Raw genomic sequence first — 144179 nt, forward strand, 5'->3', positions numbered from 1 at the left:
GTATCGACTACAAGTGGCCCACATGGACATGTGGCAGACACTTTTTTATTCTGCCATATCTCAGCACAACACAATATATAGTTCAGTATTGGCACAATTTTGGATCAGTCAACTATTATACCAACTTTTGCATATTAACATACCAAATAACACAGCAAATATGGTGAGTAGACGGCATGGGTAGTTTGGGGTAGTTGTGTTCTCTGTAATCAGAGATAATCAGAGAGAATATAGAACCTTATCAATGGTGGGATGTTGGTTAACCCTTACATCTACAATCAGAACATTGTTTGAGGTCAGTGGCAATAACACTACTATAAGGAACAGATGAGGAAATATTATGTCACAGATTGACTTTTGCTAGTGTACATGGTTAATAATGGTGGGAGAAATACCTATGTCAACAAAAGACGGGGGGGGACCAGGAGCTAGTTATGGTCCAATGTCCGCGCTCCAACATTAATTGTTACATCAATGAGGACATTGTTCCAAGTTGGAGGTGAAACAATAATAATGAACACCTACTCAACGGGGAAAAAAATTGAAGAATCAAAGAGAGGAGGGGGAGAGGGAGAGAGAGAGAGAGAGAGAGAGAAAGTGTGAAGGGGAAGAAGAGGTGGAGGAGAGGAAGAGGTGAAGGTAAAGAGAGGCATAGAGATCTATCCCAGTATCAAGGATCCAATCCCGAAGGGGAGGACTCAGTGTAGCCTCTTATTTGCCCTCACACACCCCGAAGGATATCTTGCTTCATCATCGGGCTTTTTGTTGCTCCTCGTCAGGCCGGCGCTGCAATGCCCGACGGTCCCCCAAAGGGTCTCTTTTACGGAGATCTTTTAAAGAGAAAAGCCAATAGGTGAGTGCGAGTGTGTGGGATAAAAAGGGGGATGGGAAGTGTTAGACTCGGGAGTCTCTGGTTGGCGCAAGGTTGCCCTTGTGTCAAGCAGGAACCCTCTCCTCTATGTCAGGGCGCAGGATAACCCCTCGTGAATGACCCTTGCTCACCCTCTAGGTGCGTGGCGTGAGCAGCCAAGGCGATTCCTCAGGCGTTGTTGGTTAAGCACTTACAATCGCACACACAGTAAATACATCAATCCCCCCAGAAACGGACACCAGACTTGGATATGTAGAAAAATACGCTTCTTTATGTAAAAATAGGTATATATATCTCAGCAGACTTATCACAAGACCAATAACGTTTTCGCTATGCCACCAGGTTGTAAAGCAGGCAAATGTTCTTTGTTTGTAGCTTCAAATGGATACTTTGTAGTCTCTTGCAAATGTTACTTGTGGTTCCAGTACTTACAGGGATCGACTCCTGCGAACGGGGAAATAAGGCGTTGCGGGCCCCGAGCCCGATACTGGAACTTCTTCAGTGATGTGGAGAGTCGGCACAGGTCGGTGCGACTCTCAGCTTGGGAAGTGGTCTTGGGCCCTTGATCAGCGGGTGTGGGCAGGTAGGCAGGCGCGGCCAGCGACCCTCAGCACGGCAGTGCAGGGGGGGTCTCCACAGCGGGGGCGGCGCGGCCTGAGGTGTCCGGGGATAGCGAAGCGGGGTCACAGGGCACGGTCAGTGCAGCTGGATGACCCGGCGTAGATCACAGTCGTCGGACGGTTTCCGGCGGGAGGGGTGATAGCGTGTTCAGCGCGCTCCAGTGGCAGGCGGTGACAGGGGCGCAGGCGGCCTAGCCCGGGGACTGAGAGCGGCTCCGGACGGAGCGGGGCTCTCACGGGGTTGCGGCAGGCGAGCTCCTGAGTGTCACGGCCCTAGGAGGGGCGTTGAGGGGAGCAGTCTCTTTCCAGCGGGATGCACACACGGCTCGAATCGGAGGACGAGCAAAAGCACAGAGAACCCACTGGTCCTGGGGTTCAGTTCAGGGGGCAAGCTCAGATCAAGCCCTTGGAGAATGTTTAAAGCACAACGCAGCAAAGTCTTTTCAGTAGTCTCTTCCTCTCCTTTCTCAGCAAGGCAAGCAGCAGGCCAGCTCCTCCAGCGTCTTCTTCTCCTTCTAGTCGGGCAGAGGTTCTTTGTGGTAAAACAGGATTCTGATTTCTTAGGAGCCAGGCTCCTACTTTTATACCATGATTCTTTTGTTCTTTAGCGCCAGGGGGCCTAGGCCTGGCTCAGTCCAGTTCTGGAGCACTTTGTTATGGTGACTCTGCTCTTTCCTTTCAGCAGCAGGGCAGAGACATCAGCCGCTCCACAGGGGGCGGCGCCGGCTTTGTGGTGGCAGAGCACAGGTCTATTCAAGAGTCAAGGTGTACTCCTCCCACCCATCCTGGTGTCATCTCTCTACCCACCACCTGGCAGCCAACCTGTCTCTGGGGATTCCCCAACCCTGCTCCTTACTGTTGCTAGGCAGAACACACACACACAGCAGAGGCGGACTGAGATGGTCAGGTCAGTAAATACTAACTTTCTAAAAGTAGTATTTACAAACCCAGGATATTAAAATAAACTTGGCTACAAGAAGTATTTTATTATTCTGAGTTCAGGCATACTAAACTTGACATTCTACCATGCTCTATGAGTCCACTGGGGTCACAGCGTGTAGCGACTCCAGCAGCCCATTCTGGCCTATGGAGAGCAGGTAGCCTTCAATAGTGAAAAACGAAAAGGGCTGTAATTCACTACTAAGACATGCCCCACACATCAGGGCATGTCCTACCTTATGCCTACAATGCACCCTGCCCGTGGGCCTACCAGAGGGGTGGCTAATATGTAGGTAAGGGAAGGTTTAGGGACTGGCAAGTGGGGGCACTTGCGCAGTCAGCGCGACAGTCCCAGACTGCACGCAGGGTCTGCGGTGGCAGACCCTAGACACATTTTACAAAGCCGCTTTCTGTGGGTGGCGCAACCAGCGCTGCAAGCCCACCAGCAGCATTGGCATTCACAAGCCCTGGCACCCCTGGTGCACTTTACTGGGGACTGACAGTGAATCCAATAAACCAATCAGGGACATCAATTACAGGTACACTTTACTTAGGGAGCACTTGCACTGCGGCACGGATTAGCTGTGGCGCAGTGCCCTGAGCGGACAACACCAGCAAAACAATCGAGGCACACCATCAAAAAAGTGGAAGGGAAACTCACGCCAAGGTGCCAGGTCTAACACGTGTCCCCTCCAGCTGAAATGTGGGGAGAACTACCCTTGCCCAGGGGGTTCCTCATCACTAAGGCGGAAATACCTGGACAGACCGTCAGCGTTGGCGTGATCTGTACCAGGACGGTGTTCCACCGTAAAGTCCATACCCTGTAGGGAGATGGACCACCTCAACAGCTTCGGGTTCTCACCCCTCATTTGCATCAACCATCTGAGGGGCCTGTGGTCCGTCTGAACCCGGAAGTGAGACCCAAACAAGTAGGGTCTTAGCTTCTTCAGCGCCCAGACCACAGCAAATGCTTCTCGCTCAATTGCACTCCACCTACTTTCCCGTGGAAGTAACCTCCTACTGATGAAGGCTACGGGTTGGTCCCAGCCCTCCTCAGTCATCTGTGAGAGAACAGCCCCTACACCATGCTCTGAAGCGTCTGTCTGCACTAGGAATTCCTTGGAGAAGTCAGGGGCCAAGAGCACGGGCGCCGTGCACATGGCAGTCTTCAGGGTGTCGAAAGCTTTCTGACAGGTGTCAGTCCAAATCACGTTCCTGGGCTGCTTCTTGGAAGTCAGCTCTGTCAAGGGGGCAACAATCGTTCCATAGCCCTTGACAAACCTCCTGTAGTACCCAGTGAGCCCCAGGAAGGCCCTCACTGCGGTCTGCGTCTTGGGGGGTTCCCAAGCCAGGATGGTCTCAATTTTGGGTTGCAAGGGTGCCACCTTGCCACTCCCCACTTGGTGTCCCAAGTACACCACGGAACCCTGCCCGATCTGGCACTTGCTTGCCTTGATCGTGAGGCCTGCTCGGCGCAGAGCCATCAACACTTCCCAGAGGTGGCGCAGGTGTTCGGGCCAGGTGGCACTGAACACTGCGATGTCATCCAGGTAGGCGGCACTGAACGCATCCAGCCCAACCAGTACCTGGTTGACCAACCTCTGAAAGGTGGCAGGGGCATTCTTCATTCCAAATGGCATGACTCGGAACTGGAAGTGCCCATCTGGAGTAGAGAATGCTGACCTCTCTTTGGCCCCATCGGTCAAGGCGATCTGCCAGTACCCAGACGTTAAATCAAACGTGCTGAGGAACCGGGCAGCCCCCAGCCGATCAATGAGCTCATCAGCTCTGGGGATGGGGTGCGCGTCAGTCTTCGTTACTGAATTGAGTCCTCTGTAGTCCACACAGAACCGGAGTTCAGGTGTGGCTCCCGGCGCAGCAGCTTTGGGGACCAAGACCACGGGGCTGGACCAAGGACTGCTGGAGGACTCAACCACCCCTAGCGCAAGCATTTTGGAGACCTCCTCCTTAATGCAAGCTCTGACCCTGTCAGTTACCCTGTAAGCCTTGTGCTTCACAGGTAAGCTGTCTCCTGTGTCCACATCATGGACGCACCAATCTGTGACACCAGGAACCAGGGAGAACCTATCGGGAAACTGCCCCAGCAAGTGGCGGCAATCTTCCTGTTGTTCGGGCGTCAGGGTGGGTGAGAGGTTAACTCCATCCACTGACCCATCTTTCTCAGAGGCCACTAAGAGGTCAGGAAGAGGCTCGGTCTCCTCTTCCATTCCATCATCAGTGGCCAGCAGCATGCCCACTTCGGTCCTCTCTAAGTGGGGCTTAAGGCGGTTAACATGTAGGACCCTCAAAGGGTTCCTGGGAGACCGCATGTCCACCAAGTAGGTGATAGGACTTTTGCGCTCCACAACCTCAAATGGACCTGTCCACTTATCCTGAAGTGCACAAGGCTCCACTGGGGCCAAGACCCACACCTTTTGTCCAGGTTGAAGCTCTACCAGAGTGGCATTCCGGTCGTACCACCGCTTCATCTCCTCCTGGCTGGCTTCCAGATTTGCCTCAGCAAGTTGCCTGAAACGCCTAGTCTGGTTTCGGAAGGCCAGCATGTAACTATATACATTCTGGGGAGGTTTCCTGGGAGATTGCTCCCAGCCTTCCTTTACCAAACTCAGAGGTCCTCTTACCGGGTGACCATACAGAAGCTCAAAGGGGCTGAACCCTAGAGACTTCTGTGGCACCTCTCGGTAAGCGAAGAGCAGGCATGGCAAGAGGATGTCCCACTTACGCCTCATTGGACCGTCCAGGCCCATGATCATGCCTTTGAGGGTTCGGTTGAATCTCTCAACCAACCCATTTCCTTGGGGGTGGTAAGGAGTGGTGAACTTGTAAGTTACCCCACACTCCTTCCACAGGGATTTCATATACGTGGATATGAAATTGGTCCCCCTGTCGCTCACCACCTCTAGAGGGAATCCCACTCGGGAGAAAATTCCCATCAGTGCCCGTCCCACCACGGGGGCCGTCACTGTCCTCAGAGGGATGGCTTCAGGGTACCGGGTGGCATGGTCCACCAAGACCAGGATGAACCTGTTGCCCAGGGCTGTCTTGGGGTCCAGAGGCCCCACAATATCAATACCCACTCGTTGGAATGGCGTACCGACCACAGGGAAAGGTTGCAGAGGAGCCTTGTGCTTCCCTCCGCTCTTACCACTTGCCTGGCAAGTCTGACAGGTTCGGCAGTAGGAATCCGAATTCTTGTGCATTTGGGGCCAGTAAAAGTGGGTGACAAGCCTGTCATAGGTCTTGTCCATCCCCAAATGTCCTGCTAACGGCACATCGTGAGCCAGCCCCAGTAGGAAGGTTCTGAACTTCTGGGGTACCACCAGCACACGGGCTGACCCAGGTTCAGCAGCCTTAGGCTCGGAATACAGGAGGTCACTCTCCCAGTACACATAGTGTGTTTTGGCCTGAACACCATTGGCCTGGTCTGCAGCCTGCTGCCGCATACCCACGAGAGAAGGGCATTCTTTCTGCTCCCTGCAGAATTCCTCCCTGGAGGGACCTCCTTCTTGCTGCCAATGGGTCAGCTCAGGCAGGTCTCCCAGTTCGGCAATCTGTTCCCCGGTAGGCTCCAGAGCATCCCCCTCAGGGTCTACTTCCTCCTGGGCCGTGGGAACTTCGGGGGCCTGTTTCCCGCGCCTCCTGCGCCTTCTCCCTAAGGCCGGTTCCTGGACCTCTCCCTCAGGCTCCAGGACCCTCTCAACACCCCTACTGGCTGCCATGGACCGGGTGGTCACGCACGCCCAGTCGGGTAGACCCACCATCCTCAGATGCGTGGTCTTCTCCACCTTTTCCCAAGGGGAGCTCTCCAGGTCGTTCCCTAGCAGACAGTCTACAGGCATGTCAGTTCTCACAGCGACTTGTAGAGTACCAGAGACCTCCCCCCACTCAAAGGGAACTTGAGCCATTGGACAACGACTCTCTATGTTGTCAGCATTGACAACCCTACAGTAGGCATTGGGTACAATCTGCTCTTGAGACACCAGGTGTTGCCTCACCGAGGTCACGCTGGCTCCTGTATCTCTAAGAGCCTCAACCTTCTTTCCATTGATGGTTACTACTTGCCCATATTTCTTAGTGTTAGAGGGCAAGTAAGTTTCGGGGACCATCTCACTGTCTCCTAGCGAGACTAGGGTCATCTGCCCGGGACCCCCACCCTCCTGGACTGCTACCTCCTCCCCAAAGTTAACACTAGCTACTTGCCGGGGTGGAGCACCAGTGGGTGCGGTCTTACCAAACAGGCGACACTTAGGATCAGAGGCAATGTGACCCGGGTCACCACACCTATAACAATTGAAGGGCCCCTTTGGAACAGGTCTACCTGTCGGGGCCCCGTTCTGCTGCGGGGGTGGGGGAGGCTGAGAACCCTTCTGCTGGTTCCCTTGGGGATTACTTTGGGGGCCTTTTTGGAACCCTTTCTGTTTACCCCTGTCCCCCCCACTCTTCTGCTGGGGACCCTGCCCACCTTTGGCGGAGTCTCCCACTTGACCCTTGTGGACCCTGGTGCTGAGCCAGCGGTCCGCCTCCTCAGCAAGCTTCCTCGGGTTGGACAGCTTGCTATCAATCAGGTGCTGGCGTAGCTCAGGAAAACATTGACTGGACAAGTGCTCCCATGCAATTAAATCAAGCAGCCCTTGATAATCATTCACTTTGCTACCCTTCACCCAACCATCCAGTGCTCTGCAGAAAAAGGTTACATACTCCACATACGTACTCTCAGGGATCTTCTTAGTCTCCCTGAACCTCTGTCTATATAGCTCAGGAGTTAACCCATACCTGGTCATTAAAGCTTCCTTCATATGGGGGTATGAGGTCTGGACTTCTAAGGGCAAATCTAACAGTGTGTCCCGCCCTTCAGCAAGGAACCTTCCCCACAACCCCGCTCCCCAGTCTTTCTCAGGGACCCGGTGTGAGGACATGGCCACCTTGTAGGCTCTAAACCACTGCCCTATGTCATCCTTTCTAAAATACTCCTTCACTACATCTTTGGGGATGTACACCTTGGACTCTACCTGCACCGGTGGAGTGCTGCCACCAGAAGGAGCGGTGTCCAAACTTTTCGCCTTCAGCTCCAACTCCTTCAATCTTATATCATGATCCATTTGGCGTTGTTGTGCCTCCTGGGCCAACTTCTGCTTTTCCATTTCCATTTGTCCTGCCAACTTTGCCATCTCCATTGCATGCGCCCTGTCTGCTGCCCTGTCTGCCAGCTCCTCTGGCGACCGGACTCTGCTGGGCTCCTCAAGGTTGTCGGGTGGAACGATGTCCCCCGCATTCCGTGGGTCTCGTGACTCCTTCCAGGCTCTCAACGCCTTGGCGTACTGGACCCTCCTCTTGAATCCAGCATGGGGAACTCGGAATTTTACACTGTAGCCTTTCAATTGCTCTACCGTGTAGCCTTCCATTCTCTCCCAATCCACCTCATCCATTCCAGAAATCACAGAGAGTGCTCTTCCAGCAGAGAGTGAGCCAGGCATGGTTGCAGTAATGGCAGATGTCTCAACAAAGTTCAAAAATGAAAACCTGTGGCTGCGTTACTTGGTCTGCTCTCACTATCTGGTGATTAATAATTCACTGTATGCAAATTACAAATGCAAATCCGAAATCCCAGCCGCTGCCAACAATGTTAGACTCGGGAGTCTCTGGTTGGCGCAAGGTTGCCCTTGTGTCAAGCAGGAACCCTCTCCTCTATGTCAGGGCGCAGGATAACCCCTCGTGAATGACCCTTGCTCACCCTCTAGGTGCGTGGCGTGAGCAGCCAAGGCGATTCCTCAGGCGTTGTTGGTTAAGCACTTACAATCGCACACACAGTAAATACATCAATCCCCCCAGAAACGGACACCAGACTTGGATATGTAGAAAAATACGCTTCTTTATGTAAAAATAGGTATATATATCTCAGCAGACTTATCACAAGACCAATAACGTTTTCGCTATGCCACCAGGTTGTAAAGCAGGCAAATGTTCTTTGTTCGTAGCTTCAAATGGATACTTTGTAGTCTCTTGAAAATGTTACTTGTGGTTCCAGTACTTACAGGGATCGACTCCTGCGAACGGGGAAATAAGGCGTTGCGGGCCCCGAGCCCGATACTGGAACTTCTTCAGTGATGTGGAGAGTCGGCACAGGTCGGTGCGACTCTCAGCTTGGGAAGTGGTCTTGGGCCCTCGATCAGCGGGTGTGGGCAGGTAGGCAGGCGCGGCCAGCGACCCTCAGCACGGCAGTGCAGGGGGGGTCTCCACAGCGGGGGCGGCGCGGCCTGAGGTGTCCGGGGATAGCGAAGCGGGGTCACAGGGCACGGTCAGTGCAGCTGGATGACCCGGCGTAGATCACAGTCGTCGGACGGTTTCCGGCGGGAGGGGTGATAGCGCGTTCAGCGCGCTCCAGTGGCAGGCGGTGACAGGGGCGCAGGCGGCCTAGCCCGGGGACAGAGAGCGGCTCCGGACGGAGCGGGGCTCTCACGGGGTTGCGGCAGGCGAGCTCCTGAGTGTCACGGCCCTAGGAGGGGCGTTGAGGGGCGCAGTCTCTTTCCAGCGGGATGCACACACGGCTCGAATCGGAGGACGAGCAAAAGCACAGAGAACCCACTGGTCCTGGGGTTCAGTTCAGGGGGCAAGCTCAGATCAAGCCCTTGGAGAATGTTTAAAGCACAAAGCAGCAAAGTCTTTTCAGTAGTCTCTTCCTCTCCTTTCTCAGCAAGGCAAGCAGCAGGCCAGCTCCTCCAGCGTCTTCTTCTCCTTCTAGTCGGGCAGAGGTTCTTTGTGGTAAAACAGGATTCTGATTTCTTAGGAGCCAGGCTCCTACTTTTATACCATGATTCTTTTGTTCTTTAGCGCCAGGGGGCCTAGGCCTGGCTCAGTCCAGTTCTGGAGCACTTTGTTATGGTGACTCTGCTCTTTCCTTTCAGCAGCAGGGCAGAGACATCAGCCGCTCCACAGGGGGCGGCGCCGGCTTTGTGGTGGCAGAGCACAGGTCTATTCAAGAGTCAAGGTGTACTCCTCCCACCCATCCTGGTGTCATCTCTCTACCCACCACCTGGCAGCCAACCTGTCTCTGGGGATTCCCCAACCCTGCTCCTTACTGTTGCTAGGCAGAACACACACACACAGCAGAGGCGGACTGAGATGGTCAGGTCAGTAAATACTAACTTTCTAAAAGTAGTATTTACAAACCCAGGATATTAAAATAAACTTGGCTACAAGAAGTATTTTATTATTCTGAGTTCAGGCATACTAAACTTGACATTCTACCATGCTCTATGAGTCCACTGGGGTCACAGCGTGTAGCGACTCCAGCAGCCCATTCTGGCCTATTGAGAGCAGGTAGCCTTCAATAGTGAAAAACGAAAAGGGCTGTAATTCACTACTAAGACATGCCCCACACATCAGGGCATGTCCTACCTTATGCCTACAATGCACCCTGCCCGTGGGCCTACCAGAGGGGTGGCTAATATGTAGGTAAGGGAAGGTTTAGGGACTGGCAAGTGGGGGCACTTGCGCAGTCAGCGCGACAGTCCCAGACTGCACGCAGGGTCTGCGGTGGCAGACCCTAGACACATTTTACAAAGCCGCTTTCTGTGGGTGGCGCAACCAGCGCTGCAAGCCCACCAGCAGCATTGGCATTCACAAGCCCTGGCACCCCTGGTGCACTTTACTGGGGACTGACAGTGAATCCAATAAACCAATCAGGGACATCAATTACAGGTACACTTTACTTAGGGAGCACTTGCACTGCGGCACGGATTAGCCGTGGCGCAGTGCCCTGAGCGGACAACACCAGCAAAACAATCGAGGCACACCATCAAAAAAGTGGAAGGGAAACTCACGCCAAGGTGCCAGGTCTAACAGGAAGGAAAGGATCCAAGAAATAAATGGTTGCGTGCATGCAAGGTATGTGGATAAAATTACCTAGGGGTGTCCAGATACGCTTCTTTAATGTTGTGGGGCCCCTGGTAAGATAAAAAGACCAGAAGGTCAGGGAGTCACTAGTGGGCACAATGTGCTTATGTGACTCAGAAAAAGGTCGACATGTTTCACGCCTGCTTTGCCTATAAAGGTCAGTGGCGTTTCTTCAGGACCTAGCTATGTGAAAGGATGTGCACGGTATATACGGGGGTTCCAGGAATTAGGTAGGGTAACCCGCGTAAGTGAGAGGGTGTGCTTGGTTCAAAACTGCGGGGTGCAATGACCTAATAAGCAGTATAAGTCTAAGAATAATTTCCTCAGAGCGTTCCAAGATTTTGTGTTACCCTCGTGTATATAGGTGAGGGCTTCCTAGGCTTGGCCGTTGGCTGCCCGCGCCCTATTTGGGTTACGTCAGGTGCCGGCTCGTTCCGCACCTACCCTCTGCCAGCGGCTGCTTGTAGGACAAATACCTAACCATGGAGCCATAACAAGTGGGCTTATAGGAGGTTGGTCTAAGAAGTAATCCCTAGAATCTTGTAAGGGTAGGCATCTAATTGGGGGAGTCAGAACAGTTACACCTGACCTCAGGAATGTTCTGATTATGTAAAAATTCAACTTGGTTGGTTGAATTTCTAACAGCATACAATTTATGGAATAATATAAGCATATGGCACTCATTGTGCCGTGTCGTAGAAGCATCTTTCGGAAAGTGCTCCAGATGGCATTGAAGACTGGTACATGATCATTCAGTCGATAGATCAGTTGTTCATGCGCTGCCATTTCCATCATGTCTTTGTGCAAATGAGTCAATGTGGCGACTGAGGTAAACATCCATCTTCTCAAAATACAGAGATTTGCGGTGAATAGGACAATGAAAAACCACCTACTAGGTGTGAGTTCATTCCTGAGTTATCCACAGTGTCATGGAGCAGTAATATTGATGCAGAGACAGCAATTCCACATAATATGTTTTTTTTTTTGTATTTTATGATGTAGTCCCATCATCTCAGATGTTCACTGCAGGACTACAGAATATGTACAATGCCACAGTTTGGACCGGCACATCTCTGACATGAAGAGTCCGGGATGAACCCATGCCTCCAAAGTCTAGATGGACAGCAGTGCCGTCCTTGTAGACCTTTAATATAACTGAACGTTAGTCCAGCTTCTCTCAGACCGATGTTAGGACACAGTAACAGCTCAGTCCATTTATTCTGAGTATTTTATCCCCAGATGTTCCTGCCATGTCTACAGTAGATCTGTTCAATGAGTTTGTTGAATAATTCATCTATAGCACAGCTGTATAGATCTAAAACAACATCTTTGTACCTCACCAAGGATTTGAGAAAGGAGAGAAAATGAGTTTTTTAAGGACCATGAGGATGTGACTTACACATACAGCCCCGTGGAATTATCTGTGGCTGATATTAATTCAAGCATTCAACTTATCACTTTTTAGGTCTTGTCTCCAGGTAGCTTTTAGCTGTATTTTTGCAAAAGACCTCTTGTGGGCCAGACCAAAAACATGGAGTAGACTTAGAGTTAGCTTATTGCTTATCATTGGTTGGCTTTCTTGTCAATCTCAGTTGCATTCTTCTTATTTGATGGCTTTCCTTCCTCGTGCACCCCACTTTTCTACCCTCTCATCTGTAAAAGTACATCAACAAGTATATCTGTGTTACAGTTTTGTTAATGATTGGCTATGAGTTGAGTCATGCCTGTAGGTCGTTGTTTTAGCCACATTTTTGTTTTAGAACATCTTCAATTGAATGTGAATGCTTGCCTTCGAATGGGGTAGCCACTTGGGGTGTGCAATACTGGTTGACAGATGTGCCTCTAGCAGCACAGTGTGGGTCCAATAATGTGCATCTTGTTTCACCACTTCTTGTGTATCCTGCACTCAATATTTCAGGTGCGACCTGAGATTGACTGGAGATTGATGCCTCATCCATTAGTATGCACAGTGTGGGCCCAGTAATGTGCATCCTGGTTCACCACTTCTTGTGTATCCTGAGCTTAATATTGATTTCAGGTGCAACCTGTGGTGGACCAAATTTGTTGACAGGAGTTTGATGACTCATTCATTGGTATGCAGTGATTGAGGAGGTCTCTCTAGCTGAGAGTGTGTGGCCATTTTGAAGGCATGCCAGTTTTTTTTTAATTTCAGCCTAGGCCAAATGTCATTAACACTCTGCTGGTGCCATGTGTAAGTCCTAAAGTAGAAGTTAGGCACACATGACTTTCTGCAGTCGTCATTGATGTTGAAGACTATCTCCCTCACAGAATCAGTGGTCATTGATTACATTTCAGTGATTGTCTTGGCCATGTCAGAGGCTCAACGGCCTCAAAGTGGCACCAATCAGCTGATACCGGTCAGTAACTGAACCTGTGATGTTACTAACTCACCACTGGTGTTATTAAATTGAAAATTATTTTTCTTTATTCTTAGACTACGTTACTTGGTGGAGTATCAAGACAACAGTGCCTGCAAAACTTCACACTTGTTGCTGTTTGCTGCATAGTTGCATGCCAATGAAGTGTTGCATCTTCAGCATTGGCTATAATTTCAATGACTGTAGAGGTGGTATACTGCTTGGATTATCTTTACTGTCCTCCCCCTCGTTTGAATACATTATTTTGTTTCTGAGTCTACAACTTCACCCTCAAGATCAACAATTTTCTTACTACCTGAGATGGTGTACAGCTGCCTGGAGAACTACCCATCAGGTGGCAAGACTGGTGCAGGTCATTCAGTGTTTTTTGGGAACCATTGGTAGTTTTAAACTGAAACCAGCAGAAACATAATAAGCTGAGTATAAGGATGCAGTAGCTTGTCCTGAATTAAGTCATTGACTAAACAACTCTTTAGAGACCAGTTACTGTCCAAGAAAAAAAAATCAATGGTGGATTTTTGCCTACCCGTTTGAGGTCTTTAGTCTAAAGATGCAGGGTTTAGAAGCATGTTTTAGGTCTTGTTTAATTATTTTATAAGCTGTAGGGAATCAGGAAATATCAAAATCATTTTTGATATTTTGGTTATGTTTGAATCTTTCACTGATAGGTAAAATGTCTGGTTTCATAAGAATCTTTCCCAATATGTACCATCTCATTTACCCACAGACAGAGAATCGGTGAAACCTTTTGATACATCAGCCACCTTTTCTAGCAAGTCAGTATCGATAGTAGGTGAACTACCAAACACCTTTACCTTCATCTTCTATGAACTTTTTCCTCTTTTGCAGCTCCACATATTCTATCCTTTTACCTATCACTCACCCCCCTCTCCACTACTCCCTCTTGAGACAGCTCATTGGGTATTGTCAACTCACCCTCAGGCCTGCTCTACTCAGCGCCTGGATAACCTCACAAGTAATTAGCAAATTCACATTACATAAGTACATAGCAGAGAAAATACAAAACAGAAAGAAATGGAGAATTGATATGGAACTATAGAGGAGGCTGGTATCCATGCAGTATTTCCCAGTAAATATAACTACCAACTTCAAAGGGTTAATAAGCCCTACTGGGAATGTGATCCCGTGAGCTGTGGGCAGGTGCTGACAGTGTGTTGAATTTGGGTTCACTAAGAGTACATCCTACTGTGCACCAGTTTACCCTTACAATGTCTGCCTCCAAACCCCTTGTGACAAATCAATCTTCCAGGAGTATTTCCTTTTGAATGTCATATTATTATTGTATTGTATCTAGAACCTACACTTGCATAATATGGCACTTAGAATAAAACTCTGCATAAAGTAATACATCAACCCAATAGTTATGCAACCTACTCTGTGCTCTGACTATTGTGCAAATATTATCAATTGCACAGAGTTGACCTCTCTGTTACCCTCACAATGCTTGAGTGGGCCACAAAATGGTAATGAAAGTGAAAACAATATATTATGGCTGATTAGGCACATTCATAAACTTTTAAACGTTTAGACGGGTGACACTTAAAATGAAAGTGATGTGGTGCTATGGATGAAGATTCCAATTTCTATGTACTCACATATTTCCTTTTCGATGAATTTCAATTGCATCTATATAGCGCTTCCTACCCCTGATGAGCTCCCCAAACGCTCCAATTAATTGAACAGATCCATTGCACTGAGTTTAGGAGTTTGAAGGATTCCAGCCCCTCCTGTGTGTTTTAATGTGCTGTTAATTTTATTTTAATGTGAAGATTTGCAAGGTGTAAAAAGCCCAGTGCTACCAGGAAGCTTTACATAGGGACATGAAAAAAGTGTTAAAGGCTGAACTGTACAAACAAAAAATGGGAACTAAGAGTGAGATCGTAGAAAAAGGATAAAATACTTTTTAACATCAAAATGCATGTGATACTATTATTCCAGCTACAACTACCACTATTGCGTCCAGGGCTTTGCAGGCGCTGCAGTATTTCATAGATGTTAGAATTAGGCAGACTGCCTGTTTAAAATATTAACTATAGCATTTCCTAAAAAAAGAACCAGTGTTACGTTATGAAAAGAAAACGTAGGTGTTCAAGTTGCCACAGGTGACTATTTCGGTTTTAGTTCAAAAGGGTCATATGTGAGCCTTATTAAGTCACAATACAATATGCATGTGACTTAACACAAAAAGTGGTTTACCTCATTTCAAAAGTGTAATTTAACACCATTTGTTGTCACTCAAAAATTATACATTAACGCAAAAGGCTACATTAGCCATCTATACATCAGAAAGAATTACACTCAAAAACTACTGATTGGACTTTACAATACTAACAATGGTTTTTAATTTGCATTTGCCATGAAGACTTGCAGCAAGAAGCGGGGTCTGATTACCTATATCAATACTACTTGCTTCCCCCAATATGGGACATTTTTCCCAGTGCACATCTGGTAATGCATGTCCCGGCAGCGAGGCATGTACCAGCTCCTGCTTGGGTCTGAGGTGCCTAAAAGCATGTCTGCCGGTCACCCTCTGTACAGACCATCCACTTCTGTTTTGAGCGCCTGCACAGACCAAGGTCCCACATGCCCCTTGCTAGGAGTGAAACGGGAGGAGGTCACTTCCAAATGGTCTCTACATGCTGTTATCAAGCTTAGAAAGAATTGTCGTCCTGCAGGTGCAATAAAATGCAAGAGCAGACAGGGGGAGTGCAGTCCTCAGCTTGAACAACAGACCTACACAAAGCTACCACTTCCACCCCTTGCGAGACCAGCCTACAAATAGGTAAATTCTAGAACACGCAGAGAAAAAGATGTTTCTGTGAGGGTGAGGAACTGATGACTGGGCAGGGGTGGCAGAAAACAGCTGGTCATGCCGGGGTTTCAAGGTCATACCTGCCTGTCTCTCTGGGAAGCCCCATATGCCAGATCCGTTGATCAGACACTCCATGTTATCATAATCATGTTCAGGAAGGGGACTGCAGGCCAGGGAAAGGGAACAGACACCGATCTACACACACATGTACCGATGCAAACACACTCTTAACAACTTATGCACACACTCACCCACAGCCACATGCTCAAAATTAAACATGTGCACTCACACGCAGACATGCGCACATACACACACATGCAGTCATGCTCAAACATACCCATATGGACATATGGCAATCTCAAACAGCCATACGCTCGAAAATACACACGTTCTCATTCGCAGACCCCTGACAATATGCACACTTACTCACATTTATCACAAAAGACAATCAGCACAATGTTTGTTCAAAGAAAACAATATTTAGTAAACTTGTGATTCAATTCAATTATATAACGATATCATACACAGACCCAATCGGGACAGCTGTAATCTTCACAGCTGCCCCACATGGCATACGAGGTTGCTGACTTTTCCCTGCTCATGGGCTACGGCCTGATAGGCATGGCAGTAATCTTCATGTTGGCCCCATCTGGTATATGTGGTCACTAACTTCACTCTGCACACGGGCTACGGCCTGATCGGCACTGCAATGATGCTGACGATGGCTAATTTCATGGTGTGTCCCTCTGGCATATGGGGTCGCTGAATTAACCTGTACCCGGGCAACAACCTGATTGGTGCAGCAGCCATCTCCTCACACCTCGCTATGGGGACCCATTCAACAGGATCCCCCACTGGACCTTGTCTGTCTCCAGTGCTCTCTTCTTCCTCAGAGGAAGCAGACAGGCAAGCAGGCAGGCTCTGGTGCTCCAGGCTCAAGAGGAAGGTGGTCTTTGATGTCCCTGGGTGATTTCCCCTCACACAGCTGGGAGACCTGCAGGCCTTGACCTCCCACCCTGGTCACAGGCAGAGTGCTGCAGAGCTTCTCTTCTTCATATAGACCAGCTGGGTGCTTGACAGTGGATCATTTTGGATGCCTCAAGCTCTCCTACTTATAGTCCATTTTCAGGCATCAAATGTGATTTAGGGTCTGAGACTTTGAAGTTTGTGTTTGGAGTCTGCTTCCTTTTGAAGTGCCCTTTCCTCTGCACTGCCCTTCCTCCAGAAAGCCTTCTGTCACAGCAGCAGCTATTCCAAATCTTGATAGCCCCACAAACCGGTCATGAGAGTGACTAGAGGCTCACATCTGGATTTTACCCACAGGGACGGAACATCAAAAGGTTATCCCGCCGCCCCTGCCCTACTCTTTATGTTTCTCTTACAAGCCCCATTTCAATCCTGAGATGTGCCCAGGCCCCTTTCCAGTGACCACACCCCGAATCAAAGAGCACCCTTTGAAGTTTACAGAAAAGCCTCTTCTTGCTCCAGTGTGTGCCCTACCCAGCTTACACGAATGCAGCAATCCATACATCTGTCATGGGGGTTTCCTAGACCTACTCATGCTCCAGCAGTCAGCCCTGGTTCTCCGTCAATGGAACCTAGAATCTTCCATGTATTGTACCATTTACAAGCACACATACACCCAGCACATGCATGTAACACATGCACTGCACAGCACTACATACTGACTTGATGTAGGTCTTGTGTGAGTTAAGCACACAGCAGCTGAGCTTTACGTGAGTGAGCCTGTAGGCCTCACTCCAGGGACACAGGTAAGAAGGCCTGTTTACTTCTATTGATCACTGCCAGCACCCTTGTTCTACTTAACTCCTAGCGAAGGTAGCAACCTTTCACCACTATGAGGGTAATGCTTTGGCCATCCCTCCCAGTCCAATCCAAGAGACAGGCCTGTCTCATGGCATACATGCACAATCCCTGTTCCCATGCCAGCAAAAATCAGCACCAGGGATCCAGATAACACAATGTCAGCCCTCAAAATATTTCCAGGTAGTTAAGCAGGAGAGTGTGAAATCTCACAGCTTTATGGAGAAAAGTGTTATAAAAGTTCATGCACTTACGTGACATTACACTTTTAGATCAAAAAGGAATTTGTCGGTATTTTATGAGACTTTTTGGATGCTGAGGCATTACTTGCAAAATTAAAAAAAATCACACGAGATCTTAGAGACTAGGTCCTGTGGTTGGAAATGTATATAAATTGTATAACACAAATTATTCTAAGTTTGCCAGCATAATTAAAATTTCAGCAAAGTCTACATTTAAATCATCTGAAAAGTCTGTTCTTTGCAAGGGAAATATGCTATTAGATTGCATCAGAGCTGGTCACTTAAGTATTGACTGTTTTGCAGCCTGACGTGTGCATAAAAGATTTCTATTCGTATGCTTACTCTCCTCACTTCTCTAACCGTACTGGGCCCTCTACGATTAGACAGTCGGAAGCATTTCTATTACCACAGAGGCAATAATCCTCTAGTGCATCTTTACCTGCTGATAGGGGGGTTGAAATTAGGGTGACCAAACTCCACGTTAGCCTTCGAATGAGGACCCTTCATTTACAGCCAACTCACAAGTTAGAAATCAAATTTAGATACATCAATCTTAAGACTATACTGTAGAAATAAAAAAGAGCAACTGGAAGACCCAACCACCTGAAGAAGTTAAGTCAAGTTAGGATTATGCAAACCAAAAGCTCTGCAATAGCAACACAGAATAAAAGAAGTAAAACCTGATGTTCTGATAGGGTTAGCTGATTCTCCCTACAACGCTCTTAAAACATCACTACAGTAGTACAGTTTAAATGGAAGAACCAGCAGGGCGCAATAATAGACTCAGGCAAGATTTAGATTAATTTGGTTATTGTACTAAAGAATCAAAATTCACAACCCCAACGCGCTGCTTTTTGGCACATATACCCTACCAGTAACACACCACACAATTAAATACCTAGGAATCCAGATATACAGGTCACTGGCGGACCAGTTTTATGGTAATTTGTCCAAGGCGATTACTGCAGTCCGCTCAAGTGTCTCCTTTTGGACATCCCTACCACTCTCGGTGATGGGGCGGGTTGCCATCTCTAAGATGGTGGTGCTCCCCCGACTCTTATATTTTTTCGTGAATTTACCTTTAGTGATTCCTCAGTCCACCTTTCGCACATTTGAGACGATCCTACTAGAGCTTATATGGGGGACGGGACGGCGTAGGGTGAGCCTCAAGAAATTACAGTTAGAACCCCACAAGGGCGGATTGGGGTACCTGACTTTAGGGCCTATTATTATGCTTGTCAGCTTCAATGGTTATTGTATTGGACAGCAGGCAGGAACCTGCAGGAAATAGGATATGAGACCCGAGACTTAGAGAGGGGAGACTTACATACACTATTATTGCCAAAAGTAAACCCCCCCTGCAGTGCATCCACTACTTAAAACGGCACTTCATTGCTGGAGGTGGGCTCTGCAGTACACCTCAGATGCGATCCCATACGCCAGTAACATTCCCTTATTGGGAATACCAACCGCTGGTGCAGCCGCGGCCCGTGGAGGGAGTTCCGTGGGGCAGAGAGGCGGGGCGGGGGAGGGGCAGAATGGGGGGTACTAAAAACTGGAATATGGATAATTGGAGGTAAGTAAACAATTAAATAAATAAAACGAATTTCGTAGCGCGCGCTGCATTGCATTTTGCTCACAAAGGCTTGGCTACGAGTCTGGGTGGACGCTGGTGTAGGGGAGGTGGGGTCGCTGTTTGGAGACGGAACCCTCCTTGACCATGACGCCTTTGTACAGGCCACTGGCGTACCGGATCACCTTTATTTAACCCATGCTGCAGTATCTCACTACGTTAGGAAGACATGGGCCTCTCAACGTACTGAACCTCCGCAACACAAACTGGTACGGTCACTCTACTACATGGGAGAGGGTAGCCATCTTATTAGATGGTTATATGTTGGTATTCGGTCACAAGTCTCCATCCCACTCACTGACCTTAGGACAAAATTGCCTGAGACAACTGAAGCTGCACTGACTGATAAAGTATGGGCAAGTATTCTGGAACACCCCAAGCGTGTATCCCACAATGCCAAATTTAAATTCATACAGTGCATGGTGCTACACAGATCCTCCTTAACCCCAAAACGGATTCATTGCATGTTCCCCGATGCACAACATCACTGCCCACATTGCAGGTCCGAAGAGGCGGGCTTCACCCACATGCTATGGGCTTGCTCTCACTTGCGTGACTATTGGGAGGGGGTCCGAACTGAACTTGGAGAGATCACACATTTAACACTCACAGACAATATACTGGAGTGTCTGTTGGATCTCCGCAGGTGCACAAGAGCCTTGAAAGTTCAATTGCGATTTCTCGACCTTGCCCTCATATTAGCCATACAAGCAATCACTATGAGATGGAAATCCCCTAGATGCCCTTTTCTAGTTGCGTGGCAGGAGGAGGTGGTACAGTGGTGCGGTGCCAAGAGTGCGGCACTTAGACACGAAGAGACTCGCTGGCTACGCAAGCACCCCATCTCAATGGAGTGGGACCTTATGCTGGCAGGTTTTAAAGCACTAGATCTTCACCCCATGCATATCACCCCTACCCCATGAGGTATCCAACTGAACGCGGCCCTCGATCCCAAGGGCTGATAAAGGTCACAATCCCCATTGTAACTGCTCACTAGGAGTGACTTGCAGCAAGTATTATATACACACACACATTAGGTAGGTCATATGGCACATAGGAACCGACAGGCCAGGAGGGAGGGTGGGGGGACGAACATTAACGGGGTTGTTTAAGTTTATAGTATGTATTATACCGAACGGTATTTGCACCTTATGTATGCACTTATATTTCTTTATTGTCTTGTTATAGCCACAAGCTTGTCCTATTTTATTTTGACATATATAAGAAGATCTTTCATCTCTATGAAGGAAATCTATGTTACGATTCAAGAACAGAAAATACCATGCTAGATTTGTTATGACATCTTGAAATCACTATGCGGTGCTTAAACAACTTTGTTTAAAAAAAAAAAAAGAGCCAAAATTCATTAAAATGAGCAATTTCTTAGGGACTTCGGTCAAGAATATCACAGCACAAATTAAAGCACCAAACATTTAGACAAATTCTTATTGAATGGTTAATAATAAGGTTCAGTTTGCAAAGTTACAGAGTCCCACTAACCTTTAAGACAGAAGGATGGTTCAAATTTCTAACGGCTCAGGCCCTACAAAAAGGGAAAAAGTTCATTAGGGACGAGTCCATTAGCTTACACCAAAAGATATAATTGAAATTGAGAAAAATAGAAATGGTTCGGCAAAGAAAGTCTCAGTCCATCAGCTACCAATTGTAGCATCGACAAGCAGTCCAAAGTAAAAGATCGAACAGTAGAGCATCAGGGTCTCGAGCAGGAAAAATCAGAGTGGCGGTTGTAGTGAAGCAAAAATCAATAACCTTCCGTGCCCCTCCTTTGGGGTCCCTTCTTTTGTAGAGTTTTTAGCAATGTCCACTGGCATGACATCACACCACCATTGAAAGACTACCACATGTCCATGTTCACATCATGTCACCTGAGATGGTTGAAACATCAAGCTAGTTTCCTTTGCTAGTCATGAGTCCTCACAAACCTAGTATCAAATAAAAAGATACAAAGTGGTCCGTCCATAGGCATAGCTGAAATTCTGTTCCCACAGGAATATTTCATAGTGAACATTGAAGAAACATTCAAGAATGTTAGGGGGAACATGTCTGGGGGAACATTTATGGGAACAATAAGTAACATTTCACTTTTAAAGAATGATCCATTGTATTAAATCAGGGGAAAGGTCATCAATAGAGAAAAAACATTTCAAAAGAGCATTTAAGTTAGTATTACAGGTTTAATTGAAATGAGCTTCAACTTTACTTCAATTTAATGAATTTACAACAATTCAAATGAAGAATACATGTATATTTTAACAAAATATTATTACATGGAAATGGCTAAAGTTAGACGTGCCCTACTACCACAATTTTCTTACGATACTTATATAAATGCATGTTTTTCTAATTTCATCTTACAAAATGCGCTTTTTAATATTTCACAAAGTATAGAGTCTCTAAGATCGTATTACAAAATATCAAGCTTGTATTTCATTGCTTCACATTTTTTCACCTACTTTTCTAACTGATGCATTCTCAGCAAAGAGAGTGAAAAACACCAGGCCACTTCACTGAACATCACAATTGTTATCAATATATGTTAATGAGCAACATATGCATCAAAAATTATTTATCGCAACTCGTTTACACAGCCGCAGTCCGTGCAGGTACCAGTGGTGGGGCCGTTTAAGGGGGGACTTTGAGGGAAGCTGTAGAGGAAAAATTAATTATTTATTTAAATTTTCCTCTGCATCGTGCCTCGAAATACCCCCTTACACGGCCCCACCGCCCCACCGCTGTTATCTACACGGACCTCTGCTGCATTTACATATATCAGTGTTGTCTTATAAATTTGTTTTCTTTATCTTCATGTTTCCAAGCACACTTTTACAGTGCTTCTACTACACTTGTCTCTGTATCATGTGTCACTGCGTCTAATTTGTGCAACGTATACTTTCAACCTTTCTTGTCTGCTGTGTATACCATATCGTGTATTATGATTTTTTTAAATCATGCTACATCAACTGCGAAATATTGATTCATTTTTCCACAAACTGAATCATAACCAAGTACAGTGCTCCCTAATAAGACATCAGTTATTAAAGCACTGAAGTGGCAAATTGGAGGAAATAATGTGTAGGCGTGCCACAAGTAACCAGCTCACAACCAATTCAATTACTGTTTGCCTGCCTCCCACTCTGTTCCCTTACTCCTTCCAGAGAAGGAATTAATTCAATGACAGCAGTGCAATATATTGCCTGTGTCAAAGGTTAGACTGTGTCTGAAACAGCATAAAGGATATTTTATATTTCTTATCTGACAGTGTCTCCCACAGGGCAATAGAAATGAAGGAATAGATAACAATATGATATGTTGCTGGACCTTCTCTTAGCAATATGGGGACTGCCCATGGGAAAATGGAGAGAAACCACTACTCACATGTTTGTTTTACCCTTGTGGAAGTCCTGATTTAGGCACAAAAGGGATTTCACAGGCAAATAGTTTTTCGGAGTTTTGCAATAATTGTTGCACCTAGTTAATGAGAGTTGCACCAGATGTAACCCCGCAGAATTTGCATATAAAAACTACATCATTTCGAGTTTTCACACCTTGGATGTACGGTATACATGTAATATTTCAGAGTTATCCCCCATTATGAAATGCAGAACTTAGAATGATGCTGTAAGATAGTACCTGCTAAATACCAAACCCAATGCATCGATAATTCCAGGTGCACATAGTTTTACCATGGAAGTAAGAGTGACCCCCACAGAACAGAGTGGCCTAGACTTCTCTCAGCAGTGTGCAGTGTGCTCAAATGTGGCACTAAAAAGTACAAAAAAAAGTCTCTACTGTCGAAATAGGATAATACGTAGCAGAAACTTGTCACAAATGTTGACAAGGACTCTAGGGCTGGCATTTTATAATAAAAAGCTGTTGTGAGAGCGGTACTGAGCTTAGTAATATAGACATTTGTTAGATGCAGAATGGTGTTTTGCTTGCTTTGGATGTACATGAGTTAAAGGGCCTGCTCATGGAAAGCTCCTCATTTACTTTTGTCGAAGTATCACCAGAGGAATGTTTGTGGTTGCACTTTTGCGTACCTGCCCCCTACCACTGTCCCTCCCTCTGCTGACTGTGCATGAATGCCTACAACATTTTCTCTGTGAGCATGTGTGCCTACATGTGTTAACAGTCTGGGCACGTATGTCTGCATTAGTTGTTTGCGTGCCTTTATGTATGTTGTCTTTGAGCATGTGAGTATTGTAAGTGGTGCATGAGTGCCTATAGGTGTTTTTCTGCTGTGTGCTTCATTTAATCCCGGGCAGGTAACTCCGCTCCGCCAGCAGAGTTTGCGGATTTTTGCCTACTCCGGGCTCCGTTGCGAATGCGGAGTTTAGGCAAAACTCCCCTCCGTGGCAGAGCGGAGTTAGCCAACCCCTCCGCCCTCCCAAATTACTTCAAAATTAAAAAAGAAGGCACTTATCTGTGTGACTGCCTCTTCCTCTGCCTGGCCGCTCTCCTTCCTGCTCCTCGCCGTCCTTCTTCAATGAAAAAACCCTACGTAGTACGTCTTGCGAACGTGTACAACATAGGAGTTCTTTCATAGAAGAAGGACAGCCAGGAGCAGGAAGGAAAGCAGCCAGGCAGAGGAGGAGGCAGTCACGCAGGTAAGTGCCTTCTTTTTTAATTTTTTATTAATTTGGGAAGGGGGAGGGAGCGGAGTGCCACTGAATTCTTTTCAAACTCTGTGGAACTCCGCGCAGAGGCACTACGCCAGCTCCGCCCACCCTTAGCTTCATTGTGTTACATATGTAATTGTAATTGCTTTCTATAGCGCTTACTACCCCTGACAAGGCGTCGAACTGCTTTTCCGGCGAGTAGCCTGCTACTCTGGAACCCAAAAAGGATTAGTATAGTGAAATATAAAATTAATTTGAGCAGTAGATATGTTTGTCTGTTAATTTGATTGTGAAGAATGGTAGAGAGATAGAAGAGGGAAAACTCTTTGCATTTATACAGCACTTACTAGCTCTGATGAGGTGTTGAAGTGCTTTTTGGTGAGTAGCACGCTACTCCGTAACCCAAAAAGGATTAGTGGTGTATTAGTATTGTGAAATATGAAATTAATTTGAGCAGTGGATATGTTTGTCTGTTATTTTGATTGAGAAGGATAGTGGAGGGATAGACGAGGGAAAAAGGTTTGGCATTTTATGTAGTGCTTGCTACCCCTGATGAGGCGTTGAAGCGCTTTTCGAAGAGTAGCACACTACTCTGGAACCCAAGAAGGATTAGTGGCGAATTAGTCTAGGGAAATATGAAATTAATTTGATTTGAACAGTGGACATGTTAGTCTGTTATTTGAATTGAGAAGGCTAGCGGAGGGATGAAAAAAGGAAGGGTTTGCATCTATATAGCACTTGCTATCCCTGAAGAGGTGGTGAAGCACTTTTTGGTGGGTAGCACACTACTCCAGAGCTCAAACAGGATTAGTGGGGAATTAGTATGGGAAAATATGAAATTAATTTGCGCGGTGGACTTGTTAGAATGTTATTTGGATTGCAAACGAATAGTGGAGGGATAGGGTCTAGAAAGTTCTTTTTAAGAGTTCATAGCAGCAGGAAAGGGTTTGGGATGAGTAAAAGAGAGGTGGAGGGGGAAGAGTCAGAGGGTAGGGTTTAGAAAGGCTTGTTTGTATAGAGGTATGAGATGATGCAAGGAGGGGTAGATGAGGGAAGTGTCTAGGAAGGGTTATTTTGGGGATCATAGTAGTGGTATGGGGTTTGGAATTAATGAGAGAGTGGAGGTAGAGGATACATTGAGAGAGTTATAGGATGAGAAATATGTTAGTGCATTGGGGAGAGTAGTAGAGTGAGGTTTGAGATGTGTCAGAGTGGAATTAGAGGATATATTGCGAGAGATATAGTGTGAGATATAGGGTAGTGCATTGGATATGTTGAATTAGAAGCAAAACAATAAATATAAAGATATATACGTAAATGGAAAGCATATATTGATAAAGAAGGTAATATATGTAGATTAAAGTTGCATGTAATAAAATAAGACTTTCAAGAGTTGCTGTACTTTACTTTTTTTATTTTTTATAATTCAATAGTGAAGCAACTGTAGATAAATAGTAATGATAAAAGACTTACTTATTTATACAGTCATCTATATACATGTTAAACAGAATAATGTAACTATAAGTACTATGTACATTTGTTAAGCAGAACTAACGAATATCTATATATTCAAGAACATAATTATTACACACGTTTATACAAAGCAATACACATATGTAGGTTAGGCAGAGCTAACTAATATCTATATAGTTACAAATATAATTATTAGACATGTTTACAAAAAGCAATACATATATGTATGTAAGTACACATCTAAAGTCCAAATAAATGCTTATAAATAGAGAGATATTCTGTATATTTATGTTTGAGTATGATGGCTATGTGGGCAAGAGTCAACTCTTGAGTAGTTTTCCGAAGATAAGGTGGTTATCCGTGGATCTTATGTTTGGGCGTAAAGAGTTCCATCGCTTGGCTGCTTGAACAGAGAAGGATGTGTAACACGTGGTTTATTTCTTGTATGGTGGGATTTTGAGGCAAGGTGCAACTCTAAGGCGGAGGTTCCTTTGCTGAACAAATTTGGTGATTTTATTCCTGATGATGAGTGGTCCTGTTCCATGTATGGCTTTGTGGGTGATACAAAGCAGCTTGAATGTGGATCTTCTGGCAACCGGTAATCAATGTAGGGCTGTCAAGGCAGGGGAGATGTGGGCTTGCGCCTTTATATGTAAGAGTAGTATGGCAGCAGAGTTCTGAATCCATTCCATTGTAGTCTTTTCATCATGGTTTATGGAGATCTGTGGTAGAGGCTATTGGCATATTCAAGTTTGGACAGAACAAGAGTGATGGTAGGCTGGACCTTGTGTGGAAATCCCAGTTGGGGGAAAATGCATCACAGAGTTTTTATAGTAACAAATATGGATCTTGCTAGTTTGTCCACTTGGGCATTCATTGATAGCTTAGAGTCCATGGACATTCAGAGATTTCCTACTTCCTTTGATACTTTAGGAGGTGTTCCCAGATCATCAGGCAATGTGGCGAGTGGGTCATAAATACCTCTGCAAACCCTAGCTGCTTTCCAAAATGCTTCCAAAGCATTCAGCAGGCGGGCCTCCAGTAAACAGTGACACAAACTCAGACAAATCCTCCTTGGCAGATCAAAGGTAACTGTCTGAAGTTGCAGTACATTTAAAAAACAGAAGTAACTGCTCCTCGCAATGTGTATATGAATAAGACCCAGCTGGGTTGAAACGCATCATGCGATGCTGTTGGATTACCTGCTACAATAAAAATCATCTTTTACCCACTCTCAGTTGGATGGCTTGTTTGTCACACAGTGGAAAGCATGGGAGTTTCCTGGTGTTTTATTAAGCAGTGACGTCGCTACCAATCCTGGCTGGGCGTCCTTCTCCGTCAAAGCTCTTTTGGAAACTATTACAATGGATGCCCGCCTGCTGCGTTCAAACTGCCAAGGAGGATTTGGCTGAGTTTGTGCCACTCTTCACAGGAGGCTACACCACTGTTAGAATGTGAGGCATGCCTGCTGACTGTTTTGGAAGCATTTTGAAAAGCAGTCAGGGTTTGCAGAGGTATTCACCTTTGCACTTTGACAGTGGGAGAACATCGAATGTTGAATTAAGCAGGTACTGACATTTACAGTTATACTAACAAGTGTATGAGGATGAATGCTTTGGGTATGATTTGCTAAAAATGCTGCCTCTCAGCCTACACAGAATTTACTCCACATGAGGCGACAAGAGGGCATTGTTTTCTCATAACTATAAATAAGGCATTTATGGATCGTCTACTAAAGGAAGGGTCCAAATACATCTTTTTCACAGTTGCAAAGCATTATAAACATTGAAGTCCTGTCAAAATGGAGACATTAAGATTATTGATTTACTATCTCAAATATTCCTAAAGAGGGCTCATTTGCAGTATGTTGATAAGGAGAATGGGTTATTTTAAGTGTAGTTTGATTCCTGCAAAATAGAAGGAACTGTGAACTTGAAGTACTGCTTGACTGTGTATCTTTACAAATGTTTGCACGTGGGTCCTTCCTCACTGTTTGAAGTTGCAGTACATTTAAAAAACAGAAGTTACTGCTCCTCAAAATGTGCATATGATTAAGACCTGCCTGGGTTGCAGCGTGTTATGCCATGCCATTCTGTTGGGTTATCTGCAACAATGAAAATCTACTTTTACCCACTCCTGATTGGAGGGCTTGTTTCTCACACATTGGAAAGTGTGGGTGTTTGCTGGAATTATAGTGAACTGTGACGTCACTACCAAGCCACGACTCGCCTGGCTGGGCGTTGTTCCACGTCAAGGCTCATTTGGAATATGTATATTTATATGTATATTTATATATAGACATGTATATATATTATATATATTATCTATCTATCTATCTTTGTTGACATACATGAGGCTTCATGGTGATTTTTGATTGTTCTAATTGGACATACATTTTTGCATAAGCACTTCAGTACACTATAGCACTTTCTTCAAGCACTTTGCACTTTATGGGGATATTGCAATACTGTAGGCACTAGCACTTTTTCAATAATATATACGATTTTAACAACAATTCAACAGACTGACTTTTTATTAAGAATATGCTATTGTGAAATCCATATAAGAAAATATTGTTTTGAGAACATACATTGGGATATCTGAACATTAAAGTTTTTACTGAATCAGTATAGACAATAGCAGCGTTGCAATTATGTGGCAGCAATGATGTCCACTTTGTGACATTTGACAGAGTGTTCAGTTATGAGTTACTATCTTTATCGCACTATGTGAGGATAACAGGTGTTTAATACAAGCAAACTATGAATATTGATGTGATTCAAACATTTTAGCAAATAGATGTATGTCCATTAAATAGAAATGTTTAAATGAATTTACAATGGAATATGAAATAGCACATTATGAATTAGTAGATTAAGAATTGAATAATAGTCTGTTGTTGATTGCATTGCTTGTTGTATTGTCCGATCATGCATGGGTGATTTGCATACACTATAATATTAAGAACAAGTGAGGCAGCCCGTCATGTGATCAAGACCGCTCTGTAGCGGTCGAAATGTGTCATGTAAGGCACTGGCCTGAAGTAATAATTGTTGAATACATTTTGTTCCTGAAATAAAGCACTTTTGAAAAGAAACGAAAATGCCTTGTGGTCCGTACTTGTGTGGCCACAGCAAGGATTTGTGGGAGCCAGGATCGTGTTCACCATATATATATATATATATATATATATATATCACCTTTCCACTTCCTCGGGTGAGCCGGGACACAACAGCAGCGGTGCACGTCAAGGTCCGAGACATAAACATAAACACAGAAATCAGAGAGACAGGTTAGATGCTTTTCTATCAGTCTCTCAGAGTTCATAACTGGGAATTGTTCTGCATTGATATATACCAAACTACAGATGACTCGATATTAAGCCCACTTGGGCAGAGTTGTTGGATGATGATGTTATTAGTGACATTCATCAACCCACTTGGGCATTAGCAGTATATACACTGTACATATTGTAGATATATTGTGTGGATCAATTAGGAAACCTAGTCTAGGTACATCACAGGCATAATATTGGAAGATATTGGGGCATTAAAAAAAGACATTATATATGCAGCATATATTTTTTCATATTTTCTCATATTTTTTTATATCTTTTTAGATATTCAGAGTTGAGGTTTATTGTATCAAATTAGCTATTTGGCCTCAGATTAAGTTTTCAGTAATTGTTCGGTAGTACGAGTGCTATAACAGTAAAGAAGAATGAGGAGTCGATTGAGTATGGACTGCTTTCTCCACTTGTATTGAGACGATGAAGATTCTTGTAATGTTAAATTTATTTTAAAAATGAGCGGTTGACATAAAGTGCATAAATTGTGTGAGGGAAGAAGGGCATGTCTTATTTGAGGCAAAAGAATTTCAATTTTTGTCATTTGCTATCACAATTCTGTTAGGGTTATTTTGGATTAGAATTGCTTTGATGTATGAAGTGTTGTATAAATAATATGACCTAGGGAACAGACTGTTCTTAAACCGATTCCAAACTCTCGTACTTGGAAGATTTATCAAATAAGAATTAAGTACTTCTGGTCGTTATTATTATAATTGTTTAAATTGTCAAAACACATGTGTAGGAAGGTGGAATCTGACTATATGGTTGCCCCCACTTTTTTCCTGGTGTTTGAATGGTTTTTGACTAGTCTGGCTGGGATCCTGCTATCCAGGACCCCAGCCTATCTGCTTACTCCCTTAAATGATTGGTGTGCATGTTAGGTGCACTAGTGATTGGATACTGTGGTGCCTTGTGAGCCCCTAGTATATGATACCTTAGGTACCTAGGGCATTGGTACTTCACAGGCCTACCAGGGGCTGCAGCATGTATTATGCCACCCCTGGGAAGCATTCACAATCTGACACCACAGGCCTGCTACTGCAGCCTGTGTGAGGTAGTGTTAGCACTCCTCACTGAGGTATAGGTTCCTATATCTCACCATACACACACATATAAACCTATCAGTCACCCCTCTAGCAGGCCCTAACAATCCTGAGGGCAGGGTGCTTGGTTTACTATGTGAGGGGGTGCTTCTGCCTGAGCAGGACCCCTCTGCAGCTAGCAGAATCTATTCTCTACTGCTGTTTGTGGATGCGGTTAAACCATATACTCTTAAGTGCATTATAACCTCGCGGTAAATGCTAACTTTGGAATGACTGCATCAAAACATGTCGTGTTTGGTGTCAAACAACTTGGAATCCTACCCCCACACCAGTAACTAGTGTGGGTGTAGGATCCCACCCTTCTAGAGGGGACGACATGTACCCACTGTACTACACGGTAAAAATCTTCAAGAGCCCTGGCATCACAAAATGGATGCCACCAGCACAGACACCGGGCTGCCCTCCTGCTGCTGACCGAAACTCGCAGTGGAGGGAGCCCAACAAAAGGTTTCCTGTCACAGGGAGGTGTCACCACCTCCCAGACAGGATTTAGTTTATTGGAGCTGGGTGGGTGCACTCTTAGAGTGCTTTGAAGTCCTGCACTGGGGGAGCAGTAGGCTCCTCTGTGCATATGCCAGCTCAAACCGGTTCAGGGGCTACCTGCCCCTGCTCTGGCGCGAAACTGGACAAAGGGAAGTGGGTGTAACCACCCACTACCCTGACCCTCCTAGAGGAGTGGTCATAGAGCTAGTCCCTCCCCTATCTTCACTATAAGATACCAAGCATTGCCAATGCAATTCAGATTACACCTGGACGACGCTCTACAAAGAAGAATCCTGGCCCTTCGATGTTCCACTATCTCTGGAAGATGGAAGAATCTCCCTTGGAGTCAAGGAGTGACTTCCCTGCTTGGCAGGCACCAAAACTCTTAGACAACGGTTGCAAACTTTACCGCTCCCGCCGGAGCCCGAAGTCCCTGCATCCCCTGAAGTGGATTTCCTGACCTCTCGTTGGCCATTTTGAGTCCCCAGCGAAGCTGTGGCATCTGGACCCCACGAGTGACGAGGAACAGCAATACCAGGGAATCGTTCACTGATTTCGAGTGTAAGCCCTAATCTTCGTCCTACGAATTTGTGCTTTGGACCATTTGTTGTCCAAGTCCCTAGCAGGTCTAGTACCAAAGATCAGTGGCCTACCCTGTCCCAAGTGACCGTGGGCTATTGTTAAACTTTTCCTGCAAAGGCATCTTTGCGGTTGCTTGCCCGTTGGCTAGTAACTCACCTGAAGACTTCCACATCAACTTCAAGGGTTCGCCTGGTTGCTCTGAGCCTGCCCTCACTTACCCTTGCTGGGTAAGTCCCTCAGACCTTGCTGGTCTGCACCATTGCCAATCTTTACTCTACACAAGACTTGCAGTTGCCAAGGCCTGTTGGCTCCAATCCGGGTGCTGACACCGTCATCAGCTGCAGACGTTGTTGGATCCTCTGAGTCCAGCTGCTGGTCATCCTCGATCTCTCCTGGACCTCGTGAGCGAAGAGACAAAACACCATCATCGACCTGAAGAGACGCGACAGCTGTGGTCATCCATCTTGCTGGCCACCGGTCACTGGCAAGTGACTCTGAACTCTGTCCCCTCAATTTCTAGGTCTTCTGCAACTCCAATCCATCTTCAGATTCGAACGGACACCTCTCCAGTCGTCACAAGCAGCAAGTCTTCAGTGATCTTCATTGAAAACAGCATCGCAACCCGACACCAAAGGACACCTATGCACCCGGCTTCCCTGGGTGAGGTAACTCGTGCACTCCGGTGCCCAAGTGTGTGTTGGCCCTCGAAATACTTACCCTGTAAGTTGCTTGCTTGTTGACTTTTGCGAAGTGCCCTAAAACGGTAATTTACAAACGGCGACATTTGCCATTGAAACGTATAGGAAACCTGCGTGTGTGTTTAGACACTGCATGCGTCTCCTGTGGGCTGATTACTTACCTGCTAACACTGCAGAAGTGAAGCCCCAGCGATTCCCAAGGCCCTAGGCCTCTTCATTTTGCAAGTCGAGTTTGTTAACCCATTTTTTTAGTATATGGTCTGGTACGCCCCTAGGGCTACAGCCATATTTGTGCTTAATTTATTGAGAACTGTTGATCTTTTTAATGTTTACCTGGCTCTAATCTCATAAAGAGATTAGTAGAGTATATTTAGAAATAAATACATATATATTTGATATATATACCTGTGTGGTGTCTTTTCATTTGGTAATTCAAGAGATTATAAGGTAAAACAAGCTGCTTTACATTCCTCAGAGACTTAGCCCGAAGGCTGCTCTCCACAGCTACCACTAGGATAGCTTTCTTTAAAAGGTTGTCTTTAAACCTATCTCCAAGAGTCGAATTGGACTGGTGCAAGGTGGCCACTATAACTAGTGACCAGCATATGCCAGGCCAACTTCTCACAACATGCCCTCAGGGAATGAAATTGCTATGCCTAACCCAGAACAGTATGTATTTTAGGTTCAATTTGCAATTAGAAGATGGCCGATTCCTTAACAAATGAGAAGTGCTGCGCACTGTTTTGTTGTTCACTTTTTGGTTCCCACCTTGCACATTGTACGTAACTTTGAAAGTATATGTAATCATTGAAAAATATGTTAAACTTACCCGTGATCAAGGCTTTCTACGCCAAAACGCGTTGGGTTTTCCGGCTTGGTACCGTGAATTAAACTGCTCCCAAGCACTTTGGAATTGTGCTTTAATTTGCGGAAGGAGTGTGCGCGTGCAAGTGTTTGCCCGGTGAGTTGGAATATATATATATATATATATACATATACACACACACACACATACATAGATATATATATATATATATATATATTATCTACTGGCGGTCGCCAGTAGATAGTTATAGTTAGGACCGTGTTTCCATAGGAAATCTGCAACATTCTATTTGGAATAACTTTGGCGCCGATTGACGAATCCTCGCGAAATTTTCAAAATAGGTGGGACGCTCCGCTCCGCTCCCTCCCTGAAAGTCTCGGGGGGATTCGTCAAGTGGGGGCTGAGAAAAAGGGGGGGTCCCAAAACACGTTTTCCCCATGCATTTTTCCATAGGACCTTTAGTCCAAGCTACAGCCCGAACGGCTGAACAGAATTACTTGAAATTTGGCAGAGAGGTAGTCCTTAGGTCAGGGATGTGCCTTTTGCAGGTCTGGTGTAAATCTGTTCAGTATTTCCTGAGAAAATAGCATTTAAATCAATATATATATCTATAAGCGCGCACCGTGCGCGTACGGTAAAACTTACCGTACGCGCACGCTGCCATGCGCGAGCGCGATTCTGATTGGTTGTTAGATCTTAGTAAACATTTGAATCGGTCAAAACCAGGAAGTGTCGGCCACCATTTTGTCTCTCGCAGTCTGAGGGGGTGAAAAACAAAGGTGGAGAATGTGAAAAGGGGGCATGGTGGACAGTTCCTGACCCCCTAGCCTTCGTCAGGGCGTCCCAGAAGGACCCCCAAGGCCCAAAATTTTCTTTAATTTTTTTGCGAAAAATCGCGGGGTACGCGTAGCGTGCGCGTACGGTAGAAACGGCAAAATTCCGCGAACTGCGTAACGTGGGCGCTCGGTGCGCAAAGCGCACCGAGCGCCCACAGCGCTATATATCTATAAGCGCGCACCGTGCGCGTACGGTAAAACTTACCGTACGCGCACGCTGCCATGCGCGAGCGCGATTCTGATTGGTTGTTAGATCTTAGTAAACATTTGAATCGGTCGAAACCAGGAAGTGTCGGCCACCATTTTGTCTCTCGCAGTCTGAGGGGGTGAAAAACAAAGGTGGAGAACGTGAAAAGGGGGCATGGTGGACAGTTCCTGACCCCCTAGCCTTCGTCAGGGGGTCCCAGAAGGACCCCCAAGGGCCAAAATTTTCTTTAATTTTTATGCGAAAAATCGCGGGGTACGCGTAGCGTGCGCGTACGGTAGAAACGGCAAAATTCCGCGAACTGCGTAACGTGGGCGCGCGGTGCGCGAAGCGCACCGAGCGCCCACAGCGCGCGCACGGAGCGTGAAGCGCACCGTGCGCGTACGGTACGCGCACGGTGAAAAACCTTAAAAAAAATAAAAAAACATAACTTAGCATTTAAAAAACCGTACAAATTCACTGAAAAAGACATAGGTTTCACACACGTTATAGTTAGGAATTAGCATTTAAAAAACCTTGCAAATTCACTTAAAAAACCATAGGTTTCACACATGTTATAGTTAGCTGGACATTTCACTCGTGAAAAACCATTGAAATTCCCCCGTTATAGTTAGTGCAGGCAACTATAACTCACGCGACCGCAATCCTCTGCTGATGACGTCACATATTACATCACTGATGACATATGTGTCTTTCTGAAAAATAAATATTTGTAATATATGTATAGCTAAAGATTACTGGAAGATGACATGGGTAAATAAGTGTCTAAATACAGCGATGTAATATGTGACGTCATCAGCAGAGGATTGTGGTCGCGTGAGTTATAGTTGCCTGCACTAACTATAACGGGGGAATTTCAATGGTTTTTCACGAGTGAAATGTCCAGCTAACTATAACATGTGTGAAACCTATGGTTTTTTAAGTGAATATATATATATATATATATATATATTACCTACTGGCGGTCGCCAGTAGGTAGTTATAGTTAGGACCACGTTTCCATAGGAAAACCTCAACATTCTATTTTGAATAACTTTGGCGCCGGTCGACGAATCCTCGCGAATTTCTCAAAATAGGTGGGGCGCTACGCTCCGCTCCTACCCTGAAAGTCTCGGGGGGATCCGTCAAGCGGGGGCTGAGATAAAAGGGGGGTCCCAAAACGCGTTTTTCCCATGCATTTTTCCATAGGACCTTTAGAACGAGCTACAGCCCGAACGGCTGAACAGAATTACTCAAAATTTGGCAGAGAGGTAGTCCCTAGGTCAAGGAAGTGCCTTTTGTAGGTTTGGTGTAAATCTGTTCAGTAGATTCTGAGAAAATAGCCTTTAAATCAATATATATATCTGAGCCCGCTTACGGTACGCTTACCGTATGCTTACGGTAAGCGTACGGTGGCGTGCGCGAGCGCGATTCTGATTGGCTCTTAGATCTTAGTAAACATTCGAATCGGCCGAAACCAGGAAGCGGCGGCCGCCATTTTGTGTATTTCACTCTGAAAAAAAAGAGTGAAAACAAGGAAAGGGGGCAATGAGGAGAGTTACAGACCCCCTAACATTTGTGAGGGGGTCAAAGAAGGACTGTAAAGTACAAAGAAAACATTTATTGATTTTAAAAAAAATCACGGGGTACGCGTACGGTAAGCTTACGGTAAGCGTACGGTAGAAAAAAAAAAAAAAAAAAAATGAAAAGCAGATTTAAGAGTTTAGATATTAGGGAGCTCTAAAAAGAGCCGTTGTGTTTATGAAATGATTTTTTAGTGGTACCTACAAGTAAGTACCGATGCAGAGTCTAAGGTTCAAGAGGAAGACTCTGTTCCCTTCATCATTGAAGTGCACACCATCTCCTCTATAAATGTCTTGCATGTCATAACGCAAGTTGTTGTGGTAAATGGCACCCATACCATCGTCACGGAGGAAAGCAGAAACAGATTTGTTGACGTGCTTTCTTGCTTTGTCATCGCACCGCGTGCCCACCGTGCGTGCACGGCACTAACTGCGTAAAGTGGGCGCACGGTGCGCGAAGCGCACCGCGTGCTCACTGTGCGCGCACGGTGCGCGAAGCGCACCGTGCGTGTACGGAACGCGCACGGAACGAACTGCGTTAAGTGGGCGCGCACGCCACGAATGGCGTAAAGTAACTTAGCATTTAAAAAAACGTACAAATTCACTGAAAAAACCATAGGTTTCACACACGTTATAGTTAGGAATTAGCATTTAAAAAACCTTGCAAATTCACTGAAAAAACCATAGGTTTCACACATGTTATAGTTAGCGGAAATTTTACTGATAAAAAACCAATGAAATTCCCCCGTTATAGTTAGTGCAGGCAACTATAACTCACGCGACCGCAATCTTCTGCTGATGACATATGTGTCTTTATGAAAAAAAAATATTTGTAATATATGTATAGCTAAAAATGTATGGAAGAAGACATGGGCAAATAAGTGTCTAAATACAGTATTAGCATCAGCAGAGGATTGCGGTCGCGTGAGTTATAGTTGCCTGCACTAACTATAACGGGGGAATTTCATTGGTTTTTTATCAGTAAAATTTCCGCTAACTATAACATGTGTGAAACCTATGGTTTTTTCAGTGAATATATATATATACACATACATATATGTATACGCAATTCGCCGCCAACAGTAGCCTCACACGGACAAAAGGACGAAAAGCAGACCCCAGATTCTTGGTGCAAATCAAGTGATGTTTATTTAGTGCCCAGCAAGTCCGCCAAAATATATATATATCCAACAGAGACACACTCCTTCTGGACTGCTATGGACCCGTGGAGAGTGGCGTTCACGCCGGCGGAGCACAATCTTAATGCACAAATCCGTGAATCTGTGAATGTGTGGACATTCACTGGTACAGAGTCTTCCATTTCTGAGAGCGTGCGGATTTTGTGCATTAAGTAAGATATATATATACCAAATCCTAGCACTACAGCACTAGACAAAGTGGACGCACCCAAAGTGTTTTGGTGTTCTCGCAGACCTTGATCACAAATATATATATATATAACATATCAACTGCAAAACATGAGATACATTTCCAAATTAATTAAATTTAGAGAACAAAAAAGACATTTACTAAAAATATTACAAAACAAAATTATAAAATTGAAAAAATGTATTGATGTATAAACAAATAATATATAATTAAACAAATAATAATAATAGATATATTTAAACAATATTAAGAAAAGTATTGACGTCTGGGAATAATAGATATACTATTCCCATCCCAGTCTATGCAATAGTAGGGAAAGCATTAGGCTTTGGAGAGGTAAGACTTACTGTTCCCAGTCCAGTCTGTGCAACAGTAGGGAAAGAGTTGGACTTCAAAGAGGTAACATTTACTATTCCCACTCCAGTCTGTGCAACAGTAGGTTAGGAATAGGACTATGGAGGGGTAGAATTTACTATTGCCACTCCGGTCTGTGCAAAAGTAGGGAAATCATTTGACTTCGGAGGGATTCAATTTAGCATTTCCACTCCAGTCTGTGCAACAGCAAAGAAAGTATTGAACTTCGGAGAGGTTAAATTTAGTATTCCTACTCCAGTCTGTGCAACAGAAGGGAAAGTGTTGGACTTCGGAGGGGCAATATTTGCTATTCCCACTCAAGTCTGTGCAACAGTAGGAAAAGCGCTGGACTTCAGACATATGAAATGTACTATTCCCACTCCAATCTGTGCAACTGTAGAGAAAGTGCTGGAATTCAGAGTGATTACATTTAATATTTCCTCTCCAGTCTGTACAACAGTTGGGAAAGCATTGGACTCTGGAGAGGTAACACTTACTATTCCAACTCCAGTCTGTGCAACAGTAGGTAAAGCGTTGAACTTTGGAAGTGTAAGATTTACTATTCTCACTCCAGTCTTTGCAACACTAGGGAAGGCGTTGGACTTCGGAGGGGTAAAATGTACTATTCCTACTCCAGTCTGTGCAACAGTAGGAAAAGCGTTGGACTTTGGAGGGATTCAATTGAGTATTCCCCCTCCAGTCTGTGCAACAGTAGGGAAAGTATTGAACTTCGGGGGCACTTAATTGCTTTTCCACCCTATACCCCTACAATCCCAGCAGCCTCACCTGATATATAACTTAAAATGTATAAGTATTACACAATTACCATAGTTAATGATCAATTAAATAATTAATGATAAATGAATAATTAATTGCTATTTAATCGTACTTCATGAACTTCCTAGCCTGTGCTCCTACAAACCTAGCAACCCGATACAACACTATAAATTACTATTAGCAATTGCATTAAAAATGATAAATCACTTTAAATTTCAAACTATATTTGAAAATATTCTCAACAATTATACAAACAATAATAACTCATAAAATTAACATATGAACTAAAACACAAAGATAATTAATAAACAATATGGTTTTACAACTATATTATTAAAAAAGATATTAACAACAATTATATTCTTGATAACGATATTACTTAGCTGAACAATCCATAATCTTGACAACGATATTGCTGCTTCAAGATTTTTTTGTATCACGATATTTGTTTTGCAATATTTCTGTAACTCTATATTTAAAACGCAATATTTTGTCCAAATACTGTGCATGCTTATACATATGACGCCTGTGTACTTGTATACCTGATAATAATGCTAAGTTGCACCCTATGATATTCAGATGGACTTTTTTGCTACCATGACCTAGTTTATGTGTACATCTTTCTAATGATGCCATGCTCAGCTAGCTTCCTACTCATGTTGCTCGTCTCACTTTCTTTCTGTTAATGTGGTGTTTTTTTCTGAAAAAAACCCTCTCAGGTCTGTTGTGCTATACAGGTGAGGAATTGGTTGGATTGTAAGTGGGTAGAAAAGGAAGGGCCTTAGTATGGGAAAGAGATGGAGGGACTGTGAACAAAGTGTGTCAAGGCATGTCAGCAACAGGTAGGAGGCAGTGCTTAATTTCAGTCAGTGGTTACCAGTGAGGGTCACAGCACTCATTTTTGGGGACTATCACTCATTCTTCCACATCAGCATTTTCTGAGAGCAAGAGGGGGATAACTGCCACAAAAAGAGGAATCCAAAATACGCTCAAGTGACATAAATGGACAGTGGATTAAGGCGGCAAGACGTGGATTCAACACCACTCAGCCTTGGTATTTGGTACACCAAAATTTGATAGAGCTGGCTCTGGGCTTCTGACCGAGGTTATGGCATGACACTTATTCCTTTACAAATCAACTACTGGTGGGAGGACCTGTGGGTGGGGAGATGAGTGAATGCCTGAGGGCAGAAAGACACAGCTCATGAAAATGGTTGTAAAGTCTGGTGGCAGGTACAATGGATGCTTGTAGTTGAATGAAGAGATGGTCTGAGGTGGTGGAAAGGCATGTGATTGAAGAGAATGAGTACTTGCAAATTGTGTTGCTGCACTGGAGATAGAAAATACCAGGCCATGATGTTTTTATGTCAAGACTATGTACCAGAGACAATCCCTAAAACACTCTATTAAAAATACTTGAATATCCAGTAGGGCATTAGCATGGAGTCATTTTTATTGTACCCAAGTTATGCTGGGGCAAGTGTAAATTGTGGGAATTAAAAGCCTGTATCTAAATGGTATGCCTTAATGTCTGACAAAGATAGAAAATGTGTATGACTGTCAAATGGACGAGCATGTAACATAACATGAGAGGTCTTCATATGGCATGAATCATGTAGGAGGTTTTCTCGTATGCTATGGATTGATAATTCTGTCCATCTTGGTTCCGAATGGACATAGAAGAATGCTAGCTTAGGCATCAGAGTGCATGCAAAGTGCTGGAGGAAGGTAATCAGGGATTCCAATTGGAATCTGAGGTGAAGAGATACTGAAGAGAGGACCTTGAAGGGATGGAAGGTTTTGCAGCCCAAGACACTTGGTTTCTTGTCTACTCCCTCTCTCTCCTGCATGGAGGATCCCTGAGCTTCATATGCACACCTGAACTGATACTCATGAATTGCTAACTTCAATTGACTAAAAGCATGATGTCCCAAGCAAAGGTCTTGGTTCAGCATCTTGCAGATGGCAATGTTTCAGGACGAGTGACAGGAAGGATTGAGCAATCAACTGTTGGCTCTTGTGAACGCTTGGCAATTATAGCCAGCTACGATTTCAAATACTGAATGGATCATTTTGGAAAGGAATGCTTGGGATAGGAAAAGGTGGCACTCATTTTACCTTGTAATGGGCTAGTGGTCAACATATTCCATGAAAGGATTTCCAAGTTTTTTAATATAAAGTGTCAGGCTTTCCCTAAACCTTTGCAGTCACAGGGACACGCAAGCACTGCTAAAGGTAAGAATTGTTGTTCTACTTCTCCTCTAACATAGCATACTTATTATGAGATTAACGTTTTGCCTTCCAACACCCCTTGAGTCTGTGGGTAGAATTTACTCATCAGTTACTGATATGCATTCCTTTATTGTATCAATGTACTCTAATTTCCTTATTTATTTCTATTTGGGCAATTATCAATTGAAACCAATTGATTTCATTTCATTTGAACAGTACAGCCTGAACAGCCAGGCCAGATCCTGCCTGAAACAGGACACATGCAACCCAAGACTGGTTTGATTGATAGTATTTCGTTGTGTTATATGGTTCATTTCAGGCCATTATTAACCATAAAATATCAAACATAAATGAAAGGTCCCTGTTTGAACAGCTTAGTGCTATGAAGTTATTGCTGACACACTTTATTTCTGGAATCTATCTTAGGGAACGAGATTATTGGGATATGCCTTTTCTGTAAGATTTTTAAAAAAATAGTTTAACTTAAGAACATAATAAGACAATTACGTTATATTTGTTGAGATGTAGAAGCTATTCCTTTTAAATATGCGTTCAGAGTAGCTGCCCTTTAATGATGCTTAAATGAATACAAAATTAAAAATTGTACGGCAGACATAAGCACAAGCCAAATTCTACAGTTATCGTAAATGCCAACCCCTGATGCTCAAGGTGACCAATATCCTCGCCATACACGGGCAGTATATCCTCAGGGTGGCATCACTAATTGATTGAATACTATGTCATGGCTTTCATATATGTCACCATCGTCGTAATCTATTGGGAAATATACTAAAATTTCCATAAAACTTGTAAAAGCAATCATAAAAACACCCAGGTGTGTACTGTGTATGTAACTCTCCCATAATATATAATTATGTCAATTTCCTGTTTATTCTCAATATGACTTTACACTGAATTCTCTTTGTAGCATTACAATTTATGACTGAATAAGATTCAGGCTGTTGCATATTCCTGGTATTCCATTTTCACTAATTTTAGATTCTACCATACCCTTACTTTAAAGCAATATTGTGTCAGAATGTTCCTTGCCTTGCAGTTTCTTTCCAATTAGTTACATAAGTGGCCCTTCTAGGACTGGATACACTTCATCATCCCAGCCTTACTTTAGGAGAACAACATATAAAGACTTGTCTACTAAGGGCTTGATTACTATGTCGGTCGGAAAGCATTACGACTGAATCGCCCTTGGAATGGTTTCCGACCGAATCGGATTCGGGGAATCCAACCGACCGATTACGATGGTTCCAGATACCATTCTGTCCAACGGAATACAAAAGCTCCCATTAAAGAAAGGGATGGGTTGGGAAAATCATGCATCTTGTGGCTGGCTTCCCTTGGTGCCCGTCACACTGTGCATGATCTGAAAGGGGGATCCCTTTGGTACACCCACGGGACCCATCTGGAAGGCTCTGGGTGAAGGGGGGCCTGGTACGGGCGCCCAAAGTCAGATTTCGACAGTCGATCTGTGTCGGACAAACCGATTTGGAAAGGATGTTCGAATTCAACATCGTAATCGCTTGGTCAGAAACGCGGTCCGTAGACCTGTACGAGTTGGCTCCGAATTACTCCGTTCCTCCTAATGACTTCCGGAACCAACTTGGAATGTCAGAACGCTTCCCGAACATCGTAATCGGTCGTTCAGAAAGCTTTTCAAGTCAGTCAGAAAGACGGGTTCCGAATCGGATTCCGCAGACCCAAATCCGATTCGGAGCCTTTCCAAACGACATCGTAATCGACCCCGAAGTTGGGTAGAAGCATTAGCTATACTTTCATTTGAGGTACACAATTTTATACCTACAATTTGTCTTACTCTAAAATATTTTAAAAGCTTCCTCGTTGCTGCTCCTCTTGTGTATGGTAGGTTAAACAATTACTTTTTACTTGGGGTTTTGGGCGTGCTTTTACTTCTTACCTTGTACAGAAGGTGTACCCAGTAAAAGTGTTTTTAGTGTTCAATGGTAAACTTACAGTGTTAGTCTGGACTAAATAAAGAGGGGTGATTGTTGACAAGAAACTCACTTTTGAAGACCAGATCAACGGGGTTGTCTCCTCATGTTTCTTTCTCCTCAGAATTCTGAGGAAAATAAAGTTTCTTCTTTCAGAAGATAGCCTGAGGACTGCAGTTACAGCACTTATTATGGCACGCTTGGACTATTGTAATGGTCTCTATCTGAACATACAAAGGAGCCTCATGAACAAACTCCAAGTAGTGCAGAACGCAGCAGCCAGGCTATTGACGGGCACACCTAGGTTTGTCTGAGTCAAGAGGGAACTAAGACAGCTCCATTGGCTCCCTGTGAAACAGCGAGCTCAGTTCAAAGCCCTTTGTACTGTTTTCAAGGCACTAAATGGTAATGGCCCTGACTATTTGAAACAACGGTTTCAATGGTACGTCCCTAGTAGAACCTTGCTCTCTCTGACAGCAAAACAAGTGATCATTCCTTTAGTCAAAAGAGCCTCATTCATGGGGTGGTAGGAGTTTGATTACCTCCGCCTCTAAGGCCTGGAATAACCTACCGTTTCACCTCAGAAATGCAACCGGGCTCCTCTCCTTCTGACGGGATCTGAAAACATGGCTCTTCACAGTATAGACACCGCACTTCGCGGGCATCTTTTGGGCAGCACTCAGCGCCAGGACACCTTAGGGTAACAGCTGCGCTTTAGACATTTTAATAACATAACATAACATTACATTGAATAATAACATACAATTTTTAATCGATCCTTTTCAGTTATCAATCTATATCTTGTAAAATACCTGTTAGAGGTTGAACATAATATTACAGAAAATATTGCGCAAGATGTGCAGGAATAAACTAGTGATCAATCATTCCAGGTAGGTGTTGTTTTGACTCGCGCATGCGGAGCATCGCCTGCTAAGCTGTACACATGAGCGAGGTACAGATATGCAGTGCATTCATATCTGCATTTATGCATGACTAAGCATCAAAAAGAAGTGCACTGTAGCTTTTAGTTGCATTTGAGGATTTCTTCCAGTGATTTGTCAAGAGTTTTTGCCAAAGCAGGACCTTGGCCTGAATTCTGAAACTAACCATATAGGTTACTCTTTGGGACTATTGGATGTCTCATGCTTCCACCTTCTATAGTGCAAGGCTTATTGGATATATTATATAGCCCATAACCAATAGAGCTACTAGTGTTACTCTCAGATCAACTAGTGAGTTTTACTGGTGTTAATGTTTTCTCTACCACTGGCTGTAAATAGACCCAGCACTTGTCGGAACAATGTTAATGCCTGAATGCAAAGCACCTGAGGAAAATGGCGATACAATCCCTCCTCATCTCACGTTTGCACTATGGAAATTCCCTCTATCTGGGTTCACCTAAGTATGTCACTAGGAGGCTGCAAGTGGTACAGAACGTGGCTGCTAGACTTTTATTAAAGATCCCCAACCGCATCTCTGCTAGGGAAGCACTTAAACAGCTCCAGTGGCTATCTATTGAGGCTAGAGTTAAGTTTGAAACTCTTTGCATAGCTCGTAAAGCTATTAACAACTCTGGGCCCGAAAAACTGAGTGTAGGAAGGTGGATATCTGACTATGGTTACCCCCAAATTTTTGCCTAGTGTCTAGCTGGTTTTTCGACTTAGTTGGCCTGAGATCCTGCCATTCAGGATCTCAGCCTGGCTGTTCTCTCTTTAAAATGGACTCCATGTACCCTAGGTACATACCCAATTGGTTGGATCACCCTGTCAGCCCCTGTACCAGTGTACACTAGGTACCCAGGGCATTGGTGTATCTAAGGCCTGCCCGGGGCTGAAGCATGTATTATGCCACCCCAGGCTTGGCCTAACAAATTTGACACAACTGGCTGATCACTCAGCTGGGGTAAGTTGGTGTAACCACCTCTTACTTAGGTGTAGTATACCTATGCCTAACCTTAAATGGGACACCTGGTAACCTATAAGTCACTCCTATGGCAGGCCTTAACAATCCTGAAGGCAGAGTGCTTGGTTCCATGTGAGATGGTGCTCTGGCATGAGCTGAGCCTGTCTGCAGTGGTCGGAACAACTTCCTTCTACTGTTTCCAGATATCGTCATACCATATACTCTTAAGTGCATTATGAACCTCGCGGTTAAATGCTAACTTTGGTTTGGCTTTATCAAAACATGTCGAGTAAGGTGTCATACGAATTGGAATACTAACCCCTCGCCAATTCTGGCGACGGGGTTAGCATTCCACCCTTCTAGAGGGACACGACATGTACAGTACCTGAAACCCGGGTAAAATCAGACATAGCCTCAGCTCCACAAAATGGATGCTGCCACCACAGACACAAGTCTGCCCTCCTGCTGCTGGGAGTCCTTCCAGCTTGGGAGGTGTGGACAAAGGGTTTCCTGCCAGGGGAGGTGCGTGCACCACCCCAGACAGGATTTTGTGTATTGGTCAGGTAGGGCTTGAAAGAAACCAGACATGCCTGAGGCTCACAAGGAGCCTTGGTGCATATGCCAGTTCAATCCGGTCCTGGGGCACACCAGTCCCGGGCCTGGGGCGAGCTGGACAAAGGATTGGGGGTGTAACCACCCCCCTTCCTGGTCCCACCCTTAGGGAGGGACCTAGCAGGTAGTCCGGCCCCTAGAATCCGCTTAAAGGTAGGAGCTGTGTCCTAAGACTTCAGACATCCTGGAATCAACTTGAAACTAAGAAGAAGACGGGAACTTCGACGCTCTGCCGCACAGAGGACTGAAGCCAATCTCCCCTGTGGTCAGGGAGTGACCACCTTGCTAACGCAAGCACCATCCAGCGAATCAACATCTGCTTTGCCGCTGCCTCCCGCCGGAGCCCGAGCCCAGAGACTGACAAGACCTGGACCTCCAGACCTCTCACCGCCCGATCCACAGTCCCTGAGAAGAAGAGACCCGTGGAGGCACCGAGACACGTGGAGCCAGCCATCTTGAAAAGACCACGACAAGCTGCAAGTGCAACAACCGAGGCTCCCTCCAAGTTGTGCTTTGGGATCTGAGAAGCCCAACACCCGAGCAGCATCTGCACCAAAGGTGAGCCCTCCAGCATCTCCACGATCTGCGTGGGGCCCTTCTGCATTTTGCCACTCGACGCGCCTAACCGGTTGCTGGCCCGCTGGCTAGTGGCCATCTTGGCGATGAACTTCACAAAATACACCGCTGGTCTGGTTGCGCCAGACTGGCCCTTGCTCCCCTCCAAAGGAGCAATCCCTCTGACCTTGCTGGTCAGAACCATCAGCTTATTTCATCTCCTACAACAATTGCTTTTGCCAAGGCTTGTTTGCTGCGATCAAGTCGCCGACACCGCCGACAGCGAGAACCTGCGTGGGACAGCTCGTGACTTGACTCCTGGACGTCGTCGACCTTCAGGGACCACGTGGCTGCAGAGACAAGCTACACCTTTCTTCCTGTTTGCACCCGACATCGCCTGGTACCCACCTGGTGCCACGCTGGTCACTGGCTAGTTACTGTGAACACTGTCCCCTCTGCTTACAGGTCTTCAACATCTCTGATCCACCCTTGGATCCACTGCATCTCCTCCGGACCGGTCGCCTGCAGCATCTTTGTCTTCAGGCTCCACGGAACAGACAGAAGAAACCCGACGCACTTCGAGGCCTATGCACCCGCTTCCTGTGGGTGAGGTAAAGCTGGCACTCCTGTGCCCAAGTGTAGTATTACATCTCTAGTGCCTGTGTTCCAAATCTTGAGTTCCTAGTCCATCCGGAAGATCCTCTTTGCAGTAACTTTGTACTTTTTACGCACCCATTGAAAACCTATGGGAGCTCGCGTGTGACTATTTGCTCTGCACACGCAACCCGTGCACCTCCTGGTCACTAACTGAAGTTAGCTCCTTGTAGGCCCAGCGATTCTAGAGGCCCTAGGCCTTTTCCCTTTTCTGTTCGTGGTACTTATACCACTATTTTAGTATATGGTTTGAGCGGCCACCAGGGCCTATCCATATAAAGTGCAACTTCTGTGTATTCTACTGTAATCTTGTTTGACGATTTGTGCTCCTGTGCTCATAAAGAGACTAGGGGTTACTTTGAGAAATAAATACATATATATTTTGAATATATATCTGTGTGGTGTCCTTTCATTGGTATAAAAGGGGGTTGCATTTGGTAAAACAGCTTGCTTAACACGTTTCACGAGTTTAGCCTCAAAGACTGCTTAGCCTACGCTACCACTAGGGCAGCTAGTCCGAAAAGGTTGACTTACAACCACACCATAAGGGTTGCTTGGCATGGTACAAGGTGGTCACTAGAACTAGTGAACAGCATATACCAGGCCAACTTCTCACATTGGTGAGCAGCGGTTGGATTTGAGCTTGCTGTGTTTTACCATTGTAATCTCTTGGTTACCAATTGAAAGATCACATAGGTACCTATAGGTACATATAAAACAAGATTAGATATACTTAAGTTCTACTGAACTTAGTTGTTGTAGAGCAAAGGGAGTAGCACACCCTGACTACAACTACTAGATAGGTTTAGTAGGTAAACCCAAGTGTAGGTAGATTGCAACACATCCACCCACACTTAAGAGCAATGGCTGGGGCAGAGGGGTCCACTGTACCCATCTCTGTTGAGAGTGACCCCCAGAGGGCACCATCCATCTTTGCTACCCTTAATCAGAATGAGCTCAGGCATTTGGCAACTCTTAGAGGCCTTAAACAGCCCAAGAACCCTACCTCTGCTGAGCTCAGAGAACTCTTGCAAAATGATGAAAATCAAAGAGAGCTCAAGAAAGCTTCCCAGTTAGCCCCCTTAGGGACAGGAACAGGAGGCCCCCCTTCTGAAGATGCTACCGAGGTACCCCTTTCCAGTAGTCACCCCTTAGATGAGGTTCCTACTACAGAGGATGAAAGTGAGAAGGGTACTGATACAGAAGGTAGTGGGGATGAAGGGAGAACTAGCCCAGTGCCAAGTGTTATACTTGGCCCAGCTAAACTAAGGCTATTGGGGACTGACAGTGGGTTTACCCCATTGGATCTCCCCAGTGGACTTAACACAGGGCTTGGGAGGCAAAGGAATCGCTCAGGTGACTCCAATGCTTCCCATGGCTCTAGAGGCTCTCAAGGTCACCCCAGGAGAAGGATGACCACCCCTCAGAGGAGGGAACATGAGGCCAGAATGCAAGAAGCCCAGCTGAGGATCAGGAAGCAGGAGCTAGAAGTAGCCCTGATGGAAGAGAAACTGAGCAAGGCTAGGCAGCATAAAGAGAGTGGGTCTATACCCACTGGTGGCAGCATTGTCCCTAAGGACAAAGATAGGGTCTTTGATAATAGGAACCTGTCTAAGGTTGTGCCCCCCTACAAAAGTGGGGATGACATCCACAAATGGATGACTGCTCTTGAGAGAGCCTGCAAAGTGCAGCAGGTTCCTGAAGACCAGTGGGCAGCAATCCTCTGGCTCTCCTTTGAAGGAAGAGGCAGAGATAGACTCCTCACTGTTAGAGAAGAGGATGTCAGAAATTACAGAGTCCTGAAGAGTGTCCTAGTTGATGGGTTAGGCTTAACCACTGAACAGTACAGGTTAATGTTCAGAGACACCCAGAAAACACAGACTCAGGACTGGTCTGAATATGTGGAATGTGCAACTAAGGCTTTGGAGGGTTGGTTGCTGGGAAGTAAGGTATCTGATTTTACAGGATTGTATAATTTGATGATGAGAGAACAGATTTTAAGTAATTGTCAAAACCAGCTTCTCCATCAACACCTGGTAGACTCAGATTTGACCTCTCCCCAAGAATTGGGAAAGAGGGCAGATAAATGGGTCAGGACCAGGATCAGGCCTAAAAACCAGGGTGGTGACCAAAAGAAAGATACCACCAAGCCTCAAGAGAAGGGTGGGGATAAAACAAAAGAGAAATCTTCCTCAGGGCCCCAAAACTCCACACAGGGTGGTGGGTCCCAAGCTCCCTCCTCTACCACAGCTAAAAAGCCCTACTGCCATGAGTGTAAAACTCCTGGGCATTGGAAAACTGACAGCGGTTGCCCAAGGGCTAACAACAAAACTGTTCCTCCAATTACTCCTGTCACACCACCTATTACTGTCAGCAGTAATCCCCCAGGTGGTGGGAGTGTCCCCAGAAATCTGGGTGGGTTTACTTGGGGAACACAGGGGGACCCTGGCTTAGCCAATTCCCCTACAGCAACCACTCTTGTCTGTGATGGTGGCATGGGGTTTGCCAACTTCACTGCCTGTCCCAACACTTTGGGTAGGTACAGACAGGAGCCCTACATCAATGGTACAAAAGCTGAGGCCTACAGAGACACTGGAGCTAGCATCACGATGGTGGCCCATTGGCTAGTTCCCTCTGAGCAGCTTTTGCCTGGTTTCTCCTACCAGGTGACTAACATTGATGGCAAACAGAACAGTCATCCTATGGCAGAGGTATGTCTCAGCTGGGGAGGGGTCACTGGCCCTAAAAGGGTAGCAGTGTCCCCAACCTTGCCTGTAGACTGCTTACTGGGGAATGACTTAGAACTCTCAGCTTGGGCTGGAGTTGAACAAGACACCCATTCTAAAATGGTAGGCCTGTCACAAAAGGGTAGGGGGGTTGTGCCATTCACAACCCCTGTCCAAATAGATTTCCTCCCTGAAAAGGTTGGAAGGGCAGTGGTAGCCACAGCCCAGGCACAGACAGACTTCCCTGTAGAGACTGGCAGAGCTGTGACAGTCACAGCTCAAACACAAACTGAGTGCCCCCCTGAAAAGGTTGGCAAGGCTGTAATGGTCTCAGCCTATACTCAGACTGACATAGGTGTAGTGAAGCCTGAAACAATGGATCACTCCACACAAACTGAGAGTAGTGGGGAGGAAGAAAAGTCTCCCTCTCCCCAGACATTAGGAAAAGGTCAGCCTCCTCAGGGATCTGACCTCACCCCTTGTGAAGGAACTGCCCCAGAGGTAGCCAGGCCTGGCCTGGCAGAGCCGCTGATGTCAGTGGCCCCTTCCAAGGTGGGACCCAGTCTGGTGCAGGTAGCCTGCCTCTCTCTACCCTGCCTCAGTCAGCCCAGGGCGGCAGAGGTCAGGGAGGCCAGTGGACCCCCAGAGGGCCCCTGTCCACAAGAACCCCCCCATCAAAAGAATGAGGATTGCCTGGCTAGTAGCCCTAGTCAGGTGGTGGGTAAAAACATTCCTGAGGGATCTCCTTTACAGGTAGTTAGGGACCTCCCCCAGAGGGATTCTGTTGGGCACAGGCAAACCTGGGACCTTAGGGCCCCAAATCTGACCTGTCCCTCCAGTAAGCCCACAAAAGGGACCCAGCCTCCAGCTTTAGGTAGCCAGAGGCTGACCCTGAGAGCACAGTGCAACTCAGTTAAGGAAAGAAAGGCATCCATGGTGGAGGATGATTGGAGGAAGCTGAGGCCTCACTTTGAGGACACTCACTTCAGTACTCCATCTCAACACCAGCCTTTTACTTTGCCAAGACACACCAAAGGTAGAGATTCCCTATGGTGGAGACCCTCTGATACCCTTAGGGTGAGGGATTGCTTAGTGGACCATGAGACAGGGGGTAACCATGCCAGTGCTGGTTCCTCCTTATATGGCCACTTGGGCAATATAGGCTTACCTGGTCAAGGTCAGCCTTATCTCCCTTCGTTTGGGGGGGGTTGTGTAGGAAGGTGGATATCTGACTATGGTTACCCCCAAATTTTTGCCTAGTGTCTAGCTGGTTTTTCGACTTAGTTGGCCTGAGATCCTGCCATTCAGGATCTCAGCCTGGCTGTTCTCTCTTTAAAATGGACTCCATGTACCCTAGGTACATACCCAATTGGTTGGATCACCCTGTCAGCCCCTGTACCAGTGAACACTAGGTACCCAGGGCATTGGTGTATCTAAGGCCTGCCCGGGGCTGAAGCATGTATTATGCCACCCCAGGCTTGACCTAACAAATTTGACACAACTGGCTGATCACTCAGCTGGGGTAAGTTGGTGTAACCACCTCTTACTTAGGTGTAGTATACCTATGCCTAACCTTAAATGGGACACCTGGTAACCTATAAGTCACTCCTATGGCAGGCCTTAACAATCCTGAAGGCAGAGTGCTTGGTTCCATGTGAGATGGTGCTCTGGCATGAGCTGAGCCTGTCTGCAGTGGTCGGAACAACTTCCTTCTACTGTTTCCAGATATCGTCATACCATATACTCTTAAGTGCATTATGAACCTCGCGGTTAAATGCTAACTTTGGTTTGGCTTTATCAAAACATGTCGAGTAAGGTGTCATACGAATTGGAATACTAACCCCTCGCCAATTCTGGCGACGGGGTTAGCATTCCACCCTTCTAGAGGGACACGACATGTACAGTACCTGAAACCCGGGTAAAATCAGACATAGCCTCAGCTCCACAAAATGGATGCTGCCACCACAGACACAAGTCTGCCCTTCTGCTGCTGGGAGTCCTTCCAGCTTGGGAGGTGTGGACAAAGGGTTTCCTGCCAGGGGAGGTGCGTGCACCACCCCAGACAGGATTTTGTGTATTGGTCAGGTAGGGCTTGAAAGAAACCAGACATGCCTGAGGCTCACAAGGAGCCTCGGTGCATATGCCAGTTCAATCCGGTCCTGGGGCACACCAGTCCCGGGCCTGTGGCGAGCTGGACAAAGGATTGGGGGTGTAACTACCCCCCTTCCTGGTCCCACCCTTAGGGAGGGACCTAGCAGGTAGTCCGGCCCCTAGAATCCGCTTAAAGGTAGGAGCTGTGTCCTAAGACTTCAGACATCCTGGAATCAACTTGAAACTAAGAAGAAGACGGGAACTTCGACGCTCTGCCGCACAGAGGACTGAAGCCAATCTCCCCTGTGGTCAGGGAGTGACCACCTTGCTAACGCAAGCACCATCCAGCGAATCAACGTCTGCTTTGCCGCCGCCTCCCGCCGGAGCCCGAGCCCAGAGACTGACAAGACCTGGACCTCCAGACCTCTCACCGCCCGATCCACAGTCCCTGAGAAGAGGAGACCCGTGGAGGCACCGAGACACGTGGAGCCAGCCATCTTGAAAAGACCACGACAAACTGCAAGTGCAACAACCGAGGCTCCCTCCAAGTTGTGCTTTGGGATCTGAGAAGCCCAACACCCGAGCAGCATCTGCACCAAAGGTGAGCCCTCCAGCATCTCCACGATCTGCGTGGGGCCCTTCTGCATTTTGCCACTCGGCGCGCCTAACCGGTTGCTGGCCCGCTGGCTAGTGGCCATCTTGGCGACGAACTTCACAAAATACACCGCTGGTCTGGTTGCTCCAGACTGGCCCTTGCTCCCCTCCAAAGGAGCAATCCCTCTGACCTTGCTGGTCAGAACCATCAGCTTATTTCATCTCCTACAACAATTGCTTTTGCCAAGGCTTGTTTGCTGCGATCAAGTCGCCGACACCGCCGACAGCGAGAACCTGTGTGGGACAGCTCGTGACTTGACTCCTGGACGTCGTCGACCTTCAGGGACCACGTGGCTGCAGAGACAAGCTACACCTTTCTTCCTGTTTGCACCCGACATCGCCTGGTACCCACCTGGTGCCATGCTGGTCACTGGCTAGTGACTGTGAACACTGTCCCCTCTGCTTACAGGTCTTCAACATCTCTGATCCACCCTTGGATCCACTGCATCTCCTCCGGACCGGTCGCCTGCAGCATCTTTGTCTTCAGGCTCCACGGAACAGACAGAAGAAACCCGACGCACTTCGAGGCCTATGCACCCGCTTCCTGTGGGTGAGGTAAAGCTGGCACTCCTGTGCCCAAGTGTAGTATTACATCTCTAGTGCCTGTGTTCCAAATCTTGAGTTCCTAGTCCATCCGGAAGATCCTCTTTGCAGTAACTTTATACTTTTTACGCACCCATTGAAAACCTATGGGAGCTCGCGTGTGACTATTTGCTCTGCACACGCAACCCGTGCACCTCCTGGTCACTAACTGAAGTTAGCTCCTTGTAGGCCCAGTGATTCTAGAGGCCCTAGGCCTTTTCCCTTTTCTGTTCGTGGTACTTATACCACTATTTTAGTATATGGTTTGAGCGGCCACCAGGGCCTATCCATATAAAGTGCAACTTCTGTGTATTCTACTGTAATCTTGTTTGACGATTTGTGCTCCTGTGCTCATAAAGAGACTAGGGGTTACTTTGAGAAATAAATACATATATATTTTGAATATATATCTGTGTGGTGTCCTTTCATTGGTATAAAAGGGGGTTGCATTTGGTAAAACAGCTTGCTTAACACGTTTCACGAGTTTAGCCTCAAAGACTGCTTAGCCTACGCTACCACTAGGGCAGCTAGTCCGAAAAGGTTGACTTACAACCGCACCATAAGGGTTGCTTGGCATGGTACAAGGTGGTCACTAGAACTAGTGAACAGCATATACCAGGCCAACTTCTCACATTGGTGAGCAGCGGTTGGATTTGAGCTTGCTGTGTTTTACCATTGTAATCTCTTGGTTACCAATTGAAAGATCACATAGGTACCTATAGGTACATATAAAACAAGATTAGATATACTTAAGTTCTACTGAACTTAGTTGTTGTAGAGCAAAGGGAGTAGCACACCCTGACTACAACTACTAGATAGGTTTAGTAGGTAAACCCAAGTGTAGGTAGATTGCAACACATCCACCCACACTTAAGAGCAATGGCTGGGGCAGAGGGGTCCACTGTACCCATCTCTGTTGAGAGTGACCCCCAGAGGGCACCATCCATCTTTGCTACCCTTAATCAGAATGAGCTCAGGCATTTGGCAACTCTTAGAGGCCTTAAACAGCCCAAGAACCCTACCTCTGCTGAGCTCAGAGAACTCTTGCAAAATGATGAAAATCAAAGAGAGCTCAAGAAAGCTTCCCAGTTAGCCCCCTTAGGGACAGGAACAGGAGGCCCCCCTTCTGAAGATGCTACCGAGGTACCCCTTTCCAGTAGTCACCCCTTAGATGAGGTTCCTACTACAGAGGATGAAAGTGAGAAGGGTACTGATACAGAAGGTAGTGGGGATGAAGGGAGAACTAGCCCAGTGCCAAGTGTTATACTTGGCCCAGCTAAACTAAGGCTATTGGGGACTGACAGTGGGTTTACCCCATTGGATCTCCCCAGTGGACTTAACACAGGGCTTGGGAGGCAAAGGAATCGCTCAGGTGACTCCAATGCTTCCCATGGCTCTAGAGGCTCTCAAGGTCACCCCAGGAGAAGGATGACCACCCCTCAGAGGAGGGAACATGAGGCCAGAATGCAAGAAGCCCAGCTGAGGATCAGGAAGCAGGAGCTAGAAGTAGCCCTGATGGAAGAGAAACTGAGCAAGGCTAGGCAGCATAAAGAGAGTGGGTCTATACCCACTGGTGGCAGCATTGTCCCTAAGGACAAAGATAGGGTCTTTGATAATAGGAACCTGTCTAAGGTTGTGCCCCCCTACAAAAGTGGGGATGACATCCACAAATGGATGACTGCTCTTCAGAGAGCCTGCAAAGTGCAGCAGGTTCCTGAAGACCAGTGGGCAGCAATCCTCTGGCTCTCCTTTGAAGGAAGAGGCAGAGATAGACTCCTCACTGTTAGAGAAGAGGATGTCAGAAATTACAGAGTCCTGAAGAGTGTCCTAGTTGATGGGTTAGGCTTAACCACTGAACAGTACAGGTTAATGTTCAGAGACACCCAGAAAACACAGACTCAGGACTGGTCTGAATATGTGGAATGTGCAACTAAGGCTTTGGAGGGTTGGTTGCTGGGAAGTAAGGTATCTGATTTTACAGGATTGTATAATTTGATGATGAGAGAACAGATTTTAAGTAATTGTCAAAACCAGCTTCTCCATCAACACCTGGTAGACTCAGATTTGACCTCTCCCCAAGAATTGGGAAAGAGGGCAGATAAATGGGTCAGGACCAGGATCAGGCCTAAAAACCAGGGTGGTGACCAAAAGAAAGATACCACCAAGCCTCAAGAGAAGGGTGGGGATAAAACAAAAGAGAAATCTTCCTCAGGGCCCCAAAACTCCACACAGGGTGGTGGGTCCCAAGCTCCCTCCTCTACCACAGCTAAAAAGCCCTACTGCCATGAGTGTAAAACTCCTGGGCATTGGAAAACTGACAGCGGTTGCCCAAGGGCTAAAAACAAAACTGTTCCTCCAATTACTCCTGTCACACCACCTATTACTGTCAGCAGTAATCCCCCAGGTGGTGGGAGTGTCCCCAGAAATCTGGGTGGGTTTACTTGGGGAACACAGGGGGACCCTGGCTTAGCCAATTCCCCTACAGCAACCACTCTTGTCTGTGATGGTGGCATGGGGTTTGCCAACTTCACTGCCTGTCCCAACACTTTGGGTAGGTACAGACAGGAGCCCTACATCAATGGTACAAAAGCTGAGGCCTACAGAGACACTGGAGCTAGCATCACGATGGTGGCCCATTGGCTAGTTCCCTCTGAGCAGCTTTTGCCTGGTTTCTCCTACCAGGTGACTAACATTGATGGCAAACAGAACAGTCATCCCATGGCAGAGGTATGTCTCAGCTGGGGAGGGGTCACTGGCCCTAAAAGGGTAGCAGTGTCCCCAACCTTGCCTGTAGACTGCTTACTGGGGAATGACTTAGAACTCTCAGCTTGGGCTGGAGTTGAACAAGACACCCATTCTAAAATGGTAGGCCTGTCACAAAAGGGTAGGGGGGTTGTGCCATTCACAACCCCTGTCCAAATAGATTTCCTCCCTGAAAAGGTTGGAAGGGCAGTGGTAGCCACAGCCCAGGCACAGACAGACTTCCCTGTAGAGACTGGCAGAGCTGTGACAGTCACAGCTCAAACACAAACTGAGTGCCCCCCTGAAAAGGTTGGCAAGGCTGTAATGGTCTCAGCCTATACTCAGACTGACATAGGTGTAGTGAAGCCTGAAACAATGGATCACTCCACACAAACTGAGAGTAGTGGGGAGGAAGAAAAGTCTCCCTCTCCCCAGACATTAGGAAAAGGTCAGCCTCCTCAGGGATCTGACCTCACCCCTTGTGAAGGAACTGCCCCAGAGGTAGCCAGGCCTGGCCTGGCAGAGCCGCTGATGTCAGTGGCCCCTTCCAAGGTGGGACCCAGTCTGGTGCAGGTAGCCTGCCTCTCTCTACCCTGCCTCAGTCAGCCCAGGGCGGCAGAGGTCAGGGAGGCCAGTGGACCCCCAGAGGGCCCCTGTCCACAAGAACCCCCCCATCAAAAGAATGAGGATTGCCTGGCTAGTAGCCCTAGTCAGGTGGTGGGTAAAAACATTCCTGAGGGATCTCCTTTACAGGTAGTTAGGGACCTCCCCCAGAGGGATTCTGTTGGGCACAGGCAAACCTGGGACCTTAGGGCCCCAAATCTGACCTGTCCCTCCAGTAAGCCCACAAAAGGGACCCAGCCTCCAGCTTTAGGTAGCCAGAGGCTGACCCTGAGAGCACAGTGCAACTCAGTTAAGGAAAGAAAGGCATCCATGGTGGAGGATGATTGGAGGAAGCTGAGGCCTCACTTTGAGGACACTCACTTCAGTACTCCATCTCAACACCAGCCTTTTACTTTGCCAAGACACACCAAAGGTAGAGATTCCCTATGGTGGAGACCCTCTGATACCCTTAGGGTGAGGGATTGCTTAGTGGACCATGAGACAGGGGGTAACCGTGCCAGTGCTGGTTCCTCCTTATATGGCCACTTGGGCAATATAGGCTTACCTGGTCAAGGTCAGCCTTATCTCCCTTCGTTTGGGGGGGGTTGTGTAGGAAGGTGGATATCTGACTATGGTTACCCCCAAATTTTTGCCTAGTGTCTAGCTGGTTTTTCGACTTAGTTGGCCTGAGATCCTGCCATTCAGGATCTCAGCCTGGCTGTTCTCTCTTTAAAATGGACTCCATGTACCCTAGGTACATACCCAATTGGTTGGATCACCCTGTCAGCCCCTGTACCAGTGAACACTAGGTACCCAGGGCATTGGTGTATCTAAGGCCTGCCCGGGGCTGAAGCATGTATTATGCCACCCCAGGCTTGGCCTAACAAATTTGACACAACTGGCTGATCACTCAGCTGGGGTAAGTTGGTGTAACCACCTCTTACTTAGGTGTAGTATACCTATGCCTAACCTTAAATGGGACACCTGGTAACCTATAAGTCACTCCTATGGCAGGCCTTAACAATCCTGAAGGCAGAGTGCTTGGTTCCATGTGAGATGGTGCTCTGGCATGAGCTGAGCCTGTCTGCAGTGGTCGGAACAACTTCCTTCTACTGTTTCCAGATATCGTCATACCATATACTCTTAAGTGCATTATGAACCTCGCGGTTAAATGCTAACTTTGGTTTGGCTTTATCAAAACATGTCGAGTAAGGTGTCATACGAATTGGAATACTAACCCCTCGCCAATTCTGGCGACGGGGTTAGCATTCCACCCTTCTAGAGGGACACGACATGTACAGTACCTGAAACCCGGGTAAAATCAGACATAGCCTCAGCTCCACAAAATGGATGCTGCCACCACAGACACAAGTCTGCCCTCCTGCTGCTGGGAGTCCTTCCAGCTTGGGAGGTGTGGACAAAGGGTTTCCTGCCAGGGGAGGTGCGTGCACCACCCCAGACAGGATTTTGTGTATTGGTCAGGTAGGGCTTGAAAGAAACCAGACATGCCTGAGGCTCACAAGGAGCCTCGGTGCATATGCCAGTTCAATCCGGTCCTGGGGCACACCAGTCCCGGGCCTGGGGCGAGCTGGACAAAGGATTGGGGGTGTAACCACCCCCCTTCCTGGTCCCACCCTTAGGGAGGGACCTAGCAGGTAGTCCGGCCCCTAGAATCCGCTTAAAGGTAGGAGCTGTGTCCTAAGACTTCAGACATCCTGGAATCAACTTGAAACTAAGAAGAAGACGGGAACTTCGACGCTCTGCCGCACAGAGGACTGAAGCCAATCTCCCCTGTGGTCAGGGAGTGACCACCTTGCTAACGCAAGCACCATCCAGCGAATCAACGTCTGCTTTGCCGCCGCCTCCCGCCGGAGCCCGAGCCCAGAGACTGACAAGACCTGGACCTCCAGACCTCTCACCGCCCGATCCACAGTCCCTGAGAAGAGGAGAACCGTGGAGGCATCGAGACACGTGGAGCCAGCCATCTTGAAAAGACCACGACAAACTGCAAGTGCAACAACCGAGGCTCCCTCCAAGTTGTGCTTTGGGATCTGAGAAGCCCAACACCCGAGCAGCATCTGCACCAAAGGTGAGCCCTCCAGCATCTCCACGATCTGCGTGGGGCCCTTCTGCATTTTGCCACTCGACGCGCCTAACCGGTTGCTGGCCCGCTGGCTAGTGGCCATCTTGGCGACGAACTTCACAAAATACACCGCTGGTCTGGTTGCTCCAGACTGGCCCTTGCTCCCCTCCAAAGGAGCAATCCCTCTGACCTTGCTGGTCAGAACCATCAGCTTATTTCATCTCCTACAACAATTGCTTTTGCCAAGGCTTGTTTGCTTCGATCAAGTCGCCAACACCGCCGACAGCGAGAGCCTGTGTGGGCCAGCTCGTGACTTGACTCCTGGACGTCGTCGACCTTCAGGGACCACGTGGCTGCAGAGACAAGCTACACCTTTCTTCCTGTTTGCACCCGACATCGCCTGGTACCCACCTGGTGCCACGCTGGTCACTGGCTAGTGACTGTGAACACTGTCCCCTCTGCTTACAGGTCTTCAACATCTCCGATCCACCCTTGGATCCACTGCATCTCCTCCGGACCAGTCGCCTGCAGCATCTTTGTCTTCAGGCTCCACGGAACAGACAGAAGAAACCTGACGCACTTCGAGGCCTATGCACCCGCTTCCTGTGGGTGAGGTAAAGCTGGCACTCTTGTGCCCAAGTGTAGTATTACATCTCTAGTGCCTGTGTTCCAAATCTTGAGTTCCTAGTCCATCCGGAAGATCCTCTTTGCAGTAACTTTGTACTTTTTACGCACCCATTGAAAACCTATGGGAGCTCGCGTGTGACTATTTGCTCTGCACACGCAACCCGTGGACCTCCTGGTCACTAACTGAAGTTAGCTCCTTGTAGGCCCAGCGATTCTAGAGGCCCTAGGCCTTTTCCCTTTTCTGTTCGTGGTACTTATACCACTATTTTAGTATATGGTTTGAGCGGCCACCAGGGCCTATCCATATAAAGTGCAACTTCTGTGTATTCTACTGTAATCTTGTTTGACGATTTGTGCTCCTGTGCTCATAAAGAGACTAGGGGTTACTTTGAGAAATAAATACATATATATTTTGAATATATATCTGTGTGGTGTCCTTTCATTGGTATAAAAGGGGGTTGCATTTGGTAAAACAGCTTGCTTAACACGTTTCACGAGTTTAGCCTCAAAGACTGCTTAGCCTACGCTACCACTAGGGCAGCTAGTCCGAAAAGGTTGACTTACAACCACACCATAAGGGTTGCTTGGCATGGTACAAGGTGGTCACTAGAACTAGTGAACAGCATATACCAGGCCAACTTCTCACACTGAGGAACCTGCTATCCAGGTACATCCCTTCCAGATATCTCAGATCCGCCCAGTAACAGCCCCTTAAGACTACCAGAGTTAAAAGAGCAAGATGGGGAGGCAGATCTTTTGCCCATCTGATACCTATGCTGTGGAATGCCCTCCCACTGGAAATTCGAACTGCCCCAAATGAATTAGCTATCAGGAAAAATTTGAAAACCTGGATTTCCCACAATAATTAGGCGTTGGCTCAGCTCGTCACTGTCGGAATTCTTCTAGCTCTGGGAAGCCCTTGGGCAGCCATGCGCTCTATAAATCCATTGAATAGAAATATACAAAGACGTACAGAAAAAGGAAACGTAAACATGGGAAATTAAATTCTTCCAAACAGGAGTTAAACAACTAATGGCGGATAGCAATTTATACTCCATACCTGATGACACGCTGTTATGGCACTTAATGCACTTCACATACAAATCGTGCACTGCTGTTAAGCCATACTCGTGCCAATCCTACAGTCTGGTGTGTTTGCCTGTTCTCTCTTGTTTAATCAGCACAGGTTGTTGCAGTTCCGCCCAAGACTCTCCGTAGTAACTAGGATGAATGCAAAAGACAATTAGTGCAGGGTGTTCCCATGTAACAATTGACACAGGAAGTGGTTATAAAACCAGGGCAACATTTAAGCCACCCTTCCTTGTACAAAAATAACAAAGATCAAACTTCATGAGGAAATAGTTGAAGGTAATTTTGTCAAGGGCAGGCTGTGGTCTTGGAACAATTTGTTAGAGTGAGGGTGCTGCCATCACGGTTACATTACTGAAGCCATAGGGATTGTGAAAAATGTGAGCGTCACAAAAAGAACAAGTGTAGTAAATGCATTCAGCAGGGGAATGGTAATGGATGCAGTGCATAGCTGATGGTGCATTTTGAGGAACTCAGTCACAAATATATTATGCATAGTTTTGTGGCTTACTGTTACTTAAAGAGAGCACATTTTCCATTGAAATGTCTACTAAATTTGTACAGAAATATAGTTTAATTGATAAAACTATAAAATGTCAAACGACTATGGGGCTTATTATGATGTAGGGGGATCCGACACCGACGGCACTTCGGACCCACGTACATCTGCCCCTGCAGTCTGCCCGCCGCATTACGATGCAGCGGGCAGAGGCATCGGACAGAGGGACCGCCTGTCGTGCTTCAGACGGGCTCAACAATGCGTCAGAAAGACAGCATAATCCCTTAATGACGGCGTTGGAAATATGATGTCGGTTTTTGATGGCTTTTCTGACATGGAAAGGCTGTCAGAAAGTGACATTGGGTGGCCCTAGCAGAGCCCCTTCCCTCCCTGGCACTCCGCTATGGGGACTGGGGGGGGGGGGGGGCAGCAATGGTGCCATGGTGCCTGCCACACGGTGCAGGGATGTTTAAAAACATCCATTTTGCAATGGAACCTTGTGCTGCGGGCCCATTCTTGCCGCTGCACAAGCTTCCATTGTAGAATGGATGTTTGCGACCACTCTCCAAATACTGCGGTCAGAACCGTAGACCTAAGGTCGGGAGGTTCCAATCAACAACGGTGTTGACATCATAATAAGCTCCTATGTGTGGAAATTGTGTCTCAGTGAATATTTCATTTGCGCATTACCAATTGTGTTTTGATTTGTTTTGATCATATTAAAATCTTGTTTCCATTACACTTCAGAATTACAAGAAAAGTGCTTCATTTGTGCTTCCCTAATTTGAGATATATTGTGAAATATTTGTGCTGTTCATTTACAGATATTTACATTTTGTTTTGTGATAAGAAGAAAATGGCATCCTATAGCTTCTACTTTCACATTCCTGAACACTCCTGTTGTGTTCACACTCCTGAACACAACAAAACAGTGGCATAGTTCACTTTACAAAATCCTCTAACTTTTCAGTTAAAGAAAGAAAAGTAAACACCAACCTCCCTTTCAAAAGAATCAGCAGCAATTTGTCAGAAGAAGACATAACTTGACATTTGACCTCTATATTTGAACCATAGCAAATGTGACTAGACAAAAACTCAATTAAAAGGCATCTTTGTCGCTCATTCACCTTTTGAACTCCAGTATGTTTTTTGGGGGGGCTGCTGCACCACCCTTGCACCCTTACTTCTATTGCCTATTCCACAGGCAGCTCAGCATTGGTGATTTTCAGTTATGCTGCTCCTGCAGTTTTAGTGGGTTTTAGACTGTTAATTGCATTGTCAGATCTAAGGACCCGAATTTCTTATCAGCAACAGGGATGAAAGGAAAAAAATCAATACACGCAGGAACATTCTGTGTATTGTATCTCATCACTTGGAGTAAAGAGGGGAAACACTCTTTACTCCACAAAGATAAATCAACACGCTTGAGGAATAGCTGCCAAATCAATAATACTCCAGATTTTAGATTTTAGACAGCTCTGTGCATAGAAATGATTCTTCCCTCCCAACCACATTTTATCAACTCTTCAGCTGCATACTATGACTCCAAGATGGGACCCACTCACTACAGGAGGACAGTTGCTAAGATCTTACAGCTGTGAAGGAGACTACCATTGGGCACCTAACAGCCTCCCTTTGCTTGCTCTTTGACAACATACTATTTACAATTTACTTGTACAACTCTTATTTAATCACTTTGGTCTTAAAACCGGCAGTGATTTGAAGATGTGGGTATTGCCTCAATAGGAACTGGCAACCAATGGCTTGTAACAATTCAATGCTTATCTTACCTTACCTATCTTCCACGGGACAACACAACACTCTTAAGACCCAACTTGACACAACACCCCAATTGTATTTATTGAAACACATGGTTGATCAATAGTTGGCTATCTAAGATGCCTTCCACAACCACCCAATCAGGACACATTTACTGTAGACAAAACAGACCCATTGCATCTCTATCATATACCAGATTTGGTCATCATTGGACTCCCAACAGCACTTTCTATCAAACAATGCTCACTGTGAAATGTCTTCCAGTTCCAAGCTACTGCCCAGTGAGAACATGTCTGTTTGGTAAGGAACGGTGTCCATGGCAAGTATAGCATGGGTGTGTGCTGGAGCAGTGCATGCACCGAACAAGACAAGAAATATAATAGTGTACGCAAAAATACCCCAAAGCACAGTTAAATTTGCAATCTCTCAGGGTACATGCACGTACGATAGGGTCAGGAGCAGGAGAATGGTTTGTTGTGGAGGCTTCATATATGGTCTTGTGTGCTAAGCCCAACCATGTTCAATGTATATGTCATGCATCTGCCACCTTAACTTGATCCTTCGGTATCTCCCTAGTGCCATATGCTGATGACACTCAGATTGTGGTGTCTCTCTCAAATAGTGATCACAGCACAAGTGAGACCTTTCGAAACTGCATGATGGCAGTCAGTAACTGGATGAGCGACAATTGTCTATAATTGAGCTCATCCTAGAAAGCAGCCGCGGTCGGTAGGAGGAGTAACTGCAGGGCAGTGATGTGGGGAGGGAGAGGGGCAGGGTGGGGGGTAGTAAACTATGGATCGCGGAGGTTTACAGGTAAATTAACATATAAATTAATAAAACGAATTTCGTTGCGTGCACTGCATCACATTTGGGGATGCAGTGCACGCAACGAAATTCGTTTTATTAATTTATATGTTAACTAACCTGTAAACCTCCGTAATCCATAGTTTACTACCCCCCACCCTGCCCCTCCCCCTCCCCACGTCACCGCCCTGCAGTTACTCCTACTACCGACCGCGGCTGCTAGAAAGAGGTGATGGTATTTGGGAATAATATGTCCTTCTGATCCTGATGGCCACAAGAATTAGGGTAATTTCCTGTTCCGACAAAAAAAGCTAAAAATCTTGGTGTCGCTCTAGATGATAAGCTTACTTTTAAAAACCAGATCAATACGGTAATGTCATCTTCATTTTATGTTTTGAAGGCCATAAGGAAAATTGCCCATCTTATTTCATTGGACTTACTAAAGACTGTAGTCACTGCCTTAGTTCTTTCAAGTTTGGATTATTGCAATGGACTCTATCTGAATCTACAAAAGAGTTTGGTGATCAAATTGCAAATTGTGCAAATTACTGCTGCCAGGATGCCACTGAACATCCCAAATTTCACCCAGCAACGCAGGCTTTAAAAGAGCTGCATTGGCTCCCAAGGGAAAAGAGCATTCTCTTTGAAGCATTACGCATCGCATTTAAAGCCCTAAATGGCATTGGCCCAGATTACTTAAGAAAAATCGTTAAATGGTACTCTCTAGTTAGATCTCTCCATTCTAGCTGTGCTAGGTACTTGGTTGTTCCCCCTCATAAGGGAATCTCTTGGGGAGGCAAGAGTTTTATCAGGTCTACCGCTCAACAGTGGCATTGTATTCCTTAGTTTGTAAAATCCTCCACAACCCTTCTAGGCGCTTAGAAAGTCCCTAAAAACCTGATTTTACTGCAATTAATCTGGCCTCCACACCTGGATTATATACAGCGCCAAGACGCCTCTGTGTAGACGAGCGCTATACAAAGCTCATCATCATCATCACTAAATATGCATGCATTGCAAGCAGTTAAACATATAACTTAATTAGCCTGTTTTTTCACCTTTTTGCACGAGTTTTCCTTTTAAGGATGATCACTCCAATCAGAGACCTGTAAAATCCACCGTGAAATTAAGAACAACACAGTGCAAATCAGAACCAGAACACTGTCGGAGGATCGTGAGGACTCCAGAAAAATAGATTAGAATGTCTGCACAATACTTGTGTGCTGCTAGGATCCCAAGATAAAGTGTGCCGTACACTGTTACTAAGTTGTATCATAAAGATAGCGCTCTTGTCATGGAATGACCCTTTTCTGAAGATGACAACCTCTCCTTTGAGAGACAAAGTGGCACATCAACACTTGCTAGAGACGCACCCAGTACTATATATATGTTTACACTGTAGCAGTCAGACAGCCCTACTCAGATCACAGCTCGTGCACACGCACTCACACAAGAGGTTGAGGAGGAACACCGCAACCTAATTTCCCCATTCACAAAACGTTCTCCTCGGCGCAGGTGTGACTTCCTCTTGGTAATTCAGGAGTATGTGAAGAATAAGTCAAAAGTAGGTGATACCTACCCACAGAAAAAACCTAGTGAAACAGGTTTAAGGGGAGTTCCACAGTTTCCAGAGCCAGATGTGTGTCCACACCTTTCCTTACGCCTACTTGTTTATTACGTCTCCTGACGTGGACTCCTGCAGAGTTGAGGCGTTTCCACTGAATGCGCCCTGCATACAGGATGGGCAGGCTGTGAAGAATGTACTTAGCACAGCTATTTGCTTGTTGTGCTGCTGACTGCGAACAGGTTCCACGATTGCACACCCAAACCTATTAAACTTTCCTATCAATGTTAAACTTGTTTGTTGGCGCCCCCATTGTGAGCGCCCTGTGCCCGGGAGTGCGAATAGAAATTCAACGAGGATGTGGTCCATCGGCTGCGCTGCCTCCTCTGGTGCAGGAAACCAGGGTTCGAGCCTCGGTGTTGCGTCCACATCCTGTGATTCTGGGCAAATCACTTAATCTCCCTGTGCCTGAATGTGTAATGTAAATACGGTGCTATGTAAAGCGCTCCAATACCTTCCGGTCGAGTTCGCGCTATATAAATATGCAAACAAATATGATCTAGATATGTGTCCAATGACGAACAGTCCCACACATGGATGCTGATAATTGCTGCTATTTAAAGTTTGTTTTTTTTTAAACTAAAAATAATAACTTATATCTTGGGTTCTTCAAAATGCACTCTTGTTTTGCCATAGACTCATCTGCGTGTTATGATTTTTCTTGTCTAAAATTAGCATTTTTATTGAATTTAATTATTTTTGCACACAAATGATGCACATTACGCCAATGTAAAAATTAACCCCAGTGCTTAGTTTCGCCCCCCCCCCCCCTGGTCCTTCATCGGGGTGATATCATGAAATAACTTACGCAACAGATTTTTTATAGCGCGCCAAATAAAGTACGGAGATAGAGTTTTTATGACTCCCCAACAGAAGGTGGAAGTGGGCCAGGTGATATTGTTTGACTCGCCATTCTCCTGTACCACTTCCATTATCTTTAATTGTCTGTTGTATGTTTTTTGTTTCATTGCTGAAATGATTGTCCAAGTTCTTTAGGTTGGAGAAAAGCTCAGTATGGAAGAGGGGGTGGACTGTGGACTGAGTGATTCCCCTGGTATCCTGTGCAGTTCTTTTGAGGTATATTCTACATCACTTTTACATGTCGAGAAATGTAATCTCTTTGAAGTGTTCCTTGCTAATTTATCTCCACTGTTGTGGTGAAGAGGGAGGATTTTTTCGTTCTACTCACAACAGATATCATTAAAAATAACGAAAATACGCTGGGGGTCAGAGAAAATGCTACCACTTTCCTACAGCAAATGAGCTGTAAAGGCTCTCCTCCCTTGGAATGCTCGCACTCAATAATTCCACTTTATTTACGATCCAGAACGTTATCTCGACAGCGATCATGCTAAGAAAACTTGATTCATAAACAGGAACCTCCCAGAAACCAAGCAGTTTCAAGGTCACTCCACCCTTTATGAATGCCTCCTGAAAAAGCACGTCATGTGGAAAAACATGACCGCGCACTCACGAGTACAAGGAAGGAGACAAAATAATGAAACAGACTGATAAAAACCTGATAACAAAACATTACAACAATTATGTTCCACCCTAATGGAGATTACTCTTGTGTGTCTGTTTTTACGTCATAAATTTACCGCTTGAATGAAAGCATAGCAGCTAGGGTTCAGATATTAAAACACGGTCAACACATTATGTACAACTAGAAATGTGCGCTACAGTACACATGAAATGACATATGACATGACAAAGTAAGTTAGAAATCAACCACTGAGGGAAGCGGCGCTCTTGTTGCTAAACTGTTTCTCTCCAACTCAGCGCTCACTCTTAACTTATATCCCTCTCACCTTACATCCCTCTATCTCTCTCACCACACACATTCTCTCTCTTTCTCTCTCCCCCTCTTTCCCTCTCTCTCTGTTTTTCCTCGACCCTTTAACGTAAGAAATACTTTTTACCCTCGCTACAAGATAGGCACAATAGTTTTTTTTTTCTTTTTGCATATTTATATAGCGCGAACTCGACCCGAAGGTATTGGAGCGCTTTACACGAGCACCGTATTTACATTACAAAATTCGTGCACGGGGAGATTAAGTGATTTGCCCAGAATCACAGGATGTGGACGCAACCCCGAGGCTCGAACCCTGGTTTCCAGCACCAAAGTCGTCAGTCTAGCCGACGGACCATACCCCCTCCCCAATTTGGATAGGTATTTATCACTGCACAGTAAATATCTCCTAAACCGAGTTTCTAACTTGTAAATGATGTACATAATGGGGAATCCTGTTTAACACATCGAATCCCACATTTTAAAAATCTTTTTCCGGACCTTTCCCGTGATACATTTTGGCACATTTGACCTTCCGGAATCAATCAGCAAAACACTGCGAGGGTGTGATAAATATCACACAACTCGTAATTACGATCCTGTATAAACAAATGTTTGCACAGGGATCGGAATTTTAGCCCTGAACTTATAATGAGGAGATACTAGTAGTGAGAAGTTATCAGTAAGTCGGGGTGGTGAACTCCGCTCCTCTCGCAGAGTTTGCAGAGATTTCCGCACTCCGCATTAGGCGTAGCTCGCGGAGTTCCGAAAACCTCAGCTCTGCTAAGCTACTCTGTTTTTTTCCTCACTTGCGTTCGTCAACGTCAAGTTGGCGAGTGGGAGCGAGGAAAATCCACCTCCCGGCAAGATTTTTCCTCGTTCGAGATCATCAACATCAAGTTGGCGAGAGTGGAAAATCAACCTCCAAGTGAGATTTCTCAACGCAGGCGATCAGATTTCTCATTGCGAGTGGTCGCGCAAGCTCGTGACCTCGCGTGTTGAGAGACTGTCCGTTCGCGTTGAGAAAGCTGCCGCTCAAGTAAAAATCTACTCGAGTGGTAGAAAGGAAGCAGCGCCCGCTTGCGCTGTGCATGGGGCAGTTCGCAATGATTGCACAGTGCAGACAAGCACCTGCCACTGAAAATCACTGCAAACAGCATTTATCGAGCGCACTCCGCTGCTTACGGAGCTCTACGTAGCACAGCAGAGTTTTTTTTGCACTTCGCAGAGTTCAGCGTAGCAGAACTCCGCAAACTCCACCCAGGCTTAATTATCAGGGCATATACTCCTTCATTACATATGTTCTCTAATGTGTAGGTAATTACACTAAAGTACTATAAGAACTACAAACATATATTACTCTATTTACATGACATATGCTCAATCTTTTTCCAGGTAAAGCCCTTGCTGTTTTTGCTTTCTCTTACTCTTGTATTATTCCAGATATAACAAAACAAAAAACACCTTTCTCAAAGTTAAAAGTAATAGCAAAGTGGGTTGCCTTGATCCACCTGAAGAATCTTCACCCTTCACCATGGTCCATCGTTCATGAGTGGCCTCTGTCCAGAAGATTGGAGCAATCTTTCAATTCAACAGCATGAGAAATCAATGTGGAGTAGAGCCAATGACATCTGAGCTGAGTTTTTGCCATATCCTGTGCCATCCTAGGCTGAGTGACTGAACATACACCATTTCTCACACCCCGTTATTACATACTGCCATTACAAGTTCTGAACAAAGTGCATGACCCGCCGTGACCGCCACATGACCGATTCCAACACATGCAGCCCCAGGTCCATGTACCTTGCTCCTATCTGATTCCTGGCACTGTCCTTTAAGACCTTAAATTATGGTGCAGGTTCTCAGTATTGCCCGACCTTTTGTGCAGCTGTTGGTTGATCTTTAGCAAAGTCCCACGACTTCTTGCAAGACTTCGTACCATCGCGTGTCCTGGAAGCCATTTTGACTGGGGGGCAGGTATATATACCATTCCCAGCCATGCCGCTCTCGCTTGGCTTAGTTACAGAGCAGAGGTCCTGAAGCAGTGCTCCTGCCCACTGCGACGAAAATAAGTAAGAGATACTTACCTGACTGATATCTAGTACAGTTGAGAACTGGAGACTTCCTGGGGGTAGTGCTACTGACGATTCGAAATCCTCAAAAAGAAAAGAAGATTGTAAAGGTGCTGATTTCTAGAATACTCACACCTGAAAAGAAAGGTTAGTGTGTGCTTGTGAAACTACGCAAGCACAGCTATTATCAGTTCTGTACTTTTGTAAACATTCAGATGTTACCCAAAAACTGTTAACTTTGATTTGAGAGAACATGTGTAGTATATTACCATTCAGTTGGTCAAGAGAACTCAGAACCTTGACCTCATCATCTGTGAGGATAACTAAGTGTGGGATGCTGAGATATTATGTCATTCTCATTCTATGGTTCTATATATTGTTTGAGGCCTTGAGTCTCCTGTTGTATAGATATGATATGTGCTCCATGTTCTTTGGAACCGGTTAGATGGTTCAAGGGACGTTAGCTGAACTGAGTGCAGTTTGCTGTGTTCCTGGGAGCATCCAGATGTGTCCTTGGTCGTGGGTATTCTCCTGCACAAATAAAGCTCATTTTGAATCTCCACGTGTTTCCTGCTTATCTTTCCATACCACCCTGCCACATTTTGGTACTAGGAATGGGGTGTGTGGAAAATGTTGGATTCCAGGCCTGACGGAGTCGTTACCTAGTGTTTGACCCACCGACATTCCCTACGTTTGCAACCCACCTGGTGAAAGGACCCTGGAGAATCAGTTCACCCAGAAGACACTCGGAGTTACAGATTACCCAGGAATCGTGAGTTTTCTCTTTTACTCGTCTCCACCTGCTCTTACCGGCACCTTTGGAATCTTGGCGTTGCTCCTTCAGCGATTGCCCTAATTGTTCAAGTGCCCCGCTGCATTCTGAGCATATTGCTCGCTTGTGTTCCTTCCCTTGGAACTAGGAGCTGGAGCGCAGTGCACAAAGCGTTGCTGTGCGCAGAGGCGTCATCAAGTACGTCTGGAGCATCACCACATACGCTGGTGGCCATCTTGGTTTTATTTTATTGGGTTCAGCTGGATTGGACTTCGACCAGCTGCTTCATAGATCACATACTTGGATTCTCTGCATTGTTTGCCTCAGGTGACAGCTGTGCATTTTTGTGTACTTTCTATCCTTGTTTAGTGGTGAGTGCGTCACTAGGCGGCATTAGCTCAGGCGAGGGCTATTCAGTACATTTTCACCTCATTCATTTTTGCCTCATCCGAACACTGTGACTGCCTATTTTATTCTGAGACACTAATTTACCTTCGGTTTGGAGGTTATTGCCATTTCTCTGCTGCCAGAGCATCTGTGACTTTCATCTGGTTAACAGTTGCCTATCAGACTTCATTCTCTATGTTTACATGGCAACTGTACAAGGGGCTGTACAACCTCCAACATTCTTACAAAAGCCTGGAAAACCTGCCATCAAGTGGAAAGAGTGGTTGAGAATGTTTGAAAATTACATCACTGCAATTGATGCTGTGGGCTATTCTCACACCAGGAAGGCAGCACTCATTTTCAAACATCTGGTTGTCGCGGGTCAAAGGGTCTTTGACAATTTGCCCATGGTTACTGCACCTGCAGGGGAGGAAACACCATAGAATGTGTACCTTGAGGCTAAAGAAAGAATATGAAAGCAATATACTGACGAGACATGTGTTCTCCTGGAGAGACATAATTTTTCAACATGTAAGCAAGCGCCAGACGAGACAGTTGAGGAATACGTTGCTACTTTACGTGTTTTAGCTGCCAAATGCGAATTTGAGAGTAATGTGGATATTTATATTAGAGACCAATTTGTTTTTAATTGCTATTCCAACAAAGGTTATTGACTTTTAAGAACCCAACCCTGAGCAAGACAAGAGACATTGCTAGGAACATAGAGAGGTCAATCATAACGTCTCAAGTTAAGAATTCTCAAGTATCTGCTCAGACCAATGCATTTCACGCTAGTTTGCCTGTGAATACAATTGCTGATGAATCTGTTGTGGCAGCCATCAGTAGAGCACCTAAGACCAAAAGGGGAGCATGTTATAGGTGTTGGTCCTGCCTTGGGCAAAAAGTGCCGTAAGGAAGGGTCATTTTCAAGGTGTGTGTAAGAGCATGCAAGTTATCTGACAGGGTCAGAGTTAACCATGTACGCGTTCCTTTGGCTCCAGAGGTGAATGAATGTGGTGAAAGGTTTTCAAATGTTGTTCTTACTATTGATGCCTCTTGTAGACAAGTGATCAAAGGTCCATTTTGTCAAGCCACTCTTGAGGGGAAGGTTCTGACTATGATGGCTGATCCAGGAGCTCCTGTCACCATTTTGAATTATATAACATTCTACAAGCACTGGCCAGTTGATACTATCCTCAAAACGCCTGACATTTACCCTAAGGCTTTTGGGGAACAAGACATTGAGCTCATTGGGTATACAGAGTCTAGGCTCGAAGTTTTGGGTCGACAGATTGATACCAAGGTTTATATTGCGGTCAGGGGCAGATATATCATTGGGTGGATGGACTTAGCCAGGCTGGGTATTTATTTGCGTCCTGGCCACCAAGAACCCATTGTTCTAGGCGACATGGCTGTTTTAGCCGTAGAGAGTCATGAGTCCGTACTGCACTCCATGGCTGTGAGATTTCCCAGTGTATTATCAGATACCATTGGTAATGTGAAGGGTTTTGAGCATTTCATAAAGCTTAAGAAAGATGCAGTTCCTGTTATTTGCAAGGTGCGCCCCGTGCCTTTGAGCACGAGAGATGGTTTGAAGACTTTATTGGACAATCTGATTTCGCAAGGGGTCATTACCAAAACTGAATCCTCTGAGTGGGTTTCTCCGGTCGATTTGACCAGAAAATGCTCAGGAGATTTGAGGCAGTATGTGGACTGGAGGACGGTCCCTTAACCAAAATACTTTAGCGGACTGTCATCCCCATCCTCGCATACAAGAGAGGATGCCAAATATCAATGAGGCAAGGTTTTTCTTCACCATTGATCTCCACTCAGCATACCATCAGGTGCCCCTTAGTCCAGAATCCCAATCCCTGACCACCGTTGTGACTCTTTTTGGAGCCTTCAAGTATTTAAGACTACCATTTGGACTTGCGTCAGCCGCAAGTGTCTTTCAGAGAATGATAGACACCATATTTTGTGATGTCCCACATGTTCAGGCCCTCCAGGACGATATTTTGGTTTACATCAAAACGGAGGAAGAACACATGTGTGTTCTCAACAAGGTTTTTAAAATCTTGGGTAAACATGGTATGACTGTCAAAATGAATAAATGCAAGATGTTTGTGCAACAAGTTGAGTATCCGGGGCACACCATCTCCGCAGAGAGGCTCAAACCTAAAGCCTGCAATGTGGAACCCATTAGGACAGCTCCATCTCCCACTGATAAGGACACCTTAAGATCTCAACTAGGGTGTGTGAGTATTATGCATGTTTCATTCCAGGGTACGCGCTACAAGTGCAACCTTTACATACACTATTGAAAAAAGGAGTTAAGTTTACTTGGACACCTCAAACCAATCAAGGGGCATATCAACAACAACTGGCGATAATTATCGCTAAGCGCACTTAGCGCTAGGATAATTATCGCCGGCTAGCGTTGATTTTTATCGCTGAGATAGCGTGCTATTAGCAACGCCTATCTCAATAGCGATAAAAATCCTCACGCTAAGTGGCTAACGTGAGATTATCGCTGGAAACCCGGCGATAATCTCACGTTAGCTTGTTGATAGGAACAGACAAACTTAGCAATGATATCCTCCTTCCATAGGATATCATGGCTAAGTGAATAAAATACCAGAGGTAAAAAAGCAGCGTTAACCGCGGTTAGCGCTGCTTTTTTTGTCTCTAACAGGGTTAGCGATATTCTTGATAATAGGAGAAATGTCGCTTAGCGACATTTCTCCTATTATTTTACTCTGGAACGCCCCCTTTGCATCTCATTAGAGATGCAAGGGGAAGCGTAGAGTAAAAGGGTGCTAACATGCAAATTTGCGTGTTAGCACCCTGTTGTTGATAGGGTGCTAGTTTTATCTCTGCTTTTTTGGCTTTTAAAGCCAAAAAAGCAGAGGTAACGCCCTTGTTGATATGCCCCCAAGTTTTTAGTGAGATTAAAGCTTTGGTGTCGAATGCCCCTGCACTTCAATCCTTTAATCCTAGAGGAAAATCTTTTATCATGGTTGATGCTAGCATTAAAGGAATTGGAGCGGTATCTAGACAAATTGTTGAGGGCTGTGAAAATACTGTGGCATTTGTGTCACGCACACTTATTCCTGCAGAAGTGAACTACGGTACTATTGAGCGTGAGGCACTCGCTTGTGTTTAGGTGGTGGATACGTTTATGACGTACATCTGGGGCACTTCTTTTGATCTATTCACCAATAACAAACCCCTAGTTTATTTGTTAAGTGGGAATGGTCTTGGCAAGGCGTCATAATGTCTAGTCAGATTATTATCAAAATTGCAAGAATTTCACATGTCAGTTAAGTATATACAAGGTGGTAAAAATGTCACAGTTGACTGCTTATCCCACATGCCAATATCATGTGAGGTCAATGTTGGGGGGTAGAAGAATGCATTGTAGCCATTGTTGATGTGTTACATGTTTGTGAAGGAGACATATCAGAAGAGGAATGGAATACTGCTACTGCTCAAGATGAGAATTTACAAAAGGTGATCCAGTTTAACAAACATGGTTGGCCTACTGGTAAATGGCAATCAGAGGAAATACACAGTTTCGCCAGCGTGGCTGCTGAAATATCTTATTTGGGTCAAATTTGCATGCGTGGCAGCCTCTTTATTCCACCCGCCAGTTTGCGTGAGCACATCATTTCTCTAGCTCACAGTGCATCTCCTCCACTTGTAAAAAGGTCAAGCAGTTCTTGTGGTGGCCTGGCATTGACAAAATGGTTTCTAATTTTGTTGATAAGTGTCCTCAGTGTCTAGTGTCTGACAAGCACTTGGTTACTAACATTAACCCGCTTCATCCTGTTCCCTTGTCCTCTGGTCCCTGGATCAAGGTGGCCTTAGATTTCTCTGGACCGTTCAATTTGTTACCTGCTGATCAAAGATTCCTCATAGTATTAGTGGATTACTTTTCTAAATGGATTTACTATTCAATCGTTGATACGCCCAACACTAAAACCACCATTAATTTTGTCAAAAAAGTGCTTTTGATTAAAGGATGTCCTCAAACCTTGGTTACTGACAATGACACTCATTTTTTGTCGAAAGAAATGAATCATTTCATAACCAATTTGAACATCTTGCTACTCAAAGTGTCTCTCTATAGTCCCTCTTCAAGTGGTCAGGTAGAGAGGGATAACCGTAGCCTTAAATAAGGAATTCAAAGAGCTCTTTCGGCAAGATTGAATTTTGCTGAGTTCCTAGAAGACAAAATTTTGAGTTATTTCACAATCCCCCCACTCTACTAATGGTGTACCACCTTTTACATGCTTGAGGGGTGGAGTTGTTCAATCTAAGCTCATTCCCAGTTGGCTCAGATTGATTTCTAGCCAAGAGTCCATTTGTTCCAAGGTTTCTTTTTCTGACATAAACCAAAGAGTTTTGTACAAACTAGCAAACAAAAAGGTTGGTATGACAAAAGATATTACACGCACTGTTGACATCAATGAAAATGATTTTGTTCCCATAAAGAAGCCACACAGAGTGGTAAAGGGGGAGTCTCAGTACACCTCGCCTGTCAGGGTCATCACAGCTGGTGCTGCTTCTGTTCTAATCAAGGTAGAGGTTGGTGGAACAAGAACAGTTTGATTCCTATTTCTAAAAGTAGAGCCAGCATTTTCAATCAAACCAGCACACCTGTTGATGATTTTGAGTCTATATTATCCACAGATGTTGTGTCACATTATTCCACTAGTCAACCTGGATGTGATGCACCCAGTTCTTCTACCCTTCTTTCTCCCTCAGTTTCTCCCTCTGGTGTCCAGGGAGCGGTGACAACTCATTGTTCCAGGGTGTTAAGAGTACCATGCAAGTACAAAGAGTATATTATGTATTGATGTGGAATTCAGACATTTTTCTTTTATGGGGGAAGGGTGATGTGGTATGCTAAGATATTATGCCATTCTCATTCTATGGTTCTATGCATTGTTTGAGGCCTTGAGTCTCGTGTTGTATACATATGATATGTGTTCCATGTTCTTTGGAACCCACTGGATGGTTCTAGGAATGTTAGCTGAGTTGAGTGCAGTTTGCTGTGTTCCTGGGAGCATCCAGACGTGTCCTTGGTTGTGGGTCATCTTCTGCACAAATAAAGCTCCTTTTGTCTCTCCACATGTTTCCTGCCTATCTTTCCATACCACCCAGCCACACTAAGGACACTCAAACTCTCTGCTGTGCTATTAACAGGGTCCAATCCTATTGACCGAATATCTTGTAAGAAACTTATTGCAAGAGGGCTTCACTATACAGAGAATTTGTGTCCTACTAACATGTTTAAGGTAAGAGTAAGTGAATAGTTACAAAATCTATGCTATAGAAAAGTTAATGTTTGATGTTGTTGATATATTAAGCTAAGTGATATCTGGTTTATCCAGTTACTATAAATCACCCTCAAGGAACTGCACAGTCTACTTCAGGCAGTGAGTCCCGTATCCTGTACCGCTCAGAGAGAACCAGAAGAGCCCCTGAGAACTACCAGAGTTTATCTTTTCTCTCTCTTTCCAGCACCGGCTCCTTTTGCAAACAGCTGCCAATGCCCTTCTTTACCCACTCTTTGAGAGCTGTTCTCGAGGGGTTGGGTGGACTTTCATCCCCCCTTCAGAAGATCCCGGGCTTCAGGTGAGCCTAACACACATATGCTTAGGCATTTTAAAAAGTGATTGGGTCGATTTAACCCCTCTATAACAGCACTCCGCCCATATTACATAATTTTCTGAGATCCATCAAAGTTATTTTAACAGTGATGCAGTCTTTCATACATGGTTTAAATGTTGTTGTGAGCAGCAAAGATCTAGCTTCACAATCTAAACAACACCCTACATATCACGCATTACTGAGATCTGAAAGCCTACATCGTTTGGGACTATGGGTCTTGCCTGTTCAGAGAAACATACATTATTGCACAGAAAGCTCAGACCCTCACCCCATCTACACCTTGGTCAGTCTGACACTGTTCAAAGTACATCCAAGTCCTGTATCCAATGTCTAAGCCCCTTCCTGGTGAGCATATCAAGGAAGGGAACACTTCCTGGTGGGCATGTACCTATTACAACACTTACATAGTCTACCAAATCCGCATTTTCTGCATGCCCATCCTAGATTTTTCACCTTTTTCAAGGCCCTATTTTTGCTGGTCTTTTACCTCTGTGCATTTTACTCCTGCTAAACAGGAGTACAGTGCCTGTGCTCCCCCATTAAACATGGATACATGTTCTTACCTCTGACTGACATATTTAACTTGCCTATAAGGTCCTAATATACAGTGTAGGAAAGACACGAGGGCCTGGAAGTTACATGTCGCCTGTGGACTGCAGCACCTATGGTGCTATCATATGGTTGGCCTGTAAAACATGGCTTCCGGCCTATGATGTCTAGCCTGACTATAGCAGCATACAAACCTGTTGTCAAAATAACCATTTGATAGGCAGGGAATCCTGATTTTAATATTAATAAGTCATCTACAGGTAGGGTGCCTGATATCTAAAAGCAGAACATTTGTAAAATTAAAGTTGGCATGTCCCCCTGATAGAAACCAAAAGCTATTTTCACTAGCAGGGTGGCAGCTGGATCCTAGAAAATGCCTGAAGCTTCTGAAGGCAAATTTGATTAGCCTGCAAGCAGCTGCCCTACAAGTGCCTGACCATAATGAGGTGTGAATATTAGGGGTGGGCGGAACATGCAGAATTTGACTCCTCGGTGTGACATAAAAACTCTGCAAGATTACGCAGAATTCCACCAACGAGCGGAAATAGGCATGCCGCGCTGCTTGTACTGTGATTTAGTGCCAAGAGTATGTTCCACGCTGATAAATCAGTGCAAACAACAACACGTGGAACACCAGAGGGTGCAGCTACTCGAGTTGATTTTACTGCCACTCTAGTAGATTTTCTACTTGAGCAGCTGCCTTCTGACCACGAATGGTCACAACTGTCCACGACCGCCTGCATTAGAAAAATCTTGCAAGATGTCCTCCTAGTGACCGGAAATGGCACTATGGGATGCCAAATCTTGCTTGCCAACTTACCGTTTTGGAGCTGCGCATGAGAAAATATCCCATCACCCGGCAATTGGCGAAATTTGACCAGAACTTCACATTATAAGAGTAACACAGAGTCACAAAACTTACGCCGAATTCATGGGCGGAACAGAATATTTCGCCCACCCCTAGTGAATACTGCTCCCAGAGCAGAACAATGGCTTTGGCTTGGTGACAGTATGGACTGTGTGTAGAGCATTCGATCCCTATCAGCCAAGGAAAAACAGTTGGGGTGGGCCAAGGAAGTTCATTAATTTGAAAGGGACAGAAGTGAGACCTGTCCATTCATTGTTTAGTGAAGAAGAGAAAGTCTTTGTTCCCAAGGCCCAAACTAGCCAGGCTGATTATGAACCAATTGGGAGGGAAGTTATACCCATAATTGGTTTGGAGTGGACACAGGGAAGGGGACTACTCATTTCCCTGGCCACACCTCTGAGTGTACAGAAATACACTGCACAAGGGGGAAGAGTTTCCCCATCTTGGATTTTAGGAGTGAGGTGTACTGTGAGATTGCTCACTATAAGGCAAATAGGGTGAGCTCTAAAGGTGAGGAAGGTTGTGCCCTGAAACATTTTCCTCATTGTTAGGGAGAATCCAGGATTCCCCCCACCCACCCACTCACAAGTTAGTGCAAACAATATAATTGTGGCCTCTCAAGGAACACTATTCAGAACACTTTCTGGAACTAACTGCAGAAAATGAGCAGAGGTTTGGACTCTGTTTGCTGTACCCTGAGAGGACCCTGAAGGACTGGACCAACTTCCTCTTTTACCAGGACTAACAAGTGGGCACCAAGGGTTAGTGGCCGACATTCAGTGTGGCTACTTGGAAACAACAAGCTGCAAAAGGCCTTTTCCTGAAGTGTTGAGTTGACTATTACCAACTAGACCTGAATTGAACCCTGCTGATGGTCTCTAATTTCCACGAGGTCCTGTGAGCCTTAGAAGTGAACCAGAGGAGCTGCTCCAGAAACTCTGAAAAATTGGGAGTTAGTAAATGCTTGGCTTTCCAAGCCCCCATTGCTGTCTGGGGTACCGCATGGCAAAGGTGTTTAATTGCAATGTAACTTCATCAAATATAGCTTCAAGTTTGCCCTGCTGGAGGATTTTGAGCTTCATAAAAACATCATGTCAGATGGCAAAACCTTTGAGTGAAACAAACCCACATGGGGAATCAGACACCCTCACCCTCCATCGTGATTAGCATAAAATCATGCTTAGGTCTGGAGTTAATGTGTCTACAGACTGTCATTGGTGTTTAGTGCTTTTTGGTACCATTTGTTATTTAATTTTTCTTTCATTTCCCAGTCCCCTCATTGAGTTTTGGTGTTTTGTTTATTAAAATGTATATTTTGTTTTCTTTCGGTTTGGGATTTTTATTGTTTTGTGTTTTGACTTTATTACTGTTTGTGTACTGCATACATACATTAAACATTGCCCTAAGTTAAGCCTGTCTGCTCTGTGCTATATCTACCAAGGGGTTGAGCTCTGGTTAATTTAGACACTTTGGGGCTCACCATAACAAATTAATGTCACATAGAGATCCTGGAGAGAGGGAGAGTGGGAGGACCACAGGGAGAATGTCCTGCACTCAGTCACCATTTCACCAGGCATTTGAGTTGCGTGATTCCTCGTCTCTCAGATTGTGCCAAACTGAGTCAAAAGTCGTCTAACCATTGCATCACAGACTACATTGTGCTGTTTGTCCCATTGAGGAGCTGAATAGAGGAGCAGTAGCGGCCTGAGCACTGGAGCGCCGTGAACTGCTAGAGCAGGATTCGCACAGGCAGTTCAGGCACTCGGGCACCCAGGAGGCATGAGTACAAGGCACCCAGGAGGGATGATCATGAGTGGTCTCCTCTATGCTAGGAGGCAGTGGTACTGTGATGAGTAATCGGAAAAGTCAGTATGGCAGTTTGGGTGACTTGAGCAGACCGCACAATCAAGGAAGCAGCGCTTTGAAGAGCTGCTGCTCACCCTTCCGCCATCAATAACAAATCCGCAAACAAAGATAAGGTGGATTCAAACTTTGCAGGCCCCCAACACACCGGTTGCTCGAACAAAAAGCAAACTATTTAAACAGGACATCAGGCCAGCAGGTGTGGCATCAGGATGTGGTTGGCTTACCCTCGTTGAAGTGATTAAAGTGCTAGGTACTCCCACCCCCTCCAAGGTGCTGACTTCAATTATCCAGCTACTCAGACGCTCCACGGTTCCCTCTAGCCTGCTGTGGTAGCTGAGAAGCCGGTGCAGCGGGGTGCTGGCGGGGATCCCTGTGGGATAGATGCTCTGTGGCAAGGGTATTGAGGCCTGAAGGTGTGGCAGCTTTGGTGCGGCCTGTGGGGTAGTTGACATTGTAACCGAACAGGCAGTGTGCAGTATAAAAGTCGAGTGAATATGAGTAAAGTGTATAAGCAAAATAAATGACTAAAGCATGTAGCCCTAAAGCCTGTAACTCCACATAACAGTCCCACGGTATCAATTTTCTACGATCTGTCAAGGACAAAATAAGCTGAGGTAAAGCAGTGAGTTAATTCCGCAACTTTGTTTTATAATAGTCATCCTAGTGTTGTAAAAACAGTGAAAGAGTGTGACTCTGGGAGCGCTGTGTACTATCCATAAATATCAGATCAGCGTGCCTGAGAATTGCAACCCACAAACTCGTGAAATATAAGAAAAAAGACGAAGCAAGGACAACTTAGTGGGCACTCTGGAGATATATAAAAAGAACATGGACAACAAAATCAATACTGCGATGGAATCCACTGCCCTGATCAAATATCTCCCAAAACATCGCAAGTCATCATTGGGAATGAAAAATTACTCTGTGACAGTGATTCAAAACCTTAGTGTGGACTACGTAAAGTGAACAATGCAACTGCAGAGCAGATACATTTGACAGCCCACTCTCTGTGCGTGAACAAACAAAACATGCACACCACTCTATCAAATTCAGCATGATGACCAACTAGGCACAGAATCTATATATATGAACTAATTAGCCAATGACTCCCTATTACGGGTAGTGACTGAGAAACAGCAACTGGATGACTCCATATGCAAAGTGAGCAGATCATATTAAACACCTTATCTGACTCTCCGGGGCATATGTGCAAGCCGTTTTCACCACCGGAGCGGCACGTTTTATGACGCTCTGGTGGCCATTTAATATATTTACAAGGTAGGGCTAAGCTACATAAAAGTAGCTTAACCCCTTCACCGCGCTGCAAATTCTGCCGCGGTGCGAGGGGGGCGGGGCTGGGCGTGGCACTCAGGTACCCAGGACTGCTCCCGGCCGTCATAAATCACGGTGGGCGTGTGCTCATGACGGCCGGGAGCCGTCCGAACTCCGCTCACTAATTAATTAGCAGCGCGTGGGCAGAGCGGCAACGGTCGGACGACTCCCGGCCGTCATGAGCACACGACTACCGTGACTCATGACGGCCGGGAGCCGTCCTGAGCATTCATGAGGTTAACATCGCCTTGTAAATATGCCCCTTTCCTCCGCAGTTCTCTGTGGCAAAGGGGAATGCAATGGGTATTGCAGTGTCTGCTCCATTGCTTTTCGATGCTGCCTCAGATTTACAAGGCTGGGAATACCTGGTCTTCGTATGGCGATACGAGGAGAAATTAATAATTTCTCCTTGTACTTCTCCCTTTCCATGTGTGCTGCATTGTGCAGCACACATAGAAAGAGCAAATCACCTTCAATGATTATGTGCAGGAAGGTGTAAACAAGCGCCCCTGCAGCGCAGACACCCTTGCAACATGGCGGCAGAATGCCTGCGCTAGGCAGCGTTTTTAGTGCCAGTGCTAGGGGAAACGCAAGGGTGTGCCGTATTCTTGTGAATACGACGCATCCCTGCATTTTAAAGATGTCGAAGTGCCGCATTGCCAAATTAGGCGCAGCACCGCACTCTGACATTGTTTAGTAAACGTGCCCCTCCGTTTGTAGGTGGATGATGTATGAAAACAAACAGGCAGCAAAACTTAGAAACTGACTCAAGTACTTTCGATGGAACAGCACAAGGTTTAAATGTACAGTCAGACAAATTGGAAGTCCAAATAGACCTTTTGCATATCCTTGATATGTTGCAGGTATCAAAAGCAAGTTAGAACATTGGAATGAATTAATACTTTGGACTAGAATGGAAACAATTACTGTTCCCATATCCTGTTGTTATGCTCAAATGATAAATAAACTTATCACCCTCCCAAAGGAACGTGAAGATCTAGTTAGTGAAGTAAAACCACTTAAGACCATTACAAACCCTCAGAGCCAAACAGAGACAGTATTCCCAATTAAACAAGTCATTCAAGGGGTTATTGATCATCAGGTATTGGAACAGGTAGTCAATACCTAGGTAGCAATGGTACAAAGTAACAAGGCACAAATGCTATTAAAATCGAGCACTCATAGCATAACAAACCAACGCTAGGAACAACCCACTGCTCTCATTCATAACCATTTAGAGGTTGAAACTATTTCCCATATAAAATCACCAATAGACAACCCCAATTTGGAAAACAAAGAGGACCATACAAAAAGTTCAACAGCATTGTCACAAAGTAATCATCTGAAATCATTAATGAAACGAGAGCGGAAGAGATTGAGAAAGGCTCGTAATGATAAAAACTGAGAATGAACCAGTAAATAAATGTTGGCTCCAAGCTAGGATCAGATAACTATTTATCAATCTTTAATCAGCAACGCAATCACGTCGCCATCTAAAACAACAAAGGAACAGCACACGATGCTAATAAGCCATCAACGACACGAGTAAACATGCTGGAGCCCTAAAATAATATATATATATATATTTTATTAACTTTCTGATCTAATCTTTCTAGTCACAAACGATTACGGAAAAAAACTACATCAAAAAAGGACAAAGAAAGAAATTAAAAGATCATAGATAGACAAATTACCAGTCATCATCAAAAGGGGGATACCTGAGAGACAGCAATACCACACCAAGAGCCTACAAACGTACAAACCAGAGAACAGCAATACAAGACCAGGAGCCTACAAACGTCACACCTGCCATTACTAACCGTAATTCAGCACTGAATTAAATACTTGGCACACAGTAGTGGCTCCTGGAGGGAGTGCTTAAGGGCGGTGGGGTGGGGCGGGTGAGGGGCAGGGTGGGGGGTAGTAAACTCCAGTTCACGGCCAACCTGAGTAATGTAAATAAATACATAAAACAAATTTCATTGCGTGCGCTGCATCGCCATTTGGCGTTTCAGCACGCGCAATGAAATTTGTTTAATTTATTTATTTATGTACTTACCTCCGGTCGGCCGTGAGCTGGAGTTTACTACCGGGACCCTGCCCCTCCCCCGCCCCGCCCACCGCCCCGCAACACTCCCTCCAGGAGCCGCTACTGTTGGCACACCTCAAAATACAACTAGAAAGAGGGAAACAGCCCAAACAAGTACAAGGCGATCAGTAGAAATGATAGGGAAAAGACCATACGAAAGAGAGCAAACCCCCATATTACCAGTCTGGGCTGGTCTAGCGCTGGTGGGTCCCAGTGCAACAATGTTTGTTGGCGCCCCCCCAAGACCTCCTTCTCCATGGATTCCCTCACTATTACCCTTTAACAGAGCCCCTCAAGTCTCCATAACTACCAGTGGCGGCTGCTGCTGATATGAAGTGGGGAGGCAGCGCAAGGGAAAAAGCAATACAAAATAAAATAAAAGTACACTTACCTTCCTGCTGCCGGCAGCTGCCTCTGTGATCCTATGCTCCCATGCCTCGCCTCGGCACTCCTCTGCTCCAGGAACTGCATTCCCCATGAGCACAGGCTCCCAGACTCCCCTATGGCCAATCCCAGCACTTCTCGAGAAGCGCTGGTATTGGCCTGAGCTGGCTTGTTTTCTTCTCCAAAGGGGAGTGGAAGCCTGCGCCTGCTGTTCTCTCCACCCAGCAATGCAGCTCGGGTTGGGGAGATGTTAGTGCACATGTCGGCTTGGCCGTCCTGAGATAGCCGGCCAAACCAACACGCGCACTAACAGCAGTTCCCTGTGCCCACCACTCCTGCTGCTGACGGCCCTGCCCCCAAGACTCAGCTGACTGCTCCAGCTCCTACAGGTAAAGTATAATGATAATAAAGCAGCTTTATTAATTGCTTTATCATTTTAATTTACGTTTTGATCTGCTACTTGCTGCAGTGGGGGGACGTTCCATCGCCATAATGGAGGAGCTGCCCCTGTTAACAACTCTCTCTCACATGCATTTAATTAGTTTTGTAGCCCCAGTGTAATGTGTAAGAGCACTTTACATCACACACACTACACAGAGACAATGAATCATGTGTGTAAATCAGTGTATAGGAAATGTTACATAAGACAGAGGACTACAAGGTATCAGAGTGACATGTCGTCCATACTGGTAGGCAGTATATTTTAAGTATGCTTGGTCTGGAGAAGCCTAAACTCAGAATTTAAAATGTAACATCACGGTTGAAGGTTATCTCTACTAGTTAGAACTAATTTCTCCTCAAATAAACCCGTTTTGCAATATTAGGCTAATGAAAGACTGGGGAACAAATCATATCACTCTAAACTATACCTTGCAGCTTGCATGCAGCTCTTTGACAGTTAATAGCTCTCGCTTCTCTATTAGGATTTTAACTTATAAACTGAAAGTAACAAAAGATTATCTCTGATAAAAGCAATAATACACTGAACTATGTACACTATATACACTTCTGTGATCTGTATGGTACAAGTGCTTTGCAGCCTGCATATTAACCCTCTGCACTACTTTCTGATGAGTCAAAACTTCCACTAGACAAAACTCAGAATTCTCTCCAGCAGGTCCATTAATAACCAGTGTTATCTTGACATTTCTAATGTTCTCTGAAAAGTGCTGAAGGCAAGGAACGCTGCAGCAGGTGCTTTTAACTCCATTATAAATGTGAAAGTCCTCCAGAAGTTAGCGCCCAGTGTGATGGCACTGGTCACACCACCCTAGAGCCAGCCCTGGTACCAATCTATCATACAGAAGGCAAAATTATCCTACTACACCAAATGGAAACTTGACAACAAAGGGGGAAACAAATCAATTAGTCACAATATCACCCATAGAAAATAAAGGCCTTGTACCAAAAGAAATGATTCAACACTTTCTCCAATAGACCGAACTGAATTTGAGCTGAGCAAAATTGTTGCAAATAAACGTATATTTCATCCAATGTATAAATCCTCTGGCAGCTTTGACGTATTAAATAGCAGAAATATTTTTTACATTGGCAGGATCAGTAAAGGGGCTATCTCACATAAGATCGATACACATAAAGTCAATAGACTTTCTGCTGGTAAATAACACACAAGCTAATAAAGAAACATTAGTAACTTGATCTTTAAGTGAGATTGCAAATCAAGTTTTCCAATAAAAGTAAAAAAAATCAATAAATGGGAAACTAACTTCAGGGAAGACCACAGGTCATTTTATCCAGTAATCGTATTTCCTTTAGACCGCGAAGAGAACTCGCCAAACCAAAATCCATCTATTCGTCTAATAGGACGCAGCAGTGTACCACAAATGTTATGTCAACTAATAAAATAAAGTCTACAAATTCACACCAATTTAACAATAGGAAGACAAGTGTCAGATAAGACTTTACTGACCTCAACATTAGTGAAATCAGTGGAAAAGATGAGGCATTCTACAACATTAAAATCCTTACACCATTTAAAAATATGCTAATGTACAGATGGCAGTCTGCCTCAAATAGCGACATTTGATAATGTGCAAAATTATTGCCAAAAACTTGACATTCTCCTGCTACAGGAAACATAGCGAGAAACAACTGTTCCATTAAAAGACTAGATAGAATATCAACAAAAAGCAACACAATGCTGAAATAAAGTTCGACCTGAAGGGGGACTGGCTACTTATATAGCATCTAATCTGTGTTCAGACCTAACCAGACTAGATATAAAAGAGCCATCACTATTGTGTATCCTAGGCAAAAATAAAAAAGTTTAAGCGGCAAACAAAATGCTACTATAATTAATCCTTTATCAAAATCCATAATCAAGCCAAAAAAGAGAATTGTAAAGAGGTTAGAAGAGATCATCACTGACCTAAAATGTGCATACCCCTTTGCAGAATGGTTCTTAATAGGCGAATTCAACGTAAACATGGTAAATAATGTAACTGACTGTGAGTTAGTAAGTTACCAGAATCATCAATGGGATATTCCTCAACAGCATAAGGATGACTCAATAAAAGGCAACAGAGGAGAACTTACCCATATTCTGCTACAATCAGTATATTGATCAGCCAGCTGCTCCAACATGTATTACATCCACCTCAAAATAATTTTGGTCTTTATACTAGCTATTCAAAACAATAGCACTTTTTAAGATAGAAATAAGAGCAGTAAGTGATCACTTTCCACAATGTATTTTAATTGAACAGTGCAATAATACGCTACAAAAAGAAAGAAGCTAAATGGTTAAACCAACTAAACATGACATTTCTGAAATTGACTTCAAGAACCAACGAGTAGCTTGTAGAAGCAGCTAAAATGGAGCACAATTGTGTATTACTCATAAAAACAGGAATAAGATGGGCAGTCACTTAAACTGCCAACAGAAATTAGGAAGTTTTTCAGAAAGCCTAACAGCAGAATTCCTAACCTCAACAATAACTAGAGATATCAAATGTTTTGTTTTCATAAACTTTAGGAAAAGAAAGAAGAAACCCCAAAAAAGAACTAGGACATCCAACGAAATCAACAGCAATTGGTCAAATGAAATTGCAAAGCGTGTGTGCACTGAGACAAAGATTGAAAAAAAGTATGCCTGAATACTTCAGATAGCAATAATGGAATAGGGATACTGTTATATCTTTATGCTTTTCAAAACTGGGGCCATAATCAAGAGGGACGGCCGCTAGAGGTGAAATTCTTGGACTGGCACAAGCCGAACCAAAGCAAAAGCATTTGGCGAGAATGTTTCAATAATCAAGATCAAAAGTCAGATGTCCGAAAGGATCAGATATCGCTGTAGTTCCGACTAGCTGTCTAGCAGCGTTAGTCCTAGGGCCTGCTGAGTAGCTTCTGAAAAACCTAAAACTTTGGATTCCATGGGAAGGGTGGGAGAAGCATGGTTACAAAACTGTAACTTCAAGGAATTGACAGAAGAGCAAAACCACAACTGGAGCGTGCTGCTTATTTTAACTCAGCACAGGAAACTTCATCCTGCCCATACACAGAAAGGATTGACAGATTGATAGCTCTCTACTGATCCCGTAGTTGGTGGTGCATGGCCGTGCTTAGTTGGTAGTACTATCACAAAAGTAACTAGGAAGTACGATGGTATTAAAATTTCTTCTTTTTTTTTAAACTCACATATGACGAATTTAAATTACACATAGGGGTCGATTCAGATCCGGGTCGGATAGCTCTCTGAGAGCTGTCCATAGCCTTACCGTGCGACCGACACGTACCCGTAGCCGGTCCGTCCTGTAGATGAAGTACGATGCGCATAACTGACAAAAACACGACCGACACGTAGGCTGTGATTCAAGCTTCATTCTCAGTCCGAGCCGTAACCCCGAACGGTGAACCGAGTCGCCCGGAAGCAGTATCCATAGCAGATTCCGCCCTGACAAGTACGATGCGTACTTCCTATGCGCCGGACGGGCCGCCACGTACGACACGTCACACCATCTGGAAAACAAGCATAACAGGTACGATTCGCGCCACAACACAATCCACGGCTACGAGACGGACCAGCTTGCAATGGGTACGAGACGGAGCAACAAGCAGCGTGTACGACACAAACACATCATGAATCCCATCGCGCAGGTCATACCAGTACTCTACATCTATGACCGGATCAGGAACCGGCGCAGACGGTATGTCAGACACCTACCACACAAACAAACGACACGTACACGCAAAATGGCACACACACACAGGGGATCCACATCCTGGCCACTAACAACAGGCCACCATAGGGGTTGTATGGCCAGCACTACTACCACCCCCACTCATAGGGGACCTGTTGAACATCTTCCCTGCCACCCCCACTCATAGGGGACCTGTTGCCCAGCACTATTGCCACCCCCACCCATAGGGGACCTGTTGCCCAGCACTACTGCCACACCCACCCCTACGGCTTATGTTGCCCATCACCCCTGCCACCCCAACTCATAGGGGACCTGTTGCCCATCACCCCTGCCACCCTTACCCCTATGGCTTATGTTGCCCATCACTCCTGCCACCCCCACTCATAGGGGACCTGTTGCCCATCACCCCTGCCACCCCCACTCACAGGGGACCTGTTGCCCAGCACTATTGCCACCCCCACCCCTAGGGCTTATGTTGCCCATCACCCCTGCCACCCCCACTCATAGGGGACCTGTTGCCCAGCACTACTGCCACCCCCATCCCTAGGGCTTATGTTGCCCATCACCCCTGCCACCCCCACTCATAGGGGACCTTTTGCCCATCACCCCTGCCACCCCCACTCATAGGGGACCTGTTGCCCATCCCCCCTGCAACCCCCACCCCGAGGGCTTTTGTTGCCCATCACCCCTGCCACCCCCACTCATAGGGGACCTGTTGCCCATCACCCCTGCCACCCCTACCCCTATGGCTTATGTTGCCCATCACTCCTGCCACCCCCACTCATAGGGGACCTGTTGCCCATCACCCCTGCCACCCCCACTCACAGGGGACCTGTTGCCCAGCACTATTGCCACCCCCACCCCTAGGGCTTATGTTGCCCATCACCCCTGCCACCCCCACTCATAGGGGACCTGTTGCCCAGCACTACTGCCACCCCCATCCCTAGGGCTTATGTTGCCCATCACCCCTGCCACCCCCACTCATAGGGGACCTTTTGCCCATCACCCCTGCCACCCCCACTCATAGGGGACCTGTTGCCCATCCCCCCTGCAACCCCCACCCCGAGGGCTTTTGTTGCCCATCACCCCTGCCACCCCCACTCATAGGGGACCTGTTGCCCATCACCCCTGCCACCCCTACCCCTAGGGCTTATGTTGCCCATCACCCCTGCCACCCCCACCCATAGGGGACCTGTTGCCGATCACTACTGCCACCCCCACCCCTAGAGCTTATGTTGCCCATCACCCTGTCACCCCCACTCATAGGGGACCTGTTGTCCATCACTCCTGCCACCCCCACTCTTAGGGGACCTGTTGCCCAGCACTACTGCCACCCCCACCCCTAGGGCTTATGTTGCCCATCACCCCTGCCACCCCCACCCATAGTATAGTGGACTTGTTGCCCATCACTACTGCCACCCCCACCCCTAGGGCTTATGTTGCCCATCACCCCTGCCACCCCCACCCATAGGGGACCTGTTGCCCATCACTACTGCCACCCCTACCCCTAGGGCTTATGTTGCCCATCACCCCTGCCACCCCCACCCATAGGGGACCTGTTGCCCAGCACTACTGCCACCCCTACCCATAGGGCTTATGTTGCCCATCACCCCTGCCACCCCCACTCATAGGGGACCTGTTGCCCAGCACTACTGCCACCCCCACCCATAGGGGACCTGTTGCCCAGCACTACTGCCACAACCATCCATAGGATGGGTGATGCGCCACACATCCATCATACTCCAACATTATGTATGTCAGCAAAATACATCCCCCCTAACATCATGACAACAGTGTGTAGTCTGTGACAAATGCCCACAACAGTGATTATGACTTCGAACATACAATGTAACTAACAGCACCTGTGTGACCAACAAATGAGTGTGCCCTACACAAGGCAAGCATCACAATAGCACTGTGTCAATGTAAAACTAACACCCCCTCACTGTGTAGAACAAAAGTTAAGTGTGGGGTCCAAACTGCAGCAGATGTTGAGCATTGTGGTGATGGGGTCTAAACCCCCCCTCATCACAGTGACCAAAAGGTAAGTGTCATCATGGTCAAAGCTGCAAACAACAAACAGTATGTATGATCCTTGCTCCCAACACATTAAACACTTCTGGGGCAAACTAGTGGTTGTGTCCCATACCCACAGAGATGTGTTGAGGCTAACAGTGCAGTGAAAACAAAACATACTCTCGGCCATGTGCAGACAAGCACCACACATGGGGGCTGACAATGCATACAGTGTACAATGACACAAGAGAAGAAGTGACCCTCACAAAGCATACACACATCTCGAAAATAGACACACCAATCAAAACAACCTGTGTAGACTGTAGGTGTCAGCTCACAAACTCCCATTCCATGCCAGCAATGGCACCTACCAACCAGGATGAATGTGCACAATGATGTGATATGACTCACAGGAACTGCAGGGAAAATCACAGAAACAGTAATAATGCAGATGCACAAACAGGCAACCTCACACTGCACATCTGACACAACATGTGTGTGTGTGTGTGTGTGTCTCAGTATCCCAAGGCAAATACACAACACATGTGGGGGGCTGAACCACAGTGACACAGATGTGGACACAGTGCCATACAAAAGTAAACCATCATTGGGACACCCTTAGTGGGCAATCGGGCATTGTGAGATGAGAGGGAGCACAACAGACACATGTGACACAAGCTGGAATGAACTACAACTAACACAGCAAGAGACGGACACACAACAGCACCACCCCCAGGGACCAGACATTGGGGTGATACAAGCATGCCTGACACCTCCACTGTGATGACAAAGGTAGATGTCGTACAAACTGTGAAACCCAGACATGTGTCCTGTGCCACAAACGTACATCACACCTACACAAACACAAATCACTCAGCATGGCCCATCATCCATGGACAAACGGGAGCTAGGGGCACATCCAGTCCACCCTCAACACCACACACCCTGAACTGCAACAATGTGCATCTGTGAAGCCCACATGGACAGGTGACATTGCACATGCACCCATGACAAACACAGGAATGTTGGGATGAACTAAGGTGCACAGACTCATCGCACAAGGACAGTTTACAACCCTGGTGAATGACAGACATACTGCACAGTATGCGGTACATGGCCATGACGTCAAAGCTCACGTAACCTTCTGAATACCTGCCACAGTCCCAGGGCAATGCAGAACCCAAGCAGAACCACAAGGCACACATGCTGACACCTGCAAACATTACAGCCCTGAACCCGACAAGTGGGAGCAGTCACACACACATACACATGTCTCAATCACTGAAAGGTACCACCTAGGGACAACTACATGATATTGCGAACAAACAAGTGCCTTGGGGAACCCTGACTGTGTCCCATCTGCATCTGACCACATCATCACCACTCAACAGACAAATCCCAATTAACAGTAGTGTGTCATGCACCCACACATCTGGTAGCCCATGGCAAAGTTGTGGGATGAACACAGTACCACTCAGCAAGCATCAACAACAGGAACATATCAAGGGAACACTGCCTGTGTATGAAAAGGGATGTGGACACACACACACATGCTCATAGAACACACACCATGGGCCCAGGCTACGTCACTGGACAACACATCCGTGACATAGCCTGAGGGGACCCAACTCCTGTGTAAGTCCAGCTGTGCCAAACATAGTCACAGCACGTCGCACTCATGTCAGCAGAACACTTGGTCAGTCAGCCATCAGTTACCACACAATGAAGTCTCTGGATACACAACAGCCTGTGCACGTGAGTCTCCCCAAAGTCATCTACACATACTCAACACATATGTACAGCAAGTTGCACAAAGGACCCAGTTGCTCCTATACCAATGATGCCCACACCTGTAGGTCCAGTGGAGATGCGCCCAAAGTCAGGGAAATAGACAAATTGGACAATGGGAAGCACATCATATGTGCATGGGTACAAGCCACAGATGTTACCATGCAAATGAGTCATGACACACCCAGTTAGCTGCAAAGGATGACATGGATACCGACCAGAATAGGATACATATCTCATGGACCACATGGAGTACCTCAAATCAACACCTCAGTATTCAACATTGGAAACCAAGCATTACAGGTGCAAGAGCATGCTAAACATCATCAACCTAATGTACAGCTAAATCAAGTTCACAAGTATAAAGAAAAAAGCTTTATTCAGCAGATGAAAATTGAAATATCCGTTCAAACAAAAGGCCAATGGCCAGTCCATCATCAAATTGCAAGGAGTGAACTTGAGTGACAACTGTCACACGTTGCTTGCGTGCACTGGAAGGACAGGGGACATCACCTCGGAGGGGCATACATGGGGGCAGGCCAGGCACCGCAGGGACAGGATCAGGGCGCAGCAGAAGGAGGCAGTGAAGGGGTGGTGGATGCAGGAGAGCCAGTTGCAACTGCAGTGGAGCTGACTGAAGTGGTGGGTGCAGTCACAACTGCGGGGCACAAGTCAGATGGGGTGGGTGCTGGCACAACTTCAGTGGGCAGGTCAGATGGAGTGGATTGGGTCCCCACTGCAGTGCCCAAGTCAGACGGGGTGGTCGTGGACTCCACTGCAGTGCCTAAATCCATGTGAGTGTAATGGGATGCAGGTGAAGTCGGCAGGACAGAGGGGGGGACACGGTCCCCACATCAGTGGCACTAACCATCTGACCGGGTGTGGAGGACCAAGTGTTAGGGGGGGAGGGCCTCAGCATTTTGGGGATGGTTTATCTGTGGGTGGGGGAACCCGGGGCAGGGTGTGGTGGGGGAAGCTCTGGAGTGGTGGCCTGGGGGGATGGAGGACGGAGACTTCACCTTGGAGCTGTGTGGCGGCGGTGGGGTCTTGCTCTTCCGGCTCCGGGGGGACTTGCGGTTGGGGTCTCAGTCTGACTGCGCCTAGGGGAGGGTGTCCGGGTGTGAGGGGCACTCCCCTCTGTGTAAGGGGACCTACTCTTTCCCTTGGAATCTGGATCTGCTGGGTCGGAGGAGAAGAGGCCAAGGTCACAGAGGAAGAGTTTCTGGGAAGATGGGGTTGCAGGTGAGGCAAGGGAAGGGGGCTGGGAGGGAGAGGTTTCGGAGGACTGCGGAGTGGTTGTGGATGACTGTGTGTGTGTGTGTGCAAACCATCCCCTGTGAGTGTGGTATCAGTCCCCTGCGCTTGCTTGTGTGCACATCTAGCCCTTGGTTTGGGTGTTTGTGTGCTGCCCGTGCCTGTGGCATTGTGAGAATGTGCAGGTGTGTGTGTGCTTGGGATAGGTAGGCTGCTTGAAATCGTGGGTGGTGCAGGGGTAGGAGGGGTGCGGAACTGTTGGAGGAGGGACACTACTGCCATCAGGGAGGAGGCCACGGACTGATTGGTCCTCTGTAGGGCAGACATGCCAGATGAAATGCCCTCCATGAACGACACCAGTTGCGTCAACAGAGTGGTGTGTGCATGGAGGACACTCAGCATTGATGTCTGCACTACATGGATCTGTCTAAGTAAGTCCACAGACTCCTCACTCAGGGCAGCAGGGGACACAGGGGCAGGAGGTGCGGTGCCTGGCACAAAGGAGACATTCTCCCGAACACGGGAGCCTCCACGGACCTCTGGGATGGGAGCCGATGGGAGGGTGGTGATAGTGGTGGTGGGGCGGTGGCGAGGACAGCCTCGCTAGCTTGGGTTTGGTGGCTGCTGACACCCGCCTACACAAGGGAGTCATCCTCAGAGCTGCTTTGGCCCTCAGCTGGGGGGGATGGTGCTGACGACTCCACTCGCCCTCTGTGCCACTCGGTCCCCCCGACTCCTCTCCTTCTGTCCCTGTCAGGCTCTGTGGCTCCTCCTGGCCCATGGAGCTGTCCCCCCCTGTGTCCGTGGATGTATCTGGATAGGAATAGGAAGAAAGAGAACAACATCAGTCACCTGCGCTGACTGCACACACCACAGTGAGTGCATCACATCACAGGCCAAGCCCTGGCATCATCAGCTGAACACAGCTCAAAGTGCCAACACTGTTTAGAATAAGACAATTGTCATTCTCAACATCAACCATGGCACACACAAATCCCTCCTTGACTTGCCCACATATGTCTGTTGCATGTTGGATGCTAATACCCCAATGTCCCGACATGCACCACCCACACATCAGTTGGACATGCAAGTGAACAAGTAGGAGTATGTCACTATACACACAGCACATCTCTTGACACTGACTCAGTACAGGTGTCTGGATGAAGGAATGGGCAGAGACTCATTTCACATGCTTGTGATGCATGCCGGCAACACACACTATGATGTTCTCATGTCCTGATAGTCAATGCCACAATGGGGTGCATGGTGCACACTTGAACACAATGCAGGATCACTCATAGCAAATTAAATGCCATGGCACTGGCATGCCTGGAAAGTCAGTCAACACTGTCTCCTGTCACAGGGGCAGGGCATCCAGACAATAACAGTATGCACTGTGTCACTATCATAGCTCAGGGGTAAAGCAAACTCTGCAGCTGACAAGTGCACTTGCCCATCCCCTGCAAACACCATATCCAGGACCCAGAAGACCCCACATCATGCAAATCAGACATATGAGTCTCTGCAAACACGACTCCCTGTACATTAGCACATCACAGTCTGCCATGCATGTAACCCAGCTGCCTGAAGTACACAGTTGCATACACCATTGTGCACTGTCAGATAATCACACACCTAAATGTCACACAGGTCTTGTCTCACACAGTCACATCTCAGATGTCCTGCTGACCCTCAAAATCATGGACACCCCAGTTGTACGTAACAGGAAGCCACACCATAATGACACAGAGGCAGACACCTGAAGGCACATATCATGAAGCACAACCTGTAAGTTGATACACAGGAGTGGGATTACAGAGTGTTTCTATATGCCCTTGAGGAGGCATGACTGCCCAGGTCTACGTGAAACAGTGTTTGGCCCTGGACAGTAGTCAGGTGGCTAAGCAAGTGTGACATACTTGATATACATACTCCTGAGGCCCACAAATTGGAGTCCCCTGCTGCATGGTTTTGTTTGAAATACCCCAGCCACATGTGGTGAGTCAGACCAGCAATTGGAACACATATCAAGGGCACACACAGATCACATGTCAGATAACAGGCATTGGGCAAACAATAGAACCACCCATGAAACACACAACAGAGTCACGGGGACAGATGTTGTCCGGTAGCTGAAGCATAGCTGACTGCAGGGACACAGTGCCCTAGTGACACAAGCAACAGACTGTAGGAGCCACACCTGTGAAATAGATGAGTAGGGTGCATCACACAATTGAGGGACCTGAGTATTGGACTACAAGACCTACGTAATGTGGAAGTTTGACCAGGCCAAAAGACTGCAATTCTCATGTCAGACATAGTACACAGATTAGGCATGGACTTACCCCCTTCTTGCTGCTGTCTGTCTTTCAGCTGCCTATCCAGGTCCAGGAAGACCACCACCAGGATCCAGAGCATGTGGGGGGTCAGGGTCCGGTGTCCGCCCCTCCTGCGTGGAGGTGACAGCTTCAGCTGGACTCTAGCTATCCTCCGGGTCCAGCCCGAAGGTCCTGCCACCTCTTCTGGCAGTTGCGGATCCAACGCTTGTAGACTCCCACCGAACGAACTGCCCAGGCAATGGTCAGCCATATCTCCTGCTTCTGGTGGGCATCAACCTGTGAGGATGACAAAGTTAAAAGTACATTAACACACATGCCCCATATTTGTGCTGCACACATTTGGATATACATGTCACCATCACAAAGGGAAATGAGTTACACAGGTAGTGCAACCATGGGGAAGGACAAATCACCTGCATGTCTGACATGTTAACAATGCCTGGGAAGTTTAAGCTTACACTAATGCACTTTAGCAGCAGAACACCTGTTCATTACATGTCCCTACACACTTTGGGGGATGAAAATAGTCAGTGAGAATGCTTGCCACTGGTGTACACACTGCTAGTACTGCTAGTCAGACAACATGCACAATTAGGAAGGCAGTGGACTGCACACTCACCTGCTCCCCTGGTTTCCCATACAGCTTGCTGTACTGTGGAAGGAGCCCGTCCAGCAGAGCCTGGTTCGCCTCCTCAGTGAAGGCTAGGGCCCTCTCCAGAGTATGTGACATAGCAGGAGCTAAAGGATGCAGAGACAGCAGCAGTGGTAGCAGGGATGTGGTCCAGGAGCATGTAGTGCAGGCAAGTGTGCTCCCTGGGGGCCAGCCAGCCTTATATCTGTGCTGCAGAGGCAGAATCTGTGCCATGTGTCCCAAGTGATGGGTCCAACACGGTTGCATTCTATGAATCTGGCCAATCCATGGAAATGTACGACTCGTACAAGCCTTCCGCATCATTCAAATCTTCACCTTCATGACACACTAGTAATTGCAACATTGTTGTAGGCATCCAACTGAATTTCCAGCACACAACTCATACAAGTTTTGAATCTGCATCCGTCTCCATGACAGTCCAGAGCCAATGGGAGCGCCCGGCTCGGTCAACTGACAGTACAACGCGTATTTTGAAAATACACATGCACCCATCTCCATACGATTCAATGGCCAAGGCGTACGCCTGTCTCGGACCATGCCTGCCCGACGCGTATGCATGATAGTCACCCGCGTCGGACCTCATTGCAGTCAATGGCAAAGCATACGCACGGCTCGGTCATGAACCGTGCAATGCGTACGCTTTGTCACCTGTGTCAGACCTCATTGCAGTCAATGGCAAAGCGTACGCACGGCTCGGTCATGAACCGTGCAATGCGTACGCATTGTCACCCGTGTCGGACCTCATTAGTGTGACTATTCGACGGATTCAACACACAATTACTTGCAAGGGACACCTGTGCACACCTACCACACTACAGCATTGGCCACACAGTGTCCCATGGCATGTAAGGCTGCATCACCTGTGTGTTGGGGGGGGCACATTTAGTTTGTTGGGTGGCACTTTTGTTCAGCCGCTCCCAGGCTGTGCACGTGTACATGGGGGCAGAATCCTTTGTGTGTCGTTCACATTACCACTGTGATGTGCAAATGTACAATAATGGGCATGAGTCACGGACACAGTTTCATGTTGGATCTGTTTAGGACTTGTCACATACACCCTGAGTCCTGGGGGTGATGGCATGTACGTCACAGTGAGACCTGTAGCCACAATTCTGAAGTGCACCCAAAGTCTGTGTGCATGTTGTGTCTCAGATGTGGCTGATCAAATGTGCCCAATGGGAGACAGTCTCCACATCCATGTGGTATATGCATCTACCTTGATGGTGTGTGTGTGTGTGTCTAAGAGACGTACATGTAGGGCCTCCAGGGAAAACAGTGGCCACTACCTGTGGGACTCACGCTTGCATTGTGGTGTGTACGTGATTCGCCATGTCCATGGCATTGTCGATGTGGCAATACAGGGACCCTGCGTATCTGCATGGCAAAGATCTGTGATGTCTGGGAGACATCAGGCCTCACTTGTCACTGTGGTGTGTGTCTGTAACGTCACAGCAGTACATAGGTTGGGTGACACAGCCAGATGATTGGCCATTGCACTACATGGGACTCATGTGGACATGTGGAATTGAGATGTGAGGTGATGGTCATGTAGGTGACATATGTGTCCATGCCCAACAGCACACACCTCAGTACAATGTGTAATGTCACGATCTATCGTGATATTGACCCGGTCATTGCCACATGGGTGGATGAGCCGGCAATCTACCTTTGTTCATCTCTGTTCTGCAGGGCACCAGCTGTCCATCAACCGTTCCCAGACCTTGCACCCATGAAGGAACGTGACTGCATCTGACGGTACCGCTTCACCAGGCCACTGATTGAGGAGTTGGTGGAGCAGTTGGCACCACATCTGCTACCTGGCCGGACATACCCTACAGCACTGACCCCAGAGGTGAAGGTGATTGCAGCCCTGCACTTCTTTGCTACTGGTACCTTCCAGTACACTGTGGCTACAGCAGGTGGTATGTCGCAAACTACGTTTAGCCGGGTGCTACGCGATGTCTTGGAGGGGATGTTGCATTTCCTTGACCTGTACATCAAGTTCCCTAGCCCAGTTGAACTCCCTGAAATAAAGGATGCCTTTTATACACTGGTGAGGAAGCCGAACGTCATTGGATCTATTGATGGGACACATGTGGCCCTGATACCACCACAGGCACATGAGCAGGCATACCGGAACAGGAAACATTTCCACTCGATCAATGCTCTGGTGGTATGTCTTGCAGACATGTCTATCACACATGTGTGTGCATGGTTCCCTGGTTCTGAGCACGATGCCTACATCATGAGGAGTAGTCGCATTGCAACGCTGATGTCACAGATGCCAGCTCAGCATGCCTGGCTTGTCGGTGTGTACTGACTGTTTATTATTGTGTGTGTTTGTCAATGTTCTATTCCGCACTCCTACAAAACTCAGCTACTTGTTCATTTTTGTGTGTGTAGGTGACTCCAGATACCCCAACATGCCGTGGTTGCTGACACCCCTCAGGAACCCTGTGACACCAGCCGAGATGCGCTACAATGAGGCACATGGTTGGAGCAGGAGGGTGATTGTGCCGACATTCGGCCTCCTGAAAAGCCGCTTTCGCTGCCTGGACAAGACCGGAGCGGCCCTCCCATATGAACCTGTAAAGGTGTGCAAAATAATCCTTGTATGCTGCTTGCTACACAACATGGCAGTGTGGAAGAAGGTGCCTCTCATCCAGGATGATGAGGACCAACCTCCAGCACCTGTGAAGGATCCCGGACTGGGCCAAGATGCCAGTGATGATGAGGATGAGGGTGACGTCCACCCACAGCTCATCAACAACTTCTTCACCTAAATGTGAGTTTCCAGGGTTGTTATGTCAATGTATGGAGTTAGCCTGGAATGTGTTGTGGCTGCTCTGTTGCTGTCTGAGTGTGTCTGTGTGCCACTTGACTGAATGCGCGCAGTGATGTGTCCATTCAGGTGGTGTGTACTCCACAATAGGGTAGTACTGCTAACTTGTTTTTGTGTAGGTTTATTGTGACATGTTTGGTGCATGTGTATTGCATTTATCTCCTGTTCTGCTGTGCTTTTGACTGTGTCTTGTGTCTGTCCGTCACTGGATAATTTGCCTGTTGTTTGTTTAACACTGACCCCCAGCACCCAGAATCCGACACCAGTGTGGGAGTAGTCAATTGACATCAAGTGATGTGCCACACACCCCTGGACTACAATTCTCAGACACTCTGTGACCGTGTGTCCACTGTAACGTACAATTGCCTTGCAACTATTTTTTAATAAACATGCTGCTGATGTGTAATGAATAGGGGTGGGCGGAATTTGCGAAAGTGACTTTCGCAAATTATCGCGAAAATGTTAAAAATCTCCGCAAACACGCGGAAATATCGCGAAGATGCAGAAGTTTTTTTCCCGCCGTTCGCGGTATTTTCTGCGTGGTCGCGGCTCGCCAACTTACCCATGCAGTTGCTCGCGGGCGCGGCCATCTTGTTTTTACTCTTCTCGCGGTGCATGATCGCGAGAAGAAAGACGTGATCGCGTGACCAATGACATTACTGCGGGCGCGAGCTGTCGCGAGACAGCGCAAATGGCTACCAACAATCCAACATCTCGTGGAGAACGCGACCAGATCGGGAAAACTTGTCGGCGATCGCGGGAATTCAGGTAAGGCGATCGCGCACGCGCGAGAATGTATTATTTTACAGCGTGAGCAAGAAACAAATTATCGCTAAGCTGCGGAATGCGGAAATTTTGACATTTCCGCGCTCTCCGCGGAACGCGAAAATGTCAAATTATCGCAATTTCCGCGAGCGGAACGGAAATTTAGCCCAGGCCTAGTAATGAACCTGTGATATGCTTTGTTAGGTGCATTGTCTGTCTTCCCACATCTGAGTGACATTTAATTACCTCACCTGTGGACTTGTTACCACTGACTGTGGATAGGTGTTGTGGTTGTGCATACCTATGTGTTTCAGGTCAACATCATTGTGTGTGATGAGTAACATGGCCATGGAGAGTATGTGTTGTGTTGCCATAGTGGTGTGTCTCCCTCACATGTGTCACGTCACCATGACTCACCTGACATTGGTCACATTGATGCAGTATTTGGCATGCACTGTGTTGTGTATTAGATCGACATCTCCACGACACATGACAATTTGGAATCACAACAGAGGCAACTATGGTGTACTGATAAGTTTATTTTCTAACATGTGTGAGGAAAGTGCACAGGATGGTGGGTGCTGTACATTGGTTTTGGAATCCAAAGTTCACATTAGAGTTGGAAGTGCTGGTAGATGAAATGTCCATAGTGAAGGCCACAGTCATCTGCTACATTGGCCCAACATGAACCCTCCATGTCATGTGGGCGATCTGTGTGCGATTGGACAAGGTGAACGGGTTGCGTACAAAGAACATTGTCCAGAACAGGTTTAGAGGCCCTGGGGGATGTGCTGGGACATCTGCCTCTCACATGTCCTTCTTCGGACGACCCCTCTTCTTCCTGTGGGGGGAATCCTCAGGTGCAGGCCTCTGCGGTGCAGGGGACTCTCCGCCAGAGTCTTCCTCCCTTCCTGTGGCGCTGGCAGATGGTGTTGCAACAGATGTTGTGGACACACAGGGAGGTGTGGGCAGGTTTGTGTTGATCTGGCAGAGGCATTGGAGTATGTCCCGATGCACCGCAGTAAGGGCATCTCACTTGGCCTCCATGCGGGCATGGTGGGCAGTCTGCTCCTGTTGCATGTCGTTGAGGATCCCCACTACCTGGCCAAATCCTCCGGTGCTATCCTGGTACGCATCTATGATGCGTGCCAGTTGGGGGTCATCATGCAGTCCAGACCCCTCTGCAAGGCGCGCCCTCTGACTCCCAGCCCTCCCAGCACCCCTATCCACACGGGCAGGACCAGCGGCGGGACGCACAGGTGACACTGAGACCCCTTGGGCGGTGTTGCTGGTGGTGTTTGCTGTAGCTTCCGGGGGGTCATGTGTCTCTTTGCTGTGGGTGTTCAGTGGCCTTGGTCTGTCCGTGTTGGCGGGGGTGCCCTGTCGGTGTCCAGATGCGGGAGGCGTGGGTACATGGGGTGCCGATGTTGATGCTGCTGGTGCTGCATGATGTCTCACACCGGAGGCGCCAGGTTGGTCGTCGTCATCCGAAGAGGACAGAGACAGAGTAAAACCAGAGAGCTGAGTGTCCACCAGAGTCTGGGACTGGGAATCCTCTTCATTTGGTGCTGGGTCCCCAGCACTACCTGTGTTTGGAAAAGACACACAATGTGAGTTATGTTTCTACAGGCATCAATGGTTCTCAAACATGGCATTTTCTACTGTACGAACAGATGCCTGCCTGTACACTGCTTTTTTACAGCTTGTCACGGACAGAGTTTGAGATTGTTGTTGCCCATTTCTCAGCAGGGTCTTGTGCTCCCCACAACAGAGCCCAGTGTCAGACATCTTGTCAGTCCCTTCCCACTCCCTGTGAGGCCTGCATGGTTCAGTGTATGCTTGCTGGGCCGTGTGGGTGGGTGTAGATTGTCTGTGACTGCGACTCCCATCATGCTCTTGGCTACACCCCCCTTCCCAGCATGCCCACACTTCCTCCCTCTTGACTCTGCTTCCCTGTGAGGGGGTGTGACAGCAATGGCGAGATGGCTGACTGTGAAGTCCTGGTGTTTGTTGTTGCCCATTTCCCAGCAGGGCCTTGTGCTCCCACAACAGAGCCCAGTGTCAGACATCTTGTCAGTCCCTTCCACTCCCTGTGAGGCGGGCATGGTGCAGTGTATGCTTGCTGGGCCATGTGGGTGGGTGTAGATTGTCTGTGACTGTGACTCCCTTCATGCTCTTGGCTACACCCCCCCTTCCCAGCATGCCCATACTTCCTCCCTCTTGACTCTGCTTCCCTGTGAGGGGGTGTGACGGCAATGGCAAGATGGCTGACTGTGAAATCCTGGTGTTTGTTTGGCTACAAGTCCAAAGAGAGCCCCTGTGCTTCACACAGCAGCACCCAGTACGGGGTATCTTTTGATGATATTTCACTGAGGTGTGAGTCAATGCATTCTACCCGGTGAGTTGTGTGGAGTTTGTGTTGAGGTGGGTGTGTCTCTACATGCTGGTAAGTATGGTCAGAGCAGTCAGTCCTCCTTCCCACCCGGCCAGACTTCCCATCATGAAACATGCTTCCATTGGAGGGCGTGCAAGTTGTCTTTCAGGATGTCAGTCAGTGGTGTCCTGCTTCTGATTTGCGCACATGCCCTACCAGGGCCTTGTGCTCCCCACAGCAGGACCCAGTGTCATCCATCTTGTCAGTCATTTTCCACTCCCTGTGATGTGGGCGTGTTTCAGTGAGGTCTTGATGGGCCAATCAGGAGGGGGAGCATTATCTGTGACTACAGACCCCATCATGGTTTTGGATACACTCACTTCACCTGCATCCCCACTATTCCTTCCTGTCAGTCAGCTGCACTGTGAGCTAGTGTGTTTGTGGTGGCAAACTGTCTGGCCGTGTCGATTTAGCTTTGTGCCTATGCCTTGCTCTATTTGTTTGTAGGTTGGTGCATGTCATGAAACAGTTCCAAGTCACTATGAGATGGCAGGTATTGTGTTTGTCTGACTGGCATACACATCGTGGGATGATTATCTATTGGTTACTGTGGCTTTGCTTGCGGTGCATGGTTTCACTGTCCCCTTGCCAAACAATATTGGGTATGTTTTTTGTGTACTCACCAGGCTCTTGTATGTCTGTTAGTAGGATGTCCCGCACCATCTCCTCCCAGGTCCTGAAGTAGACTGGTTTGGCAGGAGGGCCACCACCAGTGCACTGACTCAGGGTGTGATCTTTTTCGATGAGTTTCTTAATCCTCCTGCGCACGTCATACCACCTATTCTGGACATCGTCCTTTGTGCGCCCTGCTGGTGCTTGAATGTTCACCTTGTCAACAATCCTTTCCCACATCTTGGTTTTCTGTGACATGGGGGTCATGTGTCCCTTTGCTGTGAGTGTTCAGTGGCCTTGGTCTGTCCGTGTTGGCGGGGGTGCCCTGTCGGTGTCCAGATGCGGGAGGCGTGGTTACATGGGGTGCCGATGTTGATGCTGCTGGTGCTGCATGATGACTCCCACCGGAGGCGCCAGGTTGGTCGTCGTCATCCGAAGAGGACAGAGACAGAGTAAAACCAGAGAGCTGAGTGTCCACCAGAGTCTGGGACTGGGAATCCTCTTCATTTGGTGCTGGGTCCCCAGCACTACCTGTGTTTGGAAAAGACACACAATGTGAGTTATGTTTCTACAGGCATCAATGGTTCTCAAACATGGCATTTTCTACTGTACGAACAGATGCCCGCCTGTACACTGCTTTTTTACAGCTTGTCACGGACAGAGTTTGAGATTGTTGTTGCCCATTTCTCAGCAGGGTCTTGTGCACCCCACAACAGAGCCCAGTGTCAGACATCTTGTCAGTCCCTTCCCACTCCCCGTGAGGCGAGCATGGTTCAGTGTATGCTTGCTGGGCCGTGTGGGTGGGTGTAGATTGTCTGTGACTGCGACTCCCATCATGCTCTTGGCTACACCCCCCTTCCCAGCATGCCCACACTTCCTCCCTCTTGACTCGGCTTCCCTGTGAGGGGGTGTGACAGCAATGGCAAGATGGCTGACTGTGAAGTCCTGGTGTTTGTTGTTGCCCATTTCCCAGCAGGGCCTTGTGCTGCCTCAACAGAGCCCAGTGTCAGACATCTTGTCAGTCCCTTCCCACTCCCTGTGAGGCGGGCATGGTGCAGTGTATGCTTGCTGGGCCATGTGGGTGGGTGTAGATTGTCTGTGACTGCGACTCCCATCATGCTCTTGGCTACACCCCTCTTCCCAGCATGCCCATACTTCCTCCCTCTTGACTCTGCTTTCCTGTGAGGGGGTGTGACAGCAATGGCAAGATGGCTGACTGTGAAGTCCTGGTGTTTGTTGTTACCCATTTCCCAGCAGGGCCTTGTGCTCCCCACAACAGAGCCCAGTGTCAGACATCTTGTCAGTCCCTTCCCACTCCCTGTGAGGCGGGCATGGTGCAGTGTATGCTTGCTGGGCCATGTGGGTGGGTGTAGATTGTCTGTGACTGCGACTCCCATCATGCTCTTGGCTACACCTCCCTTCCCAGCATGCCCATACTTCCTCCCTCTTGACTCTGCTTTCCTGTGAGGGGGTGTGACAGCAATGGCAAGATGGCTGACTGTGAAGTCCTGGTGTTTGTTGTTACCCATTTCCCAGCAGGGCCTTGTGCTCCCCACAACAGAGCCCAGTGTCAGACATCTTGTCAGTCCCTTCCCACTCCCTGTGAGGCGAGCATGGTTCAGTGTATGCTCGTTGGGCCATGTGGGTGGGTGTAGATTGTCTGTGACTGCAACTCCCATCATGCTCTTGGCTACACCCCCCCTTCCCAGCATGCCCATACTTCCTCCCTCTTGACTCTGCTTCCCTGTGAGGGAGTGTGACGGCAATGGCAAGATGGCTGACTGTGAAATCCGGCTGTTTGTTTGGCTACAAGTCCAAAGAGAGCCCCTGTGCTTCACACAGCAGCACCCAGTACGCGGTATCTTTTGATGATATTTCACCGAGGTGTGAGTCAATGCATTCTACCCGGTGAGTTGTGTGGAGTTTGTGTTGAGGGGGGGGGGTGTCTCCACATTCTGGTAAGTATGGTCAGAGCTGTCAGTCCTCCTTCCCACCCAGCCAGACTTCCCGTCATGAAACATGCTTCCATTGGAGGGCGTGCAAGTTGTCTTTCAGGATGTCAGTCAGTGGTGTCCTGCTTCTGATTTGCGCACATGCCCTACCAGGGCCTTGTGCTCCCCACAGCAGGACCCAGTGTCAGCCATCTTGTCAGTCATTGTCCACTCCCTGTGATGTGGGTGTGTTTCAGAGAGGTCTTGATGGGCCAATCAGGAGGGGGAGCATTATCTGTGACTACAGACCCCATCATGTTTTTGGATACACTCACTTCACCTGCATCCCCACTATTCCTTCCTGTCAGTCAGCTGCACTGTGAGGTAGTGTGTTTGTGGTGGCAAACTGTCTGGCCGTGTCGATTTAGCTTTGTGCCACTGCCTTGCTCTATTTGTTTGTAAGTTGGTGCATGTCATGACACAGTTCCAAGTCACTATGAGATGGCAGGTATTGTGTTTGTCTGACTGGCATACACATCGTGGGATGATTATCTATTGGTCACTGTGGCTTTGCTTGCGGTGCATGGTTTCACTGTCCCCTTGCCACACAATATTGGGTATGTAGTTTGTGTACTCACCAGGCTCTTGTATGTCTGTTAGTAGGATGTCCCGCACCTTCTCCTCCCTGGGCCTGAAGTAGACTGGTTTGGCAGGAGGGCCACCGCCAGTGCACTGACTCAGGGAGTGATCTTTTTCGATGAGTTTCTTAACCCTCCTGCGCACGTCATACCACCTGTTCTGGACATCGTCCTTTGTGCGCCTTGCTGGTGCTTGAATGTTCAACTTGTCAACAATCCTTTCCCACATCTTGGTTTTCTGTGACATGGGGGTCCTTTGGACCAATGTACCAAACAAATGTGGCTCTACTCTGATAATCTCGTCTACCAGCACTTCTAACTCACTATCTGTTAACTTTGGATTCTTCTTTGGGAGCATGGTTATGGGTGGTGGTGGTGACGGATGTGTCTGGGAGAATGCAAGTGAGGGTGGGTTGGTGTCGGTTCTGCAGGCTGTATGTGTGTGTGCTTTTTGATGAGGTGCTGACGGTGTGTGAGTTGTGTGATGGGTGAGTTGTGAGTGTGTCTGTGGTTGCTGTGTAATAGTGTTGGCTGCTGGCTGTGTCTCCTGTTTGCAAGGGATCATGGTAGTGATTGTAGTCCTTTATATAGTTGGAGTTGTGGGTGTGTCTTTGTCCCAGGTTTTTTTTTGTTGATATTTATTGGCTTTGTCATTGCTTGTATGGTCCTTATTTTGACTTTTTTCCTCTGGGTTTTGTAGGCATGAAGGAGGCGTTCATCTGACGGAAATGGATGCTGATGTTGTCTCGTGCGGGCTTCTCCGCCTCGTTCACACTGCCTGTCTTCTGTGTTTCATACGCGTCGGTCGCGGAGATCTCTATTACTTGTGGGCCCGGTTTTCTGTATCGTACTGCGTGGGTCGGACATCACGGGTACGGGTTGGTCGGGTTCATTCCGGGTTTGTGTCGGTCGGTGAAAATCCCGTCGGTTTTCCGGGCGGATCACTATTTCCCCTATGGCTCGGTCGTACGGCTTGTACTCCGTACGTGTCAGTTGTAATTCACACGCGTTGCATCGTACTGCATGGGTCGTACGGCGCCGGTCCGTGTCGGTCAGTCTCCGGTCCGGGTCCGTGTCAGTCGGTACGTTTTGCGTCCGGAATCGGCCCCATAGTGTAGGATGGCTCTTAAAAGAGTCTTTGGGCATCATAAGGATGGCGGGCGGACTTTGTCCGCCCGTCATCCTGACATAAAAAGGGACCGCCCGCCATAAGTGCGGCGGTACCATGGGGGTGATTAGAATGCGCTTGCCACACTGGCGGGCGCATCCTGCATTTTTAACATTGCGGCGGGCGGTGCCGTCAGCATCACCCGCGGCAATGCCAAAAATGCATGTTGTGCATATGCATGCACAACGTGGCAGGCACCGTGCGGTGCCTGCCATGTTGTGAATGCACATGTATGTGCCCCCCCACCCCCCAACATCCTGGGGGCCCGCAACGGGCCCCCAACTTCAAAATCCGCATGCCTTTCCATGGCGGCAACGCCTCCCACCTGCATCTTGATATGGATGGCGGTGACTAGCAGACAACGCCACCATATTAAACCCTTTTCCGCCCGGTCGACTCATCGACTGGGTGGAAAAGCGGCAGACGGTCTTCCCATCCACTGCGGTACCCCCGCCATACTAATATGGCGGGGGGAAATGGGTGGCGGGTGGGGAAGGATGTAGGGCGGATCGCCACACTGGTGGGCGCATCCTGCATTTTTAACATTGCGGCGGGCGGTGCCGTCAGCATCACCCGCGGCAATGCCAAAAATGCATGTTGTGCATATGCATGCACAACGTGGCAGGCACCGCGCGGTGCCTGCCATGTTGTGAATGCACATGCATGTGCCCCCCCACCCCCCAACATCCTGGGGCCCCGCAACGGGCCCCCAACTTCAAATCCGCATGCCTTTCCATGGCGTCAACACCTCCCACCTGTATCTTGATATGGAGGGCGGTGACTAGCAGACACCGCCACCATATTAAACCCTTTTCCGCCCGGTCGACTCATCGACCGGGTGGAAAAGCGGCAGACGGTCTTCCCATCCACTGCGGTACCCCCGCCATACTAATATGGCGGGGGGAAATGGGTGGCGGGTGGGGAAGGATGTAGGGCGGATTGCCACCGCCCACATGGTGGTGGCGATCCGCCCTACATCCTTCCCTGCATCCTGCATTTTTAACATTGCGGCGGGTCAGCATCACCCGCCGCAATGCCAAAAATACATGTTGTGCATATGCATGCACAACGTTGCAGGCACTGCATGGTGCCTGCCATGTTGCGCATGCATGTGCGGGGGGTACCATAGGTACCCCCCATGTGCCCCCCATCCCCCAATATCCTGGGGGCCCGCAAAGGGTCCCCAACTTCAAAATCTGCAAGCCTTCCCATGGAGGCAAAGCTTCCACGGAAATGCTGCCTCCCACCTGCATCTTGATATGGATGGCGGTGTCTAGCAGACACCGCCACTATATTAAACCCTTTTCCGCCCGGTCGACTCGTCGACCGGGCGGAAAAGCGGCAGACGGTTATCCCATCCACCGCGGTAACCACCGCCATATTAATATGGCGGGGGGGAAATGGGTGGCGGGCGGGGAAGGATGTAGGGCGGATCGCCACCGCCATGCGGGCAGTGGTGATCCGCCCTGGGCCCCTTTGTGTTCAATATTAAACCGATTTAAATATGTTGCAGATGCCAATTTTTGATGTTTGTTATGAAAATATAGCCTCCATAAGTTGTAAAATGGACATCATCGGGACAACAGAGTGGTGACTTGCAATATTTGAAATCCAAATAAAAAATGGAAGACATTTCATTACCCCTAAGGAATGCTGAGACTGTCATGTTGGCATAGATTCAAGTCTTTTCAAAATCAGCAACCTTGATACCAGACCACTTTCACTTTTGTCGCTCAAAAATGTTGGAGAAGACAAAGTGTGTGCTTGGAAACATACACATTAAGATGTAAAATATGTCCTTTATGTCAGTTTATAGTGTAACTTAAGTTTAGCAAAAGTGAGTAGGAATGCACCGCTTGCATATTACCCACATTTTTAATTTTCACACAGAGTTCACATCTTTTTTCAGATAATGCTGTCTTTCGAAACCGTATGTCTAGACACCAGTGTTTCGTGATTCCTCCCTCAACAGAATACTTAAGGGTTGCTGGACATGCTGCCAATTTTTTCAGGTATAATCCCACTCTTAGCCTGCAGGCATTCTAAAGCTTGTCAGCTTAGGGGTGACTCACAAGAGCCTTTTATCAGTGAAAGTGGGTAGGAAAACACTGCTTGCATGTAACAGCGCCATTACCCCAGTTTAGTGGCCTAGACATTGCCACCACAGTGGATAATCATCAAGTGTGGATGGTCACATGCTCTAACTACATGTTGGTTTAAAATATAATTTAGGGCAGGGATGGCATTGGATTAAATTAAAAATGTGTTTTTTTTCTATTTCACATTTTTTTCTGCAAAAAGTATATTTTGTTGGGGAAATATTTGAGGCCTTAAGGAGATGTGTGTTGTAAAAAAGTTTATAGTTCACTTAATTTTAATTTTTAACATTGCTGAATAATGGTAGTGTTTTCTTCAGTGTTACCATGCCCTTCTTTGTCTGCTCAGTGTGTGTGTGTGTTTGCCATAGGCCATCATTTGCCTTTGTTCTCCATGCCATGTGACAGGGGGCCATTCTGTGTAGTCAGTGTCCATTGGCCTGCATGTGTTCTTTGTTGTCCATGCCTCCTTGTTTGTTGTTTGGCCATTTGGCCCAACAACTCTTTGGTGTAGTCAGCCACTGTGTTTTTGCCTTGGGCCTGCAGGTGTTCTTTGTTGGGTCATGCCTCCTTGCTTGCTGTTGTTGTTTGACCATGTGTCTTGTGGCCATTTTGTGTAGCCCACCAGTGTGCTTTTGCCAGAGGCCTGCATGTGTTCTTTGTTGTTGCTAAGCCTCCTTGCTTTCTGTTGTTGTTTCACCAAGTGGCCGGCGGTCATTTTGTGTAGCCAGCCAGTGTACTTTTGTCATAGGACTGCATTTGTTATTTGTTGGTGCCATGCATTCTTGCTTGCTGTTGTTTGACCATGTAGCCAGTGGCCATTTTGTGCAGCCAGACAGTGTGCTTTTGCCATAGGCATGCATATGTTCTTTGTTATTGCCAAGCCTCCTTCCTTGCTGTTGTTTGACCATGTGGACAACGACCATTTTGTGTAACCATCTAGTGTGCTTTTACCGTAGGCCTGCATGTATTCTTTGTTGTGGCCAAGCCTCTTTGCTTGCTGTTGTGGTTTGACCATATGGCCAGGGGCAGTGTGCTTTTACTATAGGCATACATATGTTTTTTGTTGGGCCATGCCTCATTGCTTGCTATTGTGGTCAGTCAGTGTGCTTTTGCCATAGGCCTCCATGTGTTCTTTGTTAGGGTCATGCCTCCTTGCTTGCTGTTCTAGGCCTGCATGTATTTGTTTTTGTGGCCAAGCTTCCTCGCTTGCTGTTGTTGTTTGAACCTCTGGCCTTGTGGCCATTTTTTATAGCCAGACAGTATGCTTTTGCCATAGGCCTGGATGTGTTCTTTGTTGAGGCCATGCCTCCTTACTTGTTGTTGGTTGCACATGTGGCTGGCAGCCACTTTGTGGAGCCTGACAAATCCTTTTTTCCAGTTTTAAAGGTAAATTGATAGAAGAGGGCTGTGCTTTTTTTGTTAATTTTTTAAACTTTTCTCAAATATCAGTCTAATATACTTGAGGATCATTATAGTATATGTATATATGAACAGTTTTCCATACTATATGCATATATTTTACATTATCCCCTGCATGTCTCATAAGCCCCTAGTGCACCAGAAATTATTATAATTTGTTAAGTATTCATTTATTTTTTAATTTATATTATTTGCGAGGGTTTAAAAACATGTTTTATTCATTTTTTAATAAAAGTGTATACATTTACCCTCCATCCACCCCCTGCCAGCCATATGCGCACAGCCGCACGCCAGGTTCCATTTTTTAAGGATTATTCAATTTTCCACTTGACCCTCTGCCGCCATAACTGCACACACACCAGCATTCATTTGTATTCCATTTCCCCCTGGACCCCCTTGCCTGCCATAGGTGCACACCAGCATTAATATTTTGAAGATTATTCATTTTTCCCATAGACTCTTCTGTCTGCCATTGGCGCACACCAGCATTCATTTTTTAAGGATTATTTCCTTTTCCCCTGGATCCCCTGCCAGCCATAGGTGTCTCCCTTAGATGCACATAAAGCAAACACTTGCATCTGTATGTGGTTTTGTGATTGAAAAGTAAATGTTATGGTGGTGTGGTTTGACTTTGGAATGGATACACTAATATTGCTGACTATTTAGGATAATAAGCAACCACACTACTATTAATAATTCTAACTGCAAAGATGCCACATTTCTCTAAATGTTTTTCTTGCTTGTTTGGTCATAGGTGCACAAGAGACATCACCCCCAATACCGCCACACAGAAGGCCTGTACAAAGTGATGTACAAAGTCATGACTCCTCCAGTCTCGTTAGCTTGTGCAGCTAAGCACCACTGCCAACTGCCAGCTTTAAGATGGCCCCAAAGAAAGGTGCTGCCAAGAAAGTGGCCAGTAAGGAGGAGAAGAAGAAGAAGCAGATTGCTACTAGGGGTGTGCCACCCCAAACCTTTTTCAGAAAAGGTGTCCCTGCCTCACCATCCTCTGGGTGAGCAAACTGGGAGCAGCACTCTTGCATCAGCAGCACTGCCCCGACTTAAGCCAAAGGCCACGTGTACCAGTGAGGCAGCCACTGCAATCATAGTGAGAAGCAGTAAGTGTGAATTGGATTTGTCTCAGCCGCAAAATAGTACCCAATCGTCATAGGAAACTGAGCAAGGTGGACAATAGGAGTTGCAGCCAGCAATAGGAGATCTTCCTAAAGTGGGAGCAAAAAGAGGAGGTTGAGTTTCCTGCTGAGCAACATGTACCTGATGTTGAACCATAGGCTTCCACATTTCCAGCAATAAAAAGGAAGGGTACCCCACCATCTTCTCCAAGCCCACTTTCTGATGATCTGGGCATGGATTGGACCCCGGCTCAGTGCAAGACACCCCAGGAGAGACAAGGGAAATGGAAAGTTCCTGAAAGCCTTAAAGTTATGGAAGGGGATGAGGATGACAAGCCTGTCATAGTAATGGAAGCTGGTTCAGAGGACACCCACATTACCCCTCTTATTCAACCTGCTTTGAGAGATGTGGCACTGGTACCACCACCACTGCCAGCTTCCATAGTTGTAGGGCCCCTGCTGAGAGCTGAATCCACCACTATCTCAGTTGAAGTATGCACTGCAGAGAAGCAATCAAAGACACATCCATGACTTCCAGTTCTTCTTCAGGCATTGGCAGTGGCACCCAAAAAAATATCTCCTCCCCAGTTTGAGACTTCTTTACGATTTGCAAGCAGTAGGATAACATCGTAATATACTCCATTTGCCATGCGAGTGTTACTCAATATAAGCCTGGTTCACACTATGGTACTGGAGGCTAAATGACCCATATAAAATAAAAATCACACAATCCGGTACAAGGAGCACATTAAACAAATTGCTTCAGCTGGTAGCGTTGATGAGAGAGGGGAATCAGCTAAGATCACGGTGAGAGGGAAGTTGATGAGAAGGAAGAGGGTGACAGTTTATGCATAGCAGGCCTGTTCACAGCAGTTCACCAGTATCGCCCGCCTCAGCAACATTGAAACGGCACAAGAGTCCGATGGAGACACCACCTCATACACTGACTGCCCCAAGACGCACATTAATCTGCCACCTCCTGGTTCTCACCGGAAGTCGCCTGTGTGAGAGGCACCACAAAAGAAAAAAATCCAAGCTACTATTATGAGCATGTTTAGGCAGGAGGGGCCCTACAAACAACATACATCCAACGCCACATTTGTATAATGGGAAGCAGGCTAAAATGTTAGTGCCTGACCTCCTCCCTTTTTCCTTGTGGAAAGAGTGGGATATTTAGAATTTGTGGGTACCATCTGCACGAAATGGAAAGTTTGCAGCCGGACCTAGTTTGCCAGAGTTGCTGTTCCAGTGCTCCATCATAATGTGCTGTAATTGGTTGGCCAAGCATTGCAGTAGAATGCACTATCCACCTGGTGACAGACATGTAGACCAGCTGTCAAGCCACTGATTACATGTGTATCACTGCACACTGGATCTCTTTTGTGGGGGTTAGGCAACAGCTATTTACAGGTCTCTGCGCTGAATAAACTTTCAAGGGCATTTGGGGGATTCAACAGCAGCCATATTCGCCATGCAAAAATCCCATACAGCCGAAGTCATCTCTGAAGACTTTAACAACAAGGTGTTTGAATGGCTGAGACCCAGAGGTATCAGAATTGGATTTGTTGGCATTGACAATGGCAGTACTATAGTTAATGCCATGGCAGATGGTGGCTATTTCAGGGTTCTGTGTTTGGTGCATTGCATCAACCTGATTGTGCAGGACTGACTCAAAAAAGAAGACCTAGTCAGCAACATACTAACCACCTACAGAAGAACCTGCACGCATTCCAGCCATTCTTTTAAAGCCAGGAAGTAGTTCAGGATCATTCAGCATTCTAATAGAGTACCAGTTAAAGCCCTCATTCAGAAGGTGCCAAGTTCCAACACGTTGGAACTTGACCTATTTCATGTTGCAACGTCTGTTTGAGCAGTACAAACTGTTCAATGGCAATGTCATTCAAAGAGAAGGGGATGTAACTGGGAAATGCATGACCATGGAGATGGACAAATGGGGCCTAGTCAAATGGCTTCTTCCTTTTGGAGTTTTCACCAAGGAGGACAGAACAATGAACCAAGCTATCCCATTGTTGTATTTGCTACAGGACCAGTTAAAACAGGTGTTGCAAAATTTCACAGGTGTGGATGGCAATGGAGAAGTGCATGGCTTGTTTGAGAGCTTAATACTTTGCCTGGCTGTTACTCCAAAGCTGCAAAGAGACATTTTTTTCCTCCAAAGAGTACATCTGTGCCACAAGGCTTGATCCACGGCACAAATAAATACAAATAAAATACTGGACACTCTCATTCTTTTTTCCAAAATGGATGTTTCACTATACAAGACTTAGATTGTTAATCAAGCGAGAGACCTTGAAGAACAGTGGCTGGAAATTAGAGTTACGGACAGACGTTCTGGAGTAAAGCCTTCAACTTCCAGAGATGATGATGATATTGTCTTAGAGCAGCCAGCAACAAGGACACTGGCAACAACAACTACAGGAAGAGAAGAATAGGATCCAACCTCTGCAATAGCTTTGTTTCAAGTGGCAGGGCTTAAGTCAAGTGCAGAGGCAAAAGGCAAAAGAGATCGAGCAAGTGGCAACATCATTGACCATTCAGATGATGTTGCAGGATAATCTGGATAAACCAAAAGAGGTCTATGTTGATCAAAACCCATTGGTATGGGAAGATGTGCCAATGGCCACAGCTCTGCAGGCTGGCAATGAAGTATCTGGCTTGTCTGGGAGCCAGTGTATCTACTGAGCATGTGTTCAGTGCAGCTGGTACAGTTGTCACAGTGAGAAGGCCAGCCTCTCACCTCAAAACGTTGAGAGATTGACCATGATCAATATGAACCAACACTTCATAACACATAATTACACTTTTCTTGAAATGCAACAGGCGAAGGAGGAGGATGAGGGTGAATGGTTAGGCTCAAGTGTGTTAGCTGACCAACTTCTGGGTGAAGCACCTGAGTTTGAGGATGAACTCTGCTTCCCTGACAAAGTAGGCCAACATAGAAATTTTCTATTATTTATTGTCAAACAGATCAGAGCTTTGACCGTAAAAAAAATGGATATAGCTAGAGGAAAATTATATATTTTGTATGTGTCTGACTTATGCAGCCCTACCACTTTTAGGCACATGTATGACCGGATTGGAGTTGGACCAGTGTGCAGTGCAGTGTGCAGAGAAAAAGCCTCCCCATTTCCATCAAGCACATTGGAGACACGGCTGCCTTTTTCCTATTCTTATTCCTTCTTTCATTCCCCAGCAGGGTTGCCCCATTAAAGATCATTTGATTCACTAGACTGTCAATGAGTTGCTTGCATCAAAGAGGAGATATCACTGTGATTGGATTGGAACAGGCAACTATTGCACCAATTTGAACACAAGTTGGTCGCACACTGCTCGTCACACCAGCAAGTTGCCCCAAAGGACTGTGGTGAATGTAGTGGCGACGGCGGGTACGCCTATGCCACGATGTGTAAAAAGAAAAAAGTATGTGTTGCATTTAGCCATCCCTGGACACGTGTTTCGAGGTAGTTGCCTCTCGTCAGCAGGGAGCAGGACAATGTAAAGGGGTGCCGAGTGGACTGCCAAAATGTAATTAAAACAGGTCAAATACCTCTCATGGCGCGCAGGTGCAGAACCAGGGCTCGTCAGCCCGATAGCTCACGGGAGCCGTAATAATTTGAACACAAATTGGTCGCACACTGCTTGTCAAACCAGCAAGTTGCCCCAAAGGACTGTGGTGAATGTAGTGGCGACGGCGGGTACGCCTATGCCACGATGTGTAAAAAGAAAAAAGTATGTGTTGCATTTAGCCATCCCTGGACACGTGTTTCGAGGTAGTTGCCTCTCGTCAGCAGGGAGCAGGACAATGTAAAGGGGTGCCGAGTGGACTGCCAAAATGTAATTAAAACAGGTCAAATACCTCTCATGGCGCGCAGGTGCAGAACCAGAGCTCGTCAGCCCGATAGCTCACGGGAGCCGTAATAATTTGAACACAAGTTGGTCGCACACTGCTCGTCACACCAGCAAGTTGCCCCAAAGGACTGTGGTGAATGTAGTGGCGACGGCGGGTACGCCTATGCCACGATGTGTAAAAAGAAAAAAGTATGTGTTGCATTTAGCCATCCCTGGACACGTGTTTCGAGGTAGTTGCCTCTCGTCAGCAGGGAGCAGGACAATGTAAAGGGGTGCCGAGTGGACTGCCAAAATGTAATTAAAACAGGTCAAATACCTCTCATGGCGCGCAGGTGCAGAACCAGGGCTCGTTAGCCCGATAGCTCACGGGAGCCGTAATAATTTGAACACAAGTTGGTCGCACACTGCTCGTCACACCAGCAAGTTGCCCCAAAGGACTGTGGTGAATGTAGTGGCGACGGCGGGTACGCCTATGCCACGATGTGTAAAAAGAAAAAAGTATGTGTTGCATTTAGCCATCCCTGGACACGTGTTTCGAGGTAGTTGCCTCTCGTCAGCAGGGAGCAGGACAATGTAAAGGGGTGCCGAGTGGACTGCCAAAATGTAATTAAAACAGGTCAAATACCTCTCATGGCACGCAGGTGCAGAACCAGGGCTCGTCAGCCCGATAGCTCACGGGAGCCGTAATAATTTGAACACAAGTTGGTCGCACACTGCTCGTCACACCAGCAAGTTGCCCCAAAGGACTGTGGTGAATGTAGTGGCGACGGCGGGTACGCCTATGCCACGATGTGTAAAAAGAAAAAAGTATGTGTTGCATTTAGCCATCCCTGGACACGTGTTTCGAGGTAGTTGCCTCTCGTCAGCAGGGAGCAGGACAATGTAAAGGGGTGCCGAGTGGACTGCCAAAATGTAATTAAAACAGGTCAAATACCTCTCATGGCGCGCAGGTGCAGAACCAGGGCTCGTCAGCCCGATAGCTCACGGGAGCCGTAATAATTTGAACACAAGTTGGTCGCACACTGCTCGTCACACCAGCAAGTTGCCCCAAAGGACTGTGGTGAATGTAGTGGCGACGGCGGGTACGCCTATGCCACGATGTGTAAAAAGAAAAAATTATGTGTTGCATTTAGCCATCCCTGGACACGTGTTTCGAGGTAGTTGCCTCTCGTCAGCAGGGAGCAGGACAATGTAAAGGGGTGCCGAGTGGACTGCCAAAATGTAATTAAAACAGGTCAAATACCTCTCATGGCGCGCAGGTGCAGAACCAGGGCTCGTCAGCCCGATAGCTCACGGGAGCCGTAATAATTTGAACACAAGTTGGTCGCACACTGCTCGTCACACCAGCAAGTTGCCCCAAAGGACTGTGGTGAATGTAGTGGCGACGGCGGGTACGCCTATGCCACGATGTGTAAAAAGAAAAAAGTATGTGTTGCATTTAGCCATCCCTGGACACGTGTTTCGAGGTAGTTGCCTCTCGTCAGCAGGGAGCAGGACAATGTAAAGGGGTGCCGAGTGGACTGCCAAAATGTAATTAAAACAGGTCAAATACCTCTCATGGCGCGCAGGTGCAGAACCAGGGCTCGTCAGCCCGATAGCTCACGGGAGCCGTAATAATTTGAACACAAGTTGGTCGCACACTGCTCGTCACACCAGCAAGTTGCCCCAAAGGACTGTGGTGAATGTAGTGGCGACGGCGGGTACGCCTATGCCATGATGTGTAAAAAGAAAAAAGTATGTGTTGCATTTAGCCATCCCTGGACACGTGTTTCGAGGTAGTTGCCGCTCGTCAGCAGGGAGCAGGACAATGTAAAGGGGTGCCGAGTGGACTGCCAAAATGTAATTAAAACAGGTCAAATACCTCTCATGGCGCGCAGGTGCAGAACCAGGGCTCGTCAGCCCGATAGCTCACGGGAGCCGTAATAATTTGAACACAAGTTGGTCGCACACTGCTCGTCACACCAGCAAGTTGCCCCAAAGGACTGTGGTGAATGTAGTGGCGACGGCGGGTACGCCTATGCCACGATGTGTAAAAAGAAAAAAGTATGTGTTTCATTTAGCCATCCCTGGACACGTGTTTCGAGGTAGTTGCCTCTCGTCAGCAGGGAGCAGGACAATGTAAAGGGGTGCCGAGTGGACTGCCAAAATGTAATTAAAACAGGTCAAATACCTCTCATGGCGCGCAGGTGCAGAACCAGGGCTCGTCAGCCCGATAGCTCACGGGAGCCGTAATAATTTGAACACAAGTTGGTCGCACACTGCTCGTCACACCAGCAAGTTGCCCCAAAGGACTGTGGTGAATGTAGTGGCGACGGCGGGTACGCCTATGCCACGATGTGTAAAAAGAAAAAAGTATGTGTTGCATTTAGCCATCCCTGGACACGTGTTTCGAGGTAGTTGCCTCTCGTCAGCAGGGAGCAGGACAATGTAAAGGGGTGCCGAGTGGACTGCCAAAATGTAATTAAAACAGGTCAAATACCTCTCATGGCGCGCAGGTGCAGAACCAGGGCTCGTCAGCCCGATAGCTCACGGGAGCCGTAATAATTTGAACACAAGTTGGTCGCACACTGCTCGTCACACCAGCAAGTTGCCCCAAAGGACTGTGGTGAATGTAGTGGCGACGGCGGGTACGCCTATGCCATGATGTGTAAAAAGAAAAAAGTATGTGTTGCATTTAGCCATCCCTGGACACGTGTTTCGAGGTAGTTGCCGCTCATCAGCAGGGAGCAGGACAATGTAAAGGGGTGCCGAGTGGACTGCCAAAATGTAATTAAAACAGGTCAAATACCTCTCATGGCACGCAGGTGCAGAACCAGGGCTCGTCAGCCCGATAGCTCAAGGGAGCCGTAATAATTTGAACACAAGTTGGTCGCACACTGCTCGTCACACCAGCAAGTTGCCCCAAAGGACTGTGGTGAATGTAGTGGCGACGGCGGGTACGCCTATGCCACGATGTGTAAAAAGAAAAAAGTATGTGTTGCATTTAGCCATCCCTGGACACGTGTTTCGAGGTAGTTGCCTCTCGTCAGCAGGGAGCAGGACAATGTAAAGGGGTGGCGAGTGGACTGCCAAAATGTAATTAAAACAGGTCAAATACCTCTCATGGTGCGCAGGTGCAGAACCAGGGCTCGTCAGCCCGATAGCTCACGGGAGCCGTAATAATTTGAACACAAGTTGGTCGCACACTGCTCGTCACACCAGCAAGTTGCCCCAAAGGACTGTGGTGAATGTAGTGGCGACGGCGGGTACGCCTATGCCACGATGTGTAAAAAGAAAACAGTATGTGTTGCATTTAGCCATCCCTGGACACGTGTTTCGAGGTAGTTGCCGCTCATCAGCAGGGAGCAGGACAATGTAAAGGGGTGCCGAGTGGACTGCCAAAATGTAATTAAAACAGGTCAAATACCTCTCATGGCACGCAGGTGCAGAACCAGGGCTCGTCAGCCCGATAGCTCAAGGGAGCCGTAATAATTTGAACACAAGTTGGTCGCACACTGCTCGTCACACCAGCAAGTTGCCCCAAAGGACTGTGGTGAATGTAGTGGCGACGGCGGGTACGCCTATGCCACGATGTGTAAAAAGAAAAAAGTATGTGTTGCATTTAGCCATCCCTGGACACGTGTTTCGAGGTAGTTGCCTCTCGTCAGCAGGGAGCAGGACAATGTAAAGGGGTGCCGAGTGGACTGCCAAAATGTAATTAAAACAGGTCAAATACCTCTCATGGTGCGCAGGTGCAGAACCAGGGCTCGTCAGCCCGATAGCTCACGGGAGCCGTAATAATTTGAACACAAGTTGGTCGCACACTGCTCGTCACACCAGCAAGTTGCCCCAAAGGACTGTGGTGAATGTAGTGGCGACGGCGGGTACGCCTATGCCACGATGTTTAAAAAGAAAAAAGTATGTGTTGCATTTAGCCATCCCTGGACACGTGTTTCGAGGTAGTTGCCTCTCGTCAGCAGGGAGCAGGACAATGTAAAGGGGTGCCGAGTGGACTGCCAAAATGTAATCAAAACAGGTCAAATACCTCTCATGGCGCGCATGTGCAGAACCATGGCTCGTCAGCCCGATAGCTCACGGGAGCCGTAATAATTTGAACACAAGTTGGTCGCACACTGCTCGTCACACCAGCAAGTTGCCCCAAAGGACTGTGGTGAATGTAGTGGCGACGGCGGGTACGCCTATGCCACGATGTGTAAAAAGAAAAAAGTATGTGTTGCATTTAGCCATCCCTGGACACGTGTTTCGAGGTAGTTGCCTCTCGTCAGCAGGGAGCAGGACAATGTAAAGGGGTGCCGAGTGGACTGCCAAAATGTAATTAAAACAGGTCAAATACCTCTCATGGCGCGCAGGTGCAGAACCAGGGCTCGTCAGCCCGATAGCTCACGGGAGCCGTAATAATTTGAACACAAGTTGGTCGCACACTGCTCGTCACACCAGCAAGTTGCCCCAAAGGACTGTGGTGAATGTAGTGGCGACGGCGGGTACGCCTATGCCACGATGTGTAAAAAGAAAAAAGTATGTGTTGCATTTAGCCATCCCTGGACACGTGTTTCGAGGTAGTTGCCTCTCGTCAGCAGGGAGCAGGACAATGTAAAGGGGTGCCGAGTGGACTGCCAAAATGTAATTAAAACAGGTCAAATACCTCTCATGGTGCGCAGGTGCAGAACCAGGGCTCGTCAGCCCGATAGCTCACGGGAGCCGCAATAATTTGAACACAAGTTGGTCGCACACTGCTCGTCACACCAGCAAGTTGCCCCAAAGGACTGTGGTGAATGTAGTGGCGACGGCGGGTACGCCTATGCCACGATGTGTAAAAAGAACACGTGTCCAGGGATGGCTAAATGCAACACATACTGTTTTCTTTTTACACATCGTGGCATAGGCGTACCCGCCGTCGCCACTACATTCACCACAGTCCTTTGGGGCAACTTGCTGGTGTGACGAGCAGTGTGCGACCAACTTGTGTTCAAATTATTACGGCTCCCGTGAGCTAACGGGCTGACGAGCCCTGGTTCTGCACCTGCGCGCCATGAGAGGTATTTGACCTGTTTTAATTACATTTTGGCAGTCCACTCGGCACCCCATTACACTGTCCTGCTCCCTGCTGACGAGAGGCAACTACCTCGAAACACGTGTCCAGGGATGGCTAAATGCAACACATACTGTTTTCTTTTTACACATCGTGGCATAGGCGTACCCGCCGTCGCCACTACATTCACCACAGTCCTTTGGGGCAACTTGCTGGTGTAACGAGCAGTGTGCGACCAACTTGTGTTCAAATTATTACGGCTCCCGTGAGCTAACGGGCTGACGAGCCCTGGTTCTGCACCTGCGCGCCATGAGAGGTATTTGACCTGTTTTAATTACATTTTGGCAGTCCACTCGGCACCCCATTACACTGTCCTGCTCCCTGCTGACGAGAGGCAACTACCTCGAAACACGTGTCCAGGGATGGCTAAATGCAACACATACTGTTTTCTTTTTACACATCGTGGGATAGGCGTACCCGCCGTCGCCACTACATTCACCACAGTCCTTTGGGGCAACTTGCTGGTGTGACGAGCAGTGTGCGACCAACTTGTGTTCAAACTATTGCACCAATGAGTGATATATTATTGTGTGATTATGAGTGATGATTAATGATTCATGTGGTGGCAGACAGTGAAGTAGGGTATTTACCTAATTTGTAAACTTAATTTGCAATGTTTGGGGTGTGATGGGTGATCATTCTTCCTCAAGGTGATTGGCCCTTTCACTGGGGTGATCAACCGTCCGTAAATTTCATGGAATGTCCGTAATTTGGACTTCACGTCTGTTGTCAGTGAGAATCCCTTTTACGGACACCTTTTGTCTGTAATTATGGCGATTACAGGGAGCAGCACTGCTCTCCTGTGAGAAGCCTTAGCCCCTGAAAGGGCCGCCACGCACTCCTCCTTGAGTACAAGAGCAGCCCTACTACGCCCATTGTCATTCTGTATGCCGGCTAATTGCCACATACAGAATGACAATGGGGCAGTCTGGGCTGATAAAGCATGTGGTGGCCTCCTCCTGCCTCAGTGTACAGCAGGGCATTCTGTTAGATGGATAAAACGTAAAACGCTGCAATGTTAGAATACAGTTTATATAAAAAAGCCAGTGAAACAAGTTAAAAAGAATGGGTTATAGTTCTTTCACGGTCTCATCATTTTAGAACTGACGCATTTTCAATATTATATTCAACAAAGCCATGGTTGCTGCTTTTTTGTTTTAAGCAACTAACAACCATTTATAAAGCCAATAGTCCTGGCTTGTTGTTGGTGTAATTATATTTGCTGTATTATATATCTGGATGCAATGACAGAAACAACATAATACCAGTTGGGCGGAACACTATGTAAGCACATATTTTTAACCTAGGTGTTTTAGGCTACACCCTTAATTACATCGAACACCCCCTTTAAAGAGACCCTCCCAGTTTATTTTTACCCCACTTAAAGCCCTGGAAACAACACCATGTCTCAGTCGCCTCAGCTTGGAACTGTGCATCATGCATGACTCATGACTTCCAAGCTTCCAGATTGCCTATATGCATGGGAATAGTGAACCCTCCTCCACCCCACCCCACCCCTTAGTTTAGGAACTACAGCACGGTGAAGTTCTTGATGGGCCTCTTCTGTCTGCAACTCTGCAGACAAAGGCTCAGCTCATAATGTGAAAAGGTGGGTGAGTAAATAAGTGAAGGAATGTGTGAATGGTTGGATGGATTAGTTAAAGGATGAATGAAAGGGTGAATGGATAGATAATGAAAGAAAAGATGGATGAGTGAGTGAGTGAGTGAGTGAGTGAGTGGATGGATGGATGAGAGAAACTGTAAATATATGGATGTATGGGTGCAAGGGTAAATGGATGGGTAAAAGGGTGGATGGGTGAGTGAAAGGATGGATGGATGAGTGAAAGGGTAGATGATGGGCAAGTGAATGGGTGGATGGATGAGTGAAAGGATGGATGAATTTATGGATTGATAAGTGAAAGGGTGAATGGATGGATGGGTGAAAGGGTGGATGTAAGGATTGATAAGTGAGTGAAAGGGGGTAGATGGACAAAAGGATGGATAGATGAGTGAAGAAGTGAAAGGGTGGATGGATGGGAGAACGGATAGGTGGATGAGTGAAAGGATGGATGAGTAATAGGGTTAATGTATGGATTCATGAATGGATGAGTAGATGGGTGGGTGGGTGGAAGGATCGATGGATAAGTGAAAGGGGAATAGAGAGAGAAAAAGAGGATGAATGACTGAACGGGTGAATGGGTGGAAGGATATGTGACTGGTTGGATGGATGAGTAAGTGAAAGGATGGCTGGATGGGTGAAAGGGTAAATGGCTGGATGGATGAGTGAATAGATGGATGGGTAGAAGAGTGGATGGTTGAGTGTACAGATGGATGGGGTGAAAGGGTGGAAGGATGAATAATGGATGGATGAGTGAAAGGGTGGATGAGTGAAATGATGGATGGAAGGATAAACCGTGGATAGGTTTGCAAGTGGTTGAATATGTTTGGATATAGATGGGCAAACAGATGGAAGGACAGAACGAATGGTGAAAGTCTGAATGATAGATAAAATAATGATTATACCTTGTAACATTTCCTATACATTGACTTTCACGTTTATATGAGTCATTGTCTCTATATAATGTAAATGTGATGTAACGCACTCCGACACCCTGCCCTACACCCTGCCCTACATGGGGTGAGTAATACGATAATAAAAAATTAAATACACATGAGAAACAGTCTATGTGAAGATGTGGGGCACCATTGGAGGGTGGTAGCAAGGCCGGACTGGCCGGACCGGGCATCAGGTGTTTCCATGGAAGGCTGGAAAGAGGGGGGGGCGATTTTGTTACTGCGGGCTGGCAATGCAAAGTTCCTTGTATATCCAGTAGTTTTCAATCAACAATAAAAGCAGCTTCACTTATATTCAGGTGTTGTTCACCATTGTCTGGTGACTAATGCCTGCTAGAGCGAGGTGCGAGTTTTGAATCGTCTAAGGTAGCAAGCTGCAGGAATACTGATAAACCGTGAAGTGCACGATTGTCTCAACCTTATATAAACTTATTTTGACTTATTTGACCACTTGTAAGTGGTTGTCTATTTACTTACTTTTATACTATTGCACAACCTTCTTTGACGTGGCTGTAAACCTTAGCTTTTGTCCCGAAGTTTTGTCCTGAATTTTGACCTCCTGTCCTGAATTTTTGTCCTGAATTTTTACACTCACTGTCCTGAAGTTGCACCCATGCCAGTTGGTCACCATACCTTTCACCCTTAGCAAAATGTGCTTGCAGGGTCCACTCCTTTTATCTGTTTTTTCAGAGACCAGACCAGTTTAGTTAACGCGTACAATTCTACTCAAAATACTCAAATTCTGCTTCTATTCTTGTAAATAAACACACGCTGCACTACAGGCACTACAGGCCTATCTCTCTCATTTGGGTCTGGACGGAGTTGGGCTTATTCATTACTAGTCGGAAGGATGGATGAACTCAGAGCCGGACTACCTCAACAGCCAAAAGAAGGAAGTTATCCAATTCAAAGAGAAACCAGCATGATGATGACGCCAAGAGTCCTACTCAGCTCTGTGGACTGGAGAGAGATTAGTTGATTTAGGAAATGCTGCTGAGTGTGGTGCTGGCTCAAATGTGAAACTCCTATATTATGTGGCTGTGGTCAGGGGGAGCCGTTGTAACGGGAGGCAGACATGTGATTTCACATGAACATCACATGATGTTCACTCGAATAAATGTTATGATGACAATTGTGAGATTGATCAGCCCGGTACATGCAGCAACTTGCCCGTGATTGGTTGTAAATTGCTCTTCCTTCTCAGTTAATCGCACACGCATTATAAAATGAATGATTTGCAGAAGCCTATGCTCTTGCTCCAGTTCTGAGTCTTGGTGCACTCCACATGAAGCTTACCTTCTGTCCTTCTCCTTGACTCTACAATATAGTTTCTGTTTTACAATCTTCAGGCCTTCTATTTTGCTGAACGAAAAGCGAAAGCTCCATAACACTCCTGCTTACCTTACCGGACTCGTTCAGCCAAACACCCAAGACGGACATTGCGAAAAGAATGCAGATGCACCACCCAATTTGGCATTTACAGTATCATTAATCTTTTAATAATCATATTTTTCAGAACAGTGCTTATTCATGCCTCCATAAATTTGTATTTTTCAAACCTAGATGATAGACCATTTAGATATATAATAACTTGGGTCTCTGGGCTGGAGGACTGTTGGTAATGAATTGAGTTGAACCGTCATTCCTTAATTTCCTTCCACAACAGATTTGAGGATGATGAAGTGCTACTCATCACCCTGATGAATACAATTGTTGAGTAGTGTTTGTCTTTGTCACAACTCCCCTTTCCCATCCATTCATCAAAACTCTAACCCTCTTCCCTCAGGCTGTGGGATTTATTGAGTTGAGATTAATTTACACCACAAATTGATCACACACTTGGTGGGGCGGATGTGGTGAAAATAACACCAATTCACCAACTCACTGCTGGAGCTTCTATTACCTGAGCAATAGCCTACACCAGTCCCACTTACCCACCCATGCAAAAAATGGAACCATAATTTAGATATATAACATTCTTCGTCTACATCGTGATTCCAGCCTTATGTGGCGTAAATGCTTAACCTTATCCACTCCTAACTCTGAGTCCACTTCTCCTGACTCGAGGATTCTGTAAGTTTAGTTTAAATACTAACTCTCCACTGCTCAGAAGAAGTTACAATTGCTAGTTTTTGTTATGATATCAGGCCTTTGCGTCATAGTGGTAGTCTGGTCTCAGTCTTTGTAAATTTATGATATAAATATAGCCAACTAACTCTGTGTTTTCATTCAATCTAGTTGTCTGTGATGGATAATCCTTTTGATTAATCCTACAGTTGAAATTCACCTTGGTGTGACTGTACACGCTAACCTGCTACTACTACTATCAACATTAGGAAGGCACCCTGGGAAACCCTGCAGTAAGGTTTTGGAAGATTGAGAGAGGTAGCAGCCATTACTACATCTATTCAGGTAAGAGAACTATGGAGTAAAGTGAACTAGTTTAGTTAGCAACTAACTTCTACTGCAGATAATATGTTGTTTTTCTAGGTTGTTGTAGGCAATATAGGCAATGGCAGCATACTGCCCTAATGGTCAATATAGTTACAGATGATAATAGGATACAGTTATAACTAACTATAACTAACTTATGTAACCTTTGATAAACAGATTAAAAAACAAGCTGCATTAAAAGGCAGCAGTGCAAAGGAAAGTAAAACACAAAAAAAGATTTCAGGAATAAAGTATCAGAATAATTTTTCCCTTTAATTTTTCTTCTTCATATAAATAAAATCCATCCTCTCCACCCACAAAAGGCCTACCCCTTGCCCCGAACAAATAATCCTGTCTCCAACCAATGTTCAAAATGTCCAAAGAAAAGTTCAAATTCCCATTCTCTTTACTATGCCCACCCTCCCACCAAAACAAAAATAATTAAAAAGGCTACAGAGGGTATTATCACTGTGAGTCCGAGGGCTTCCCAACTGCAGGTGAAGGCTTGTTATCTCTTAGTGAAGCAGGCCAGCTCGGCCAGCACAATGCATTGGAAGTGGTCTGGGTAGCAGGGGGGCAGCAGTGATAGTTCGGGCGGATATCAGCTGCTGGCGGCGCTGGTGATGTTGTGGCTGGGATGGAGGCGCTGGCAACTGCTTGGAGGAACTGGAGCCCGGGGCAGTGGCAGATGCTTCCTCCTCCTCTTCCTCAAGAGCCACCAGCAACGGTATTCGGTATGAATGGCCTCCATCCTCTGCCACCACAGCCAGGATGCTATCTCCTGCTGAGATGGTGGTGGTGAACCAGCAGGAGTAGCTATATCAAGAAAGAAAAAAGTCACATTGTAAACAATGCTCTGTGCAAACACATGTTTAAAATTATAGAGTGGCACAGTAGCAGTACATTGCTGGTCCTCTAGGGCCATTGGAATGCTTTATGTGATTACTCACAGAGCTAAGGTTTACCCACAGATGCCTCACATAAAAGCACTGACTGGCTGTAGGGAATTAAGCCAGAATAGTTACCATTGGAGTTTGAAAACATTAAGTGATTTTTTTTGTTTCGTTCACTAATGTTTAAGGCATTATACACTATGCAGCACTTTTATTCTTGTTGAGCTAAATTAACGGAGGCATGCTAGCATGTCAGGTACTGTGCTACTCTCTGCATTCTGCAGCGCGGGCAGCTGTAATGGGGCAATTTATTATCTTACTTTAATTCCAATGGCCCTGCTCTTCTCTGACTGCATTTCAATTCTACTTTGACTCCAAAGAGGCAGATGAATGATAATAATACTACGTCACACATGCCACATATAAAACCTGTCTGTCGTAAGTAGACAATGGAAACAATTATGTGCTGCAGTACAGGGAAAGGAACACAATATAGGCTTTATTTGGTATGTTCCTCACAGAGTATCCCATCCTCCAAACTCAACTTCAGGTCCTTAGTCCCACTTTACTACCTGGCCTCACCCTCCACCACAAATTATTTTCAACAAATACCTTTACTTGCCAGTAAGGAAACGTAACTCACTCTAATGCAGGGCAAGTTAGAGAGATTAGGCTGGGTAGGTAGAGGTTTTACTATAGAATAGTGGGGTTTCACTGATCATCATGTGCTAAGCTTTGGCTTAGTTAATCACTGTAGTTGAAGAATGTCGAAAGGGAAAAATTTGAACAGGCATGAATCTGTTATGGAAGTCATGATTGAGACTGGGAAAAGGAAGATGGCTGATTGATTCCACCAAGGAGGGCGCGTACCTAGTGTAACTCCCGCGTCCTCCATGCTGCATCACTAAAGGAAGAGAGGACAGAAGATATGAGAGCCTGCTGCTATGTGAGATACGTGAATAGAGAGAAGGCATGAGAAATATAGACTTTTCGAGTGGATCTGGTCAGCTTACGAGTCCTCCGTATGTTTGTTTTGGATATGGTGTTCTTCAGGCGTTTCTGGCTGCTCTCCTGGTACGTGCACTGTCTTACTGGCTCACATCTTTCCATTTTCCACTGATTTTGCCTTGTTGCAGTTCCACCTTTGACTAAAGGCATGGCTCCGCCGAAAGCCAAAGCGCCAAGATGAGGTTCCGCTGCGCGAGTCTCTATGACTGCTGCACCGGCAGGGACTGCAACGGCTATAACAACGGACAACTCTCTGCCTGGAGGCCAGAAGCATACCGCAGCAAGAGGGATTCCTTCTTGAGTCGGCAAACCAATCCTGATTTTTTTTCATTCAGGTAAAGCCACGGACCTCTTGCATACAGGGGGGATATCAGAACTCTCATCCAAGTCTGTAATTATTGACACACTGCTGAGCGTGATACCCCCTGGTCAGTGAAATACAGCTGAGAGCCAAGAGGCATCCTCGTCAGAATGTGTGGTGCTTTCAGAATCAACAAAGGTGGCAGACAGCACGCAGGAAAAAAAACTATTAGGAGGTACTTTTCTACAAGCTAACATGGGGCGTGCACCATTTTAAGCTAATAACAATGTTGCACCTAAGATTGACTTTTCGGAGGTACAAGCTTCAGCTGTGTCGCCGACATCTCAGTAGTCCAAGGCATCACTAAGCTCACTGAATGAAGGAGGCACTAAGGCAGATCGCTCTATTTTAGAAGGCCTATCAGGACCTAGACCAATTGGTACAAGGTTTTTGGACTGCAAAGAGCACACGGTAAGTTAAGGCACAGCCACTACCAGTATCTGTTCCTTTGAGCAGAAAGAGGTACGGGAGCCTGACCAGACTATTGGGATGCTACGTGTGGTTCAGAAGGCAAACAACAGCCATATGTTAACTACTATGGTACAGCCTGAGTCAGGCTACCTCTCGGATCCTGCAAAAACTGAAGCAGATGCACATCTAGTGCGAAGTCCTTTCCCAGGGAAAAAGAGGAGTAATGCTAAATCCATTAAAAACTTGAAAAAGGCTACTGATCTATACAGTAGCCAACGACATATTAGTGCCACTACACGCACAAAGGCTGCCTCTGACGGCAGCCCCCTGCATAAATGGGTCAAATCTAAGGGAGAGATGAAAGCTATAATATCCCGACTATCAGGCTCAGGATTAGGAATTGGATCGGGTCAGACTCAAAATCTATTGCTGGCCTTGGACAGCATGATCTCTCCACTGATTAGGTGCAAAGCCCGACTCTTTGGGTATTTTGCTAACATCAGGTTTCTCTTCAGTAGGGATGGAGTCTACTGAAACTGAAACCACTAAAATGATATTAGTGAATGGCAAGCCTGGCGCTAAGGAGCCTTCACTCTCCCTAATTCTTCATGCACTGCAAGATCAATGCCAGGAGGCACAAGACCACTATGCGCAGGTTAGGGCAGATAATCTTTTAATTCAGCAGTCTTTAACAGAGGTGACTTGCAAGGTGGCATCACTTATGCGTGATATATCCGATCTACAACAACAGATTGCTGACACAGAGGAGACTACTACTTCAGTGACCAGGACAGTCCAAATGTATGATGATCAATTATTTTTTTTAAGGATAAAGTTGAAGACGTAGAACATTGGCAATGCTGCAACAATTTAAGGCTGTCTGGGGTCCCCGAAGAAAAAGAAGGCTCTAACCCCTGAGCATTTGTAGTCTAACTATTCCAAAAGGACTTCCTTGACCTTGCAGACTGGGATTGGGTCTGTCAAATACAACGTGCCCATAGACTACCAATACTTTTAAATAAAGCTAGCTCAAGATATCCCCGACCACTGCTTATTTTCTTTGGCAATTTCTTACTGAGGCAGGCTATATCTATTAAACCTTGACAACAAGGAGAGGGGCTCAAATAGTCCAAAGGGACAGAGCTCCTGTGTAACTTGATAGTTAAAATCAACATTTTTCCCTTTGGAATTCCTTTTGAACACTTAATCTTTCACTCATCAGTCATACCACTGAACATATGATGTTGCACTTTTCCCACTAGGTTAAAAGTAGAAAACTCCAATCAGAGTATATAAGCTCACTTGTGCGTATTTATTAGATCATGTCACATAAAAAAGTCTTTTATACAATAAAATTGCATATCATAATGAACATTTGTACATTTACATATCACAGATGCACAATATAAAAACTTTTTATTAAAAATGTTAAAAACACCTAAGTTGTCAGATAGCCACTAATTCATAAATGAGCAACATTTCTGGACTGGGAACTGACAGACAGTGACATTTGTCATACAGCGTGTTCATTTGAAAATTTATGTAGACAGCACCCCGTAGGGGAAAGGCTTCTCTGTCTTTTTTGTAGTTGCTGACTCTCTTCAAATTCAACAAAGAAATCTTCTGCATCAACGCGTTTCGGTGGGGATATATAATTAATTTTGTTCACTGATATAATTATAGTACACCAGTGTTAAATCACTTGGGAAGGTGTGACTCTTCTAATAATTGGAATATGCACCCTTCAGTAATTTGATATGGATCAGGACTCTATATTTATTCTTTATTTCCTTATTTTCTTTGCAAAGGCTGGTGCAATTCATATGTACACCTCAATGATTTAGTGCGGATCAGGACTCTTTTTTCCTGCAAAGGGTAGTGCAATTGATGTGCACTCAATTCAAGTTGACACACCTCCTTATGTATGAATGATGGAAAGAGAGCAAAAAGTCACTCTTTCAGACTGACAAATGGAGCGCAAACTTATTTGGCTCAGTCGTATAGATCTGCCGCTTACTCCAGGGTCTTTCCTTGGCACAGGTTTAAAAACAATCTATTAAAACCCGTCCTCACAATCCCATATTGGTTGGCTCCTTTTGTATCTTAGTAAGGCCGGACCTGTGCAAAGCCACTATGGACAGATGCTGGAAATTGCGGCAGCTCATTGATTCGTTAAAAGCGCAGGTTTATCTACAAGAGCCTGTGCGCCTTAAGGTCATAAAAGATGGCCATTCTCAGATTTTTCATACAGACCTAGTGGCTAAGCAGGTCTTAAGCCAATGGCAGGTGATGGCCACCAAGAAGACTTAGTAGACTAGATTAAGCTACGGGATGATATATTGACCTAGATCATGTATCTAAGTCTTTTCATTCTCTTTTTCTATATGCAACTATTTTCTTTTTTCTAATTTTTTCCTTTTCTCTTATGGGTATTTTACTATATGTGATGCATTGTGGCGATGTGGGGTGGCTCTGGGTGTGTTGCCTCCTTATAGCTGATTTCATCAGCAGCACAAAGGGGATGATTCCTTTTTCATGGCACATGGTGGGGAGGTGAATCTCTGGGGGTAAAGTGGGTGTAGGAAGAGAAAATGGCAAAGGGGGCACCTACAATTGGATAAATATGATGGCAAGGGTTGGCAATAGAGAATGCATATGAGAATATAGGTTTGGTAGTTACCTTAATAAAGACGTTGTGATGAGCCACCACAAGGTGGTACTCAACGACTACGGTAATGCTACAAATTATGAGTCTCAAGGGTGTTAATTAGATGTATTTGTCAGGAACGTGTCGGGCCTAAAAACAGGAAGTAAACGCCAATTGGTGCGGGAGGAACTGAAATTGTATCGACCTCATATTGTGCTTCTTACTGTGACTCATCTGGCTTATGAAGATCTGGGTCTTTTTAAACATTTAGGCTACCAAACAATTGTATGCACATCTCAGAGTGTTTCTTTAAGAGGATTAGCTATCGAAGTGACCAAGTTATTTGAGCATAGAGTTCTTAAGGTATCTGCTGATTATCGTGGGAGATGGGCAATTGTATAGCTGGAGATTAATGGCATAACACACATATTTTGTACTATATATGGACCCAATGTTGATGATCCTGCTGTTTTTGAATTTTTAACGTTAGAGCTATTAGATTGGCAGGGGGAGCTCCTAATTATGGGGGATGTTAACTGTGTTATGAACTATGCCATTGATTCTACTAATCAAGTGGCTACCTTGAGAATGGTGAAAGTAAGAGCTTCAATCCATGAACTTGCTCAGCTGCATTGTTTGACAGATGCATGGCAGGTATTTTACCCTGTACTCCCAGGTTATACATACTACTCTTCTCTGCACAAACAATACTCTAGTATTGATATGGCCTGGGTTTCTCATAAAATACTGGCATCTGCAGACTTGGAAGTATGCCCCAGGATAACTTCCGATCAAAGTCCTACCCAGTTTTCTTTTCAGCTTCCGGTAGCAGATAAAGCAATGCATCCTTTCTCATTCCCACTCTACTTATTAACAGACAGCAAGTTTGCATTAATTTATAAAAACCTAACGGATTTCTTGCAATTCAATGTGGCTACTGCCTCTCCTTGTATAGTATGGGACGCTATGTAGGCGTATATAAGAGGTAATTCCACAGCATTATATACTACAACAAAATAGAAATAGGGATGCCACTACCAGAGCTGCTTGTCAAGCACTTACATCGTTAGAACTTCTTCATGCAGAGGAATCTGACAAGGGGGCCAAAATCAGTAACAGCTGTATATTTTACTAATAGATAAATGTTCATTTGTGAGTAGGACGCTCAAAGAAAAAATTGCGGGGAGCTATAATAAGCATCACTCTCTTCAATACAAAGCTAGCGGACAATACAGCTAAGAGACAAATCAAAAGGGGAGGATGGTACATTATACACGCATACACACTCAATAGTCGAGCAGTTCTCCCAGTTTTACCAAAAACTCAATGCACAAACACATTTATTAGATGAGGAAGGTCTATTGAATTAACTAAAAAGGTGCGACCTCCCGTGTCTGAGCAAAGAAGATTCCAATTCATTTAATCAAGAAGTTTTACATGATTAAATTTTCGAAGCTTTGACCAAGCTATCCTCGGGTAAAGCAGCTGGGGATGATTCTATACCTCTCAAGTTTTATAAGGTTTTTAAGAGTATTATAGTTCCATTACTGGGCGAAGTCATACAAGATATTGAGCTCAATGGGGTGGTTCCTGAATCATGGAACATGACACATATTGTCTTTTTTCTAAAAAAAGGATAAACCTCCTCAGGAATGTAGCTCCTATCGTCTGATATCTCTTATAAATAGAGATGCAAAAATCTTTGCTAAAATTCTGGCCACTTGACTAGCACATATGATGCCAGGATCAGTATCAAGCCAGCAACATGGCTTTATCCTAGACAGGGACACCACAGCTCATGTCAATACTGCAGTTGTGGCTTTCGATTTAGCTACGAAATCAGCAATTATTGTAGGGATGATTTTATTGGATGCCGAAAAGGCATTTGACTGTGTGGTCTGGGGATGTCTATGGGCAACACTTATATCATTCGGCCTGCGTGGAAGATACACTAAACAGAAACATGTTTTATACAGTAAGCCACAGGCCAAATTGCTCTATGCGAGGTTGCAATTGACTCCTTTTTTGATGTATCGTGGCACTAAACAGGGATGCCATCTCTCTCCACTCTTATTTGCCCTATACATTGAGCTGCTTATACGTGCATTACACTCCAATATACATACATAGTACCACTAAGATCAGAGCCTTTTGAGTTGAAAGTTACTGCCTATGCTGATGATATCAAAAGACACACAATTGATGGACAGAATGCAGAACAAATGAAAACATTCACCCCCAGTCAAGAGATCTGGGTTAAATTCATCATTCTTTAGCTCACCATGCCACCCCAGTTTGGACCTGGCTATATGCAGATCAGACTTGACCCTGTGCCTCATAGGAACAGTCTAGCCCTAACTGCCAAGCCAGGTTTTCCCTGGACCGGAAACAAGCATCCTAGGACTGGTTTCAGGGTTTCACTCCTCGTCAGCCAGGATAGTTGGAACCCAGTGGTACAGTGAGCCCGGGACCCATGTTTGGGCATACCCGGGGCACTTAGGGCGAGAAACCAAAAGACATACAATTGATGGACGGAATGCAGAACAAATTAAAACATTCACCCCCAGTCAAGAGATCTGGGTTAAATCCATCATTCTTTGGCTCACCATGCCACCCCAGTTTGGACCTGGCCATATGCAAATCAGTCTTGACCCTGTGCCTCAAGGGGACAGTCCAGCCCGAACTGCCAAGTCAGGTCCTCCCCTGATTTAGCTATTTTTACATCAGATCCAGCAGCTGCAGTAGATTTTATCAAGCTTGAAGTCAACACATTTGGTGCCTTCTCGGGATATAAGCTAAATGTCAATAAGACGCAAGTGCTTCTTAATTTCTATTCCGATAGGCTATTTGCGGGGGTATGTTTGACAGCCACCTACTTGGGGGTCTGTATCTCTCCACAGACTGGGTTCATTTTGAATTTAAACTTTGACCTATTGCTCCAGTCTGTTACTAAAAAACTGAGAAGTTGGCAAATTGCCAATCAGTGTTATAGGGAGATGCAATATTATAAAGATGAAAGTACTACCAACATTTCCATGTCTATTCCGCTGTATTCCTCTATGTGTTCCTAAATCCTTCTTTAGGAAACTAGAGGGGGTGATAGGTAGCTTTATCTGGGGCTATAGGAAAGCTAAACGGGCAATAAGATTTATTAAACTTCCTTTTTATATTATGCTTAGATCTTCCAGACTTTAAACTGTACTATTTGGCGGCTTTTGCCGGTCGCCTTCTCAGTCTCTTGTCATCTGATAATCAAGATTCCTGCCACCGTCTTGCTCTTGGCTGGAACAGTAGAATGTTCCTATATAGAGTTAATGATCCTAATTGCTTTAAGCAAGTTCACTTCAAGACTATTAGGGCTATTGTATACATATGGCGAACATTTTTAATTAAATGCTCTTTGTCTCTTATCAATGACAAACTTCCTTTATAGGGTGACCTGATGCTTTCGGAAGTATTTCACGACACAACTGGCAGATCATGGGATAGTTATGGGGTAGATCGTCTTGGAGACTTATATAACCATAAAGGTTTCAGATCATTCGAAAGCCTACAACTCTCTTTTGGACTTCCACATCAGCTGTTTTTCAAATATTTGCAGATCATGCACTATTTCTTGAGACGCCAAGCGTTAACAACAGTGGTGAGCTCTGAAGGATGGGCATGTCTGTTTGGTGAATCACAGAAATCCTTCATTAGTAATATGTATCGGTGCTTCTGTCAGTTCAGAACGGATAACAATGAAAAGCTGGCCGTAAAATGGGGCAAAGATTTGGGTTTAGGCATCACCTCCACAGTAGTTAATCGTGCACTAGAAACATTAGATAGATCAGTACACTTTGTCAACCTAAAACTACAACAATTCCAAACAACACGCATGTTATATTTTACTCCGAAGAGGATTGTTAACTGCGCCCCGAAAGAAGGAAGCTATGACGGAGATAGGAGCAAATGTCCAAAATGTGGGCTGACTGCTGCAAGTATAGTACATATGTTTGCCACCTGCCCGGAGTTAGGGACATATTGGAATAAAATACAGCATATTATGAGTTCTCATTTAGGTTTAGATTATTCTTTAACAGTGAAAGAAAATATGTTGGGTTATAAAGAGGCTAGCTCTGGCCTGAGATCCCATTTCTCTATTATTCCTGTTGCTGCTCAACTTGCTATAGCTAGGGTTTGGATTTCCCCAAAGCCCCCCTGTGCGGCAGAATGGTGCGCAATTATGATGGAAACTTATGAAAGGCAGAAGGCCCTGGCCAGAGCAAGAGGAATCCGCTCTCTGAGGAAATTCAATTTCGATTCGTTCAGATTTGTACAAGATTATCAGGCTAGATTGGGAGACTGACTAAAAATTATAATTACCATTTAAATTTTGTTCTTTTTTTCTTGTAAGATGCATTCATGGCTGTTAAGTTGGTACCATCACTAAATGTTGTGATTTATATGTATTCTCATTGTATTATTGTAATGTTATATTATAATGCCTAATGCTTAATGGTTGTCCTCTTTTGACAGTAAACATTTTTTTTTTTTTTTAAATAATAAAAAAGTAAGTCATGAAATATATATACCTAAATCAATTGGCCAGAAAAATGTGACACTTGCCAAGAAGGTGTTTTTTGTATTCCTTGTACATCTATTTAATCCTCCCCCTATCCTACTCATCCAACCCTCATTTGCCTTTGTTTTATCAGCGTTTGTGTATTTCTTTATTTTTTTCCTTTTCTGTGACTTTTTGTACTTTTTGTTTTCCCTTTCTACTTTTTTCTTCCTTTCCTTTTAATCAGTCCCCCAATCTAGCCTGATAATCTTGCAGAGAACAGAAAGCAGGTACAACTAAATGGCTGTGCCCATGCAGACAGTGTGGTGCCGTTCGCGCTGATTTTTCAGTGTGGAACACGCTACTGGCCTAAAAAGTAGGCAGACAACCATTCTTCTGCCTGTTTGCGGAGTTCTGCAGAATTTTGCTGAGTATTTTTGGAACTTCATGGAATTCCAGGGAGCAAAACTCCACAAGTTCTGCCCAGGCCTTGAACGGAATCAGTTGATGGGAGTTAGAGGAGAGACAATTAGGGCCCAATTACGAGTCTGGCAGTCCAAGGACTGCCAGACTCGAGGTGGCGCAGCAGTGGGGGTTTAGCCACTGCCGCACTGGCGGTCCGACCACCTCATTATGACTTGGGAAGTTGGACCGCCATGGGACCGACGCCAGGGAACCGCACTCCCTGGAGGTGGCACGGCGGTCCTGAGGCCGCAATCTGCTTGGCATAAAGGAAATAAAGGGGGCCCTACAGAGCTCCCTGGTGCCTCAGGCCATGTGTATGCACACAGACACAGAGGGTACAACATGTGCCCCGTTGTGTGCATGTACACCAGTACCTGCACTTCAAGGACGTTACTGGTTATGCCGTGCAGGAACCTTGTGTGGCATTCCCATTGCGGTGTCTTTTTCAAAGGTCCCGCTGCATTTGAAAGAGGCCCTGCCGTGGGAACTGCCATGCCGTCCACCCGCCAGACCACTTTTAAGTTGTAATTTGGCGGGTGGGTGGCAGTGATTCTTGGCGATGCAAGGGCACAGTAATAGCGTTCCTCCCGCCCCTGCACCGCCAAAATTCGTAATCGGGCCCTTAGTATCTGGGAAAAAACACTAGAAGCAAGATGTTATCCACATTTATTCCCCACTGGAACAGGTGAATGATATGATGATCGTACAGTCCAATTTGGGCATCTGAGTACCAAGCTACAAGATGATATTCAGAGGATCCATGCTTTTGACAATATATTGCAAATATTTTCACACTACTATACTAAAGTGAACTTTCAGTCACTTGTACTGTGGCACGTTATGCGAACTGGGGCTGGCTTCAGTAACATATTAGCACAGCAATTTATAGAAAAGGTGCATGGCAAAGATGAATTTAGAATATAATTTGATCAACATTATGGCTCAATGAGGGACAAATTCTTATTTGTTTCGGAGACCCGGTGAATTGAAATGGAGTCTCAGATATTTAGGACCACCGTTGCCTAAAGCTGTGCTGAGTTCGGATGGGATGATTTCTATCAATTTCTTTTCAAAGCAAATACTCAAAAACACCCACTGAATTATGTTCTTCCAATGTTTACAGATATTTCAACCACAAATGTCAGCCTATGCTTCACTACATAACCAACAAAAAGAAAAATCCAATTGGAGCAGTTCTTGATTTCTTTTAGCGAAAAGAGTATCAACCATGAGGTGCATCACACATTTATATGCTCCTGTGGATCAAAGATGCACCTAAGTTTGGATACAATTCTGATGAATCAGTTGTAGATTTTATTGACATTATACCACATGTGACAGCCCAAAAAAAGAGCAAAATAACAAATGATTTGTGCAATTTTTAAGTTTTCAATCCGATAAGTGTGGAAAATACTGCTGAAGAAAATATCGCAACACAGATAAATCACACTCTAAATGTTGCTTTGGATTCCCAAGACCAATTCTACAGAAAGGAAGACTAACAATTTATTGACATCTGCACAACATGCAGTTACTGACAAATCACTGGAAAACAATTACAACCTTAAAAGACCACAAGCATCACAATGGAGCAATGACTACAACCCTTTAATTCTACAAATGTGGGATGCTGGCATGGATATACTATTTGCTGCAGATAACTCTACAGCAGTTGCATATTATTTTACCTCCTACCATACAAAGGCAGAAAACAGAAATGTAGGAAGTATGGGAAGAAATATCAGCTGAGCAAGTAAAAGATTACACAGATTTAGCCTCCAAATGCTATCTCACCATGAGGTCAGTAGCTATGAAGCATGTGACCGTTTAAGCTCATTAAGCTCATATGGTAAGTCAAGGGCAATCATGTAGCTTACTTTAGGCTGGTCATCAATACAAAAAAGAGTGCTGAAAAGCATACCTGAAACTGAATACCGTGCGCATTTTGAAACCACAAAGGTGAAGGTTTTTGGATAGGGAATATCAGGAATTACAGAAATCTATAGTTCAATATGTTATCTTGCTGAACGCGGTTCAATTGATGGAACCCTATCTTACATTTCTGACTAATAGTACTCATCCTTTTTTACCCACCAGATTCAGGTTCAAGCTGCTCTATCGTTTGTGACCCCAAGAACATGGAAGAATTAAAGTAATTTGATCCTTGTAGGTTCGACCATGTCTCTACGCAAGATATCATGCACATTTCAATGTTCTGCATATTGTATGTTCAACCTCGAAAAGTTCATATTATTCCACTGTTAAAGGACCAGAATTTCACATTTGACCTGCTATACTGTTTTTACAATTACTGTCAGATGAATTGATTGTTTATAATGTTGCCAGTTTTTGAAAGGCTGTCCTTAGATTGTGGCATGTCTGGAAGTCTGAATGTAGCTGTGTACTTACAACAGTATTTTTAATGGCGTATTTTATTGAATCTCTTTTGGTGAACATCCTTTTTAATCAAATAAGGTAATTTAATTTTTGACTGAGTGGCCATGCACAGGGCAGACCGTGGTGGTGGCATCCTCTATTCCCAGCATTGTGGCGGGGGGTGCTCACAACACCGCCCACCACAATGCTGGGAATGCACGTCGTGCATTGGCATGCACAAGGTGACAGGCACCGCGCGGTGCCAGCCACTTTGTCCGTGCCAATGCAGGGGGGTACCATAGGTACCCCCCATGTGCCCTACCCACCCAACCAAACAACCTGGGGCCAGCAATGGGCCCCCATTTGCGAAATCAGCATGCCTTTCCGTGAGGCTTTTCCCCGCATGCATTCGAATATGGATGGTGGTGTCTAACAGACACCGCCACCATATTCAAACCTTTTCCGCCGGGTCGACTCATCGACCGGGCGGAAAAGCGGCGGACAGTCTTCCCGTCTGCCACGGTACCCCCGCCAACATAATCAGGCGGGGGGTAAATTGCATGCGGGTGGAGAATAATGGTGGGCGGATCGCCATTATAATAGACCCCTAACTATCTGGAACATTATGGATGTTGTGTGTTTTTTTTAAAACATATGTAGATTTCAAGCTCTATAAATATTGTATTGATGTTCTGTTGTTTTTTAGTCTGTATGGATATATTTATTGTTGTTCTTTCCTGGTTTTTATTTAAACTAAATAAAGTTGAATTGTGAAACCACAAACAAAAACATTTTGAAAACAAATATGTTAGACACATTCTACCCAAACAGAAGTCCATTTTTCAAAAAACTATCCCTGTGTGAAGTTGCTAATTTCTACATGTATAGAAATAATACGGCAGAAGATATCAATGCTGAAATATTTTGAGTGCAAGATACCAATGGTTGTTTAATACATCATTCTAAACCTACTGTTATTAATCATCGCAATCTGAGTTGTGACCCAGGAGAAAATAAATTCTATTATTTAGTAGTTCTTCAACCATTTAAACTATGGCACAAAAAGAAATAATAGGTCCCCTCCAGTGCTATGAAGATGCATTTAATGTCTATAAAAATGGCCTTGTATTGCCTCAGTTTCACACACGCTTACAAATTTTGGATGACAAAATAGAAGAGAATAATATTAATACCGAAATTAAATGCAATACACCATCTACTAATAAATAATGCTTCCACTTGTAGGACTGGTGACCTGCTTAGACAAACACTTATTAAAATGGAAGCTGTGGTTACCATGGACGAGATTCAACATGCAATGGACGAAGTGAAAAACGAATGTTGATGATTTAGATCACTTAGTATCTCAATTAAAGACATAAAACAGTCAGTAGATCATTGACTTCATCATGAAAATGGATTTTGTAAATTTTCTACTTATGGACCTACATTACGATATGTGAGCGGACAAGCAAGAACCGGCAATGGCTTTTTTTAATTAAAGTTACTACTGCTTGTGTCCATAAAGTTACTACTCCAAATGATCTTGTGTAGTTACTGCTCCTAGTGGCTTAGCAGCACATAACATCAAAGGAATTACTTTTATCATCTACTGTTGCTACCTGTGGAGCAGAATAAAAAACTGGAATGTTTAAAATTGAATACTGATATATGCCAATAGCTTGATAGAGTCCCTAAAACATTTAAAGTTTTGATCATTGACTAAGTAAGTATGGTTTCAAACTTGATGTTTTAATGTGTTCATTTACATATGCCTTAGGTCCTGATAAAGTCTTATTATGTGCTGTTTGGAGGGAAAAAGTCATTGTTTTTGGAAACTTATTACAACTAACCTGTAAAAGGTGAATCGATTTTCAAAAAAGAAAATTCAAAATTGTTTGGGAAGCATATACAATGTCAACATTTGGTTGTATTTCACATAAAAATAATTAACACAAAATATGAGTCAAGCTAACGAGCATTATGCCAAGATATTGAAAGACATTCGCCTGGGCATTGTGAGAATGTAGCCAACATGATGTTAAGGGAATGTAGTACAAGTAAATTATTTCCTAACCTTTATTCACGTACAGATGTTATGCATTATCTACTTTCACGATCACAACCCGTAGTTTGCTTACTGCCAACTATCGAAGAATGCGCTCAGTTAAACTATGGAATGCTACATCTGAAAAAATAAGAAATTGTACATCTCCCTTCTAAAGTTACATTTCAGATTCATGGACTCAATATACCTATAAGCACAAATTTAGCAACAAAATTTAAAAAGGTGGAAAAATCAGTTTCACATATGGCAGTTTTGGAAAAGGATTCACTGCTTTATAAAAATGTTCATGTAATCGTATACGTCAGAATTTACATATAGAAGAAGGACATGGGAGTGGAGCCATTGGATTTATAGTTGACTTTGTGACATTTGGAAAAAGGAAGAAATTGAATTTATTATGGTCAAATTTGGCCACACTAAGGATCAAAAACAGATTTCCTGGCAGCAAGATGTTTACTTGGGAAAAGTTTATACATTCTTAGAGAACAGTTTCCTCTTTATTTGGCTTATGCCTTAACAATACACAAATCACAAGGCCCAAGCTTGTATTATGCACTGAATAACATTGGATTCACAGTATTCAAAGAGGGAATGGACTACATTGCTCTGTCTTGAGATAAAATACTTACAGGATAATACATTACCAATTCCGATAAAAGAAGAATCAATGCAGACAGTGCCTGTGTGACAGAATGCAATTGTTGGAGAAACAGATGGTCACCTTAGTGAATATCCCATTTTGCCAAAACTTTAAATGTATTTTAAAAGAAAAATTTAAACAAACTACAATGACTCAGAAGATTTGGAATTAACTAAAAAATAACACAAACAAAAAGCACAGTGGAATGACAAGACCTCACTTTCAAAATCAAGATGGTCTAACTTGTTACAGCAAATACCTGATAGATAGGCTACAGTTAGTTCAGAACGCAGCAGCACATACCATCTTTGTGCTCCCATGTCACTCACATTTCACTGGTCTTCTTCAGGCCTACACTGGCTTCAAGTTAGGAAGAGGATCACTTTTAAAATATTGCTTTTAACCCAGAAAGCACTTCACGGAACAGGTCCTGGGTATCTTCAAGATAAAATCAAGCCCTACACTCCCTAGAGGAACCTTAGCTCTGGAAATCTCTATCTGGCCATAGTCCTTCGGCTTAAGAAGGTGAGGGCGGGGGCAGATCCTTCTCATTTCTTGGCCCCTCTCTCTGGAATGAGCTGTCATTGCCTATCAGGGCCATAAAGAAAATATTGATCTTCCGGGGAAAAATTAAGACTTGGCTTTTTTCCTCAGCTTAGGCTCTTCTCTTCCCGGCATGCAGACTGCTCCCTCGGTATAGCGTCAGGAGACTCCCCGGCTTTATAAATCACCTACATAAAACATAGACATGTCATTGTTAATATTCTTTTCTACCTACCTACCTACTGGTAGAAATGTGCAGAGGTGCTATTCAATTTTCTATCAATGATCAACAAGATGCCCAGGAATTGTGTACAGCTGTTTTAGAAATAATAGCTACCATAACCCACCTGAGTTTTGACCACTTTCATGTAAGCTGCTCTTGGGAACATGAATGCTTCCATTTGCCCTAAGTCAAGCTCCACTGTCACGCTATTTGAAAGATTTAGATATTTAGCAATACCAGTTGCATATCAATTCCTTCCAAAAACTTGATATGTTATAATCTGTGCAAAAAAGTGAGGTCCAACTGTAAATCACAACATGTATCTCCAATTAATTTAACAATGGTAAACAAATATATCATTTTCATGATTCAAAGATGTTCTATCAGTAACTGACACATACATATGTCTATTTCTAACTTACCAACTTCACAAATGTCTACTTCAGGATGCACTTATACTACTAGTGCTATACTTTTTCATCATGGAGAGACTGCGGCATCAGGACACTACACAATCTACTTAAAGAACAACGCACGTTGGAGCGAATATAATGATATTATTCTTTTTTTTAAACACAGACTGCCCAAAAAATTGCAAGACAGTTACCTTATTTTTCTAAAGGAAAAGTTCTAAGTTATGATTTTTTCATTGTTATATTGTTATAGAAGTAAATTGTAAATTCTAGTTAGTTAATTCAGTAAATATTCATTTTGTCACATAAATTATGGTTAGTGCTATAAAAAGCAAAATTAGGACACATTTTCAATGAGTTCTCAAATATCTTCCTCTTCCATTTCAATAAAACATTCCGACATGCAGACTGCCACATGCACTTTCAACACCAGCAGCAGACTGCCATTTAACACCCTGGTAAGCAGCAGCTTTTTCACAGTGTTCTAATGATCAACTAGAGTACTAATGATCTCAGTTTATATGCCAAAAGTGTGGCAAATCTGATGAAATCAAAGTGTGAAACTGGAAGAAATTTCTGCTGAGGATACTGCAGTATATGAGAAAATTAGGGAGCTTCATAACAAAGAAATCTCCTGAGATGGCCACTAGAGAAAAAAGAGCCCAAATGTAGCACAAAATCAACCAGATGTAGCTCAAGTATAGCCCATTGACAAAACTGTGCTAAACGCGTAATTTCTTTCTTCTTTTTTTTGCCGTTTTATATTGCGCAGACTTGACCCGAAGGTATTGGAGGGCTTCACATGAGCATTAGTTACATAACACAAGGATACATTCATTTTGGTTTTAGGCATGGGGTAGATTAAGTGATTTGCCCAAATCATAGGCACTTGAGCCAAAACTCAAACTCGGTTCCCCAATTGCAAAGATGGCAGCTCTGGCCGTAACGCCACATCCTCAAGTGATCAACCTGATTAAAAAACATAAAGATAGCAAATAATTTAAAAGTACTTTGTCGCTATTTGACAACTCTAAAGGAAATGCTTTAGGCATTACAGTTTTGATTACATCAAGATGACTTCAAGCGTGCCGCACTTTTGTAATAAATATAGAATATTAGTGATCTATTTGTTCATTAAAATACTGTGTGGAGGCAGAGGATAGGGGCATGCACTTGGAAAATGTAGGGCCGGGAGAAGGAGGGCAGAGGGAGCAAGTTGACCATGCTCGGCAGGCGAGAAGGGCAGTGACAGTAAAACAGACCATGGAAAGCAGGGAAAAGGGTGCAGGAGCAACAAACCAACCATGCAGTACAGGAAAGAAAGACTGTGGCAATACAACAGACCACTGAGGGCAGAAAGGAGAGGCAGTGGCAAGACAACTCTACATGCCAACAGACCTCTATTCAGGCAGGATAATCACAGTGATTTTAAGTCCCAAAGGACCCTATTTTAGCCATCTCCCGCCTAAATTCTCCTCTTTTTCAATGTAAGTCAATGGGGAAAATTAATTTTCAGATGCTCTTTTTTTTTTTAAATCTCCCTCTTACCAAGTTCAAATGTTTGGCATGCATGGTACATTGGACCACAGAGGGCGTAGGAATGGCGTAGGAACTTGGATTTGGGCAATAGATGGCAGGAGTGAGGTGGGCAGGGTCACCAAATTGTCTTTACAGGACAGGCCCCAAGGGTTGCAGCAGCACAATACACCACAGAGGGCAAGCGGGAGGGCAGTGCAGCCAACAGACCATGGAAAGCAATAGGGAGGGGACAGGACCATGTGCAGGGAAAACAGGGAGCGGGGAGGAAAGAGGCAAGGGCTGCAACCTGACCATACCGGACAGACAGGAGGGCAATTGCAGCACAACAGCCCATGAAGGGCAGGAGGGAGTGGGCATGCCAATGGACCATAGAAGGCAGGACGGAGGGGCTAGGGGCCCACATATGGAAAACAGAGGGCAGCAGATAGGGGAGCAGGGCAGGAGCAGCAAGCTGACCATGCAGGGAATCGGTCCTGTGCACACTGTGTCACTGGAACCAATCTTTACTCGGCTGATGAGCCCATAACTAGGACGAAACTGGTTCTGGGTTGCTTGTGTTTTAGTTCAGGGAGGACCTGGCTTGGCAGTTTGGGCTGGACTGTTCCTATTAGAGCAGGGTCAAGACTGACTTGCATATAACAGGGTCCAAGCTGAGGTGACATGGATTGGGATGCAGCCCGAGTGAATACCAGTGGCTGAGATTAATTCAAGCATTCCATCCATCATTGTTTGGTATACTTACTGGGCGGGCGGAATGAGCACTAGAAGCACAACACACCATGGAGGTCAATATGGAGATTATAATGGCATACACACAGACAGAGGAGAAAAGGTGGGAGGGAAATAGGCGTGGGAAGCTGACCACACAGTGCAAGTGGGAGGGGCAGAGGCAGAACAAAAGACCATGCATGGCAGGCAGGCGGGTTAGCGCCATGGATAGCAAGAGGAACGGGTCAGGGGCATGAACAACGGAACTTCGAGGGCAGAAGGGAGGGGAAGGGGCTAGACTCAGACAACAGAGGGCATGGGAAGGAGCTTCAGAACAGACCATGCAGGGTGGGCAGGAGGAGCAGTTTCAGCACAACAGAACATAGAGGGCAGAATGGAGTGGCAGCAAAACGGACCATGGGGGACAAGAGGGAGGAACTAGGGGCATGGAACTCAGAGAATGGAAGGCAGGGTAGAGGGGGCAGGTGACAGTCATCTGACCATGCTGGGCAGATGAGAAGGGTAGTACCGAATCTAGAGAACCTTCAGAGTAGACAATAAGAGCAGTGACAGGTCCATGGAACATGGTGAGAAATATGGAGGGAGTAGGGGCATGCACACAGACATCGGAGTTCAGGGGCAAGGAGGGTAGAGGCAGCAAGCTAAGCACTGAGGCTACAGCAGGAGGGCAGTGAAAGGGAAATAGACTCGGGCAACATAGGGCAGGAGGAGTGGGCAGCGATATCAAGCTAAATGGAGGGCAGTTGCAGCACATCGGACAATCATCCAATGAGTGTGTCCGTTTGTTTTAGAGTTTGCATAGTGGTGGGTAACTACCATATTACTTTGCTACCTAATTTTGTACAACCCCAAGGGTTGCAGCAGCACAATACACCACAAAGGGCAAGCGGGAGGGCAGTGCAGCCAACAGACCATGGAAAGCAATAGGGAGGGGACAGGACCATGTGCAGGGAAAACAGGGAGCGGGGAGGAAAGAGGCAAGGGCTGCAACCTGACCATACCGGACAGACAGGAGGGCAATTGCAGCACAACAGCCCATGAAGGGCAGGAGGGAGTGGGCATGCCAATGGACCATAGAAGGCAGGACGGAGGGGCTAGGGGCCCACATATGGAAAACAGAGGGCAGCAGATAGGGGAGCAGGGCAGGAGCAGCAAGCTGACCATGCAGGGAATCGGTCCTGTGCACACTGTGTCACTGGAACCAATCTTTACTCGGCTGATGAGCCCATAACTAGGACGAAACTGGTTCTGGGTTGCTTGTGTTTTAGTTCAGGGAGGACCTGGCTTGGCAGTTTGGGCTGGACTGTTCCTATTAGAGCAGGGTCAAGACTGACTTGCATATAACAGGGTCCAAGCTGAGGTGACATGGATTGGGATGCAGCCCGAGTGAATACCAGTGGCTGAGATTAATTCAAGCATTCCATCCATCATTGTTTGGTATACTTACTGGGCGGGCGGAATGAGCACTAGAAGCACAACACACCATGGAGGTCAATATGGAGATTATAATGGCATACACACAGACAGAGGAGAAAAGGTGGGAGGGAAATAGGCGTGGGAAGCTGACCACACAGTGCAAGTGGGAGGGGCAGAGGCAGAACAAAAGACCATGCATGGCAGGCAGGCGGGTTAGCGCCATGGATAGCAAGAGGAACGGGTCAGGGGCATGAACAACGGAACTTCGAGGGCAGAAGGGAGGGGAAGGGGCTAGACTCAGACAACAGAGGGCATGGGAAGGAGCTTCAGAACAGACCATGCAGGGTGGGCAGGAGGAGCAGTTTCAGCACAACAGAACATAGAGGGCAGAATGGAGTGGCAGCAAAACGGACCATGGGGGACAAGAGGGAGGAACTAGGGGCATGGAACTCAGAGAATGGAAGGCAGGGTAGAGGGGGCAGGTGACAGTCATCTGACCATGCTGGGCAGATGAGAAGGGTAGTACCAAATCTAGAGAACCTTCAGAGTAGACAATAAGAGCAGTGACAGGTCCATGGAACATGGTGAGAAATATGGAGGGAGTAGGGGCATGCACACAGACATCGGAGTTCAGGGGCAAGGAGGGTAGAGGCAGCAAGCTCAGCACTGAGGCTACAGCAGGAGGGCAGTGAAAGGGAAAGAGACTCGGGCAACATAGGGCAGGAGGAGTGGGCAGCGATATCAAGCTAAATGGAGGGCAGTTGCAGCACATCGGACAATCATCCAATGAGTGTGTCCGTTTGTTTTAGAGTTTGCATAGTGGTGGGTAACTACCATATTACTTTGCTACCTAATTTTGTACAGCCTGTGTCCAGCTAATCAGTATAAGTGTTTACAAAATGCGTGTGCCCCCAATGCACCATAGGTTTGTAAAGGTATGGAACACGTTATAAATCTTTGGATTGAAGAACTCTGGGCCCGATTCACAGAACTAACTTAAGACAAAATCCTAAACTTACTACTTTTGGTATTCACAGAAGGCATTTAGTAGTAGTAAAGTTAGGATTTTGTCTTAAGTCTGTTTTAAGTCTGTCTTAAGTCTGTCCTAAGTTTGTCTTAAGTCTGTCTGAAGTCTGTCTTAAGTCTGTCTTAAGTCTGTCTTAAGTCTGTCCTAAGTTTGCCTTAAGACTGTCTTAAGTCTGTCTTAAGTCTGTCTTAAGTCTGTCTTAAATCAAACTTAAGACAAAATCCTAACTTTACTACTACTTAATGCCGTCTGTGAATACCAAAAGTTGTGGGACAGACTTAAGACAGACTTAAGACAAATTTAGGACAGACTTAAGACAGACTTAAGACAGACTTAAGACAAAATCCTAACTTTACTACTACTAAATGCCTTCTGTGAATACCAAAAGTAGTACGTTTAGGATTTTGTCTTAAGTTAGTTCTGTGAATCGAGCCCTCTGTGTGTAGGTGACAGTAGACTTGTGTTCATTATGTTCCACACATGTTTTGGTA

The sequence above is a fragment of the Triturus cristatus genome, chromosome 6, assembly GCF_964204655.1.
Source record: "Triturus cristatus chromosome 6, aTriCri1.1, whole genome shotgun sequence".
Classification (NCBI taxonomy): Eukaryota; Metazoa; Chordata; class Amphibia; order Caudata; family Salamandridae; genus Triturus; species Triturus cristatus.